The 108299-nt window shown below is 58.7% G+C and overlaps 1 protein-coding gene across 1 annotated transcript; it reads left to right on the top strand.

The window, feature by feature from the left end:
* The first annotated feature begins 12513 nt into the window (after positions 1 to 12513).
* pitpnbl (phosphatidylinositol transfer protein, beta, like) lies at positions 12514 to 86443 on the top strand. The gene is made up of 12 exons (XM_063063054.1): positions 12514 to 12592; positions 13278 to 13308; positions 54198 to 54343; positions 54510 to 54601; positions 55884 to 55891; positions 56146 to 56220; positions 62784 to 62867; positions 67513 to 67590; positions 74303 to 74413; positions 75689 to 75811; positions 81136 to 81197; positions 86162 to 86443. Exons 1-11 carry the CDS (start codon positions 12573 to 12575, stop codon positions 81181 to 81183), a joined length of 816 nt encoding a protein of 271 aa, XP_062919124.1. The 5' UTR covers positions 12514 to 12572; the 3' UTR covers positions 81184 to 81197; positions 86162 to 86443.
* The last annotated feature ends 21856 nt before the right edge of the window (positions 86444 to 108299 follow it).

Here is a 108299-nt window from a genome sequence, read left to right as displayed (position 1 = left end):
TGTTACTCCAGATCTGATGCAGCACAAAAAAACACAATAACATTAAGTATAGAAGAATAAAAAAACACAATAAATATAAAATCATGAGATAACTTGTACACATCAATTCTAGAGGTAACTTGTACATTGATTGATTGTATGTGCATAAGGTGATGCTGGGCACAGGAGTGTCAGTATGTAACGTGACTCTGACAGAAAATGATAAAGTTGTGGTGATTGGGGGTGTAGAGGACTGGGTTAGTGTGTGTAGAGTTGGGGGTGTAGAGGGCTGGGTTAGTGGGTGTAGAGTTGGGGGTGTAGAGGGCTGGGTTACTGGGTGTAAAGTTGGGGGTGTAGAGGGCTGGGTTAGTGGGTGTAGAGTTGGGGGTGTAGAGGGCTGGGTTAGTGTGTGTAGAGTTGGGGGTGTAGAGGGCTGGGTTAGTGGGTGTAGAGTTGGGGGTGTAGAGGGCTGGGTTAGTGTGTGTAGAGTTGAGGGTGTAGAGGGCTGGGTTACTGGGTGTAGAGTTGGGGGTGTAGAGGGCTGGGTTAGTGGGTGTAGAGTTGGGGGTGTAGAGGGCTGGGTTAGTGGGTGTAGAGTTGGGGGTGTAGAGGGCTGGGTTAGTGTGTGTAGAGTTGAGGGTGTAGAGGGCTGGGTTACTGGGTGTAGAGTTGGGGGTGTAGAGGGCTGGGTTAGTGGGTGTAGAGTTGGGGGTGTAGAGGGCTGGGTTAGTGGGTGTAGAGTTGAGGGTGTAGAGGACTGGGTTACTGGGTGTAGAGTTGGGGGTGTAGAGGGCTGGGTTACTGGGTGTAGAGTTGGGGGTGTAGAGGGCTGGGTTACTGGGTGTAGAGTTGGGGGTGTAGACGTCTGGGTTACTGAGTGTAGAGTTGGTGTAGAGGGCTGGGTTACTGGGTGTAGAGTTGGTGTAGAGGGCTGGGTTAGTGGGTGTAGAGTTGGTGTAGAGGGCTGCGTTAGTGGGTTTAGAGTTGGGGGTGTAGAGGGCTGGGTTACTGGGTGTAGAGTTGGGGGTGTAGAGGGCTGGGTTAGTGTGTGTAGAGTTGGGGGTGTAGAGGACTGGGTTAGGGGGTGTAGAGTTGGGGGTGTAGAGGGCTGGGTTAGTGGGTGTAGAGTTGGGGGTGTAGAGGGCTGGGTTACTGGGTGCAGAGTTGGGGGTGTAGAGGACTGGGTTACTGGGTGTAGAGTTGGGGGTGCAGAGGACTGGGTTACTGGGTGTAGAGTTGGGGGTGTAGAGGGCTGGGTTACTGGGTGTAGAGTTGGGGGTGTAGAGGGCTGGGTTAGTGGGTGTAGAGTTGGGGGTGTATGAGGGCTGGGTTACTGGGTGTAGAGTTGGGGGTGTAGAGGGCTGTGTTAATAGGTGTAGAGTTGGTGTAGAGGGCTGGGTTACTGGGTGTAGAGTTGGGGGTATAGAGGGCTGGGTTACTGGGTATAGAGTTGGGGGTGTAGAGGGCTGGGTAAGTGGGTGTAGAGTTGGTGTAGAGGGCTGGGTTAGTGTGTGTAGAGTTGGTGTAGAGGGCTGGGTTAGTGGGTGTAGAGTTGGGGGTGTAGGTGCTGGGTTAGTGGGTGTAGAATTCGGGGTGTAGAGGGCTGGGTTACTGGGTGTAGAGTTGGTGTAGAGGGCTGAGTTACTGGGTGTAGAGTTGGTGTAGAGGGCTGGGTTAGTGGGTGTAGAGTTGGGGGTGTAGAGGACTGGGTTAGTGGATGTAGAGTTGGTGTAGAGGGCTGGGTTACTGGATGTAGAGTTGGGGGTGTAGAGGGCTGGGTTATTGGGTGTAGAGTTGGGGGTGTAGAGGGCTGGGTTAGTGGGTGTAGAGTTGGGCGTGTAGAGGGCTGCGTTAGTGGGTTTAGAGTTGGGGGTGTAGAGGGCTGGGTTACTGGGTGTAGAGTTGGGGGTGTAGAGGGCTGGGTTATTGGGTGTAGAGTTGGGGGTGTAGAGGGCTGGGTTAGTGGGTGTAGAGTTGGGGGTGTAGAGGGCTGGGTTAGTGGGTGTACAGTTGGGGGTGTAGAGGGCTGGGTTAGTGGGTGTAGAGTTGGGGGTGTAGAGGGCTGGGTTAGTGGGTGTAGAGTTGGGGGTGTAGAGGGCGAGGTTACTGGGTGTAGAGTTGGGGGTGCAGAGGGCTGGGTTACTGGGTGTAGAGTTGGTGTAGAGGGCTGAGTTACTGGGTGTAGAGTTGGTGTAGAGGGCTGGGTTAGTGGGTGTAGAGTTGGGGGTGTAGAGGACTGGGTTAGTGGATGTAGAGTTGGTGTAGAGGGCTGGGTTACTGGATGTAGAGTTGGGGGTGTAGAGGGCTGGGTTATTGGGTGTAGAGTTGGGGGTGTAGAGGGCTGGGTTAGTGGGTGTAGAGTTGGGCGTGTAGAGGGCTGCGTTAGTGGGTTTAGAGTTGGGGGTGTAGAGGGCTGGGTTACTGGGTGTAGAGTTGGGGGTGTAGAGGGCTGGGTTATTGGGTGTAGAGTTGGGGGTGTAGAGGGCTGGGTTAGTGGGTGTAGAGTTGGGGGTGTAGAGGGCTGGGTTAGTGGGTGTACAGTTGGGGGTGTAGAGGGCTGGGTTAGTGGGTGTAGAGTTGGGGGTGTAGAGGGCTGGGTTAGTGGGTGTAGAGTTGGGGGTGTAGAGGGCGAGGTTACTGGGTGTAGAGTTGGGGGTGCAGAGGGCTGGGTTACTGGGTGTAGAGTTGGGGGTGTAGAGGGCTGGGTTACTGGGTGTAGAGTTGGGGGTGTAGAGGGCTGGGTTACTGGGTGTAGAGTTGGGGGTGTAGAGGGCTGGGTTAGTGGGTGTAGAGTTGGGGGTGTATGAGGGCTGGGTTACTGGGTGTAGAGTTGGGGGTGTAGAGGGCTGTGTTAATAGGTGTAGAGTTGGTGTAGAGGGCTGGGTTAGTGGGTGTAGAGTTGGGGGTGTAGAGGGCTGGGTTACTGGGTGTAGAGTTGGGGGTGTAGAGGGCTGGGTAAGTGGGTGTAGAGTTGGTGTAGAGGGCTGGGTTACTGGGTGTAGAGTTGGTGTAGAGGGCTGGGTTAGTGGGTGTAGAGTTGGTGTAGAGGGCTGGGTTAGTGGGTGTAGAGTTGGGGGTGTAGAGGACTGGGTTAGTGGGTGTAGAGTTGGTGTAGAGGGCTGGGTTACTGGGTGTAGAGTTGGTGTAGAGGGCTGGGTTACTGGGTGTAGAGTTGGGGGTGTAGAGGGCTGGGTTATTGGGTGTAGAGTTGGGGGTGTAGAGGGCTGGGTTAGTGGGTGTAGAGTTGGGGGTGTAGAGGGCTGGGTTAGTGGGTGTAGAGTTGGGGGTGTAGAGGGCTGGGTTACTGGGTGTAGAGTTGGGGGTGTAGAGGGCTGGGTTATTGGGTGTAGAGTTGGGGGTGTAGAGGGCTGGGTTATTGGGTGTAGAGTTGGGGGTGTAGAGGGCTGGGTTAGTGGGTGTAGAGTTGGGGGTGTAGAGGGCTGGGTTAGTGGGTGTAGAGTTGGGGGTGTAGAGGGCTGGGTTACTGGGTGTAGAGTTGGTGTAGAGGGCTGGGTTAGTGTGTGTAGAGTTGGGGGTGCAGAGGGCTGGGTTAGTGGGTATAGAGTTGAGGGTGTAGAGGGCTGGGTTACTGGGTGTAGAGTTGGGGGTGCAGAGGGCGAGGTTAGTGGGTGTAGAGTTGGGGGTGTAGAGGGCTGGGTTACTGGGTGTAGAGTTGGTGTAGAGGGCTGGGTTACTGGGTGTAGAGTTGGTGTAGAGGGCTGGGTTAGTGTGTGTAGAGTTGGGGGTGCAGAGGGCTGGGTTAGTGGGTATAGAGTTGAGGGTGTAGAGGGCTGGGTTACTGGGTGTAGAGTTGGGGGTGCAGAGGGCGAGGTTAGTGGGTGTAGAGTTGGGGGTGTAGAGGGCTGGGTTACTGGGTGTAGAGTTGGTGTAGAGGGCTGGGTTACTGGGTGTAGAGTTGGTGTAGAGGGCTGGGTTACTGGGTGTAGAGTTGAGGGTGTAGAGGGCTGGGTTATTGGGTGTAGAGTTGGTGTAGAGGGCTGGGTTTTGTGATGGGGGGTGGGCTGGTGATGGTGATATGTTTTTGTGAAGGGGAGTGGGCTGGTGATGGTGATATGTTTTTGTGATGGGGGTGGGCTGGTGATGGTGATATGTTTTTGTGATGGGGGTGGGCTGGCGATGGTGATATGTTTTTGTGATGGGGGTGGGCTGGTGATGGTGATATGTTTTTGTGATGGGGAGTGGGCTGGTGATGGTGATATGTTTTTGTGATGGGGAGTGGGCTGGTGATGGTGATATGTTTTTGTGAAGGGGAGTGGGCTGGTGATGGTGATATGTTTTTGTGATGGGGAGTGGGCTGGTGATGGTGATATGTTTTTGTGAAGGGGAGTGGGCTGGTGATGGTGATATGTTTTTGTGATGGGGGTGGGCTGGTGATGGTGATATGTTTTTGTGATGGGGAGTGGGCTGGTGATGGTGATATGTTTTTGTGATGGGGTGTGGGCTGGTGATGGTGATATGTTTTTGTGATGGGGGTGGGCTGGTGATGGTGATATGTTTTTGTGATGGGGAGTGGGCTGGTGATGGTGATATGTTTTTGTGATGGGGTGTGGGCTGGTGATGGTGATATGTTTTTGTGATGGGGAGTGGGCTGGTGATGGTGATATGTTTTGGTGATGGGGAGTGGGCTGGTGATGGTGATATGTTTTTGTGAAGGGGAGTGGGCTGGTGATGGTGATATGTTTTTGTGATGGGGAGTGGGCTGGTGATGGTGATATGTTTTTGTGATGGGGTGTGGGCTGGTGATGGTGATATGTTTTTGTGATGGGGTGGGCTGGTGATGGTGATATGTTTTTGTGATGGGGAGTGGGCTGGTGATGGTGATATGTTTTGGTGATGGGGAGTGGGCTGGTGATGGTGATATGTTTTTGTGATGGGGAGTGGGCTGGTGATGGTGATATGTTTTTGTGAAGGGGAGTGGGCTGGTGATGGTGATATGTTTTTGTGATGGGGGTGGGCTGGTGATGGTGATATGTTTTTGTGAAGGGGTGTGGGCTGGTGATGGTGATATGTTTTTGTGATGGGGGTGGGCTGGTGATGGTGATATGTTTTTGTGATGGGGAGTGGGCTGGTGACGGTGATATGTTTTTGTGATGGGGGTGGGCTGGTGATGGTGATATGTTTTTGTGATGGGGGTGGGCTGGTGATGGTGATATGTTTTTGTGATGGGGAGTGGGCTGGTGATGGTGATATGTTTTTGTGATGGGGTGTGGGCTGGTGATAGTGATATGTTTTTGTGATGGGGAGTGGGCTGGTGATGGTGATATGTTTTTGTGATGGGGAGTGGGCTGGTGATGGTGATATGTTTTTGTGATGGGGGTGGGCTGGTGATGGTGATATGTTTTTGTGATGGGGGTGGGCTGGTGATGGTGATATGTTTTTGTGATGGGGAGTGGGCTGGTGATGGTGATATGTTTTTGTGAAGGGGAGTGGGCTGGTGATGGTGATATGTTTTTGGGATGGGGAGTGGGCTGGTGATGGTGATATGTTTTTGTGATGGGGAGTGGGCTGGTGATGGTGATATGTTTTTGTGATGGGGGTGGGCTGGTGATGGTGATATGTTTTTGTGATGGGGGTGGGCTGGTGATGGTGATATGTTTTTGTGATGGTGAGTGGGCTGGTGATGGTGATATGTTTTTGTGAAGGGGAGTGGGCTGGTGATGGTGATATGTTTTTGTGATGGGGAGTGGGCTGGTGATGGTGATATGTTTTTGTGAAGGGGAGTGGGCTGGTGATGGTGATATGTTTTTGTGATGGGGGGTGGGCTGGTGATGGTGATATGTTTTTGTGATGGGGAGTGGGCTGGTGATGGTGATATGTTTTTGTGAAGGGGAGTGGGCTGGTGATGGTGATATGTTTTTGTGATGGGGAGTGGGCTGGTGATGGTGATATGTTTTTGTGATGGGGGTGGGCTGGTGATGGTGATATGTTTTTGTGATGGGGAGTGGGCTGGTGATGGTGATATGTTTTTGTGATGGGGAGTGGGCTGGTGATGGTGATATGTTTTTGTGATGGGGAGTGGGCTGGTGATGGTGATATGTTTTTGTGAAGGGGAGTGGGCTGGTGATGGTGATATGTTTTTGTGAAGGGGAGTGGGCTGGTGATGGTGATATGTTTTTGTGATGGGGAGTGGGCTGGTGATGGTGATATGTTTTTGTGATGGGGAGTGGGCTGGTGATGGTGATATGTTTTTGTGAAGGGGTGTGGGCTGGTGATGGTGATATGTTTTTGTGATGGGGAGTGGGCTGGTGATGGTGATATGTTTTTGTGAAGGGGAGTGGGCTGGTGATGGTGATATGTTTTTGTGATGGGGGTGGGCTGGTGATGGTGATATGTTTTTGTGAAGGGGAGTGGGCTGGTGATGGTGATATGTTTTTGTGATGGGGGTGGGCTGGTGATGGTGATATGTTTTTGTGATGGGGAGTGGGCTGGCAATGGTGATATGTTTTTGTGATGGGGTGTGGGCTGGTGATGGTGATATGTTTTTGCGATGGGGGTGGGCTGGTGATGGTGATATGTTTTTGTGAAGGGGAGTGGGCTGGTGATGGTGATATGTTTTTGTGATGGGGAGTGGGCTGGTGATGGTGATATGTTTTTGTGATGGGGAGTGGGCTGGTGATGGTGATATGTTTTTGTGAAGGGGAGTGGGCTGGTGATGGTGATATGTTTTGGTGATGGGGAGTGGGCTGGTGATGGTGATATGTTTTTGTGATGGGGAGTGGGCTGGTGATGGTGATATGTTTTTGTGATGGGGTGGGCTGGTGATGGTGATATGTTTTTGTGATGGGGGTGGGCTGGTGATGGTGATATGTTTTTGTGATGGGGAGTGGGCTGGTGATGGTGATATGTTTTTGTGAAGGGGAGTGGGCTGGTGATGGTGATATGTTTTTGTGATGGGGGTGGGCTGGTGATGGTGATATGTTTTTGTGATGGGGAGTGGGCTGGTGATGATGATATGTTTTTGTGAAGGGGAGTGGGCTGGTGATGGTGATATGTTTTTGTGATGGGGAGTGGGCTGGTGATGGTGATATGTTTTTGTGATGGGGGTGGGCTGGTGATGGTGATATGTTTTTGTGATGGGGGTGGGCTGGCGATGGTGATATGTTTTTGTGATGGGGGTGGGCTGGTGATGGTGATATGTTTTTGTGATGGGGAGTGGGCTGGTGATGGTGATATGTTTTTGTGATGGGGGTGGGCTGGCGATGGTGATATGTTTTTGTGATGGGGAGTGGGCTGGTGATGGTGATATGTTTTTGTGATGGGGTGGGCTGGTGATGGTGATATGTTTTTGTGAAGGGGAGTGGGCTGGTGATGGTGATATGTTTTTGTGATGGGGGTGGGCTGGTGATGGTGATATGTTTTTGTGATGGGGAGTGGGCTGGTGATGGTGATATGTTTTTGTGATGGGGGTGGGCTGGTGATGGTGATATGTTTTTGTGATGGGGGTGGGCTGGCGATGGTGATATGTTTTTGTGATGGGGGTGGGCTGGTGATGGTGATATGTTTTTGTGAAGGGGAGTGGGCTGGTGATGGTGATATGTTTTTGTGATGGGGGTGGGCTGGTGATGGTGATATGTTTTTGTGATGGGGGTGGGCTGGTGATGGTGATATGTTTTTGTGAAGGGGAGTGGGCTGGTGATGGTGATATGTTTTTGTGATGGGGGTGGGCTGGTGATGGTGATATGTTTTTGTGATGGGGGTGGGCTGGTGATGGTGATATGTTTTTGTGATGGGGAGTGGGCTGGTGATGGTGATATGTTTTTGTGAAGGGGAGTGGGCTGGTGATGGTGATATGTTTTTGTGATGGGGGTGGGCTGGTGATGGTGATATGTTTTTGTGATGGGGGTGGGCTGGTGATGGTGATATGTTTTTGTGATGGGGAGTGGGCTGGTGATGGTGATATGTTTTTGTGATGGGGAGTGGGCTGGTGATGGTGATATGTTTTTGTGAAGGGGAGTGGGCTGGTGATGGTGATATGTTTTTGTGATGGGGAGTGGGCTGGTGATGGTGATATGTTTTTGTGAAGGGGAGTGGGCTGGTGATGGTGATATGTTTTTGTGATGGGGAGTGGGCTGGTGATGGTGATATGTTTTTGTGAAGGGGAGTGGGCTGGTGATGGTGATATGTTTTTGTGATGGGGGTGGGCTGGTGATGGTGATATGTTTTTGTGATGGGAGTGGGCTGGTGATGGTGATATGTTTTTGTGATGGGGAGTGGGCTGGTGATGGTGATATGTTTTTGTGATGGGGAGTGGGCTGGTGATGGTGATATGTTTTTGTGATGGGGGTGGGCTGGTGATGGTGATATGTTTTTGTGATGGGGAGTGGGCTGGTGATGGTGATATGTTTTTGTGATGGGGGTGGGCTGGTGATGGTGATATGTTTTTGTGAAGGGGAGTGGGCTGGCGATGGTGATATGTTTTTGTGATGGGGGTGGGCTGGTGATGGTGATATGTTTTTGTGATGGGGAGTGGGCTGGTGATGGTGATATGTTTTTGTGATGGGGAGTGGGCTGGTGATGGTGATATGTTTTTGTGAAGGGGAGTGGGCTGGTGATGGTGATATGTTTTTGTGATGGGGAGTGGGCTGGTGATGGTGATATGTTTTTGTGATGGGGGTGGGCTGGTGATGGTGATATGTTTTTGTGATGGGGTGGGCTGGTGATGGTGATATGTTTTTGTGATGGGGAGTGGGCTGGTGATGGTGATATGTTTTTGTGATGGGGGTGGGCTGGTGATGGTGATATGTTTTTGTGATGGGGGTGGGCTGGTGATGGTGATATGTTTTTGTGATGGGGGTGGGCTGGTGATGGTGATATGTTTTTGTGATGGGTGTGGGCTGGTGATGGTGATATGTTTTTGTGATGGGGAGTGGGCTGGTGATGGTGATATGTTTTTGTGATGGGGAGTGGGCTGGTGATGGTGATATGTTTTTGTGATGGGGGTGGGCTGGTGATGGTGATATGTTTTTGTGATGGGGGTGGGCTGGTGATGGTGATATGTTTTTGTGATGGGAGTGGGCTGGTGATGGTGATATGTTTTTGTGATGGGGGTGGGCTGGTGATGGTGATACGTTTTTGTGATGGGGGTGGGCTGGTGATGGTGATATGTTTTTGTGATGTGGGTGGGCTGGTGATGGTGATATGTTTTTGTGATGGGGAGTGGGCTGGTGATGGTGATATGTTTTTGTGATGGGGAGTGGGCTGGTGATGGTGATATGTTTTTGTGATGGGGGTGGGCTGGTGATGGTGATATGTTTTTGTGATGGGGGTGGGCTGGTGATGGTGATATGTTTTTGTGATGGGAGTGGGCTGGTGATGGTGATATGTTTTTGTGATGGGGGTGGGCTGGTGATGGTGATACGTTTTTGTGATGGGGGTGGGCTGGTGATGGTGATATGTTTTTGTGATGGGAGTGGGCTGGTGATGGTGATATGTTTTTGTGATGGGGTGTGGGCTGGTGATGGTGATATGTTTTTGTGATGGGGGTGGGCTGGTGATGGTGATATGTTTTTGTGATGGGGGTGGGCTGGTGATGGTGATATGTTTTTGTGATGGGGGTGGGCTGGTGATGGTGATATGTTTTTGTGATGGGGTGGGCTGGTGATGGTGATATGTTTTTGTGATGGGGGTGGGCTGGTGATGGTGATATGTTTTTGTGATGGGGGTGGGCTGGTGATGGTGATATGTTTTTGTGATGGGGTGTGGGCTGGTGATGGTGATATGTTTTTGTGATGGGGGTGGGCTGGCGATGGTGATATGTTTTTGTGATGGGAGTGGGCTGGTGATGGTGATATGTTTTTGTGATGGGGGTGGGCTGGTGATGGTGATACGTTTTTGTGATGGGGGTGGGCTGGTGATGGTGATATGTTTTTGTGATGGGGGTGGGCTGGTGATGGTGATATGTTTTTGTGATGGGGTGTGGGCTGGTGATGGTGATATGTTTTTGTGATGGGGGTGGGCTGGTGATGGTGATATGTTTTTGTGATGGGGTGTGGGCTGGTGATGGTGATATGTTTTTGTGATGGGGGTGGGCTGGCGATGGTGAGCAGGGCAGCTCTGCAGGGGGTGGTCAGAACTGCGTACTGACCAGTTTGACTGGCCGCTGCCGCTCTGCAGATGAAGTGGTAAAGAATCTGAATCTGTACCATTTTAGTCGTTGTTTTCCAGTGTTGCACTTAAATAATAAATTTCTAACGTATGTCAGGGATAATAAGCCTGATTTATTGGGTATCTGGCGATTTTACTCAGATTTCTATTGGTACATCTTTGCACTGGTTGCAGTGGACAGCAAATTTTTCTGAATGTGCTGTTTCCTCAGAATTAGTTTTTGGTTATGGTGGACCGCTTATAGCTGAACACAAATATAATGTCAGACTACTTGGATCAGGTAGGAACTTGGAGAAACAAGAAATTAACATTTATTGAATTATAATGCGTTTAATTGCATAACAGTGCTGACACTGCAATAATTCAACTGAGCTGAAAACGTTTTGTTGATGATTTTCATTTGTACTCAGTGTCTTAGGCTTCTCATTTATTTATCCAACAATAATCAGCCCTGATCCCGTTTGTCCCAGTGAAAACCCATGCTTGTCACTGACAGCACCAAGATTTGCAGGGAAGAAATCTGAATGGAATGCAGAAAATGAATCTTTAGTGACATGTTGCACTTTATGGTTTTGTATGCTTGAAAAATGTTGTCAACTAGTTGCACGTAGTTTGGTGCACCGTAGTTGTCAAGAAAATTTTCAACATCCTTGAAGGCCTTCCATGCGATTTTCTCCAGTCTCACCAGAAGTGTTTAGAAATTGCCTGTGATTGATGACCTGTTTGATTTGTGGACCAACAAAAATACCTTCCTTAACATTGGCATCAGTTATTCCGAGAAACAACTGTCTCAAATATTAGATTAGATTATGAGAACACTCAGTCCTCTCTTATTGTCATTTAGAAATGATGCAATGTTTCTCCAGCGTGATATCACAGAAAACAGGACAAACCAAAGATTAACACTGACAGAACCACATAATTATAACATATAGTTACAGCAGTGCAAAGCAATACCATAACTTGATAAAGAACAGACCATAGGCACAGTAAAAAAAGTCTCAAAGTCCGAGTCGATCGACTCCCGAGTCCCTGATAGCAGGCGGCAAAAGGGAGAAACTCCCTGCCATAAACCTCCAGGCACCGTCAACTTGCCGATGCCTTGGAAGCAGCCGACACTGAGTCTGTCCGTTCGAAAACTTTGAGCCTCCGACCAGCCTCTCCGATACAGGCTCCCAAGCGCCATCCTCTGCCGAGTGCCTTGGACCTCTTCCCGGCCACTGAAACACACAAAGCCGAGGATTCGGGGCCTTCAGCTCTGGAGATTCCGGTTACCACACAGTAGCAGCGGCAGTGAAGTGGGCATTTCAGAAGTTTCTCCAGATGTTCCTCCGTGCTCTCACGTCCGTCTCCATCAAATCAGAATTGTGCATGGTACCCTACTTGACAGATAACAGACATCATCACCGCAGTGGCTGCGTGTCGTCATCTTCTCCTCCTGCCTATTGAAATCCTTCACAAAAATTTTTGTGCCTGGCGATAGCAGATTCCATCCTTGCAGTCTCGAACCCAGTAATTCTTCTTTTGCCTTTGACCAGGTCATTTAACTCAGATTGAGTTATCAGATGAGGTCAGTCAACATAAAAAGGGTGAAAATCAGTGTCGTTTTCCATTCCTGGCTCATGCACCGTGGCATCTTCGTCTGGCTCCTGTAGACTCCATCTGTCTGGTGCCTTCATTCCTGGAAGACGATTGTCATGTGACAGAGGTCTGATGGCTGAGGGGAGATTTGTCAATCTCGCCAACTTCACACCCAAAGCAGAGTTCATGCTCCGTCTTTTGAGATACAGGCGCCTACTCACCACAAACATAACAAAGTATCGTGGCCATTGCAGCATTGGCAAGACATTTTGGTATCACAAATACTCCTGAAAATACAATTACTTTATTAGAATGAGTCCACACAATATGCTGTGCGTGTGATCACAAACCGATACTCACAGAAACACAATCCATCTTCCAGCCTTTCTAAACCCTGCCCAGGCACGCCTGGACAAGATGGAAAACTTCACCTTACATTGTGGGCAACATTTTAATTGGCTTGAATTGACAAATATCGGCGGTTTAACAAACATTGTGCGTGCTGGTAAATGTCATGCTGATTTTCATGAGCAGCGGCCCAAAATTCATAAAATACACCCATAAGTATTCAGGAGGCAAAATCTTTGTTGTCCAGTGTTATCCGACGTGTTTTGGGGATTTATTGGTGACTTATGCGGAACGCGCGGCCTTTTCGGGGACACATTCGGGATCGGGGTTCCCGGAGCAACACGCCCCGTTCACTCTATAGACCGTATTCCCATGCGACGGAACTGAGGGCGCGTCCTTCATCGAGCTGCGACACCTACTGATGACGCCTGACGGCTGCGCATTAGCGCCACCGTAGTGAGGCGAAGATGACGTCAAAGGGCGGAAGTGACGGCTCAGCGCACCGGTCGACTTCCTGTTTCCGGGAGGAGAGGGAGAAGATGGTGCTGATCAAAGAGTAGTGAGTGGGGGCCGGGGGGGCAAGATGGAACAGTGGGAGGTCGGGGCTCCGCGATCGGGAGGACCAGACCTGGCAGGTGGGAGGACCGGACCCGGAGGGCAGGGCAAGAGAGCCCTCCATTGACTACCGGGTGCCCCCTTATGACCCCTCCTCGTCCTCCCTTCCCCCCTCAATCAAACCCCTCTCTCCATCCATCCACCCTCAAACTCCCTCCTCACCCTCTACCCTCAAACTCCCTCCACATCCTCTATCCTCTTCAAACTCCCTCCTCACTCCTTTTATCCCACCACCCTCAAGCTCCCTCATAACTCTCTCTCATGATTCCCTCTATCCCTCTTATTTCCAATGAATTCCTTCCTTCTCCATCCCTCAACCTCAGATATTCCTCAACTTGCAACTTCTCCCTTCCTCATCACCACCCTCCACCGTCACCCCCTGCCTCCATCTTCAGCTCCTCCCTCCAACCAACCTCTCACCAACACTCACCCCTGCCTGCCTGCCTCCATCTCGTCCCTCCCATATCCGCCCTCCCCTCTCAACACAACTCCTCAAGCCTCCCTCCCTCATCAACCTCATCTTGTTGCTCTGTCCTGTGCGAAAGCATTTGCAGTCAGTGAGGAAGGAGAGTGCTGTGGGTGGGGGGTGTTGCTGTGTACTCATTGTGATGGGTCTCTGCTCTCCACAGCCGAATCGTGCTCCCCTGTTCCGTTGAAGAGGTAAGTCTCAACATGTTACCTTAAATTAATTGATAAATTGGTTTATTATTGTCACGTGTACAGTGAAAAACTTGTCTGACACACTGTTCACACAGATCAGATCGTTACAGTGCACTGAGGCAGGAGAAGGCAAAACAATAACAGAATGCAGAGGAAAGTGTCACAGGTACAGAGAATGCACAGTGCAGGCAGACAGTGAGCTGCAAGATCATTACGAGCTGGAGTCTATCTTTTCATACTCGTGGTCCGTTCAGTGGTCTGACTATGTCAAGGTAGAATCTGCTGTTCAACCTGCTCAGCTCAGGCCACATCTGGAGTATGACATTTAGTCTGGTCACCCGGTTTCGGAGAGAGTGTCGGAGCATTGGAGAGGGTGTGAGGGATTTGGAGAGGGTGTGGGGGATTTGGAGAGGGTGTGGGGGATTTGGAGAGGGTGTGGGGGATTTGGAGAGGGTGTGAGAGATTTGGAGAGGGTAGGGGGATTTGGAGAGGGTGCGGGGGATTTGGAGAGGGTATGGGTGATTTGGAGAGGGTGTGAGGGATTTGGAGAGGGTGTGGGTGATTTGGAGAGGGTGTGAGGGATTTGGAGAGGGTGTGAGGGATTTGGAGAGGGTAGGGGATTTGGAGAGGGTGTGAGGGATTTGGAGAGGGTGTGAGGGATTTGGAGAGGGTAGGGGGATTTGGAGAGGGTATGGGTGATTTGGAGAGGGTGTGAGGGATTTGGAGAGGGTGTGGGGGATTTGGAGAGGGTGTGAGGGATTTGGAGAGGGTGTGGGGGATTTGGAGAGGGTAGGGGGATTTGGAGAGGGTGTGAGGGATTTGGAGAGGGTGTAAGGGATTTGGAGAGGGTGTGGGGGATTTGGAGAGGGTGTGAGGGATTTGGAGAGGGTGTGGGGGATTTGGAGAGGGTGTGGGGGATTTGGAGAGGGTGTGAGAGATTTGGAGAGGGTAGGGGGATTTGGAGAGGGTAGGGGGATTTGGAGAGGGTATGGGTGATTTGGAGAGGGTGTGAGGGATTTGGAGAGGGTGTGGGGGATTTGGAGAGGGTGTGGGGGATTTGGAGAGGGTGTGAGGGATTTGGAGAGGGTAGGGGGATTTGGAGAGGGTGTGAGGGATTTGGAGAGGGTGTGGGGGATTTGGAGAGGGTATGGGGGATTTGGAGAGGGTGTGAGGGATTTGGAGAGGGTGTGAGGGATTTGGAGAGGGTGTGGGGGATTTGGAGAGGGTGTGGGGGATTTGGAGAGGGTGTGAGGGATTTGGAGAGGGTAGGGGGATTTAGAGAGGGTGTGGGGGATTTGGAGAGGGTGTGAGAGATTTGGAGAGGGTAGGGGGATTTGGAGAGGGTGTGGGGGATTTGGAGAGGGTATGGGGGATTTGGAGAGGGTATGGGTGATTTGGAGAGGGTGTGAGGGATTTGGAGAGGGTATGGGTGATTTGGAGAGGGTATGGGTGATTTGGAGAGGGTGTGGGTCTTTGGAGAGGGTGCGAGGGCTTTGGAGACGGTGTGGGGGCTTTGGAGAGGGTGTGGGGGATTTGGAGAGGGTGCAGAAGATGTTCACCAGGATGCTGTCTGGGTTTGAGGGCTTGAGCTGGAAGGAGAGGTTGGACAATTTGGGTTGTTTCTCTGGAGCGACAGAGGCTGAGGGGAGATCTGATCGAGGTTTACAAGATCACGAGAGACACAGAGAGAGCAGACAGCCGGGGTAGCCGGTATCTATCTCCCCAGGGTGACTGTGTCTGATACTAGAGGGCATGCAGTTCAGGTGAGAGGGGGTAGTTTGAAGCTTTGCAGCACAAGGTTTTTACACAGAGAGCGGTGGCTGCCTGCACTGTGCTGCCAGGGAACGGAGTCATATTGATGACCTAGAATTGCATTGTGTATGGCTCATGAATTGTGAGCATAAAAATCTCATACTGTCTGCACCGGGTGGCGGGAAATTCACTCTGTGTCTGACCCTGGGAGTGTGTGATGGGACGGTGCGGAGGGAGTTTCACTCTGTGTCTGACCCCGGGAGTGTGTGATGGGACGGTGTGGAGGGAGATTCACTCTGTGTCTGACCCCGGGAGTGTGTGATTGGACGGTGTGGAGGGAGCTTCACTCTGTGTCTGACCCCGGGAGTGTGTGATGGGACGGTGTGGAGGGAGTTTCACTCTGTGTCTGACCCCGGGAGTGTGTGATGGGACGGTGTGGAGGGAGATTCACTCTGTGTTTGACCCCGGGAGTCTGTGATGGGATGGTGTGGAGGGAGTTTCACTCTGTGTCTGATCCCGGGAGTGTGTGATGGGACGGTGTGGAGGGAGATTCACTCTGTGTTTGACCCCGGGAGTCTGTGATGGGACGGTGTGGAGGGAGTTTCACTCTGTGTCTGATCCCGGGAGTGTGTGATGGGACGGTGTGGAGGGAATTTCTCTCTGAGTGTGATGGGACAGGGTGGAGGGAGATTCTCCCTGAGTGTGATGGGATGGTGTGGAAGGAGATTCTCTCTGAGTGTGATGGGACGGGGTGGAGGGAGATTCTCTCTGAGTGTGATGGGACGGGGTGGAGGGAGATTCTCTCTGAGTGTGATGGGACGGTGTGGAGGGAGATTCTCTCTGAGTGTGATGGGACGGCGTGGAGGGAGATTCTCTCTCTGACTGTGATGGGACGGTGTGGAAGGAGATTCTCTCTGAGTGTGATGGGACGGCGTGGAGGGAGATTCTCTCTGAGTGTAATGGGACGGTGTGGAGGGAGATTCTGAGTGATGGGACGGTGTGGAGGGAGATTCTCTCTGACTGTGATGGGACGGCGTGGAGGGAGATTCTCTGTGACTGTGATGGGACGGTGTGGAGGGAGATTCTCTCTGAGTGTGATGGGACGGTGTGGAGGGAGATTCTCTCTGAGTGTGATGGGACGGCGTGGAGGTAGGTTCTCTCTGAGTGTCATGGGACGGCGTGGAGGGAGATTCTCTCGTGAGTGTGATGGGACGGCGTGGAGGGAGATTCTCTCTGAGTGTGATGGGACGGCGTGGAGGGAGATTCTCTCTGAGTGTGATGTGACGGCGTGGAGGGAGATTCTCTCTGAGTGTGATGGGACGGTGTGGAGGGAGATTCTCTCTGAGTGTGATTGGACGGTGTGGAGGGAGATTCTGAGTGATGGGATGGTGTGGAGGGAGATTCTCTCTGAGTGTAATGGGACAGTTTGGAGGGAGATTCTGACTGTGATGGGACGGTGTGGAGGGAGATTCTCTCTGAGTGTAATGGGACGGTGTGGAGGGAGATTCGCTCTGAGTGTGATGGGACGGCGTGGAAGGAGATTCTCTCTGAGTGTAATGGGACGGTGTGGAGGGAGATTCTCTCTGAGTGTGATGGGACGGCGTGGAGGGAGATTCTCCCACTGACTGTGATGGGACGGTGTGGAGGGAGATTCTCCCACTGACTGTGATGGGACGGTGTGGAGGGAGATTCTCTCTGAGTGTGATGGACGGTGTGGAGGGAGATTCTCCCACTGACTGTGATGGGACGGCGTGGAGGGAGATTCTCTCTGAGTGTGATGGGACGGTGTGTAGGGAGATTCTCTCACTGACTGTGATGGGACGGTGTGGAGGGAGATTTTCTCTGAGTGTAATGGGACGGTGTGGAGGCAGATTCTGAGTGATGGGACAGCGAGGAGGGACATTCTCTCTGAGTGTAATGGGACGGTGTGGAGGGTGATTCTCTCTGAGTGCGATGGGACGGTGTGGAGGGAGATTCTGAGTGATGGGACGGCGAGGAGGGAGATTCTCTCTGAGTGTAATGGGACGGTGTGGAGGGAGATTCTGAGTGATGGGACAGTGTGGAGGGAGATTCTCTCTGAGTGTGATGGGTCAGTGTGGAGGGAGATTCTCTCTGACTGTGATGGGACGGTGTGGAGGGAGATTCTCTCTGACTGTGATGGGAAGGTGTGGAGGGAGATTCTCTCTGAGTGTGATGGGATGGTGTGGAGGGAGATTCTGAGTGATGGGACGGTGTGGAGGGAGATTCTTTCTGAGTGTGATGGGACGGTGTGGAGGGAGATTCTCTCTGAGTGTGATGGGACGGGGTGGAGGGAGATTCTCTCTGAGTGTGATGGGATGGGGTGGAGGGAGATGCTCTCTGAGTGTGATGGGACGGTGTGGAGGGAGATTCGGACTGTGATGGGACGGTGTGGAGGGAGATTCTCCCTCTGAGTGTGATGGGACGGTGTGGAGGGAGATTCTGAGTGATGGGATGGTGTGGAGGGAGATTCTCTCTGAGTGTAATGGGACGGTTTGGAGGGAGATTCGGACTGTGATGGGACGGTGTGGAGGGAGATTCTAAGTGATGGGACGGGGTGGAGGGAGATTCTCTCTGAGTGTGATTGGACGGTGTGGAGGGACATTCTGAGTGATGGGATGGTGTGGAGGGAGATTCTCTCTGAGTGTAATGGGACGGCGTGGAGGGAGATTCGGACTGTGATGGGACGGTGTGGAGGGAGATTCTCTCTGAGTGTAATGGGACGGCGTGGAGGGAGATTCGGACTGTGATGGGACGGTGTGGATGGAGATTCTCTCTGAGTGTGATGGGACGGCGTGGAGGGAGATTCTCTCTGAGTGTGATGGGACGGCGTGGAGGGAGATTCTCTCTGAGTGTGATGGGACGGTGTGGAGGGAGATTCTCTCTGAGTGTGACGGGACGGTGTGGAGGGAGATTCTCTCTGACTGATGGGACGGCATGGAGGGAGATTCTCTCTGAGTGATGGGACGGTGTGCAGGGAGATTCTCTCTGAGTGTGATGGGACGGCGTGGAGGTAGGTTCTCTCTGAGTGTCATGGGACGGCGTGGAGGGAGATTCTCTCGTGAGTGTGATGGGACGGCGTGGAGGGAGATTCTCTCTGAGTGTGATGGGACGGCGTGGAGGGAGATTCTCTCTGAGTGTGATGTGACGGCGTGGAGGGAGATTCTCTCCGAGTGTGATGGGACGGTGTGGAGGGAGATTCTCTCTGAGTGTGATTGGACGGTGTGGAGGGAGATTCTGAGTGATGGGATGGTGTGGAGGGAGATTCTCTCTGAGTGTAATGGGACAGTTTGGAGGGAGATTCTGACTGTGATGGGACGGTGTGGAGGGAGATTCGCTCTGAGTGTGATGGGACGGCGTGGAAGGAGATTCTCTCTGAGTGTAATGGGACAGTGTGGAGGGAGATTCTCTCTGAGTGTGATGGGACGGTGTGGAGGGAGATTCTCTCTGAGTGTGATGGGACGGTGTGGAGGGAGATTCTCTCTGAGTGTGATGGGACGGTGTGGAGGGAGATTCTCTCTGAGTGTGATGGGACGGTGTGGAGGGAGATTCTCTCTGAGTGTGATGTGACGGTGTGGAGGGAGATTCTCTCTGAGTGTGATGGGACGGTGTGGAGGGAGATTCTTTCTGAGTGTGATGGGATGGCGTGGAAGGAGATTCTCTCTGAGTGTGATGGGACGGTGTGGAGGGAGATTCTCTCTGAGTGTGATGGGACGGCGTGGAGGGAGATTCTCTCTGAGTGTGATGGGACGGCGTGGAGGGAGATTCTCTCTGAGTGTGATGGGACGGCGTGGAGGGAGATTCTCTCTGAGTGTGATGGGACGGCGTGGAGGGAGATTCTCTCTGAGTGTGATGGGACGGCGTGGAGGGAGATTCTCTCTGAGTGTGATGGGACGGCGTGGAGGGAGATTCTCTCTGACTGTGATGGGACGGCGTGGAGGGAGATTCTCTCTGAGTGTCATGGGACGGTGTGGAGGGAGATTCTCTCTGAGTGTCATGGGACGGTGTGGAGGGAGATTCTCTCTGAGTGTGACGGGACGGTGTGGAGGGAGATTCTCTCTGACTGATGGGACGGCGTGGAGGGAGATTCTCTCTGAGTGATGGGACGGTGTGGAGGGAGATTCTCTCTGAGTGTGATGGGACGGCGTGGAGGTAGGTTCTCTCTGAGTGTCATGGGACGGCGTGGAGGGAGATTCTCTCGTGAGTGTGATGGGACGGCGTGGAGGGAGATTCTCTCTGAGTGTGATGGGACGGCGTGGAGGGAGATTCTCTCTGAGTGTGATGTGACGGCGTGGAGGGAGATTCTCTCTCAGTGTGATGGGACGGTGTGGAGGGAGATTCTCTCTGAGTGTGATTGGACGGTGTGGAGGGAGATTCTGAGTGATGGGATGGTGTGGAGGGAGATTTTCTCTGAGTGTAATGGGACAGTTTGGAGGGAGATTCTGACTGTGATGGGACGGTGTGGAGGGAGATTCGCTCTGAGTGTGATGGGACGGCGTGGAAGGAGATTCTCTCTGAGTGTAATGGGACGGTGTGGAGGGAGATTCTCTCTGAGTGTGATGGGATGGCGTGGAAGGAGATTCTCTCTGAGTGTGATGGGACGGTGTGGAGGGAGATTCTCTCTGAGTGTGATGGGACGGTGTGGAGGGAGATTCTCTCTGACTGATGGGACGGTATGGAGGGTGATTCTCTCTGAGTGTGATGGGACGGTGTGGAGGGAGATTCTCTGTGAGTGTGATGGGACGGTGTGGAGGGAGATTCTCTCTGAGTGTGATGGGACGGCGTGGAGGGAGATTCTCTCTGAGTGTAATGGGACGGTGTGGAGGGAGATTCTCTCTGAGTGTCATGGGACGGCGTGGAGGGAGATTCTGTCTGAGTGTGATGGGACGGTGTGGAGGGATATTCTCTCTGAGTGTGATGGGACGGTGTAGAGAGAGATTCTCTCTGACTGATGGGACGGCATGGAGGGAGATTCTCTCTACGTGATGGGACGGTGTGGAGGGAGATTCTCTCTGAGTGTGATGGGACGGCGTGGAGGGAGATTCTCTCTGAGTGTGATGGGACGGCGTGGAGGGAGATTCTCTCTGAGTGTGATGGGACGTTGTGGAGGGAGATTCTCTGTGAGTGTGATGGGACGGCGTGGAGGGAAATTCTGAGTGTGATGGGACGGCGTGGAGGGAGATTCTCTCTGAGTGTGATGGGACTGCGTGGAGGGAGATTCTCTCTGAGTGTCATGGGACGGTGTGGAGGGAGATTCTCTCGTGAGTGTGATGGGACGGCGTGGAGGGAGATTCTGAGTGATGGGACGGTGTGGAGGGAGATTCTGAGTGATGGGACGGTGTGGAGGGAGATTCTCTCTGAGTGTGATGGGACGGTGTGGAGGGAGATTTTCTCTGAGTGTAATGGGACGGTGTGGAGGGAGATTCTCTGAGTGTGATGGGACGGTGTGGAGGGAGATTCTCTCTGAGTGTGATGTGACGGTGTGGAGGGAGATTCTCTCTGACTGTGATGGGACGGTGTGGAGGGAGATTTTCTCTGAGTGTAATGGGACGGTGTGGAGGCAGATTCTGAGTGATGCGACGGCGAGGAGGGACATTCTCTCTGAGTGTAATGGGACGGTGTGGTGGGAGATTCTGAGTGATGGGACGGCGAGGAGGGAGATTCTCTCTGAGTGTAATGGTACGGTGTGGAGGGAGATTCTGAGTGATGGGACGGTGTGGAGGGAGATTCTCTCTGAGTGTGATGGGTCAGTGTGGAGGGAGATTCTCTCTGACTGTGATGGGACGGTGTGGAGGGAGATTCTCTCTGAGTGTGATGGGACGGCGTGGAGGGTGATTCTCTCTGAGTGTGATGGGATGGCGTGGAGGGAGATTCTCTCTGAGTGTGATGGGACGGCGTGGAGGGAGATTCTCTCTGAGTGTGATGGGACGGTGTGGAGGGAGATTCTCTCTGAGTGTGATGGGACAGCGTGGAGGGAGATTCTCTCTGAGTGTGATGGGACGGTGTGGAGGGAGACACTCTCTGAGTGTGACGGGACGGTGTGGAGGGAGATTCTCTCTGATGGGACGGCGTGGAGGGAGATTCTCTCTGAGTGATGGGACGGTGTGGAGGGAGATTCTCTCTGAGTGTGATGGGACGGCGTGGAGGTAGATTCTCTCTGAGTGTCATGGGACGGCGTGGAGGGAGATTCTCTCGTGAGTGTGATGGGACGGCGCGGAGGGAGATTCTCTCTGAGTGTGATGGGACGGCGTGGAGGGAGATTCTCTCTGAGTGTGATGTGATGGCGTGGAGGGAGATTCTGAGTGATGGGATGGTGTGGAGGGAGATTCTCTCTGAGTGTGATGGGACGGTGTGGTGGGAGATTCTCTCTGAGTGTGATGGGACGGTGTGGAGGGAGATTCTCTCTGAGTGTGATGGGACGGGGTGGAGGGAGATTCTCTCTGAGTGTGATGGGACGGTGTGGACGGAGATTCTCTCTGAGTGTGATGGGACGGTGTGGAGGGAGATTCTCTCTGAGTGTGATGTGACGGTGTGGAGGGAGATTCTCTCTGAGTGTGATGGGACGGTGTGGAAGGAGATTCTTTCTGAGTGTGATGGGACGGCGTGGAAGGAGATTCTCTCTGAGTGTGATGGGACGGTGTGGAGGGAGATTCTCTCTGAGTGTGATGGGACGGTGTGGAGGGAGATTCTCTCTGACTGATGGGACGGTGTGGAGGGAGATTCTCTCTGAGTGTGATGGGACGGTGTGGAGGGAGATTCTCTGTGAGTGTGATGGGACGGTGTGGAGGGAGATTCTCTCTGAGTGTGATGGGACGGCGTGGAGGGAGATTCTCTCTGAGTGTCATGGGACGGCGTGGAGGGAGATTCTCTCTGAGTGTCATGGGACGGCGTGGAGGGAGATTCTGTCTGAGTGTGATGGGACGGCGTGGAGGGAGATTCTCTCTGAGTGTGATGGGACGGCGTGGAGGGAGATTCTCTCTGAGTGTGATGGGACGGCGTGGAGGGAGATTCTCTCTGAGTGTGATGGGACGGCGTGGAGGGAGATTCTCTCTGAGTGTGATGGGACGGCGTGGAGGGAGATTCTCTCTGAGTGTGATGGGACGGCGTGGAGGGAGATTCTCTCTGAGTGTGATGGGACGGCGTGGAGGGAGATTCTCTCTGAGTGTGATGGGACGGTGTGGAGGGAGATTCTCTCTGACTGTGATGGGACGGCGTGGAGGGAGATTCTCTCTGAGTGTCATGGGACGGTGTGGAGGGAGATTCTCTCTGAGTGTGACGGGACGGTGTGGAGGGAGATTCTCTCTGACTGATGGGACGGCGTGGAGGGAGATTCTCTCTGAGTGATGGGACGGTGTGGAGGGAGATTCTCTCTGAGTGTGATGGGACGGCGTGGAGGTAGGTTCTCTCTGAGTGTCATGGGACGGCGTGGAGGGAGATTCTCTCGTGAGTGTGATGGGACGGCGTGGAGGGAGATTCTCTCGTGAGTGTGATGGGACGGCGTGGAGGGAGATTCTCTCTGAGTGATGGGACGGTGTGGAGGGAGATTCTCTCTGAGTGTGATGGGACGGCGTGGAGGTAGGTTCTCTCTGAGTGTCATGGGACGGCGTGGAGGGAGATTCTCTCGTGAGTGTGATGGGACGGCGTGGAGGGAGATTCTCTCTGAGTGTGATGTGACGGCGTGGAGGGAGATTCTCTCTCAGTGTGATGGGACGGTGTGGAGGGAGATTCTCTCTGAGTGTGATTGGACGGTGTGGAGGGAGATTCTGAGTGATGGGATGGTGTGGAGGGAGATTTTCTCTGAGTGTAATGGGACAGTTTGGAGGGAGATTCTGACTGTGATGGGACGGTGTGGAGGGAGATTCGCTCTGAGTGTGATGGGACGGCGTGGAAGGAGATTCTCTCTGAGTGTAATGGGACGGTGTGGAGGGAGATTCTCTCTGAGTGTGATGGGATGGCGTGGAAGGAGATTCTCTCTGAGTGTGATGGGACGGTGTGGAGGGAGATTCTCTCTGACTGTGATGGGACGGTGTGGAGGGAGATTCTCTCTGACTGATGGGACGGTATGGAGGGTGATTCTCTCTGAGTGTGATGGGATGGTGTGGAGGGAGATTCTCTGTGAGTGTGATGGGACGGTGTGGAGGGAGATTCTCTCTGAGTGTGATGGGACGGCGTGGAGGGAGATTCTCTCTGAGTGTAATGGGACGGTGTGGAGGGAGATTCTCTCTGAGTGTCATGGGACGGCGTGGAGGGAGATTCTGTCTGAGTGTGATAGGACGGTGTGGAGGGAGATTCTCTCTGAGTGTGATGGGACGGCGTGGAGGGAGATTCTCTCTGAGTGTGATGGGACGGCGTGGAGGGAGATTCTCTCTGAGTGTGATGGGACGGCGTGGAGGGAGATTCTCTCTGAGTGTGATGGGACGGTGTGGAGGGAGATTCTCTCTGACTGTGATGGGACGGCGTGGAGGGAGATTCTCTCTGAGTGTCATGGGACGGTGTGGAGGGAGATTCTCTCTGAGTGTCATGGGACGGTGTGGAGGGAGATTCTCTCTGAGTGTGACGGGACGGTGTGGAGGGAGATTCTCTCTGACTGATGGGACGGCGTGGAGGGAGATTCTCTCTGAGTGATGGGACGGTGTGGAGGGAGATTCTCTCTGAGTGTGATGGGACGGCGTGGAGGTAGGTTCTCTCTGAGTGTCATGGGACGGCGTGGAGGGAGATTCTCTCGTGAGTGTGATGGGACGGCGTGGAGGGAGATTCTCTCTGAGTGTGATGGGACGGCGTGGAGGGAGATTCTCTCTGAGTGTGATGTGACGGCGTGGAGGGAGATTCTCTCTCAGTGTGATGGGACGGTGTGGAGGGAGATTCTCTCTGAGTGTGATTGGACGGTGTGGAGGGAGATTCTGAGTGATGGGATGGTGTGGAGGGAGATTTTCTCTGAGTGTAATGGGACAGTTTGGAGGGAGATTCTGACTGTGATGGGACGGTGTGGAGGGAGATTCGCTCTGAGTGTGATGGGACGGCGTGGAAGGAGATTCTCTCTGAGTGTAATGGGACGGTGTGGAGGGAGATTCTCTCTGAGTGTGATGGGATGGCGTGGAAGGAGATTCTCTCTGAGTGTGATGGGACGGTGTGGAGGGAGATTCTCTCTGAGTGTGATGGGACGGTGTGGAGGGAGATTCTCTCTGACTGATGGGACGGTATGGAGGGTGATTCTCTCTGAGTGTGATGGGACGGTGTGGAGGGAGATTCTCTGTGAGTGTGATGGGACGGTGTGGAGGGAGATTCTCTCTGAGTGTGATGGGACGGCGTGGAGGGAGATTCTCTCTGAGTGTAATGGGACGGTGTGGAGGGAGATTCTCTCTGAGTGTCATGGGACGGCGTGGAGGGAGATTCTGTCTGAGTGTGATGGGACGGTGTGGAGGGATATTCTCTCTGAGTGTGATGGGACGGTGTAGAGAGAGATTCTCTCTGACTGATGGGACAGCATGGAGGGAGATTCTCTCTACGTGATGGGACGGTGTGGAGGGAGATTCTCTCTGAGTGTGATGGGACGGCGTGGAGGGAGATTCTCTCTGAGTGTGATGGGACGGCGTGGAGGGAGATTCTCTCTGAGTGTGATGGGACGTTGTGGAGGGAGATTCTCTGTGAGTGTGATGGGACGGCGTGGAGGGAAATTCTGAGTGTGATGGGACGGCGTGGAGGGAGATTCGCTCTGAGTGTGATGGGACTGCGTGGAGGGAGATTCTCTCTGAGTGTCATGGGACGGTGTGGAGGGAGATTCTCTCGTGAGTGTGATGGGACGGCGTGGAGGGAGATTCTGAGTGATGGGACGGTGTGGAGGGAGATTCTGAGTGATGGGACGGTGTGGAGGGAGATTCTCTCTGAGTGTGATGGGACGGTGTGGAGGGAGATTCTCTCTGAGTGTGATGGGACGGTGTGGAGGGAGATTCTCTCTGAGTGTGATGTGACGGTGTGGAGGGAGATTCTCTCTGACTGTGATGGGACGGTGTGGAGGGAGATTTTCTCTGAGTGTAATGGGACGGTGTGGAGGCAGATTCTGAGTGATGCGACGGCGAGGAGGGACATTCTCTCTGAGTGTAATGGGACGGTGTGGTGGGAGATTCTGAGTGATGGGACGGCGAGGAGGGAGATTCTCTCTGAGTGTAATGGTACGGTGTGGAGGGAGATTCTGAGTGATGGGACGGTGTGGAGGGAGATTCTCTCTGAGTGTGATGGGTCAGTGTGGAGGGAGATTCTCTCTGACTGTGATGGGACGGTGTGGAGGGAGATTCTCTCTGAGTGTGATGGGACGGCGTGGAGGGTGATTCTCTCTGAGTGTGATGGGATGGCGTGGAGGGAGATTCTCTCTGAGTGTGATGGGACGGCGTGGAGGGAGATTCTCTCTGAGTGTGATGGGACGGTGTGGAGGGAGATTCTCTCTGAGTGTGATGGGACAGCGTGGAGGGAGATTCTCTCTGAGTGTGATGGGACGGTGTGGAGGGAGACACTCTCTGAGTGTGACGGGACGGTGTGGAGGGAGATTCTCTCTGACTGATGGGACGGCGTGGAGGGAGATTCTCTCTGAGTGATGGGACGGTGTGGAGGGAGATTCTCTGAGTGTGATGGGACGGCGTGGAGGTAGATTCTCTCTGAGTGTCATGGGACGGCGTGGAGGGAGATTCTCTCGTGAGTGTGATGGGACGGCGCGGAGGGAGATTCTCTCTGAGTGTGATGGGACGGCGTGCAGGGAGATTCTCTCTGAGTGTGATGTGATGGCGTGGAGGGAGATTCTCTCTGTGTGTGATGGGACGGTGTGGAGGGAGATTCTGAGTGATGGGATGGTGTGGAGGGAGATTCTCTCTGAGTGTGATGGGACGGTGTGGTGGGAGATTCTCTCTGAGTGTGATGGGACGGTGTGGAGGGAGATTCTCTCTGAGTGTGATGGGACGGGGTGGAGGGAGATTCTCTCTGAGTGTGATTGGACGGTGTGGAGGGAGATTCGTGAGTGATGGGATGGTGTGGACGGAGATTCTCTCTGAGTGTGATGGGACGGTGTGGAGGGAGATTCTCTCTGAGTGTGATGTGACGGTGTGGAGGGAGATTCTCTCTGAGTGTGATGGGACGGTGTGGAAGGAGATTCTTTCTGAGTGTGATGGGACGGCGTGGAAGGAGATTCTCTCTGAGTGTGATGGGACGGTGTGGAGGGAGATTGTCTCTGAGTGTGATGGGACGGTGTGGAGGGAGATTCTCTCTGACTGATGGGACGGTGTGGAGGGAGATTCTCTCTGAGTGTGATGGGACGGTGTGGAGGGAGATTCTCTCTGAGTGTGATGGGACGGTGTGGAGGGAGATTCTCTCTGAGTGTGATGGGACGGCGTGGAGGGAGATTCTCTCTGAGTGTCATGGGACGGCGTGGAGGGAGATTCTCTCTGAGTGTCATGGGACGGCGTGGAGGGAGATTCTGTCTGAGTGTGATGGGACGGCGTGGAGGGAGATTCTCTCTGAGTGTGATGGGACGGCGTGGAGGGAGATTCTCTCTGAGTGTGATGGGACGGCGTGGAGGGAGATTCTCTCTGAGTGTGATGGGACGGCGTGGAGGGAGATTCTCTCTGAGTGTGATGGGACGGCGTGGAGGGAGATTCTCTCTGAGTGTGATGGGACGGCGTGGAGGGAGATTCTCTCTGAGTGTGATGGGACGGCGTGGAGGGAGATTCTCTCTGAGTGTGACGGGACGGTGTGGAGGGAGATTCTCTCTGACTGATGGGACGGCGTGGAGGGAGATTCTCTCTGAGTGATGGGACGGTGTGGAGGGAGATTCTCTCTGAGTGTGATGGGACGGCGTGGAGGTAGGTTCTCTCTGAGTGTCATGGGACGGCGTGGAGGGAGATTCTCTCGTGAGTGTGATGGGACGGCGTGGAGGGAGATTCTCTCTGAGTGTGATGGGACGGCGTGGAGGGAGATTCTCTCTGAGTGTGATGTGACGGCGTGGAGGGAGATTCTCTCTCAGTGTGATGGGACGGTGTGGAGGGAGATTCTCTCTGAGTGTGATTGGACGGTGTGGAGGGAGATTCTGAGTGATGGGATGGTGTGGAGGGAGATTTTCTCTGAGTGTAATGGGACAGTTTGGAGGGAGATTCTGACTGTGATGGGACGGTGTGGAGGGAGATTCGCTCTGAGTGTGATGGGACGGCGTGGAAGGAGATTCTCTCTGAGTGTAATGGGACGGTGTGGAGGGAGATTCTCTCTGAGTGTGATGGGATGGCGTGGAAGGAGATTCTCTCTGAGTGTGATGGGACGGTGTGGAGGGAGATTCTCTCTGAGTGTGATGGGACGGTGTGGAGGGAGATTCTCTCTGACTGATGGGACGGTATGGAGGGTGATTCTCTCTGAGTGTGATGGGACGGTGTGGAGGGAGATTCTCTGTGAGTGTGATGGGACGGTGTGGAGGGAGATTCTCTCTGAGTGTGATGGGACGGCGTGGAGGGAGATTCTCTCTGAGTGTAATGGGACGGTGTGGAGGGAGATTCTCTCTGAGTGTCATGGGACGGCGTGGAGGGAGATTCTGTCTGAGTGTGATGGGACGGTGTGGAGGGATATTCTCTCTGAGTGTGATGGGACGGTGTAGAGAGAGATTCTCTCTGACTGATGGGACAGCATGGAGGGAGATTCTCTCTACGTGATGGGACGGTGTGGAGGGAGATTCTCTCTGAGTGTGATGGGACGGCGTGGAGGGAGATTCTCTCTGAGTGTGATGGGACGGCGTGGAGGGAGATTCTCTCTGAGTGTGATGGGACGTTGTGGAGGGAGATTCTCTGTGAGTGTGATGGGACGGCGTGGAGGGAAATTCTGAGTGTGATGGGACGGCGTGGAGGGAGATTCGCTCTGAGTGTGATGGGACTGCGTGGAGGGAGATTCTCTCTGAGTGTCATGGGACGGTGTGGAGGGAGATTCTCTCGTGAGTGTGATGGGACGGCGTGGAGGGAGATTCTCTCTGAGTGTGATGGGACGGCGTGGAGGGAGATTCTCTCTGAGTGTGATGGGACGGCGTGGAGGGAGATTCTCTCTGAGTGTGATGGGACGGCGTGGAGGGAGATTCTCTCTGAGTGTGATGGGACGGCGTGGAGGGAGATTCTCTCTGAGTGTGATGGGACGGCGTGGAGGGAGATTCTCTCTGAGTGTGATGGGACGGCGTGGAGGGAGATTCTCTCTGAGTGTGATGGGACGGCGTGGAGGGAGATTCTCTCTGAGTGTGATGGGACGGCGTGGAGGGAGATTCTCTCTGAGTGTGATGGGACGGTGTGGAGGGAGATTCTCTCTGACTGTGATGGGACGGCGTGGAGGGAGATTCTCTATGAGTGTCATGGGACGGTGTGGAGGGAGATTCTCTCTGAGTGTGACGGGTCGGTGTGGAGGGAGATTCTCTCTGACTGATGGGACGGCGTGGAGGGAGATTCTCTCTGAGTGATGGGACGGTGTGGAGGGAGATTCTCTCTGAGTGTGATGGGACGGCGTGGAGGTAGGTTCTCTCTGAGTGTCATGGGACGGCGTGGAGGGAGATTCTCTCGTGAGTGTGATGGGACGGCGTGGAGGGAGATTCTCTCTGAGTGTGATGGGACGGCGTGGAGGGAGATTCTCTCTGAGTGTGATGTGACGGCGTGGAGGGAGATTCTCTCTCAGTGTGATGGGACGGTGTGGAGGGAGATTCTCTCTGAGTGTGATTGGACGGTGTGGAGGGAGATTCTGAGTGATGGGATGGTGTGGAGGGAGATTTTCTCTGAGTGTAATGGGACAGTTTGGAGGGAGATTCTGACTGTGATGGGACGGTGTGGAGGGAGATTCGCTCTGAGTGTGATGGGACGGCGTGGAAGGAGATTCTCTCTGAGTGTAATGGGACGGTGTGGAGGGAGATTCTCTCTGAGTGTGATGGGATGGCGTGGAAGGAGATTCTCTCTGAGTGTGATGGGACGGTGTGGAGGGAGATTCTCTCTGACTGTGATGGGACGGTGTGGAGGGAGATTCTCTCTGACTGATGGGACGGTATGGAGGGTGATTCTCTCTGAGTGTGATGGGACGGTGTGGAGGGAGATTCTCTGTGAGTGTGATGGGACGGTGTGGAGGGAGATTCTCTCTGAGTGTGATGGGACGGCGTGGAGGGAGATTCTCTCTGAGTGTGATGGGACGGCGTGGAGGGAGATTCTCTCTGAGTGTGATGGGACGTTGTGGAGGGAGATTCTCTGTGAGTGTGATGGGACGGCGTGGAGGGAAATTCTGAGTGTGATGGGACGGCGTGGAGGGAGATTCTCTCTGACTGTGATGGGACTGCGTGGAGGGAGATTCTCTCTGAGTGTCATGGGACGGTGTGGAGGGAGATTCTCTCGTGAGTGTGATGGGACGGCGTGGAGGGAGATTCTGAGTGATGGGACGGTGTGGAGGGAGATTCTGAGTGATGGGACGGTGTGGAGGGAGATTCTCTCTGAGTGTGATGGGATGGTGTGGAGGGAGATTCTCTCTGAGTGTGATGGGACGGCGTGGAGGGAGATTCTCTCTGAGTGTGATGTGACGGCGTGGAGGGAGATTCTCTCTCAGTGTGATGGGACGGTGTGGAGGGAGATTCTCTCTGAGTGTGATTGGACAGTGTGGAGGGAGATTCTGAGTGATGGGATGGTGTGGAGGGAGATTTTCTCTGAGTGTAATGGGACAGTTTGGAGGGAGATTCTGACTGTGATGGGACGGTGTGGAGGGAGATTCTCTCTGAGTGTGATGGGACGGCGTGGAAGGAGATTCTCTCTGAGTGTAATGGGACGGTGTGGAGGGAGATTCTCTCTGAGTGTGATGGGATGGCGTGGAAGGAGATTCTCTCTGAGTGTGATGGGACGGTGTGGAGGGAGATTCTCTCTGAGTGTGATGGGACGGTGTGGAGGGAGATTCTCTCTGACTGATGGGACGGTATGGAGGGTGATTCTCTCTGAGTGTGATGGGACGGTGTGGAGGGAGATTCTCTGTGAGTGTGATGGGACGGTGTGGAGGGAGATTCTCTCTGAGTGTGATGGGACGGTGTGGAGGGAGATTCTCTCTGAGTGTGATGTGACGGTGTGGAGGGAGATTCTCTCTGACTGTGATGGGACGGTGTGGAGGGAGATTTTCTCTGAGTGTAATGGGACGGTGTGGAGGCAGATTCTGAGTGATGCGACGGCGAGGAGGGACATTCTCTCTGAGTGTAATGGGACGGTGTGGTGGGAGATTCTGAGTGATGGGACGGCGAGGAGGGAGATTCTCTCTGAGTGTAATGGGACGGTGTGGAGGGAGATTGTGTGTGATGGGACGGTGTGGAGGGAGATTCTCTCTGAGTGTGATGGGTCAGTGTGGAGGGAGATTCTCTCTGACTGTGATGGGACGGTGTGGAGGGAGATTCTCTCTGAGTGTGATGGGACGGCGTGGAGGGTGATTCTCTCTGAGTGTGATGGGATGGCGTGGAGGGAGATTCTCTCTGAGTGTGATGGGACGGCGTGGAGGGAGATTCTCTCTGAGTGTGATGGGACGGTGTGGAGGGAGATTCTCTCTGAGTGTGATGGGACAGCGTGGAGGGAGATTCTCTCTGAGTGTGATGGGACGGTGTGGAGGGAGACACTCTCTGAGTGTGACGGGACGGTGTGGAGGGAGATTCTCTCTGACTGATGGGACGGCGTGGAGGGAGATTCTCTCTGAGTGATGGGACGGTGTGGAGGGAGATTCTCTCTGAGTGTGATGGGACGGCGTGGAGGTAGATTCTCTCTGAGTGTCATGGGACGGCGTGGAGGGAGATTCTCTCGTGAGTGTGATGGGACGGCGCGGAGGGAGATTCTCTCTGAGTGTGATGGGACGGCGTGGAGGGAGATTCTCTCTGAGTGTGATGTGATGGCGTGGAGGGAGATTCTCTCTGTGTGTGATGGGACGGTGTGGAGGAAGATTCTGAGTGATGGGATGGTGTGGAGGGAGATTCTCTCTGAGTGTGATGGGACGGTGTGGTGGGAGATTCTCTCTGAGTGTGATGGGACGGTGTGGAGGGAGATTGTCTCTGAGTGTGATGGGACGGGGTGGAGGGAGATTCTCTCTGAGTGTGATTGGACGGTGTGGAGGGAGATTCGTGAGTGATGGGATGGTGTGGACGGAGATTCTCTCTGAGTGTGATGGGACGGTGTGGAGGGAGATTCTCTCTGAGTGTGATGTGACGGTGTGGAGGGAGATTCTCTCTGAGTGTGATGGGACGGTGTGGAAGGAGATTCTTTCTGAGTGTGATGGGACGGCGTGGAAGGAGATTCTCTCTGAGTGTGATGGGACGGTGTGGAGGGAGATTCTCTCTTAGTGTGATGGGACGGTGTGGAGGGAGATTCTCTCTGACTGATGGGACGGTGTGGAGGGAGATTCTCTCTGAGTGTGATGGGACGGTGTGGAGGGAGATTCTCTCTGAGTGTGATGGGACGGTGTGGAGGGAGATTCTCTCTGAGTGTGATGGGACGGCGTGGAGGGAGATTCTCTCTGAGTGTCATGGGACGGCGTGGAGGGAGATTCTCTCTGAGTGTCATGGGACGGCGTGGAGGGAGATTCTGTCTGAGTGTGATGGGACGGCGTGGAGGGAGATTCTCTCTGAGTGTGATGGGACGGCGTGGAGGGAGATTCTCTCTGAGTGTGATGGGACGGCGTGGAGGGAGATTCTCTCTGAGTGTGATGGGACGGCGTGGAGGGAGATTCTCTCTGAGTGTGATGGGACGGCGTGGAGGGAGATTCTCTCTGAGTGTGATGGGACGGCGTGGAGGGAGATTCTCTCTGAGTGTGATGGGACGGCGTGGAGGGAGATTCTCTCTGAGTGTGATGGGACGGTGTGGAGGGAGATTCTCTCTGACTGTGATGGGACGGCGTGGAGGGAGATTCTCTCTGAGTGTCATGGGACGGTGTGGAGGGAGATTCTCTCTGAGTGTGACGGGTCGGTGTGGAGGGAGATTCTCTCTGACTGATGGGACGGCGTGGAGGGAGATTCTCTCTGTGTGATGGGACGGTGTGGAGGGAGATTCTCTCTGAGTGTGATGGGACGGCGTGGAGGTAGGTTCTCTCTGAGTGTCATGGGACGGCGTGGAGGGAGATTCTCTCGTGAGTGTGTTGGGACGGCGTGGAGGGAGATTCTCTCTGAGTGTGATGGGACGGCGTGGAGGGAGATTCTCTCTGAGTGTGATGGGACGGTGTAGAGAGAGATTCTCTCTGACTGATGGGACGGCATGGAGGGAGATTCTCTCTACGTGATGGGACGGTGTGGAGGGAGATTCTCTCTGAGTGTGATGGGACGGCGTGGAGGGAGATTCTCTCTGAGTGTGATGGGACGGCGTGGAGGGAGATTCTCTCTGAGTGTGATGGGACGTTGTGGAGGGAGATTCTCTGTGAGTGTGATGGGACGGCGTGGAGGGAAATTCTGAGTGTGATGGGACGGCGTGGAGGGAGATTCTCTCTGAGTGTGATGGGACTGCGTGGAGGGAGATTCTCTCTGAGTGTCATGGGACGGTGTGGAGGGAGATTCTCTCGTGAGTGTGATGGGACGGCGTGGAGAGAGATTCTGAGTGATGGGACGGTGTGGAGGGAGATTCTGAGTGATGGGACGGTGTGGAGGGAGATTCTCTCTGAGTGTGATGGGACGGTGTGGAGGGAGATTCTCTCTGAGTGTGATGGGACGGCGTGGAGGGAGATTCTCTCTGAGTGTGATGTGACGGCGTGGAGGGAGATTCTCTCTCAGTGTGATGGGACGGTGTGGAGGGAGATTCTCTCTGAGTGTGATTGGACAGTGTGGAGGGAGATTCTGAGTGATGGGATGGTGTGGAGGGAGATTTTCTCTGAGTGTAATGGGACAGTTTGGAGGGAGATTCTGACTGTGATGGGACGGTGTGGAGGGAGATTCGCTCTGAGTGTGATGGGACGGCGTGGAAGGAGATTCTCTCTGAGTGTAATGGGACGGTGTGGAGGGAGATTCTCTCTGAGTGTGATGGGATGGCGTGGAAGGAGATTCTCTCTGAGTGTGATGGGACGGTGTGGAGGGAGATTCTCTCTGAGTGTGATGGGACGGTGTGGAGGGAGATTCTCTCTGACTGATGGGACGGTATGGAGGGTGATTCTCTCTGAGTGTGATGGGACGGTGTGGAGGGAGATTCTCTGTGAGTGTGATGGGACGGTGTGGAGGGAGATTCTCTCTGAGTGTGATGGGACGGTGTGGAGGGAGATTCTCTCTGAGTGTGATGTGACGGTGTGGAGGGAGATTTTCTCTGAGTGTAATGGGACGGTGTGGAGGCAGATTCTGAGTGATGCGACGGCGAGGAGGGACATTCTCTCTGAGTGTAATGGGACGGTGTGGTGGGAGATTCTGAGTGATGGGACGGCGAGGAGGGAGATTCTCTCTGAGTGTAATGGTACGGTGTGGAGGGAGATTCTGAGTGATGGGACGGTGTGGAGGGAGATTCTCTCTGAGTGTGATGGGTCAGTGTGGAGGGAGATTCTCTCTGACTGTGATGGGACGGTGTGGAGGGAGATTCTCTCTGAGTGTGATGGGACGGCGTGGAGGGTGATTCTCTCTGAGTGTGATGGGATGGCGTGGAGGGAGATTCTCTCTGAGTGTGATGGGACGGCGTGGAGGGAGATTCTCTCTGAGTGTGATGGGACGGTGTGGAGGGAGATTCTCTCTGAGTGTGATGGGACAGCGTGGAGGGAGATTCTCTCTGAGTGTGATGGGACGGTGTGGAGGGAGACACTCTCTGAGTGTGACGGGACGGTGTGGAGGGAGATTCTCTCTGACTGATGGGACGGCGTGGAGGGAGATTCTCTCTGAGTGATGGGACGGTGTGGAGGGAGATTCTCTCTGAGTGTGATGGGACGGCGTGGAGGTAGATTCTCTCTGAGTGTCATGGGACGGCGTGGAGGGAGATTCTCTCGTGAGTGTGATGGGACGGCGCGGAGGGAGATTCTCTCTGAGTGTGATGGGACGGCGTGGAGGGAGATTCTCTCTGAGTGTGATGTGATGGCGTGGAGGGAGATTCTCTCTGTGTGTGATGGGACGGTGTGGAGGGAGATTCTGAGTGATGGGATGGTGTGGAGGGAGATTCTCTCTGAGTGTGATGGGACGGTGTGGTGGGAGATTCTCTCTGAGTGTGATGGGACGGTGTGGAGGGAGATTGTCTCTGAGTGTGATGGGACGGGGTGGAGGGAGATTCTCTCTGAGAGTGATTGGACGGTGTGGAGGGAGATTCGTGAGTGATGGGATGGTGTGGACGGAGATTCTCTCTGAGTGTGATGGGACGGTGTGGAGGGAGATTCTCTCTGAGTGTGATGTGACGGTGTGGAGGGAGATTCTCTCTGAGTGTGATGGGACGGTGTGGAAGGAGATTCTTTCTGAGTGTGATGGGACGGCGTGGAAGGAGATTCTCTCTGAGTGTGATGGGACGGTGTGGAGGGAGATTCTCTCTGAGTGTGATGGGACGGTGTGGAGGGAGATTCTCTCTGACTGATGGGACGGTGTGGAGGGAGATTCTCTCTGAGTGTGATGGGACGGTGTGGAGGGAGATTCTCTCTGAGTGTGATGGGACGGTGTGGAGGGAGATTCTCTCTGAGTGTGATGGGACGGCGTGGAGGGAGATTCTCTCTGAGTGTCATGGGACGGCGTGGAGGGAGATTCTCTCTGAGTGTCATGGGACGGCGTGGAGGGAGATTCTGTCTGAGTGTGATGGGACGGCGTGGAGGGAGATTCTCTCTGAGTGTGATGGGACGGCGTGGAGGGAGATTCTCTCTGAGTGTGATGGGACGGCGTGGAGGGAGATTCTCTCTGAGTGTGATGGGACGGCGTGGAGGGAGATTCTCTCTGAGTGTGATGGGACGGCGTGGAGGGAGATTCTCTCTGAGTGTGATGGGACGGCGTGGAGGGAGATTCTCTCTGAGTGTGATGGGACGGCGTGGAGGGAGATTCTCTCTGAGTGTGATGGGACGGTGTGGAGGGAGATTCTCTCTGACTGTGATGGGACGGCGTGGAGGGAGATTCTCTCTGAGTGTCATGGGACGGTGTGGAGGGAGATTCTCTCTGAGTGTGACGGGTCGGTGTGGAGGGAGATTCTCTCTGACTGATGGGACGGCGTGGAGGGAGATTCTCTCTGAGTGATGGGACGGTGTGGAGGGAGATTCTCTCTGAGTGTGATGGGACGGCGTGGAGGTAGGTTCTCTCTGAGTGTCATGGGACGGCGTGGAGGGAGATTCTCTCGTGAGTGTGTTGGGACGGCGTGGAGGGAGATTCTCTCTGAGTGTGATGGGACGGCGTGGAGGGAGATTCTCTCTGAGTGTGATGTGACGGCGTGGAGGGAGATTCTCTCTCAGTGTGATGGGACGGTGTGGAGGGAGATTCTCTCTGAGTGTGATTGGACGGTGTGGAGGGAGATTCTGAGTGATGGGATGGTGTGGAGGGAGATTTTCTCTGAGTGTAATGGGACAGTTTGGAGGGAGATTCTGACTGTGATGGGACGGTGTGGAGGGAGATTCGCTCTGAGTGTGATGGGACGGCGTGGAAGGAGATTCTCTCTGAGTGTAATGGGACGGTGTGGAGGGAGATTCTCTCTGAGTGTGATGGGATGGCGTGGAAGGAGATTCTCTCTGAGTGTGATGGGACGGTGTGGAGGGAGATTCTCTCTGACTGTGATGGGACGGTGTGGAGGGAGATTCTCTCTGACTGATGGGACGGTATGGAGGGTGATTCTCTCTGAGTGTGATGGGACGGTGTGGAGGGAGATTCTCTGTGAGTGTGATGGGACGGTGTGGAGGGAGATTCTCTCTGAGTGTGATGGGACGGCGTGGAGGGAGATTCTCTCTGAGTGTAATGGGACGGTGTGGAGGGAGATTCTCTCTGAGTGTCATGGGACGGCGTGGAGGGAGATGCTGTCTGAGTGTGATGGGACGGTGTGGAGGGAGATTCTCTCTGAGTGTGATGGGACGGCGTGGAGGGAGATTCTCTCTGAGTGTGATGGGACGGTGTAGAGAGAGATTCTCTCTGACTGATGGGACGGCATGGAGGGAGATTCTCTCTACGTGATGGGACGGTGTGGAGGGAGATTCTCTCTGAGTGTGATGGGACGGCGTGGAGGGAGATTCTCTCTGAGTGTGATGGGACGGCGTGGAGGGAGATTCTCTCTGAGTGTGATGGGACGTTGTGGAGGGAGATTCTCTGTGAGTGTGATGGGACGGCGTGGAGGGAGATTCGCTCTGAGTGTGATGGGACGGCGTGGAGGGAGATTCTCTCTGAGTGTGATGGGACTGCGTGGAGGGAGATTCTCTCTGAGTGTCATGGGACGGTGTGGAGGGAGATTCTCTCGTGAGTGTGATGGGACGGCGTGGAGGGAGATTCTGAGTGATGGGACGGTGTGGAGGGAGATTCTGAGTGATGGGACGGTGTGGAGGGAGATTCTCTCTGAGTGTGATGGGACGGTGTGGAGGGCGATTCTCTCTGAGTGTGATGGGACGGCGTGGAGGGAGATTCTCTCTGAGTGTGATGTGACGGCGTGGAGGGAGATTCTCTCTCAGTGTGATGGGACGGTGTGGAGGGAGATTCTCTCTGAGTGTGATTGGACAGTGTGGAGGGAGATTCTGAGTGATGGGATGGTGTGGAGGGAGATTTTCTCTGAGTGTAATGGGACAGTTTGGAGGGAGATTCTGACTGTGATGGGACGGCGTGGAGGGAGATTCGCTCTGAGTGTGATGGGACGGCGTGGAAGGAGATTCTCTCTGAGTGTAATGGGACGGTGTGGAGGGAGATTCTCTCTGAGTGTGATGGGACGTTGTGGAGGGAGATTCTCTCTGAGTGTGATGGGACGGCGTGCAGGGAAATTCTGAGTGTGATGGGACGGCGTGGAGGGAGATTCTCTCTGAGTGTGATGGGACTGCGTGGAGGGAGATTCTCTCTGAGTGTCATGGGACGGTGTGGAGGGAGATTCTCTCGTGAGTGTGATGGGACGGCGTGGAGGGAGATTCTGAGTGATGGGACGGTGTGGAGGGAGATTCTGAGTGATGGGACGGTGTGGAGGGAGATTCTCTCTGAGTGTGATGGGACGGTGTGGAGGGAGATTCTCTCTGAGTGTGATGGGACGGTGTGGAGGGAGATTCTCTCTGAGTGTGATGTGACGGTGTGGAGGGAGATTCTCTCTGACTGTGATGGGACGGTGTGGAGGGAGATTTTCTCTGAGTGTAATGGGACGGTGTGGAGGCAGATTCTGAGTGATGCGACGGCGAGGAGGGACATTCTCTCTGAGTGTAATGGGACGGTGTGGTGGGAGATTTTGAGTGATGGGACGGCGAGGAGGGAGATTCTCTCTGAGTGTAATGGTACGGTGTGGAGGGAGATTCTGAGTGATGGGACGGTGTGGAGGGAGATTCTCTCTGAGTGTGATGGGTCAGTGTGGAGGGAGATTCTCTCTGACTGTGATGGGACGGTGTGGAGGGAGATTCTCTCTGAGTGTGATGGGACGGCGTGGAGGGTGATTCTCTCTGAGTGTGATGGGATGGCGTGGAGGGAGATTCTCTCTGAGTGTGATGGGACGGCGTGGAGGGAGATTCTCTCTGAGTGTGATGGGACGGTGTGGAGGGAGATTCTCTCTGAGTGTGATGGGACTGCGTGGAGGGAGATTCTCTCTGAGTGTGATGGGACGGTGTGGAGGGAGACACTCTCTGAGTGTGACGGGACGGTGTGGAGGGAGATTCTCTCTGACTGATGGGACGGCGTGGAGGGAGATTCTCTCTGAGTGATGGGACGGTGTGGAGGGAGATTCTCTCTGAGTGTGATGGGACGGCGTGGAGGTAGATTCTCTCTGAGTGTCATGGGACGGCGTGGAGGGAGATTCTCTCGTGAGTGTGATGGGACGGCGCGGAGGGAGATTCTCTCTGAGTGTGATGGGACGGCGTGGAGGGAGATTCTCTCTGAGTGTGATGTGATGGCGTGGAGGGAGATTCTCTCTGAGTGTGATGGGACGGTGTGGAGGGAGATTCTGAGTGATGGGATGGTGTGGAGGGAGATTCTCTCTGAGTGTGATGGGACGGTGTGGTGGGAGATTCTCTCTGAGTGTGATGGGACGGTGTGGAGGGAGATTCTCTCTGAGTGTGATTGGACGGTGTGGAGGGAGATTCGTGAGTGATGGGATGGTGTGGACGGAGATTCTCTCTGAGTGTGATGGGACGGCGTGGAGGGAGATTCTCTCTGAGTGATGGGACGGTGTGGAGGGAGATTCTCTCTGAGTGTGATGGGACGGCGTGGAGGTAGATTCTCTCTGAGTGTCATGGGACGGCGTGGAGGGAGATTCTCTCGTGAGTGTGATGGGACGGCGCGGAGGGAGATTCTCTCTGAGTGTGATGGGACGGCGTGGAGGGAGATTCTCTCTGAGTGTGATGTGATGGCGTGGAGGGAGATTCTCTCTGAGTGTGATGGGACGGTGTGGAGGGAGATTCTGAGTGATGGGATGGTGTGGAGGGAGATTCTCTCTGAGTGTGATGGGACGGTGTGGTGGGAGATTCTCTCTGAGTGTGATGGGACGGTGTGGAGGGAGATTCTCTCTGAGTGTGATTGGACGGTGTGGAGGGAGATTCGTGAGTGATGGGATGGTGTGGACGGAGATTCTCTCTGAGTGTGATGGGACGGTGTGGAGGGAGATTCTCTCTTGAGTGTGATGTGACGGTGTGGAGGGAGATTCTCTCTGAGTGTGATGGGACGGTGTGGAAGGAGATTCTTTCTGAGTGTGATGGGACGGCGTGGAAGGAGATTCTCTCTGAGTGTGATGGGACGGTGTGGAGGGAGATTCTCTCTGAGTGTGATGGGACGGTGTGGAGGGAGATTCTCTCTGACTGATGGGACGGTGTGGAGGGAGATTCTCTCTGAGTGTGATGGGACGGTGTGGAGGGAGATTCTCTGTGAGTGTGATGGGACGGTGTGGAGGGAGATTCTCTCTGAGTGTGATGGGATGGCGTGGAGGGAGATTCTCTCTGAGTGTCATGGGACGGCGTGGAGGGAGATTCTCTCTGAGTGTCATGGGACGGCGTGGAGGGAGATTCTGTCTGAGTGTGATGGGACGGTGTGGAGGGAGATTCTCTCTGAGTGTGATAGGACGGCGTGGAGGGAGATTCTCTCTGAGTGTGATGGGACGGCGTGGAGGGAGATTCTCTCTGAGTGTGATGGGACGGCGTGGAGGGAGATTATCTCTGAGTGTGATGGGACGGCGTGGAGGGAGATTCTCTCTGAGCGTGATGGGACGGCGTGGAGGGAGATTCTCTCTGAGTGTGATGGGACGGCGTGGAGGGAGATTCTCTCTGAGTGTGATGGGACGGTGTGGAGGGAGATTCTCTCTGACTGTGATGGGACGGCGTGGAGGGAGATTCTCTCTGAGTGTCATGGGACGGTGTGGAGGGAGATTCTCTCTGAGTGTGACGGGACGGTGTGGAGGGAGATTCTCTCTGACTGATGGGACGGCGTGGAGGGAGATTTTCTCTGAGTGATGGGACGGTGTGGAGGGAGATTCTCTCTGAGTGTGATGGGACGGCGTGGAGGTAGGTTCTCTCTGAGTGTCATGGGACGGCGTGGAGGGAGATTCTCTCGTGAGTGTGATGGGACGGCGTGGAGGGAGATTCTCTCTGAGTGTGATGGGACGGCGTGGAGGGAGATTCTCTCTGAGTGTGATGTGACGGCGTGGAGGGAGATTCTCTCTCAGTGTGATGGGACGGTGTGGAGGGAGATTCTCTCTGAGTGTGATTGGACGGTGTGGAGGGAGATTCTGAGTGATGGGATGGTGTGGAGGGAGATTTTCTCTGAGTGTAATGGGACAGTTTGGAGGGAGATTCTGACTGTGATGGGACGGTGTGGAGGGAGATTCGCTCTGAGTGTGATGGGACGGCGTGGAAGGAGATTCTCTCTGAGTGTAATGGGACGGTGTGGAGGGAGATTCTCTCTGAGTGTGATGGGATGGCGTGGAAGGAGATTCTCTCTGAGTGTGATGGGACGTTGTGGAGGGAGATTCTCTCTGACTGTGATGGGACGGTGTGGAGGGAGATTCTCTCTGACTGATGGGACGGTATGGAGGGTGATTCTCTCTGAGTGTGATGGGACGGTGTGGAGGGAGATTCTCTGTGAGTGTGATGGGACGGTGTGGAGGGAGATTCTCTCTGAGTGTGATGGGACGGCGTGGAGGGAGATTCTCTCTGAGTGTAATGGGACGGTGTGGAGGGAGATTCTCTCTGAGTGTCATGGGACGGCGTGGAGGGAGATTCTGTCTGAGTGTGATGGGACGGTGTGGAGGGAGATTCTCTCTGAGTGTGATGGGACGGCGTGGAGGGAGATTCTCTCTGAGTGTGATGGGACGGTGTAGAGAGAGATTCTCTCTGACTGATGGGACGGCATGGAGGGAGATTCTCTCTGAGTGTGATGGGACGTTGTGGAGGGAGATTCTCTGTGAGTGTGATGGGACGGCGTGGAGGGAAATTCTGAGTGTGATGGGACGGCGTGGAGGGAGATTCTCTCTGAGTGTGATGGGACTGCGTGGAGGGAGATTCTCTCTGAGTGTCATGGGACGGTGTGGAGGGAGATTCTCTCGTGAGTGTGATGGGACGGCGTGGAGGGAGATTCTGAGTGATGGGACGGTGTGGAGGGAGATTCTGAGTGATGGGACGGTGTGGAGGGAGATTCTCTCTGAGTGTGATGGGACGGTGTGGAGGGAGATTCTCTCTGAGTGTGATGTGACGGTGTGGAGGGAGATTCTCTCTGACTGTGATGGGAAGGTGTGGAGGGAGATTTTCTCTGAGTGTAATGGGACGGTGTGGAGGCAGATTCTGAGTGATGCGACGGCGAGGAGGGACATTCTCTCTGAGTGTAATGGGACGGTGTGGTGGGAGATTCTGAGTGATGGGACGGCGAGGAGGGAGATTCTCTCTGAGTGTAATGGTACGGTGTGGAGGGAGATTCTGAGTGATGGGACGGTGTGGAGGGAGATTCTCTCTGAGTGTGATGGGTCAGTGTGGAGGGAGATTCTCTCTGACTGTGATGGGACGGTGTGGAGGGAGATTCTCTCTGAGTGTGATGGGACGGCGTGGAGGGTGATTCTCTCTGAGTGTGATGGGATGGCGTGGAGGGAGATTCTCTCTGAGTGTGATGGGACGGCGTGGAGGGAGATTCTCTCTGAGTGTGATGGGACGGTGTGGAGGGAGATTCTCTCTGAGTGTGATGGGACAGCGTGGAGGGAGATTCTCTCTGAGTGTGATGGGACGGTGTGGAGGGAGACACTCTCTGAGTGTGACGGGACGGTGTGGAGGGAGATTCTCTCTGACTGATGGGACGGCGTGGAGGGAGATTCTCTCTGAGTGATGGGACGGTGTGGAGGGAGATTCTCTCTGAGTGTGATGGGACGGCGTGGAGGTAGATTCTCTCTGAGTGTCATGGGACGGCGTGGAGGGAGATTCTCTCGTGAGTGTGATGGGACGGCGCGGAGGGAGATTCTCTCTGAGTGTGATGGGACGGCGTGGAGGGAGATTCTCTCTGAGTGTGATGTGATGGCGTGGAGGGAGATTCTCTCTGAGTGTGATGGGACGGTGTGGAGGGAGATTCTGAGTGATGGGATGGTGTGGAGGGAGATTCTCTCTGAGTGTGATGGGACGGTGTGGTGGGAGATTCTCTCTGAGTGTGATGGGACGGTGTGGAGGGAGATTCTCTCTGAGTGTGATGGGACGGGGTGGAGGGAGATTCTCTCTGAGTGTGATTGGACGGTGTGGAGGGAGATTCGTGAGTGATGGGATGGTGTGGAGGGAGATTCTCTCTGAGTGTGATGGGACGGTGTGGAGGGAGATTCTCTCTGAGTGTGATTGGACGGTGTGGAGGGAGATTCGTGAGTGATGGGATGGTGTGGACGGAGATTCTCTCTGAGTGTGATGGGACGGTGTGGAGGGAGATTCTCTCTGAGTGTGATGTGACGGTGTGGAGGGAGATTCTCTCTGAGTGTGATGGGACGGTGTGGAAGGAGATTCTTTCTGAGTGTGATGGGACGGCGTGGAAGGAGATTCTCTCTGAGTGTGATGGGACGGTGTGGAGGGAGATTCTCTCTGAGTGTGATGGGACGGTGTGGAGGGAGATTCTCTCTGACTGATGGGACGGTGTGGAGGGAGATTCTCTCTGAGTGTGATGGGACGGTGTGGAGGGAGATTCTCTGTGAGTGTGATGGGACGGTGTGGAGGGAGATTCTCTCTGAGTGTGATGGGACGGCGTGGAGGGAGATTCTCTCTGAGTGTCATGGGACGGCGTGGAGGGAGATTCTCTCTGAGTGTCATGGGACGGCGTGGAGGGAGATTCTGTCTGAGTGTGATGGGACGGTGTGGAGGGAGATTCTCTCTGAGTGTGATGGGACGGCGTGGAGGGAGATTCTCTCTGAGTGTGATGGGACGGCGTGGAGGGAGATTCTCTCTGAGTGTGATGGGACGGCGTGGAGGGAGATTCTCTCGGACTGATGGGACGGTGTGGAGGGAGATTCTCTCTGAGTGATGGGACGGTGTGGAGGGAGATTCTCTCTGAGTGTGATGGGACGGTGTGGAGGGAGATTCTCTCTGAGTGTGATGGGACGTTGTGGAGGGAGATTCTCTGTGAGTGTGATGGGACAGCGTGGAGGGAGATTCTGAGTGTCATGGGACGGCGTGGAGGGAGATTCTCTCTGAGTGTGATGGGACGGCGTGGAGGGAGATTCTCTCTGAGTGTCATGGGACGGTGTGGAGGGAGATTCTCTCGTGAGTGTGATGGGACGGCGTGGAGGGAGATTCTGAGTGATGGGACGGTGTGGAGGGAGATTCTGAGTGATGGGACGGTGTGGAGTGAGAATCTCCCACTGACTGTGATGGGACGGTGTGGAGGGAGATTCTCTCTGAGTGTGATGTGACGGCGTAGAGGGAGATTCTCTCTGAGTGTGATGGGACGGAGTGGAGGGAGATTCTCTCTGAGTGTAATGGGACGGTTTGGAGGGAGATTCGGACTGTGATGGGACGGTGTGGAGGGAGATTCTGAGTGTAATGGGACGGCGTGGAGGGATATTCTCTCTGAGTGTGATGGGACGGCGTGGAGGGAGATTCTCTCTGAGTGTGATGGGACGGCGTGGAGGGAGATTCTCTCTGAGTGTGATGGGACGGCGTGGAGGGAGATTCTCTCTGAGTGTGATGGGACGGCGTGGAGGGAGATTCTCTCTGAGTGTGATGGGACGGCGTGGAGGGAGATTCTCTCTGAGTGTGATGGGATGGTGTGGAGGGAGATTCTGAGTTATGGGACGGTGTGGAGGGAGACTCTCTCTGAGTGTGATGGGACGGTGTGGAGGGAGATTCTCTCTGAGTGTGATGGGATGGCGTGGAAGGAGATTCTCTCTGAGTATGATGGGACGGTGTGGAGGGAGATTCTCTCTGAGTGTGATGGGACGGTGTGGAGGGAGATTCTCTCTGACTGATGGGACGGTGTGGAGGGAGATTCTGTCAGAATGTAATGGGACGGTGTGGAGGGAGATTCTCTCTGAGTGTGATGGGACGGTGTGGAGGGAGATTCTCTCTGAGTGTGATGGGACGGTGTGGAGGGAGATTCTCTCTGAGTGGTGGGACGGTGTGGAGGGAGATTCTCTCTGAGTGTGATGGGACGGCGTGGAGGTAGGTTCTCTCTGAGTGTCATGGGACGGCGTGGTGGGAGATTCTCTCGTGAGTGTGATGGGACGGCGTGGAGGGAGATTCTCTCTGAGTGTGATGTGACGGCGTGGAGGGAGATTCTCTCTGAGTGTGATGTGACGGCGTGGAGGGAGATTCTCTCTGAGTGTGATGGGACGGTGTGGAGGGAGATTCTGAGTGATGGGATGGTGTGGAGGGAGATTTTCTCTGAGTGTAATGGGACAGTTTGGAGGGAGATTCTGACTGTGATGGGACGGTGTGGAGGGAGATTCTCTCTGAGTGTAATGGGACGGTGTGGAGGGAGATTCGCTCTGAGTGTGATGGGACGGCGTGGAAGGAGATTCTCTCTGAGTGTAATGGGACGGTGTGGAGGGAGATTCTCTCTGAGTGTGATGGGATGGCGTGGAAGGAGATTCTCTCTGAGTGTGATGGGACGGTGTGGAGGGAGATTCTCTCTGAGTGTGATGGGACGGTGTGGAGGGAGATTCTCTCTGACTGATGGGACGGTATGGAGGGTGATTCTCTCTGAGTGTGATGGGACGGTGTGGAGGGAGATTCTCTGTGAGTGTGATGGGACGGTGTGGAGGGAGATTCTCTCTGAGTGTGATGGGACGGCGTGGAGGGAGATTCTCTCTGAGTGTAATGGGACGGTGTGGAGGGAGATTCTCTCTGAGTGTCATGGGACGGCGTGGAGGGAGATTCTGTCTGAGTGTGATGGGACGGTGTGGAGGGATATTCTCTCTGAGTGTGATGGGACGGTGTAGAGAGAGATTCTCTCTGACTGATGGGACGGCATGGAGGGAGATTCTCTCTACGTGATGGGACGGTGTGGAGGGAGATTCTCTCTGAGTGTGATGGGACGGCGTGGAGGGAGATTCTCTCTGAGTGTGATGGGACGGCGTGGAGGGAGATTCTCTCTGAGTGTGATGGGACGTTGTGGAGATAGATTCTCTGTGAGTGTGATGGGACGGCGTGGAGGGAAATTCTGAGTGTGATGGGACGGCGTGGAGGGAGATTCTCTCTGAGTGTGATGGGACTGCGTGGAGGGAGATTCTCTCTGAGTGTCATGGGACGGTGTGGAGGGAAATTCTGAGTGTGATGGGACGGCGTGGAGGGAGATTCTCTCTGAGTGTGATGGGACTGCGTGGAGGGAGATTCTCTCTGAGTGTGACGGGACGGTGTGGAGGGAGATTCTCTCTGACTGATGGGACGGCGTGGAGGGAGATTCTCTCTGAGTGATGGGACGGTGTGGAGGGAGATTCTCTCTGAGTGTGATGGGACGGCGTGGAGGGAGATTCTCTCTGAGTGATGGGACGGTGTGGAGGGAGATTCTCTCTGAGTGTGATGGGACGGCGTGGAGGTACATTCTCTCTGAGTGTCATGGGACGGCGTGGAGGGAGATTCTCTCTGAGTGTGATGGGACGGCGTGGAGGGAGATTCTCTCTGAGTGTCATGGGACGGTGTGGAGGGAGATTCTCTCGTGAGTGTGATGGGACGGCGTGGAGGGAGATTCTGAGTGATGGGACGGTGTGGAGGGAGATTCTGAGTGATGGGACGGTGTGGAGGGAGAATCTCCCACTGACTGTGATGGGACGGTGTGGAGGGAGATTCTCTCTGAGTGTGATGTGACGGCGTAGAGGGAGATTCTCTCTGAGTGTGATGGGACGGAGTGGAGGGAGATTCTCTCTGAGTGTAATGGGACGGTTTGGAGGGAGATTCGGACTGTGATGGGATGGTGTGGAGGGAGATTCTGAGTTATGGGACGGTGTGGAGGGAGACTCTCTCTGAGTGTGATGGGACGGTGTGGAGGGAGATTCTCTCTGAGTGTGATGGGATGGCGTGGAAGGAGATTCTCTCTGAGTATGATGGGACGGTGTGGAGGGAGATTCTCTCTGAGTGTGATGGGACGGTGTGGAGGGAGATTCTCTCTGACTGATGGGACGGTGTGGAGGGAGATTCTGTCAGAATGTAATGGGACGGTGTGGAGGGAGATTCTCTCTGAGTGTGATGGGACGGTGTGGAGGGAGATTCTCTCTGAGTGTGATGGGACGGTGTGGAGGGAGATTCTCTCTGAGTGATGGGACGGTGTGGAGGGAGATTCTCTCTGAGTGTGATGGGACGGCGTGGAGGTAGGTTCTCTCTGAGTGTCATGGGACGGCGTGGAGGGAGATTCTCTCGTGAGTGTGATGGGACGGCGTGGAGGGAGATTCTCTCTGAGTGTGATGTGACGGCGTGGAGGGAGATTCTCTCTGAGTGTGATGTGACGGCGTGGAGGGAGATTCTCTCTGAGTGTGATGGGACGGTGTGGAGGGAGATTCTGAGTGATGGGATGGTGTGGAGGGAGATTTTCTCTGAGTGTAATGGGACAGTTTGGAGGGTGATTCTCTCTGAGTGTGATGGGACGGTGTGGAGGGAGATTCTCTGTGAGTGTGATGGGACGGTGTGGAGGGAGATTCTCTCTGAGTGTGATGGGACGGCGTGGAGGGAGATTCTCTCTGAGTGTAATGGGACGGTGTGGAGGGAGATTCTCTCTGAGTGTCATGGGACGGCGTGGAGGGAGATTCTCTCTGAGTGTGATGGGATGGTGTGGAGGGAGATTCTCTCTGAGTGTGATGGGACGGTGTGGAGGGATATTCTCTCTGAGTGTGATGGGACGGTGTAGAGAGAGATTCTCTCTGACTGATGGGACGGCATGGAGGGAGATTCTCTCTACGTGATGGGACGGTGTGGAGGGAGATTCTCTCTGAGTGTGATGGGACGGCGTGGAGGGAGATTCTCTCTGAGTGTGATGGGACGGCGTGGAGGGAGATTCTCTCTGAGTGTGATGGGACGGCGTGGAGGGAGATTCTCTCTGAGTGTGATGGGACGTTGTGGAGGGAGATTCTCTGTGAGTGTGATGGGACGGCGTGGAGGGAAATTCTGAGTGTGATGGGACGGCGTGGAGGGAGATTCTCTCTGAGTGTGATGGGACTGCGTGGAGGGAGATTCTCTCTGAGTGTCATGGGACGGTGTGGAGGGAAATTCTGAGTGTGATGGGACGGCGTGGAGGGAGATTCTCTCTGAGTGTGATGGGACTGCGTGGAGGGAGATTCTCTCTGAGTGTGACGGGACGGTGTGGAGGGAGATTCTCTCTGACTGATGGGACGGCGTGGAGGGAGATTCTCTCTGAGTGATGGGACGGTGTGGAGGGAGATTCTCTCTGAGTGTGATGGGACGGCGTGGAGGGAGATTCTCTCTGAGTGATGGGACGGTGTGGAGGGAGATTCTCTCTGAGTGTGATGGGACGGCGTGGAGGTACATTCTCTCTGAGTGTCATGGGACGGCGTGGAGGGAGATTCTCTCGTGAGTGTGATGGGACGGCGCGGAGGGAGATTCTCTCTGAGTGTGATGGGACGGCGTGGAGGGAGATTCTCTCTGAGTGTGATGTGATGGCGTGGAGGGAGATTCTCTCTGAGTGTGATGGGACGGTGTGGAGGGAGATTCTGAGTGATGGGATGGTGTGGAGGGAGATTCTCTCTGAGTGTGATGGGACGGTGTGGTGGGAGATTCTCTCTGAGTGTGATGGGACGGTGTGGAGGGAGATTCTCTCTGAGTGTGATGGAACGGGGTGGAGGGAGATTCTCTCTGAGTGTGATTGGACGGTGTGGAGGGAGATTCGTGAGTGATGGGATGGTGTGGACGGAGATTCTCTCTGAGTGTGATGGGACGGTGTGGAGGGAGATTCTCTCTGAGTGTGATGTGACGGTGTGGAGGGAGATTCTCTCTGAGTGTGATGGGACGGTGTGGAAGGAGATTCTTTCTGAGTGTGATGGGACGGCGTGGAAGGAGATTCTCTCTGAGTGTGATGGGACGGTGTGGAGGGAGATTCTCTCTGAGTGTGATGGGACGGTGTGGAGGGAGATTCTGTCTGACTGATGGGACGGTGTGGAGGGAGATTCTCTCTGAGTGTGATGGGACGGTGTGGAGGGAGATTCTCTGTGAGTGTGATGGGACGGTGTGGAGGGAGATTCTCTCTGAGTGTGATGGGACGGCGTGGAGGGAGATTCTCTCTGAGTGTGATGGGACGGTGTGGAGGGAGATTCTCTCTGAGTGTGATGGGACGGCGTGGAGGGAGATTCTCTCTGAGTGTGATGGGACGGCGTGGAGGGAGATTCTCTCTGAGTGTGATGGGACGGCGTGGAGGGAGATTCTCTCGGACTGATGGGACGGTGTGGAGGGAGATTCTCTCTGAGTGATGGGACGGTGTTGAGGGAGATTCTCTCTGAGTGTGATGGGACGGTGTGGAGGGAGATTCTCTCTGAGTGTGATGGGACGTTGTGGAGGGAGATTCTCTGTGAGTGTGATGGGACAGCGTGGAGGGAGATTCTGAGTGATGGGACGGCGAGGAGGGAGATTCTCTCTGAGTGTAATGGGACGGTGTGGAGGGAGATTCTGAGTGATGGGACGGTGTGGAGGGAGATTCTCTCTGAGTGTGATGGGTCAGTGTGGAGGGAGATTCTCTCTGACTGTGATGGGACGGTGTGGAGGGAGATTCTCTCTGAGTGTGATGGGACGGCGTGGAGGGAGATTCTCTCTGAGTGTGAGGGGACGGTGTGGAGGGAGATTCTCTCTGAGTGTGATGGGACAGCGTGGAGGGAGATTCTCTCTGAGTGTGATGGGTCGGTGTGGAGGGAGATTCTCTCTGAGTGTGACGGGACCGTGTGGAGGGAGATTCTCTCTGACTGATGGGACGGCGTGGAGGGAGATTCTCTCTGAGTGATGGGACGGTGTGGAGGGAGATTCTCTCTGAGTATGATGGGACGGCGTGGAGGTAGATTCTCTCTGAGTGTCATGGGACGGCGTGGAGGGAGATTCTCTCGTGAGTGTGATGGGACGGTGTGGAGGGAGATTCTGTCAGAATGTAATGGGACGGTGTGGAGGGAGATTCTCTCTGAGTGTGATGGGACGGTGTGGAGGGAGATTCTCTCTGAGTGTGATGGGACGGTGTGGAGGGAGATTCTCTCTGAGTGATGGGACGGTGTGGAGGGAGATTCTCTCTGAGTGTGATGGGACGGCGTGGAGGTAGGTTCTCTCTGAGTGTCATGGGACGGCGTGGAGGGAGATTCTCTCGTGAGTGTGATGGGACGGCGTGGAGGGAGATTCTCTCTGAGTGTGATGTGACGGCGTGGAGGGAGATTCTCTCTGAGTGTGATGTGACGGCGTGGAGGGAGATTCTCTCTGAGTGTGATGGGACGGTGTGGAGGGAGATTCTGAGTGATGGGATGGTGTGGAGGGAGATTTTCTCTGAGTGTAATGGGACAGTTTGGAGGGTGATTCTCTCTGAGTGTGATGGGACGGTGTGGAGGGAGATTCTCTGTGAGTGTGATGGGACGGTGTGGAGGGAGATTCTCTCTGAGTGTGATGGGACGGCGTGGAGGGAGATTCTCTCTGAGTGTAATGGGACGGTGTGGAGGGAGATTCTCTCTGAGTGTCATGGGACGGCGTGGAGGGAGATTCTGTCTGAGTGTGATGGGACGGTGTGGAGGGATATTCTCTCTGAGTGTGATGGGACGGTGTAGAGAGAGATTCTCTCTGACTGATGGGACGGCATGGAGGGAGATTCTCTCTACGTGATGGGACGGTGTGGAGGGAGATTCTCTCTGAGTGTGATGGGACGGCGTGGAGGGAGAGTCTCTCTGAGTGTGATGGGACGGCGTGGAGGGAGATTCTCTCTGAGTGTGATGGGACGGCGTGGAGGGAGATTCTCTCTGAGTGTGATGGGACGTTGTGGAGGGAGATTCTCTGTGAGTGTGATGGGACGGCGTGGAGGGAAATTCTGAGTGTGATGGGACGGCGTGGAGGGAGATTCTCTCTGAGTGTGATGGGACTGCGTGGAGGGAGATTCTCTCTGAGTGTCATGGGACGGTGTGGAGGGAAATTCTGAGTGTGATGGGACGGCGTGGAGGGAGATTCTCTCTGAGTGTGATGGGACTGCGTGGAGGGAGATTCTCTCTGAGTGTGACGGGACGGTGTGGAGGGAGATTCTCTCTGACTGATGGGACGGCGTGGAGGGAGATTCTCTCTGAGTGATGGGACGGTGTGGAGGGAGATTCTCTCTGAGTGTGATGGGACGGCGTGGAGGGAGATTCTCTCTGAGTGATGGGACGGTGTGGAGGGAGATTCTCTCTGAGTGTGATGGGACGGCGTGGAGGTACATTCTCTCTGAGTGTCATGGGACGGCGTGGAGGGAGATTCTCTCGTGAGTGTGATGGGACGGCGCGGAGGGAGATTCTCTCTGAGTGTGATGGGACGGCGTGGAGGGAGATTCTCTCTGAGTGTGATGTGATGGCGTGGAGGGAGATTCTCTCTGAGTGTGATGGGACGGTGTGGAGGGAGATTCTGAGTGATGGGATGGTGTGGAGGGAGATTCTCTCTGAGTGTGATGGGACGGTGTGGTGGGAGATTCTCTCTGAGTGTGATGGGACGGTGTGGAGGGAGATTCTCTCTGAGTGTGATGTGACGGTGTGGAGGGAGATTCTCTCTGAGTGTGATGGGACGGTGTGGAAGGAGATTCTTTCTGAGTGTGATGGGACGGCGTGGAAGGAGATTCTCTCTGAGTGTGATGGGACGGTGTGGAGGGAGATTCTCTCTGAGTGTGATGGGACGGTGTGGAGGGAGATTCTCTCTGACTGATGGGACGGTGTGGAGGGAGATTCTCTCTGAGTGTGATGGGACGGTGTGGAGGGAGATTCTCTGTGAGTGTGATGGGACGGTGTGGAGGGAGATTCTCTCTGAGTGTGATGGGACGGCGTGGAGGGAGATTCTCTCTGAGTGTGATGGGACGGTGTGGAGGGAGATTCTCTCTGAGTGTGATGGGACGGCGTGGAGGGAGATTCTCTCTGAGTGTGATGGGACGGCGTGGAGGGAGATTCTCTCTGAGTGTGATGGGACGGCGTGGAGGGAGATTCTCTCGGACTGATGGGACGGTGTGGAGGGAGATTCTCTCTGAGTGATGGGACGGTGTTGAGGGAGATTCTCTCTGAGTGTGATGGGACGGTGTGGAGGGAGATTCTCTCTGAGTGTGATGGGACGTTGTGGAGGGAGATTCTCTGTGAGTGTGATGGGACAGCGTGGAGGGAGATTCTGAGTGATGGGACGGCGAGGAGGGAGATTCTCTCTGAGTGTAATGGGACGGTGTGGAGGGAGATTCTGAGTGATGGGACGGTGTGGAGGGAGATTCTCTCTGAGTGTGATGGGTCAGTGTGGAGGGAGATTCTCTCTGACTGTGATGGGACGGTGTGGAGGGAGATTCTCTCTGAGTGTGATGGGACGGCGTGGAGGGAGATTCTCTCTGAGTGTGAGGGGACGGTGTGGAGGGAGATTCTCTCTGAGTGTGATGGGACAGCGTGGAGGGAGATTCTCTCTGAGTGTGATGGGACGGTGTGGAGGGAGATTCTCTCTGAGTGTGACGGGACCGTGTGGAGGGAGATTCTCTCTGACTGATGGGACGGCGTGGAGGGAGATTCTCTCTGAGTGATGGGACGGTGTGGAGGGAGATTCTCTCTGAGTATGATGGGACGGCGTGGTGGTAGATTCTCTCTGAGTGTCATGGGACGGCGTGGAGGGAGATTCTCTCGTGAGTGTGATGGGACGGCGCGGAGGGAGATTCTCTCTGAGTGTGATGGGACGGCATGGAGGGAGATTCTCTCTGAGTGTGATGTGATGGCGTGGAGGGAAATTCTCTCTGAGTGTGATGGGACGCTGTGGAGGGAGATTCTGCGTGATGGGATGGTGTGGAGGGAGATTCTCTCTGAGTGTGATGGGACGGTGTGGTGGGAGATTCTCTCTGAGTGTGATGGGACGGTGTAGAGGGAGATTCTCTCTGCGTGTGATGGGACGGGGTGGAGGGAGATTCTCTCTGAGTGTGATTGGACGGTGTGGAGGGAGATTCGTGAGTGATGGGATGGTGTGGAGGGAGATTCTCTCTGAGTGTAATGGGACAGTTTGGAGGGAAATTCTGACTGTGATGGGACGGTGTGGAGGGAGATTCTCTCTGAGTGTAATGGGACGGTGTGGAGGGAGATTCGCTCTGAGTGTGATGGGACGGCGTGGAAGGAGATTCTCTCTGAGTGTAATTGGACGGTGTGGAGGGAGATTCTCTCTGACTGTGATGGGACGGTGTGGAGGGAGATTCTCTCTGAGTGTGATGGGACGGTGTGGAGGGAGATTCTCTCTGAGTGTGATGGGACGGTGTGGAGGGAGATTCTCTCTGAGTGTGATGTGACGGTGTGGAGGGAGATTCTCTCTGAGTGTGATGGGACGGCGTGGAGGGAGATTCTCTCTGAGTGTGATGGGACGGCGTGGAGGGAGATTCTCTCTGAGTGTGATGGGACGGCGTGGAGGGAGATTCTCTCGGACTGATGGGACGGTGTGGAGGGAGATTCTCTCTGAGTGATGGGACGGTGTTGAGGGAGATTCTCTCTGAGTGTGATGGGACGGTGTGGAGGGAGATTCTCTCTGAGTGTGATGGGACGTTGTGGAGGGAGATTCTCTGTGAGTGTGATGGGACAGCGTGGAGGGAGATTCTGAGTGATGGGACGGCGAGGAGGGAGATTCTCTCTGAGTGTTATGGGACGGTGTGGAGGGAGATTCTGAGTGATGGGACGGTGTGGAGGGAGATTCTCTCTGAGTGTGATGGGTCAGTGTGGAGGGAGATTCTCTCTGACTGTGATGGGACGGTGTGGAGGGAGATTCTCTCTGAGTGTGATGGGACGGCGTGGAGGGAGATTCTCTCTGAGTGTGAGGGGACGGTGTGGAGGGAGATTCTCTCTGAGTGTGATGGGACAGCGTGGAGGGAGATTCTCTCTGAGTGTGATGGGACGGTGTGGAGGGAGATTCTCTCTGAGTGTGACGGGACCGTGTGGAGGGAGATTCTCTCTGACTGATGGGACGGCGTGGAGGGAGATTCTCTCTGAGTGATGGGACGGTGTGGAGGGAGATTCTCTCTGAGTATGATGGGACGGCGTGGAGGTAGATTCTCTCTGAGTGTCATGGGACGGCGTGGAGGGAGATTCTCTCGTGAGTGTGATGGGACGGCGCGGAGGGAGATTCTCTCTGAGTGTGATGGGACGGCATGGAGGGAGATTCTCTCTGAGTGTGATGTGATGGCGTGGAGGGAAATTCTCTCTGAGTGTGATGGGACGCTGTGGAGGGAGATTCTGCGTGATGGGATGGTGTGGAGGGAGATTCTCTCTGAGTGTGATGGGACGGTGTGGTGGGAGATTCTCTCTGAGTGTGATGGGACGGTGTAGAGGGAGATTCTCTCTGCGTGTGATGGGACGGGGTGGAGGGAGATTCTCTCTGAGTGTGATTGGACGGTGTGGAGGGAGATTCGTGAGTGATGGGATGGTGTGGAGGGAGATTCTCTCTGAGTGTAATGGGACAGTTTGGAGGGAAATTCTGACTGTGATGGGACGGTGTGGAGGGAGATTCTCTCTGAGTGTAATGGGACGGTGTGGAGGGAGATTCGCTCTGAGTGTGATGGGACGGCGTGGAAGGAGATTCTCTCTGAGTGTAATTGGACGGTGTGGAGGGAGATTCTCTCTGACTGTGATGGGACGGTGTGGAGGGAGATTCTCTCTGAGTGTGATGGGACGGTGTGGAGGGAGATTCTCTCTGAGTGTGATGGGACGGTGTGGAGGGAGATTCTCTCTGAGTGTGATGTGACGGTGTGGAGGGAGATTCTCTCTGAGTGTGATGGGACGGCGTGGAGGTAGATTCTCTCTGAGTGTGATTGGACGGTGTGGAGGGAGATTCTGAGTGATGGGATGGTGTGGAGGGAGTTTCTCTCTGAGTGTGATGGGACGGTGTGGTGGGAGATTCTCTCTGAGTGTGATGGGACGGGGTGGAGGGAGATTCTCTCTGAGTGTGATGGGACGTTGTGGAGGGAGATTCTCTGTGAGTGTGACGGGACGGCGTGGAGGGAGATTCTGAGTGTGATGGGACGGCGTGGAGGGAGATTCTCTCTGAGTGTGATGGGACGGCGTGGAGGTAGATTCTCTCTGAGTGTGATTGGACGGTGTGGAGGGAGATTCTGAGTGATGGGATGGTGTGGAGGGAGTTTCTCTCTGAGTGTGATGGGACGGTGTGGTGGGAGATTCTCTCTGAGTGTGATGGGACGGGGTGGAGGGAGATTCTCTCTGAGTGTGATGGGACGTTGTGGAGGGAGATTCTCTGTGAGTGTGACGGGACGGCGTGGAGGGAGATTCTGAGTGTGATGGGACGGCGTGGAGGGAGATTCTCTCTGAGTGTGATGGGACGGCGTGGAGGGAGATTCTGAGTGTGATGGGACGGCGTGGAGGGAGATTCTCTCTGAGTGTGATGGGACGGTGTGGAGGGTTATTCTCTCTTTGACCAGCTGCTGTTTCCATCGTGCTCAGTACCAGGTCGGACAGTTGTACTCTGTGGCCGAGGCCAGCAAGAAGAACACGGGAGGAGGGGACGGCATCGAGGTGCTGATTAACGAACCGTACGAAAAGGATGGCGAGCGGGGGCAATACACACACAAAATCTATTACCTGGAGAAGTGAGTCAATGTTCCGGTACCGTGGGATGCACGTGTCTGGTATCCTTCCATCCCTCTCCCTTTCTCCTTCCCACTGTTTTACCCTCCTTTCTGCACTCTCCCCGCGCAGTTTGTCTCTGTGCCTGCGAGTGATGGCGCCTGACTCCTCTCTCTCATTCTCCCACAGTAAAGTTCCCCAGTTCATCCGGCTCCTGGCTCCGGAAGGGTCACTGATTGTCCATGAGAAGGCATGGAACGCGTATCCGTACTGCCGGACCAGTGAGTACTGTTTGCCCGTCCAGATCTGTGAGTGTGAGTGTGAGAGAGAGAGACAGAGACTGGCCTTCACACTGTGTATGTGTGTGTGTGTGTGTGTGTGTGTGTGTGTGTCTGTGTGTGTGTGTCTGTGTGTGTGTGAGAGAGAGAGGGGACCAGCACTGAGGGTCTGTGTGTGCAGGATGGGTGTTACGCTGGCTGGTGTTTTACGGTGATTTGGACGGGCTGGGAACTGCCTGCAGAAAGAGGTAGGTTTTTCTTACAGAGAGTGGTGGGTTGGGGAATGTGGAACGTGCTCGTTCCGGCAGATACATTCCAGACTCTTTGGCACAAAGCTGGTAACAGATCAGAGAGCCAGGTTGAGATTGATTTTACAGATGGATTCGACCCAGAGAAGTGTAAAGTGATTCACTTTGGAGGAATACAGGGTTAGTTATGGAGGAACAGCGGGATGTCAGGGTCCGTGTCCATAAATCCCTCAAAGCTGCCAGGATGGTTAAAGCGGTGTTCGCTGTACTGGCCTTCACTAGTTGGGGGATTGAGTTTGAGAGTCATAGGGAAATGTTACCATCCTTTCAAAGGGCCCTGTACTCTGCTGATCAGAATTACTTGCCCCTTCCGCCCTGGGAGGCACAGCATGGTAGGCAGTGGGGTGTTGTGTGGGGGGAGGATTTGGAGTTGATATTCCTAGGATTTGGATTGGGGAGATGGTTATTTAAGATCGTTATAGCCGGGGGTGGTAATGGGGACAAGCTCCCAATGGCGTGTGGCTCCAACGGCCTCTGACAACCAATTCCAGTTCCTGGGCTTTGCGTGTGGCTTCGCTACTAAGCCCAGCAGAACCATGTCTACTGACAGGAGAAGGGGCAGAAGTGGGTTAATGACACTTTCTGACCAGTATCTTGGGGCAGACGGGACCCATCGGACGTGGCCGGCAGCTGATCTACACGTCTCAAACCTTGTGGCTGTGGCCAGTCACGGGGAAGGTTTTGGGAGGAAACCCTGAGGGGAACTCAGAGCTGGAGACCCTCAGGCGGTCGGACGTTGAGCTCAACACTGCTGCTGTCGACTGCTGTTGCTTTGGGTTGATCAGCGTGGGGAGGGGGATCTGCTACACGGGCAACATCGTACTGTCCAGGCTTGTGTGTCACGTAGACAGCTAGGCAGAGGGCCTGGGATCGATGTGTTTGTGGGGGTGTGGGGAGGAGTGTGGCAGGGGGGCAGTGCCCTGAGTAATCCGGTCTCCCTCTCTTCCATGTGCCTCCCTGCTGCTGTGTGGACCCAGTCGTCACGGTAAGTGGCTCCCCCTCCCCACTACTGGTCTCTGTGCCCCAGACCTGGCCCTCTCCACCCAGGCACCCGTGCACCAAATCACCTCTCCTCCCCATAGACTGTCAGCACCCACCTCACAGTGACACGTCCTCTCTTCCCCCAACTGTCTCCTTCCCTTTCCCCCTCCCTCATCACCTCCCTGTTTCTCGGCCCACCCAGCGCGGTTCTCCCAAAGGCCTCCCCGAATGGTGTATCTCCCCGTTCTCTCCTTACAGAACGAGTACATGAAAGACGATTTCTTTGTGAAGATCGAGACCTGGCACAAGCCTGACCTGGGGGAGCAGGAAAACGTGAGTGAGGGGGAGAGGGGACGGTCGGTGAGGGGGGGAGGGGACGGTCGGTGAGGGGGGGGGAGGGGACGGTCGGTGAGGGGGGGAGGGGACGGTCGGTGAGGGGGGGAGGGGACGGACGGTGAGGGGGGGGAGGGGACGGTCGGTGAGGGGGGGAGGGGACGGTGGGTGAGGGGGAGAGGGGACGGGTGAAGGTGGAGGGGACGGTCGGTGAGGGGGGAGAGGGGACGGTCGGTGAGGGGGAGAGGGGACGGTCGGTGAGGGGGGAGGGGACGGTCGGTGAGGGAGAGAGGGGACGGTCGGTGAGGGGGCGGGGACAGTCAGTGAGAGGGGGAGAGGGAACGGTCGGTGAGGGGGAGGGGACGGTCAGTGAGGGAGAGGGGACGGTCGGTGAGAGGGGGGAGGGGACGGTCGGTGAGGGGGGAGGGGACGGTCGGTGAGAGGGGGAGAGGGGACGGTCGGTGAGGGAGTGTGGACAGTCGGTGGGGGGGAGGGGACGGTCGGTAACTGGGGGAGAGGGGACGGTCGGTGAGGGGGGAGAGGGGACGGTCGGTGAGGGGGAGAGGGGACGGTCGGGGAGGGGGAGAGGGGACGGTCGGTGAGGGGGGAGGGGACGGTGGGTGAGGGGGAGAGGGGACGGTCGGTGAGGGGGCGGGGACAGTCAGGGGGAGAGGGAACGGTCGGTGAGGGGGAGGGGACGGTCGGTGAGGGAGAGGGGACGGTCGGTGAGAGGGAGGGGACGGTCGGTGAGAGGGGGAGAGGGGACGGTCGGTGAGGGAGTGTGGACAGTCGGTGGGGGGGAGGGGACGGTCGGTGACTGGGGGAGAGGGGACGGTCGGTGAGGGGGGAGAGGGGACGGTAGGTGGGGGGAGGGGACGGTCACTGAGGGGGAGAGGGGACGGTCACTGAGGGGGAGCGGAGTCGGTCGGTGAAGGGGGAGAGGGAACGGTCGGTGAGGGGGAGAGGGGACGGTCGGTGAGGGGGGGAGAGGGGACGGTGGGTGAGGGGGAGAGGGGACGGTGGGTGAGGGGGAGGGGACGGTCGGTGAGGGAGAGGGGATGGTCGGTGAGGGGGGAGAGGGGACGGTCGGTGAGGGGGAGAGGGGACGGTCGGTGAGGGGGGAGGGGACGGTGGGTGAGGGGGAGAGGGGACGGTCGGTGAGGGAGTGTGGACAGTCGGTGGGGGGGAGAGGGGACGGTAGATGGGGGGAGGGGACGGTCACTGAAGGGGAGCGGGGTCGGTCGGTGAAGGGGGAGAGGGAACGGTCGGTGAGGGGGGGAGGGGACGGTCGGTGAGGGGGGGAGGGGACGGTGGGTGAGGGGGGAGAGGGGACGGTGGGTGAGGGGGAGAGGGGACGGTGGGTGAAGGGGGAGGGGACGGTCGGTGAAGGGAGAGAGGGGACGGTCGGTGAGGGAGAGGGGACGGTGGGTGAGGGGGAGGGGACGGTCGGTGAGAGGGAGGGGACGGTGGGTCGGGGGGAGGGGACGGTGAGAGGGGGAGGGGACGGTCGGTGAGAGGGGGAGAGGGGACGGTCGGTGAGGGAGTGTGGACAGTCGGTGGGGGGGAGGGGACGGTCGGTGACTGGGGGAGAGGGGACGGTCGGTGAGGGGGGAGAGGGGACGGTAGGTGGGGGGGAGGGGACGGTCACTGAGGGGGAGAGGGGCCGGTCGGTGAAGGGGGAGAGGGAACGGTCGGTGAGGGGGGGAGAGGGAACGGTCGGTGAGGGAGAGGGGACGGTCGGTGAGGGAGAGGGGACGGTCGGTGAGGGAGAGTGGACGGTTGGTGAGAGGGAGGGGACGGTCGGTGAGGTGGGGAGGGGACGGTGGGTGAGGGTGAGGGGACGGTGGGTGGGGGGGACGGGACGGTCGGTGAGAGGGGGAGGGGACGTTCGCTGAGGGAGAGGGGACGGTCGGTGAGGGGGAGGGGACGGTCGGTGAGGGGGAGGGGACGGTCGGTGTGGGGGGAGGGGACGGTCAGTTAGAGGGGGAGTGGGAACGGTCGGTGAGGTGGGGAGGGGACGGTGGGTGAGGGGGAGGGAACGGTCGGTGAGAGGGGGAGGGGATGGTCAGTGAGAGGGGGAGAGGGGACGGTCAGTGAGGGAGAGGGGACAGTCAGTGAGAGGGGGAGAGGGGACGGTCAGTGAGGGGGAGGGGACGGTGGGTGAGGGGGAGGGGACGGTGGGTGAGGGGGAGAGGGGACGGTCAGTGAGAGGGGGAGAGGGGACGGTCAGTGAGGGGGAGGGGACGGTCAGTGAGAGGGGGAGAGGGGACGGTCGGTGAGGGGGAGGGGACGGTCAGTGAGAGGGGGAGAGGGGACGGTCGGTGAGGGGGAGGGGACGGTCGGTGAGAGGGGGAGAGGGGACGGTCGGTGAGGGGGAGGGGACCGTCAGTGAGAGAGAGGGGACGGTCAGTGAGGGGGAGGGGACGGTCGGTGAGGGAGAGGGGACGGTCAGTGAGAGGGTAGAGGGGACGGTCAGTGAGAGGGGGAGAGGGGACGGTCGGTGAGGGGGAGGGGACGGTCGGTGAGGGGGAGGGGACGGTCAGTAAGGGAGAGGGGACGGTCAGTGAGGGGGAGGGGAGGTCGGTGAGAGGGGGAGAGGGGACGGTCGGTGAGGGGGAGGGGACGGTCAGTAAGGGAGAGGGGACGGTCAGTGAGGGGGAGGGGAGGTCGGTGAGAGGGGGAGAGGGGACGGTCGGTGAGAGGGTAGAGGGGACGGTCAGTGAGGGGGAGGGGACGGTCGGTGAGGGGGAGGGGACGGTCAGTGAGGGAGAGGGGACGGTCAGTGAGGGGGAGAGAGGGGACGGTCAGTGAGGGAGAGGGGACGGTCGGTGAGGGGGAGGGGACGGTCAGTGAGGGAGAGGGGACGGTCAGTGAGGGGGGAGAGGGGACGGTCAGTGAGGGGGAGGGGATGCTCGGTGAGGGAGAGGGGACGGTCAGTGAGAGGGTAGAGGGGACGGTCAGTGAGGGGGAGGGGACGGTCGGTGAGGGGGAGGGGACGGTCAGTGAGAGGGGGAGAGGGGACGGTCAGTGAGGGGGAGGGGACGGTTGGTGAGAGGGAGGGGACGGTCAGTGAGAGGGTAGAGGGGACGGTCAGGGAGAGGGGGAGAGGGGACGGTCGGTGAGGGGGAGGGGACGGTCGGTGAGGGGGGGGCGGTCAGTGAGAGAGAGGGGACGGTCAGTGAGAGGGAGGGGACGGTCAGTGAGGGGGAGGGGACGGTCAGTGAGAGGGTAGAGGGGACGGTCAGTGAGAGGGAGAGGGGACGGTCGGTGAGGGGGAGGGGACGGTCGGTGAGGGGGAGGGGACGGTCAGTGAGAGGGGGAGAGGGGACGGTCGGTGAGGGGGAGGGGACGGTCGGTGAGGGAGAGGGGACGGTCAGTGAGAGGGTAGAGGGGACGGTCAGTGAGAGGGAGATGGGACGGTCGGTGGGGGGTGGGCGGTCAGTGAGAGAGAGGGGACGGTCAGTGAGAGGGAGGGGACGGTCAGTGAGGGGGAGGGGACGGTCAGTGAGAGGGGGAGAGGGGACGGTCAGTGAGAGGGAGAGGGGACGGTCGGTGAGGGGGAGGGGACGGTCGGTGAGGGGGAGGGGACGGTCGGTGAGGGGGAGGGGACGGTCCGTGAGGGGGGAGAGGGGACGGTCGGTGAGGGGGAGGGGACGGTCAGTGAGAGGGGGAGAGGGGACGGTCAGTGAGGGGGGAGAGGGGACGGTCGGTGAGGGGGACGGGACAGTCAGTGAGGGGGAGGGGACGGTCAGTGAGAGGGGGAGAGGGGACGGTCGGTGAGGGGGAGGGGACGGTCAGTGAGAGGGGGAGAGGGGACGGTCAGTGAGGGGGAGGGGACGGTCAGTGAGGGGGGAGAGGGGACGGTCTGTGAGGGGGAGAGGGGACGGTTGGTGAGGGGGAGGGGACAGTCGGTGAGGGGGAGGGGACAGTCAGTGAGGGGGAGGGGACGGTCAGTGAGGGGGGAGAGGGGACGGTCGGTGAGGGGGAGGGGACAGTCAGTGAGGGGGAGGGGACGGTCAGTGAGAGGGGGAGAGGGGACGGTCAGTGAGGGGGAGGGGACGGTCAGTGAGAGGGGGAGAGGGGACGGTCGGTGAGGGGGAGGGGACGGTCAGTGAGGGGGAGGGGACGGTCAGTGAGGGGGAGGGGACGGTCAGTGAGAGGGGGAGAGGGGACGGTCAGTGAGAGGGGGAGAGGGGACGGTCTGTGAGGGGGAGAGGGGACGGTCGGTGAGGGGGAGGGGACGGTCGGTGAGGGGGAGGGGACGGTCAGTGAGGGGGGGAGAGGGGACGGTCGGTGAGGGGGAGGGGACGGTCAGTGAGGGGGAGGGGACGGTCAGTGAGAGGGGGAGAGGGGACGGTCAGTGAGGGGGAGGGGACGGTTGGTGAGAGGGAGGGGACGGTCAGTGAGAGGGTAGAGGGGACGGTCAGGGAGAGGGGGAGAGGGGACGGTCGGTGAGGGGGAGGGGACGGTCGGTGAGGGGGGGGCGGTCAGTGAGAGAGAGGGGACGGTCAGTGAGAGGGAGGGGACGGTCAGTGAGGGGGAGGGGACGGTCAGTGAGAGGGTAGAGGGGACGGTCAGTGAGAGGGAGAGGGGACGGTCAGTGAGGGGGAGGGGACGGTCAGTGAGGGGGAGGGGACGGTCAGTGAGAGGGAGAGGGGACGGTCGGTGAGGGGGAGGGGACGGTCGGTGAGGGGGAGGGGACGGTCAGTGAGAGGGGGAGAGGGGACGGTCGGTGAGGGGGAGGGGACGGTCGGTGAGGGAGAGGGGACGGTCAGTGAGGGGGGAGAGGGGACGGTCGGTGAGGGGGAGGGGACGGTCGGTGAGGGAGAGGGGACGGTCAGTGAGAGGGTAGAGGGGACGGTCAGTGAGAGGGAGACGGGACGGTCGGTGGGGGGTGGGCGGTCAGTGAGAGAGAGGGGACGGTCAGTGAGAGGGAGGGGACGGTCAGTGAGGGGGAGGGGACGGTCAGTGAGAGGGGGAGAGGGGACGGTCAGTGAGAGGGAGAGGGGACGGTCGGTGAGGGGGAGGGGACGGTCGGTGAGGGGGAGGGGACGGTCAGTGAGGGGGGAGAGGGGACGGTCGGTGAGGGGGAGGGGACGGTCAGTGAGAGGGGGAGAGGGGACGGTCAGTGAGGGGGGAGAGGGGACGGTCGGTGAGGGGGACGGGACAGTCAGTGAGGGGGAGGGGACGGTCGGTGAGGGGGAGGGGACGGTCAGTGAGGGGGAGGGGACGGTCAGTGAGGGGGGAGAGGGGACGGTCTGTGAGGGGGAGAGGGGACGGTCGGTGAGGGGGAGGGGACGGTCGGTGAGGGGGAGGGGACAGTCAGTGAGGGGGAGGGGACGGTCAGTGAGGGGGGAGAGGGGACGGTCGGTGAGGGGGAGGGGACGGTCAGTGAGGGGGAGGGGACGGTCAGTGAGAGGGGGAGAGGGGACGGTCGGTGAGGGGGAGGGGACGGTCAGTGAGGGGGAGGGGACGGTCAGTGAGGGGGAGGGGACGGTCAGTGAGAGGGGAAGAGGGGACGGTCAGTGAGAGGGGGAGAGGGGACGGTCTGTGAGGGGGAGAGGGGACGGTTGGTGAGGGGGAGGGGACGGTCGGTGAGGGGGAGGGGACGGTCAGTGAGGGGGGGAGAGGGGACGGTCGGTGAGGGGGAGGGGATTGTCAGTGAGGGGGAGGGGACGGTCAGTGAGAGGGGGAGAGGGGACGGTCGGTGAGGGGGAGGGGAGTGTCAGTGAGGGGGAGGGGACGGTCAGTGAGAGGGGGAGAGGGGACGGTCAGTGAGGGGGAGGGGACGGTCAGTGAGGGGGGGAGAGGGGACGGTCGGTGAGGGGGAGGGGATTGTCAGTGAGGGGGAGGGGACGGTCAGTGAGAGGGGGAGAGGGGACGGTCAGTGAGGGGGAGGGGACAGTCAGTGAGAGGGGGAGAGGGGACGGTCGGTGAGGGGGAGGGGACGGTCAGTGAGGGGGAGGGGACGGTCAGTGAGAGGGGGAGAGGGGACGGTCAGTGAGAGGGGGAGAGGGGACGGTCTGTGAGGGGGAGAGGGGACGGTTGGTGAGGGGGAGGGGACGGTCGGTGAGGGGGAGGGGACGGTCAGTGAGGGGGGGAGAGGGGACGGTCGGTGAGGGGGAGGGGATTGTCAGTGAGGGGGAGGGGACGGTCAGTGAGAGGGGGAGAGGGGACGGTCAGTGAGGGGGAGGGGACGGTCAGTGAGGGGGGGAGAGAGGACGGTCAGTGAGAGGGGGGGAGGGGACGGTCAGTGAGGGGGGGAGAGAGGACGGTCAGTGAGAGGGGGAGAGGGGACGGTCAGTGAGGGGGAGGGGACGGTCAGTGAGAGGGGGAGAGGGGACGGTCGGTGAGGGGGAGAGGGGACGGTCGGTGAGGGGGAGAGGGGACGTTTGGTGAGGGGGGGAGAGAGGGTTGGGGGTAAAACAGGGACCGTAACACAGATGCACTGTCTGAGTCAACCTGGCTCTGTCTCTCCACACCCCTCCCTGCCCCACCGAATTCTTCTCCCCCCCTTGAATTCTTCTCCCCCCCTTGAATTCTTCTCCCCCACCACCCCACAGGTTCATGGCCTCGACCCTGAGGACTGGAAGGAGGTGGAGGTTCTGCCCATTGACATCGCCGACCGGAGCATGGTGTATGGCAATGTGAGGAACTGGTCAACTCCCAAACCTCCCTCCCCTCCCCCTCCCCCTCCCCCTCCCCCTCCCCTTCCCTCCCCCTCCCCCTCCCCTTCCCTCCCCTTCCCCTCCCCCTCACCCTCCCCTTCCCCTCCCCCTCCCCTTCCCCCTCCCCTTCCCCTCCCCTCCCCTCCCCCTCCCCCCTCCCCTTCCCCTCCCCCTCCCCCTCCCCCCTCCCCTTCCCCTCCCCCTCCCCCTCCCAGCCCCCCTCCCCCTCCCAGCCCCCCTCCTCTCCCCCTCCCAAACCACCCTCCCCATCCCCCCTCCCCATCCCCCCTCCCCCTCCCCTCCCCTCCCCATCCCCATCCCCATCCCCATCCCCCCCCCCTCCCCTCCCCATCCCCCCCTCCCCTCCCCATCCCCCCCTCCCCTCCCCATCCCCCTCCCCTCCCCTCCCCATCCCCCCTCCCCATCCCCCCTCCCCTCCCCTCCCCTCCCCTCCCCTCCCCTCCCCTCCCCTCCCCTCCCCTCCCCTCCCCTCCCCTCCCCTCCCCATCCCCCTCCCCTCCCAAACCACCCGCCCCTCCCCGTCTCCCTCCCCCTCCCCATCCCCCTCCCCATCCCCCTCCCCTCCCCTCCCAACCCCCCTCCCCATCCCCCTCCCCTCCCCTCCCCTCCCCATCCCCCTCCCCCCCCATCCCCCCCTCCCCTCCCCATCCCCCCCCTCCCCTCCCCATCCCCCCTCCCCTCCCCATCCCCCCCTCCCCTCCCCTCCCCCCTCCCCTCCCCTCCCCTCCCCTCCCCTCCCCTCCCCATCCCCCCCTCCCCTCCCCTCCCCTCCCAAACCACCCGCCCCTCCCCGTCTCCCTCCCCCTCCCAGCCCCCCTCCCCTCCCCCTCCCAGCCCCCCTCCCCTCCCCTCCCAACCCCCCTCCCCTCCCCTCCCCCCTCCCCACCCCTCCCCTCCCCCCTCCCCACCCCTCCCCTCCCAACCCCCCCTCCCCTCCCCTCCCCCCTCCCAACCCCCCTCCCCCCTCCCAACCCCCCTCCCCTCCCCTCCCAACCCCCCTCCCCTCCCCTCCCCTCCCAACCCCCCCTCCCATCTCCCTCCCAAATCACCCTCCCCTCCCCGTCCTCCTCCCCCTCCCAGCCCCCCTCCCCCTCCCAAACCACCCTCCCCTCCCCATCCCCCACCACCCTCCCCTCCCCATCCCCCACCACCCTCCCCTCCCCATCCCCCTCCCAGCCCCCCTCCCCCTCCCAAACCACCCTCCCCTCCCCGTCCCCCTCCCCCTCCCCTTCCCAACCCCCTCCCCTCCCCTTCCAAACCACCCTCCCTTCCCCCTCCCCTTCCCCCTTCCCAACACCCCTCCCTTCCCCCTCCCCATTCCCAACACCCCTCCCTTCCCCCTCCCCCCTCCCCCTTCCCAACACCCCTCCCCAACTCCCCACTCCCCTCCCCCTCCCGAAACCCCCCTCCCCTCCCCCTTCCCCAAACCCCCTCTCCACCCAATCAAACTCATCTGCATCCCTCAAATGGTGGACCGGAGCAGGGTACAACATAAGGTGGGAAATTGCGCCCAAATCACATCACCACCTCCCCTCCAGGATGCCCCTAGAGAGGGTGGGGCCCATTGGTACTGAATGGGAAGGGGTGGGGTTCCGGGGGGAGTGAATGGGAAAGGGCGGGGTTCTCCTAGGAGTGAATGGGAAGGGGTGGGGTTCTGCTGGGAATGAATGGGAAGGGGTGAGGCTCTGCTGGGAGTGAATGGGAAGGGGTGGAGTTCTGCTAGGAGTGAATGGGAAGGGGTGGGGTTCTGCTGGGAATGAATGGGAAGGGGTGGGGTTCCAGGGGGAGTGAATGGGAAGGGGTGGGGCTCTGCTGGGAGTGAATGGGAAGGGGTGGGGTTCTGCTAGGAGTGAATGTGAAGGGGTGGGGTTCTGCTAGGAGTGAATGGGAAGGGGTGGGGTTCTGCTGGGAAGGGGTGGGGTTCTGGGGGGAGTGAATGGGAAGGGGTGGGGCTCTGCTGGGAGTGAATGGGAAGGGGTGGGGTTCTGCTGGGAATGAATGGGAAGGGGTGGGGTTCCGGGGGGAGTGAATGGGAAGGGGTGGGGCTCTGCTGGGAGTGAATGGGAAGGGGTGAGGTTCTGCTGGGAATGAATGGGAAGGGGGCGGGGTTCCGGGGGGAGTGAATGGGAAGGGGTTGGGTTCCGGTGGGAGTGAATGGGAAGGGGTGGAGTTCCGGTGGGAGTGAATGGGAAGGGGTGGGGTTCTGCTGGGAGTGAATGGGAAGGGGTGGGGTTTTGCTGGGAGTGAATGAGAAGGGGTGGGGTTCTGCTGTGAGTGAATGGGAAGGGGTGGGGTTCTGCTGTGAGTGAATGGGAAGGGCTGGGGTTCTGCTGGGAGTGAATGGGAAGGGCTGGGGTTCTGCTGGGGGTGAATGGAAAGGGGTGAGGTTCTGGGGGAGTGAATGGGAAGGGGTGAGGTTCTGCTGGGAGTGAATGGGAAGGGGTGGGGTTCTGCTGGGAATGAATGGGAAGGGGTGGGGTTCCGGGGGGAGTGAATGGGAAGGGGTGGGGCTCTGTTGGGAGTGAATGAGAAGGGGTGGGGTTCTGCTAGGAGTGAATGGGAAGGGGTGGGGTTCTGCTGGGAAGGGGTGGGGCTCTGTTGGGAGTGAATGAGAAGGGGTGGGGTTCTGCTAGGAGTGAATGGGAAGGGGTGGGGTTCTGCTAGGAGTGAATGGGAAGGGGTGGGGTTCTGCTGGGAAGGGGTGGGGTTCTGCTGGGAGTGAATGGGAAGGGGTGGGGTTTTGCTGGGAATGAATGGGAAGGGGTGGGGTTCCGGGGGGAGTGAATGGGAAGGGGTGGGGCTCTGCTGGGAGTGAATGAGAAGGGGTGGGGTTCTGCTAGGAGTGAATGGGAAGGGGTGGGGTTCTGCTAGGAGTGAATGGGAAGGGGTGGGGTTCTGCTGGGAATGAATGGGAAGGGGTGGGGTTCCGGGGGGAGTGAATGGGAAGGGGTGGGGCTCTGCTGGGAGTGAATGGGAAGGGGTGGGGTTCTGGGGGGAGTGAATGGGAAGGGGTGGGGTTCTGCTGGGAGTGAATGGGAAGGGGTGGGGTTCTGCTGGGAGTGAATGGGAAGGGGTGGGGTTCTGCTGGGAGTGAATGGGAAGGGGTGGGGTTCTGCTGGGAGTGAATGGGAAGGGGTGAGGTTCTGGGGAATGAATGGGAAGGGGTGAGGTTCTGCTGGGAGTGAATGGGAAGGGGTGGGGTTCTGCTGGGAATGAATGGGAAGGGGTGGGGTTCCGGGGGGAGTGAATGGGAAGGTGTGGGGCTCTGCTGGGAGTGAATGGGAAGGGGTGGGGTTCTGCTAGGAGTGAATGGGAAGGGGTGGGGTTCTGCTAGGAGTGAATGGGAAGGGGTGGGGTTGTGCTGGGAATGAATGGGAAGGGGTGGGGTTCTGCTGGGAGTGGATGGGAAGGGGTGGGGTTCTGCTGGGAGTGAATGGGAAGGGGTGGGGTTCTGCTGGGAGTGAATGGGAAGGGGTGGGGTTCTGCTGGGACTGAATGGGAAGGGGTGGGGTTCCGGGGGGAGTGAATGGGAAGGTGTGGGGCTCTGCTGGGAGTGAATGGGAAGGGGTGGGGTTCTGCTAGGAGTGAATGGGAAGGGGTGGGGTTCTGCTAGGAGTGAATGGGAAGGGGTGGGGTTGTGCTGGGAATGAATGGGAAGGGGTGGGGTTCCGGGGGGAGTGAATGGGAAGGGGTGGGGCTCTGCTGGGAGTGAATGGGAAGGGGTGGGGCTCTGCTGGGAGTGAATGGGAAGGGGTGGGGTTCTGCTGGGAATGAATGGGAAGGGGTGGTGTTCCGGGGGGAGTGAATGGGAAGGGGTGGGGCTCGGCTGGGAGTGAATGGGAAGGGGTGAGGTTCTGCTGGGAGTGAATGGGAAGGGGTGGGATTCTTCTGGGAATGAATGGGAAGGGGTGGGGTTCCGGGGGGATTGAATGGGAAGGGGTTGGGTTCCGGTGGGAGTGAATGGGAAGGGGTGGGGTTCCGGTGGGAGTGAATGGGAAGGGGTGGGGTTCTGCTGGGAGTGAATGGGAAGGGGTGGGGTTCTGCTGGGAGTGAATGGGAAGGGGTGGGGTTCTGCTGGGAGTGAATGGGAAGAGGTGGGGTTCTGCGGGGGGTGAATGGAAAGGGGTGAGGTTCTGGGGGAGTGAAGGGGAAGGGGTGAGGTTCTGCTGGGAGTGAATGGGAAGGGGTGGGGTTCTGCTGGGAATGAATGGGAAGGGGTGGGGTTCCGGGGGGGGGAGTGAATGGGAAGGGGTTGGGTTCCGGTGGGAGTGAATGGGAAGGGGTGGGGTTCCGGTGGGAGTGAATGGGAAGGGGTGGGGTTCCGGTGGGAGTGAATGGGAAGGGGTGGGGTTCTGCTGGGAGTGAATGGGAAGGGGTGGGGTTCTGCTGGGAGTGAATGGGAAGGGGTTGGGTTCCGGTGGGAGTGAATGGGAAGGGGTGGGGTTCCAGGGGTAGTGAATGGGAAGGGGTGAAGTTCCGGGGGGAGTTAATGGGAAGGGGTGAGGTTCCGGGGGGAGTGAATGGGAAGGGGTGGGATCCTGTTGGCAGTGGGGACGATGGGAATGAATGCAGTGAATCTGATTGTTCTCATCACCATTCCCAGGATTATAAATCTGACGAAGATCCAGCGATTTTCAAATCGGTGAAGACGGGACGAGGCCCCCTGGGGCCAAGCTGGAAGGTACAAATCTTGTCCTATTTGACAGATTTCTGTCAACCTCTCCTATCACTCCAGATGTAACACCCCTCTCTGCCCCTGACCCCACGCCCCTTGCCTCCTCCTTCCCTCCACTATCGTCTCCCATCCTACCATGTCCTTCCCCGTCTCTCCCTGACACTCCCCCAGTCCCCGCTGCGCCCCCTCTCTCCCTCTCCCGACGCCCATCTCTCTCTCCCCCCGACGCCCGTCTCTCTCTCCCCCCGACGCCCGTCTCTCTCTCTCCCCCCGACGCCCGTCTCTCTCTCCCCCCGACGCCCGTCTCTCTCCCCCCCCGACGCCCGTCTCTCTCTCCCCGACGCCCGTCTCTCTCTCCCCCGACGCCCGTCTCTCTCTCCCCGACGCCCGTCTCTCTCTCCCCCGACGCCCGTCTCTCTCTCTCCCCCGACGCCCGTCTCTCTCTCTCTCCCCTGACGCCAGTCTCTCTCTCTCTCCCCTGACGCCCGTCTCTCTCTCTCTCTCTCTCCCCTGACGCCCGTCTCTCTCTCCCCCTCTCTCCCCTGACGCCCGTCTCTCTCTCCCCCTCTCTCCCCTGACGCCCGTCTCTCTCTCCCCCCGATGCCCATCTCTCTCTCTCCCCCGAGGCCCGTCTCTCTCTCTCTCCCCGACGCCCGTCTCTCTCTCCCCCCGACGCCCGTCTCTCTCTCCCCCCGACGCCCGTCTCTCTCTCCCCCCGACGCCCGTCTCTCTCTCCCCCCGACGCCCGTCTCTCTCTCCCCCCGACGCCCGTCTCTCTCTCTCCCCCGACGCCCCTCTCTCTCTCCCCCGACGCCCGTCTCTCTCTCTCCCCCGACGCCCGTCTCTCTCTCTCTCCCCTGACGCCCGTCTCTCTCTCTCTCTCTCTCCCCTGACGCCCGTCTCTCTCTCCCCCTCTCTCCCCTGACGCCCGTCTCTCTCTCCCCCTCTCTCCCCTGACGCCCGTCTCTCTCTCCCCTGACGCCCGTCTCTCTCTCCCCCCGATGCCCATCTCTCTCTCTCCCCCGAGGCCCGTCTCTCTCTCTCTCCCCCCCGACGCCCGTCTCTCTCTCTCCCCCGACGCCCGTCTCTCTCTCTCCCCTGACGCCCGTCTCTCTCTCTCTCTTTCTCCCCTGACGCCCGTCTCTCTCTCTCCCTCTCTCCGACGCCAGTCTCTCTCCCTCTCTCTCCCCTGATGCCCGTCTCTCTCTCCCCCGATGCCCGTCTCTCTCTCCCCTGATGCCCGTCTCTCTCTCCCCCGATGCCCGTCTCTCCCTCCCCCCGACGCCCGTCTCTCTCTCCCTCCCCCCGACGCCCGTCTCTCTCTCCCCCCGACGCCCGTCTCTCTCTCCCCCGACGCCCGTCTCTCTCTCCCCCGACGCCCGTCTCTCTCTCTCTCCCCGACGCCCGTCTCTCTCTCCCCCCGACGCCCGTCTCTCTCTCCCCCCGACGCCCGTCTCTCTCTCCCCCCGAGGCCCGTCTCTCTCACTCCCCCGACGCCCGTCTCTCTCCCCCCGACGCTCGTCTCTCTCTCCCCCCGACGCCCGTCTCTCTCTCCCTCCGACGCCCGTCTCTCTCTCTCCCCCCGACGCCCGTCTCTCTCTCACGACCCCCGACGCCCGTCTCTCTCTCACTACCCCCGACGCCCGTCTCTCTCTCTCTCCGCCTGACGTCCGTCTCTCTCCCCCCAACGCTCGTCTCTCTCTCCCCCCGACGCCCGTCTCACTCCCTCCCCCCGACGCCAGTCTCTCTCTCTCCCCTGACGCCCGTCTCTCTCTCCCCCTCTCTCCCCTGACGCCCGTCTCTCTCTCCCCCTCTCTCCCCTGACGCCCGTCTCTCTCTCCCCCCGATGCCCATCTCTCTCTCCCCCCCGAGGCCCGTCTCTCTCTCTCCCCCCCGACGCCCGTCTCTCTCTCTCCCCCGACGCCCGTCTCTCTCTCTCTCCCCTGACGCCCGTCTCTCTCTCTCCCTCTCTCCGACGCCAGTCTCTCTCCCTCTCTCTCCCCTGATGCCCGTCTCTCTCTCCCCCGATGCCCGTCTCTCTCTCCCCTGATGCCCGTCTCTCTCTCCCCCGATGCCCGTCTCTCTCTCCCCCGATGCCCGTCTCTCCCTCCCCCCGACGCCCGTCTCTCTCTCCCTCCCCCCGACGCCCGTCTCTCTCTCCCCCTGACGCCCGTCTCTCTCTCCCCCCGACGCCCGTCTCTCTCTCCCCCGACGCCCGTCTCTCTCTCCCTCCGACGCCCGTCTCTCTCACTCCCCCGACGCCCGTCTCTCTCCCCCCGACGCTCGTCTCTCTCTCCCCCCGACGCCCGTCTCTCTCTCCCTCCGACGCCCGTCTCTCTCTCCCTCCCCGACGCCCGTCTCTCTCTCTCCCCCCGACGCCCGTCTCTCTCTCTCCCCCCGATGCCCGTCTCTCTCTTCCGGCCCGACGCCCGTCTCTCTCTCTCCCCCGGACGCCCGTCTCTCTCTCACGACCCCCGACGCCCGTCTCTCTCTCACTACCCCCAACGCCCGTCTCTCTCTCTCTCCGCCTGACGTCCGTCTCTCTCCCCCCAACGCTCGTCTCTCTCTCCCCCCGACGCCCGTCTCACTCCCTCCCCCCGACGCCAGTCTCTCTCCCTCCCCCCGACGCCCGTCTCTCCCTCCCCCCGACGCCCGTCTCTCTCTCCCCCCGACGCCCGTCTCTCTCTCCCCCCGACGCCCGTCTCTCTCTCCCCCCGACGCCCGTCTCTCTCTCTCCCCGACGCCCCTCTCTCTCTCCCCCGACGCCCGTCTCTCTCTCTCCCCCGACGCCCGTCTCTCTCTCTCTCCCCTGACGCCCGTCTCTCTCTCTCTCTCTCTCCCCCGACGCCCGTCTCTCTCTCCCCCCGACGCCCGTCTCTCTCTCCCCCCGACGCCCGTCTCTCTCTCCCCCCGACGCCCGTCTCTCTCTCCCCCCGACGCCCGTCTCTCTCTCTCCCCCGACGCCCGTCTCTCTCTCTCTCTCTCTCCCCTGACGCCCGTCTCTCTCTCCCCCTCTCTCCCCTGACGCCCGTCTCTCTCTCCCCCCGATGCCCATCTCTCTCTCTCCCCCGAGGCCCATCTCTCTCTCTCTCCCCCCGACGCCCGTCTCTCTCTCTCTCCCCCCGACGCCCGTCTCTCTCTCCCCCCGACGCCCGTCTCTCTCTCCCCCGGACGCCCGTCTCTCTCTCACTACCCCCGACGCCCGTCTCTCTCTCTCTCCGCCTGACGTCCGTCTCTCTCCCCCCAACGCTCGTCTCTCTCTCCCCCCGACGCCCGTCTCACTCCCTCCCCCCGACGCCAGTCTCTCTCCCTCCCCCCGACGCCAGTCTCTCTCCCTCTCTCCGACGCCAGTCTCTCTCCCTCTCTCTCCCCTGATGCCCGTCTCTCTCTCCCCCGATGCCCGTCTCTCTCTCCCCTGATGCCCGTCTCTCTCTCCCCCCGATGCCCGTCTCTCTCTCCCCCGATGCCCATCTCTCTCTCCCCCCGATGCCCATCTCTCTCTCCCCCGATGCCCATCTCTCTCTCCCCCCGATGCCCATCTCTCTCTCTCCCCTGACACCCGTCTCTCTCTCTCTCTCCCCCGACACCCGTCTCTCTCTCTCCCTCCCCGACGCCCGTCTCTCTCTCTCCCCCCCCGACGCCCGTCTCTCTCTCCCTCCCCCCGACGCCCGTCTCTATCTCCCTCCCCCCGACGCCCGTCTCTCTCTCCCCCCGACGCCCGTCTCTCTCTCCCCCGACGCCCGTCTCTCTCTCCCCCCGACGCCCGTCTCTCTCTCCCCCCGACGCCCGTCTCTCTCACTCCCCCGACACCCGTCTCTCTCCCCCCGACGCTCGTCTCTCTCTCCCCCCGACGCCCGTCTCTCTCTCCCTCCGACGCCCGTCTCTCTCTCCCTCCCCGACGCCCGTCTCTCTCTCTCCCCCCGACGCCCGTCTCTCTCTCTCCCCCCGACGCCCGTCTCTCTCTTCCGGCCCGACGCCCATCTCTCTCTCTCCCCCCGACGCCCGTCTCTCTCTCTCCCCCCGACGCCCGTCTCTCTCTCCCCCCGACGCCCGTCTCTCTCTCCCCCGGACGCCCGTCTCTCTCTCATGACCCCCGACGCCCGTCTCTCTCTCACTACCCCCGACGCCCGTCTCTCTCTCCCCCCGACGCCCGTCTCTCTCTCCCCCGACGCCCGTCTCTCTCTCCCCCGACGCCCGTCTCTCTCTCCCCCGACGCCCGTCTCTCTCTCTCTCCCCGACGCCCGTCTCTCTCTCCCCCCGACGCCCGTCTCTCTCTCCCCCCGACGCCCATCTCTCTCTCCCCCCGACGCCCGTCTCTCTCTCACGACCCCCGACGCCCGTCTCTCTCTCACTACCCCCGACGCCCGTCTCTCTCTCCCCCCGACGCCCGTCTCTCTCTCCCCCGACGCCCGTCTCTCTCTCCCCCGACGCCCGTCTCTCTCTCCCCCGACGCCCGTCTCTCTCTCTCTCCCCGACGCCCGTCTCTCTCTCCCCCCGACGCCCGTCTCTCTCTCCCCCCGACGCCCATCTCTCTCTCCCCCCGACGCCCGTCTCTCTCTCCCCCCGACGCCCGTCTCTCTCTCCCCCCGACGCCCGTCTCTCTCTCCCCCCGACGCCCGTCTCTCTCTCCCCCGGACGCCCGTCTCTCTCTCACGACCCCCGACGCCCGTCTCTCTCTCACTACCCCCGACGCCCGTCTCTCTCTCCCCCCGACGCCCGTCTCTCTCTCCCCCGACGCCCGTCTCTCTCTCCCCCGACGCCCGTCTCTCTCTCTCTCCCCGACGCCCGTCTCTCTCTCCCCCCGACGCCCGTCTCTCTCTCCCCCCGACGCCCATCTCTCTCTCCCCCCGACGCCCGTCTCTCTCTCCCCCCGACGCCCGTCTCTCTCCACTCCCCCGACACCCGTCTCTCTCCCCCCGACGCTCGTCTCTCTCTCCCCCCGACGCCCGTCTCTCTCTCCCTCCGACGCCCGTCTCTCTCTCCCTCCCCGACGCCCGTCTCTCTCTCTCCCCCCGACGCCCGTCTCTCTCTCTCCCCCCGGCGCCCGTCTCTCTCTCTCCCCCCGACGCCCGTCTCTCTCTCTCCCCCCGACGCCCGTCTCTCTCTCTCCCCCCGACGCCCGTCTCTCTCTCTCCCCCCGACGCCCGTCTCTCTCTCTCCCCCCGACGCCCGTCTCTCTCTCTCCCCCCGACGCCCGTCTCTCTCTCTCCCCCCGACGCCCGTCTCTCTCTTCCGCCCCGACGCCCGTCTCTCTCTCCCCCGACGCCCGTCTCTCTCTCTCTCCCCCCGACGCCCGTCTCTCTCTCCCCCCGACGCCCGTCTCTCTCTCCCCCCGACGCCCGTCTCTCTCACTCCCCCGACGCCCGTCTCTCTCCCCCCGACGCTCGTCTCTCTCTCCCCCCGACGCCCGTCTCTCTCTCCCTCCCCGACGCCCGTCTCTCTCTTCCGGCCCGACGCCCGTCTCTCTCTCCCCCGACGCCCGTCTCTCTCTCTCCCCCCGACGCCCGTCTCTCTCTCTCCCCCCGACGCCCGTCTCTCTCTCTCCCCCTGACGCCCGTCTCTCTCTCTCCCCCTGACGCCCGTCTCTCTCTTCCGCCCCGATGCCCGTCTCTCTCTCCCCCGACGCCTGTCTCTCTCTCTCTCCCCCCGACGCCCGTCTCTCTCTCCCCCCGACGCCCGTCTCTCTCTCCCCCCGACGCCCGTCTCTCTCTCCCCCCGACACCCGTCTCTCTCACTCCCGACGCCCGTCTCTCTCTCCCCCGGACGCCCGTCTCTCTCTCACTACCCCCGACGCCCGTCTCTCGTCTCTCTCCCCCCTGATGCCCGTCTCTCTCCCTCCCCGACGCCCGTCTCTCTCCCTCCCCGACGCCCGTCTCTCTCTCTCCCCCCGACGCCCGTCTCTCTCTTCCGGCCCGACGCCCGTCTCTCTCTCCCCCGACGCCCGTCTCTCTCTCTCTCCCCCCGACGCCCGTCTCTCTCTCCCACCCCCACGCCCGTCTCACTCTCTCCCCCCGACGCCCGTCTCTCTCTCTCCCCGACGCCCGTCTCTCTCTCCCCGACGCCCGTCTCTCTCTCTCTCCCCGCGACGCCCGTCTCTCTCTCACTCCCCCCGACGCCCGTCTCTCACTCCCCCGACGCCCGTCTCTCACTCCCCCCGACGCCCGTCTCTCACTCCCCCCGACGCCCGTCTCTCTCACTCCCCCGACGCCCGTCTCTCTCACTCCCCCGACGCCCGTCTCTCTCACTCCCCCCGACGCCCGTCTCTCTCACTCCCCCCGACGCCCGTCTCTCTCACTCCCCCCGACGCCCGTCTCTCTCACTCCCCCGACGCCCGTCTCTCACTCCCCCGACGCCCGTCTCTCACTCCCCCCGACGCCCGTCTCTCTCACTCCCCCCGACGCCCGTCTCTCTCACTCCCCTCGACGCCCGTCTCTCTCACTCCCCTCGACGCCCGTCTCTCTCACTCCCCCCGACGCCCGTCTCTCTCTCCCCCGACGCCCGTCTCTCTCTCCCCGACGTCCGTCTCTCTCTCTCCCCGACGCTCGTCTCTCTCTCTCTCTCCCCGACGCCCGTCTCTCTCTCTCTCCCTGACGCCCGTCTCTCTCTGTCTCCCCGACGCCCGTCTCTCTCTCCCCGACACCCATGTCCATCTCACTCTCCCCGACACCCATCTCCGTCTCACTCTCCCTGACACCTGTCTCTCTCTTGCCAACCACAGAAGGATCTCCTTGATCAGCCGGACTGCCCCCACATGTGCGCCTACAAACTGGTGACGGTGAATTTCCAGTGGTGGGGGCTCCAGGGCCGAGTTGAGAAGTTCATCCACAAGGTCAGCTCTCAGAGTTGCGGGGTGGGGTGGGGTGGGCCTGGGATTGACGTGGTGATGGGGGAAGGAGCACAGAGGCAGTGAGAGAACGACAGGGCACAGTGGGGGGATGAGAGGCTGGCAGTGGTGAGACAGGGCAGACAGAGGTAAGAGTGGGGAAGGTGAGAGGGGATGGAGGGAGGGAGGGAGATGGTGGAGGATCTTTGTTCTGATCGGAGGCTTGTGACAAGTGGTGTGTCACAGGGATCAGTGTCAGGTCCACCGTGGTCTGTCCTCTATGTTAACAATTCGGTTGATAATGTTGTTGACGTGGTTACTGGGTTTACAGACCACACTGACTGCTGGTGTGGTGGACAGTGAGGAAGGTTGTCTCTGGTTACAGATTAGCTGGGGAAATGGGATAAGGACGCAGTGGGAAATGAACACAGACAAGGGTGAAGTCAGGTTAGGGGGTTAGACCAGGGCAGGATGTTCACGGTGAATGGCAGGACCCTGGGGAGTGTACAGAACAGAAGAACCGAGGAGTATCGGCAGATGGTTCCCTGAAAGTCAGGTCACAAGTTGCCAGGTTGGTGAGGAAGGTGTCTGACCCACTGGCTTTCATCACTCAGGGTGCTGGGTTAAGCAGTTGTGACGTTATGTTACAGGTGGACAAGACACTGGAGAGAGCACGAGAGCACACTGTGAGCTGGTCTGTTCAGCCAGCTGCTGGAAGGGTGGGATGGAGCTGGGGAGGTTGCAGAAAAGATTCACCAGGGCAAGAGGGACCGAGTTACAAGGAGAGACTGGGCAGGTGGAGACAGTTTTCCCCGGAGTGTTCGAGACAGAGGCTGTCTGGGTTGATAGAGGTTTATAGATTTACATTGACTGAAGGTCTTTTGCCAATGGGGGAGGAATCAAGGCCCTGGGTTTAAGGTGTGAGCGGAGAAGTTTAATAAGGATCCGAGGGGCAAATTTTTCAGTCAGGGTGGTCCATCTCGTGCCTGAGCTGAGACAGGTAGATTAATGATTAATGTTTAGAAGACACTCGGACAGATGCACGGACAGGAAAGGGATATGGGTCAAACATGGCAGAAGTGACTGATTCAGAGGAAAGGTGAAGAAGTGGGAGAGATGACAGACGAGGTACAGGGAGAGAGGGAGAGGTGAAACATCACTGTACGTGTGTATTTGCGCATGCACGCATAAGGAAGTGGAAGTTCTGCGTTTCCCGTGTCTCATCCTGTGTAACTCCTACCTCCTGTCTCATACTGCGACCCTCATCTCCTTCACCCTCAGCAAGAGAAGCGACTCTTCACAAACTTCCACCGTCAACTCTTCTGCTGGATCGACAAATGGATCGGCCTCACCATGGACGACATTCGTCAGATGGAGGAGGATACACAAAAGGAGCTGCTTCAGGTGGGTGACGGGACAGTGTACAGAGAGCTTTACTCTGTGTCTGACCCTGGGAGTGTGTGATGGGTCGGTGTGGAGGGAGCTTTACTCTGTGTCTGACCCTGGGAGTGTGTGATGGGACGGTGTGGAGGGAGATTCATTCCGTGTCTGATCCCGGGAGTGTGTGATGGGACGGTGTGGAGGGAGCTTCACTCTGTGTCTGACCCCGGGAGTGTGTGATGGGACGGTGTGGAGGGAGCTTCACTCTGTGTCTGATCCCGGGAGTGTGTGATGGGACGGTGTGGAGGGAGCTTCACTCTGTGTCTGACCCTATTTCTTACAAGATATCTTTATTTTAAATTCAGTACTACAAATATTTCCAAACCAGTGGCTAACACAATTACTAGACAAATGACATTATCCTAAAACGTTTCCATTTCTATCAATGATGGTGTTTATTACCTTCCCTCCCCCACGGAGCTCAATGATCCCGGGACACCTTTATGGTCCCCATGAACAGTGAGTGTTCCCTCTCAGTGATTACCCGGGCACAGACATACCCCCTAAACATTGCCAGACAGTCTGTCTGGGCAGATTCCTGTCACCCGTTTCCAGGACCCACAGATAGCTGTTTTAGCCAGCCCAGGAGAAAGTAGACAAGAACATCCTCATCCATCCTTGACACCCCGCTCCCCCCGTACTGGATGACCGTATATAAATGGGGAGGAGGGCTGAAATGTAACTAGGCGGCGAGGAGCATCTCTCACAGTTATGCAAAAAGAGACTGTGTACGTGTGGTACACGGTCTCCTCCAGCCTGCAGAGCTAACGGGCTGGGAGATCCGTGTACAAACTAAGGAATTGTGACAGGGCACTGCTCTATGCAGCAGTCTCGGCCTCAGATCTCCGAGATGCACGGGAAGAACTCCCTCGTAATGGGACTTCCGTTGGGAACCCCCTTCCTTGCCCCCAGGTTGGGATGGTGGACAGGGGCTAAGAAGTGGAAGGTGTGGAGCAGCAGCCCAACAGGTAACTTTTACCTGCATCCCTGAATGAGATTGTTGGTGTCGATGAAAGACGGCTCAAGTTGTGTGGGCTGGGCCCCCGGATAAGATTGCTGGGCCTGGGCCCGACAGGCGCAGCGGTGAGCCCAGCGGCCCGAAGTCACTCCACACACCTGAGCCTCACTGACATCTATGAGGTAAGGTGGGGCCGGCCGTCCCCTGGCTGGGTCTGCTCCCTCTGCCAGAGGAGAGAGTTCCTGGCCTGAGTCAACAATGTTCCAGACTCTCAGTTGGTCCTGATTGAATCCGGGCAGACTCTGCAAAGCTGATGCCCGCTGGTGGTAGCTGCATCTCTTCATGAAGATAGCAGTGCGCCCCCCCCCGGAGAAAGTACGTCAGCAACACATGCCAGCTGGGAGGAACCTCTGCAGGGTCCTGAGGTGGAGAGCCGCCAGCCGCAACTGTCCGCCCTCTCCCACTGGGAGACTCAGGACCACTGCAGAGACCCAGTGTCTCCTCTTGTCCCAGAAGAGGTCCACTAACTTCCTCTGCATCCTTGTGACAAAGGGCAAGGTGGGGGCAAAGTGACCATCCGGTACCACAACTTGGAGGCCACCAGCTGGTTTATGACCACCACCCTGCCTCGATAGGAAAGCACCCTGAGAAGATCTGACCAGCGCCCTAGCCGGCCCATGACTTTCGTCTCCAGGACCTGCCAGTCCGCCAGCCAGGTCTCTCAGCAGCACTCTGGTAGACTCCCAGATCTAAGAGATGCCTGGTGCTTCACTCAAAAGGTCTCATCTTCTCTGGCAGTGTGTCCACCTGCCACTGACCACCAAGATTCTGGAACATTTCACCTAGTTGATCGGGTGGTGGATACTGCTAAGAAAACTTCCTGGCACTTGTGTGTGCTCTGCAGGTCACTGTGTCTGTCACCATTAGGAGCACAACATCTGTAGGCTGAGAGGATGTCCTTTATGTCCCATTCACACAGAACCAGACACAGGAATGGCTCTACAGAGATGGTATACAACTGGCCGGACATGGGGCACCCCGGATGTACTACTCTTCTAAAGGGAGTGGCTGCTGTCGGTGATCCATCGACCTGGACAAGGCACTCTGTGGCAGAGTATAGGAGCCGAACCTGGGCTACAATGTGTGGTCTGAGCCCAAATGTCTGTGCAGTGCCCACCAGGAAACTGTGGTCTGCCCAGTCAAACACCTTCTGGTCAAGAGAGAGAAATCCCAGTTTCCTAGAGCAGGTGGATCAGGGTCGAGACCAGATGGACATTGTCCTGAATGGACCAGCCTGGGACTGTGCAAGATTGGTCAGGGTGAGTCTCCTGTCTCAACACTGAGCCAAGACGGTTGGCCATTCCCTGGGTGAAGATCTTGTAGTCTGCACGCAAGAGAGAGACCAGACACCAGTTCTTTAGCAGGCGGAGGTCTCCCTTCTTGGGCAATAGGACCACAACAGCTCTCCGCCATGAGAGGGGCATTTCCCCGGTGGCTCTGCTCTCCATCAAGGCATCCCTGAAAGCTTGAAAGAACTCCATGCTTAGGCCATCTAGGCCAGGGGACCTGCCCCTCTGGAGTTGCTGAAGGGATGTAGACTGCTCCATCTGAGTCAGGGGTGTCCAGCCACTCTACGTCCTCTGGGGTGACTGGGGCAAATCTTTGCAGATCACACTGCACACGTCCACAGTTAACGGATCTGGTGAGAATAAGGATCTATAGAAGGAGCAGCCTTCTGCATTGATTTCATCAGCGTCCGTGACGGAGGAGTCATCAGCAGCCAGTAATTCCACTAGCCGTTTTTGGACTCCCCGCCACTTCTCCGGTGCGTAGAAGAAGGGTGAGCCACGGTCCAAATCCTACAGCATCTGGATCTGTGACCTCACAGACGTACCTCGGGACTGCTGGAGCTGCAGATCCCTCAGTGTGTTCTCCTCCTGGTGTTCCTGCCGTAACTGTTGGTCCCCAGCAGTCAGACCAAGACGGGACCCTAGGTCAAGCAACGCTCTGTCAAGCCGCTTAATTTCAGAGCCCTGCCTCTTTATCGAGCCCCTAGTGTACTCCCGACATAGAAACCGGATGTGGGCTATGTCCTGCCATGGCCATAAGGAGCAGAAATCCACCCATCTCTCCCTCCGGTAGACCCAGAATGCTCGGAATGAATCCCAGAATTGGCTGTCTCCCAGCAGCCAGTTGTTAAAGGGCCAGTGCCAGTTCCCACCCAAGGGTGCAGAGCAAATTCCATCCACACAAGGTGATGGTCCGGGCACGACTCCAGCCACATGGAGGATACCAACATGCGGGAGATGTATGCCCGAGAGATGTAGAAGTGGTCTATGCGGGCACCCCCCTCCAGACCTTCTCGAGAAGACGCTAGAGTCAGGGTGGAGATTCTGCCAGGAGGCCACCAAGTCAAAGGAGCCCACTCGCTCCTTCAACTTCTTTGCCAATACTGGGTCACGCCGGAAACCAGAGTGGCCCTCCAGCTCGACGGTACAGCTCCATCTGTGAAAGGATGTCTTTGTCCGTGATTCTCCCCCCAGTGAGGTCTCGGTGCACCAACTCATCAGTCTCCAGATAAAACACTGCCTTCCCGAACTCTTCCCTGGAGGCCAAAATACTGGCCTCCCCAACCAGGTCCTCCGTGGCCACTGTGCACCGTTTCACAGCTCACACAATACATTTCCCCCTGCATTCACTCTCCACTGACTGAGACAGGGCATTGGCCGAGGATGGAGAGGCAGCCATCCTTGCCTCACTCCCCGCAAGTCTGCGACTCCCTGCAGACTGGGCCGGGCTGGTGGCTTTAGAGTCTAAAGTGAGAAATATATGCAGCAGTGCTGCTGATAAAGCCCTGGAGTGAGTAGAATTCCTGGACAGGAATGTTTGGAACTTCCTGCAGTTCGCCCAGTCCTGCAGCATCAGCAAATCCCATCACTCCAGGGCTTTGGATCCTGAGAAGTTGGAACACATTCCAGACTCTCCTTAAGACAGCTGGAATGGGGAGGAACCTTCTGTTGCTAGGGCAGTAGGAAGACAGTCCCTTTTTAGGCACTGCACCAGAAATTCCAACACCAGGAAATGCTCCGTCGGTCAAGAAGAACTCCCAGGCCGTTAAAGTTTGTGGCATCTAAAACGCTCCAGCACCCACACGAGAGAGAAACACAACACAGGGAATGGATGCTGCCCCGATGTTAGTGGGGAATAACTGTGTTTCTCTCCCTGCACTCGGAGCAAAGCAGTTTCCTGGCAAGTTGCCAACGGCCGCAGTGGGAAGCTATGCAGTCCAAATTGGCAGAAGAACTCTGAAAGCAGTCTCCACACTAAAACAGCCCTTACTCAGATGTCCAAGAGACCTTCTGTATCTCCCCCAGAGTATCTCACGAACTTTATGCAGCAGTTTTTCCTTGATTTCTCTCAATTCAATCAGAACAGCTCCCTGGGAGTCTGTGATTGGACGGTGTGGAGGGAGCTTCACTCTGTGTCTGACCCCGGGAGTGTGTGATGGGACGGTGTGGAGGGAGATTCACTCTGTGCCTGACCCCAGGAGTGTGTGATGGGACGGTGTGGAGGGAGGTTCACTCTGTGTCTGACCCCGGGAGAGTGTGATGGGTCGGTGTGGAGGGAGCTTCACTCTGTGTCTGACCCCGGGAGTGTGTGATGGGACGGTGTGAAGGGAGATTCACTCTGTGTCTAACCCGGGTGTGTGTGATGGGATGGTGTGGAGGGAGTTTCACTCTGTGTCTGACTCTGGGAGTGTGTGATGGGACGGTGTGGAGGGAGTTTCACTCTGTGTCTGACCCCGGGAGTGTGTGATGGGACAGTGTGGAGGGAGATTCACTCTGTGCCTGAACCCGGGAGTGTGTGATGGGACGGTGTGGAGGGAGATTCACTGTGTCTAACCCGGGTGTGTGTGATGGGACGGTGTGGAGGGAGATTCACTGTGTCTGACCCCGGGAGTGTGTGATGGGACGGTGTGGAGGGAGATTCACTGTGTCTGACCCCGGGAGTGTGTGATGGGACGGTGTGGAGGGAGATTCATTGTGTCTAACCCGGGTGTGTGTGATGAGACGGTGTGGAGGGAGATTCACTCTGGGTCTAACCCGGGTGTGTGTGATGGGACAGTGTGGAGGGAGCTTCACTCTGTGCCTGACCCCAGGAGTGTGTGATGGGACGGTGTGGAGGGAGCTTCACTCTGTGTCTGACCCCAGGAGTGTGTGACGGGATGGTGTGGAGGGAGATTCACTCTGTGCGTGTATTGGGATATTGGGGAGTGTGTGACGGGAATGTGGGGAGAGGGCTCAGTGTGACTGAGTGTTTCTGACTTCAGATCCGTCACGAAAGCACCCTGCGGGGGATGTCAGCAAAGGACGAGTGAATCTTTGTGGTGAGGTAAGTACATCTGACTGCACTGCCCCCACACTTTCTGTCTCCCCCCCACCCCCCCATTTAACTGTGACCCACCCAGCCGTCCCACAGAAGTTACAGTCTTGACTATTGTTAAGAATGGGATTCATGAGCATTTGGAAAACTGGCCTAATGGGTCAGCAAGGCTTTGTGTATGTTGTCATGTTTTAGTAAGTTGATTGGGCTTTTCAAGGAGGTGGCAAAGGTAATTGAAGGTGAGCCTGTGGAGGTTGCGACTTGGGTATTACTGAGAGCTGTCCCCTGTGGGAGGCTCAGGCATAAGACCAAGTTGCAAGGGGTGAATTGGTTCTTTGGTTTCACAAGTGGCTTGTCCATGGAAGATGGGAGATCGTGGGTGTGGAGATGTGACCAGAGGTGACTGGGACATCAAATGTCTATGATAACTAGAAATGACTTGATGAAAATGTGGATGGGTGCGTTCGTAAGTTTGCGGTCAATACGAAGATTGCTGGTGTGGACTATTGCCAAGTGATACAACAGGATAGAAGTCAGCTACGGGCGGAGTAAGTCCCACTGACCACTCGTCATGGTCAGAGTGAGCTCTGCTGACCACTGCCTCTGTCTTATCTTGGCCACAACTCCTTTATTAGTCGAGGCACTGAGTTCAAGAAACGAAAAGTTACATTGCAGCTTTATAAAAGTGGAGTATTGTGCAGTTCTAGGTGCCCCACTACAGGACAGGTGTGGGGGCTTTGAAGAGGGTGCGGGGGCTTTGGAGAGGGTGTGGGGGCTTTGGAGAGGGTGTGGGGGCTTTGGAGAGGGTGTGGGGCTTTGGAGAGGGTAGGGGGATTTGGAGAGGGTAGGGGCTTTGGAGAGGGTGTGGGGGCTTTGGAGAGGGTGTGGGGGATTTGGAGAGGGTAGGGGGATTTGGAGAGGGTGTGGGGCTTTGGAGAGGGTGCGGGGGATTTGGAGAGGGTGTGGGGCTTTGGAGAGGGTGTGGGGGATTTGGAGAGGGTAGGGGGATTTGGAGAGGGTGTGGGGCTTTGGAGAGGATGTGGGGGATTTGGAGAGGGTTAGGGAGCTTTGGAGAGGGTGCGGGGGATTTGGAGAGGGTAGGGGGTTTGGAGAGGGTGTGGGGGATTTGGAGAGGGTTAGGGAGCTTTGGAGAGGGTGCGGGGGATTTGGAGAGGGTTGGGCTTTGGAGAGGGTTAGGGGGCTTTGGAGAGGGTGTGGGGGATTTGGAGAGGGTGTGGGGGATTTGGAGAGGGTAGGGGGTTTGGAGAGGGTGTGGGGGATTTGGAGAGGGTGTGGGGGCTTTGGAGAGGGTTAGGGAGCTTTGGAGAGGGTGTGGGGCTTTGGAGAGGGTTAGGGAGCTTTGGAGAGGGTGTGGGGGCTTTGGAGAGGATGTGGGGGATTTGGAGAGGGTAGGGAGTTTGGAGAGGGTGTGGGGCTTTGGAGAGGGTGTGGGGGATTTGGAGAGGGTAGGGGCATTTGGAGAGGGTGTGGTCTTTGGAGAGGGTGCGGGGGATTTGGAGAGGGTGTGGGGGATTTGGAGAGGGTTGGGCTTTGGAGAGGGTGTGGGGGATTTGGAGAGGGTAGGGGGTTTGGAGAGGGTGTGGGGGATTTGGAGAGGGTGCGGGGGATTTGGAGAGGGTAGGGGGTTTGGAGAGGGTGTGGGGGATTTGGAGAGGGTTGGGCTTTGGAGAGGGTTAGGGGGCTTTGGAGAGGGTGTGGGGGATTTGGAGAGGGTGTGGGGGATTTGGAGAGGGTAGGGGGTTTGGAGAGGGTGTGGGGGATTTGGAGAGGGTGTGGGGGCTTTGGAGAGGGTTAGGGAGCTTTGGAGAGGGTGCGGGGGATTTGGAGAGGATGTGGGGGCTTTGGAGAGGGTTAGGGGGCTTTGGAGAGGGTGTGGGGGATTTGGAGAGGATGTGGGGACTTTGGAGAGGGTTGGGCTTTGGAGAGGGTTAGGGGGCTTTGGAGAGGGTGTGGGGGATTTGGAGAGGATGTGGGGGATTTGGAGAGGGTGTGGGGGATTTGGAGAGGATGTGGGGACTTTGGAGAGGGTGTGGGGGATTTGGAGAGGGTGTGGGGGCTTTGGAGAGGGTAGGGGGTTTGGAGAGGGTGTGGGGGATTTGGAGAGGGTGTGGGGGCTTTGGAGAGGGTTAGGGAGCTTTGGAGAGGGTGTGGGGGATTTGGAGAGGGTTGGGCTTTGGAGAGGGTTGGGGGGCTTTGGAGAGGGTGCGGGGGATTTGGAGAGGATGTGGGGACTTTGGAGAGGGTTGGGCTTTGGAGAGGCTTAGGGGGCTTTGGAGAGGGTGTGGGGGATTTGGAGAGGATGTGGGGACTTTGGAGAGGGTGTGGGGGATTTGGAGAGGATGTGGGGGATTTGGAGAGGATGTGAGGACTTTGGAGAGGGTGTGGGGACTTTGGAGAGGGTGTGGGGGATTTGGAGAGGGTGTGGGGGCTTTGGAGAGGATGTGGGGGATTTGGAGAGGGTGCGGGGGATTTGGAGAGGGTGTGGGGGATTTGGAGAGGATGTGGGGGATTTGGAGAGGATGTGGGGGATTTGGAGAGGATGTGGGGGATTTGGAGAGGATGTGAGGACTTTGGAGAGGGTGTGGGGGATTTGGAGAGGGTGCGGGGGACTTTGGAGAGGGTGTGGGGGATTTGGAGAGGATGTGGGGGATTTGGAGAGGATGTGAGGACTTTGGAGAGGGTGTGGGGACTTTGGAGAGGGTGTGGGGGATTTGGAGAGGGTGTGAGGACTTTGGAGAGGGTTAGGGAGCTTTGGAGAGGGTGCGGGGGCTTCGGAGAGGGTGCGGGGGGGTTTGGAGAGGGTGCGGGGGGATTTGGAGAGGGTGCGGGGGGATTTGGAGAGGGTGCGGGGGATTTGGAGAGGATGTGGGGACTTTGGAGAGGGTTCGGCTTTGGAGAGGCTTAGGGGGCTTTGGAGAGGGTGTGGGGGATTTGGAGAGGGTGTGGGGGATTTGGAGAGGGTGTGGGGGATTTGGAGAGGATGTGGGGACTTTGGAGAGGGTGTGGGGGATTTGGAGAGGGTGTGGGGGCTTTGGAGAGGGTAGGGGGTTTGGAGAGGGTGTGGGGGATTTGGAGAGGGTTAGGGAGCTTTGGAGAGGGTGCGGGGGATTTGGAGAGGGTAGGGGGTTTGGAGAGGGTGTGGGGGATTTGGAGAGGGTTGGGCTTTGGAGAGGGTTAGGGGGCTTTGGAGAGGGTGTGGGGGATTTGGAGAGGGTGTGGGGGATTTGGAGAGGGTAGGGGGTTTGGAGAGGGTGTGGGGGATTTGGAGAGGGTGTGGGGGCTTTGGAGAGGGTTAGGGAGCTTTGGAGAGGGTGCGGGGGATTTGGAGAGGATGTGGGGGCTTTGGAGAGGGTTGGGCTTTGGAGAGGGTTAGGGGGCTTTGGAGAGGGTGTGGGGGATTTGGAGAGGATGTGGGGACTTTGGAGAGGGTTGGGCTTTGGAGAGGGTTAGGGGGCTTTGGAGAGGGTGTGGGGGATTTGGAGAGGATGTGGGGGATTTGGAGAGGGTGTGGGGGATTTGGAGAGGATGTGGGGACTTTGGAGAGGGTGTGGGGGATTTGGAGAGGGTGTGGGGGCTTTGGAGAGGGTAGGGGGTTTGGAGAGGGTGTGGGGGATTTGGAGAGGGTGTGGGGGCTTTGGAGAGGGTTAGGGAGCTTTGGAGAGGGTGTGGGGGATTTGGAGAGGGTTGGGCTTTGGAGAGGGTTAGGGGGCTTTGGAGAGGGTGCGGGGGATTTGGAGAGGATGTGGGGACTTTGGAGAGGGTTGGGCTTTGGAGAGGCTTAGGGGGCTTTGGAGAGGGTGTGGGGGATTTGGAGAGGATGTGGGGACTTTGGAGAGGGTGTGGGGGATTTGGAGAGGATGTGGGGGATTTGGAGAGGATGTGAGGACTTTGGAGAGGGTGTGGGGACTTTGGAGAGGGTGTGGGGGATTTGGAGAGGGTGTGGGGGCTTTGGAGAGGATGTGGGGGATTTGGAGAGGGTGCGGGGGATTTGGAGAGGGTGTGAGGACTTTGGAGAGGGTTAGGGAGCTTTGGAGAGGGTGCGGGGGCTTCGGAGAGGGTGCGGGGGGGTTCGGAGAGGGTGCGGGGGGATTTGGAGAGGGTGCGGGGGGATTTGGAGAGGGTGCGGGGGATTTGGAGAGGATGTGGGGACTTTGGAGAGGGTTCGGCTTTGGAGAGGCTTAGGGGGCTTTGGAGAGGGTGTGGGGGATTTGGAGAGGGTGTGGGGGATTTGGAGAGGATGTGGGGGATTTGGAGAGGGTGTGGGGACTTTGGAGAGGGTGTGGGGACTTTGGAGAGGGTGTGGGGGATTTGGAGAGGGTGTGGGGGATTTGGAGAGGGTGCGGGGGATTTGGAGAGGGTTGGGCTTTGGAGAGGGTGCGGGGGATTTGGAGAGGGTGTGAGGACTTTGGAGAGGGTTAGGGAGCTTTGGAGAGGGTGTGGGGGCTTTGGAGAGGGTGCGGGGGGATTTGGAGAGGGTACGGGGGGATTTGGAGAGGGTGCGGGAGATTTGGAGAGGGTGCAGAGGAGGTTCCGCAGGGTGCTGCCTGGATTAGAGGCCTGAGCTGTAAGGAGAGGTTGGACGATTTGGGTTGTTTTCTCTGGAGTGACAGACTGAGGAGAGACCCGATAGAGGTTTATAAGATCACAAGAGATACATAAAGAGCAGGCAGCCAATATCCTTTTCCCCAGGTGGAAATGTCTAATATCACATGTGAGAAGGGGATAGTTCAAAGGAGATGTGAGAGGGGGATTTTTTTGGCACAGAGTGTGGTGGGTGCCTGAAATGAGTTTTCAAGGGTAGAGGTGGTGGCAGTTAAGGTAGAAGTGTTTATGCTGCTGGTGGTTGGACACACGGATGTGCAGGGACAGGGACAGGGACACTGGGGAGAAGGAGCTGTTGTTGTGCTGTACCAAGTTCTCCCCTGCCCTAACCACAGCTCTTCCTGTTGCAGACCAGCGAGAGGGAGTACGTTGGACCGACCATGACAGAACAAACGACTGCCCCCTCCGTCCTGCTGTCTGCATCCACAGCTCGGATCATCTGCAGCTCCGTGTCCTCCCCCTCTCGAATCCCTCCGCTCCTGTAAATATGCCCTCAACCTGCCAGGGACCAGCCCCAGAGCAGCAGCCCACCACGGGGAGTGGGAGAGCCTGTGGAAGGCCCAGGGTCCCGTGTCGTGCCGGCGGTGGGCTGTGCAAATTCTTCACACCTCATTAAAGAGAAGGAATCGGTGCCACCGGCTCAGTTCGTTCATTTCCGGGGAGGGGTGGACGGGTGATCGAGGGGCGTTGAGGAGTGAGCAGGGGCATATCATGGGGAGCCACGTGAAAGGCAGGAATGAATGGCGAGGGGGGAGTAAAAATCAATCCCACAATCAGTGGAAGGGGGGTGGGATTCGTGACAACATTCACGATCACTGGGAGAGGGCGGATGGAGAGACTCTGCTCCTGATCAGTCCTTCTGCCTGCAACCCTGGTACATAGTGGGGAGAGGACGGGGGAGCGTTACGTATGGGGAGAGGACGGGGGAGTGTTACGTACGGGGAGAGGACAGGGGAGCGTTACGTACGGGGAGAGGACGGGGGAGCGTTACGTACGGGGAGAGGACAGGGGGAGCGTTACGTACAGGGAGAGGACTGGGGAGTGTCATGTATGGGGTGAGGACGGGAGGAGCGTCATGTACGGGGAGAGGACAGGGGAGTGTTACGTACGGGGAGAGGACAGGGGGAGCATTATGTACGGGGAGAGGACGGGGGAGCGCACGTATGGGGAGAGGCAGGGGAGTGTTACGTACGGGGAGAGGACGGGGGAGTGTTACGTATGGGGGAGAGGACGGGGGAGCGTCACTTATGGGGAGAGGACGTACTGGGAGAGGACGGGGGAGTGTCACGTACAGGGAGAGGCAGGGGAGTGTTACGTACGGTGAGAGGACGGGGGAGCGTTACGTATCGGGAGAGGACGGGGGAGGGTGATGTATGGAGAGAGGACAGGGGAGCGTCACGTACAGGGAGAGGACGGGGGAGCGTCACGTACAGGGAGAGGACAGGGGAACGTTATGTACAGGGGAGTATTACGTAAGGGGGAACGTTATGTATGGAGGAGTGTTATGTATGGGGAGAGGACGGGGGGAGTGTCACATATGGGGAGAGGATGGGGGAGCATTACGTACGGGGAGAGGACGGGGGGAGCGTCACGTACGGGGAGAGGACGGGGGAGTGTTACGTACGGTGAGAGGACGGCGGAGTGTTACGTACGGGGAGATGACGGGGGAGTGTTACGTACGGGGAGAGGACGGGGGAGCGTTACGTACGGGGAGAGGACAGGGGGAGCGTTACGTACGGGGAGAGGACGGGGGAGTGTTACGTACGGGGAGAGTACGGGGGAGCGTCACGTATGGGGAGAGGACAGGGGGAGCGTTACGAACGGGGAGAGGATGGGGGAGTGTCACGTATGGGGAGAGGACGGGGAGCGTTACGTACGGGGAGAGGCAGGGGAGTGTCACGTACGGGGAGAGGACGGGGGAGCGTCACGTACGGGGAGAGGCAGGGGAGTGTTACGCACTGGGAGAGGACGGGGGGACGTCACGTACGGGGAGAGGACGGGGGAACGTTATGTATGGGGGAGTGTTATGTACGGTGAGAGGTCGGGGGAGAGGCAGGGGAGTGTTACGTACGGGGAGAGGACACTCCCCCGTCCTCAACACTCCCCTGCCTCTTCCCCGTATGTAACACTCGCCCTGTCCTCTCCCAGTGTTACGGACGGGGGAGCGTCACGTACGGGGAGAGGACGGGGGAGTGTTACGTATGGGGAGAGGACGGGGGGAGCGTCACGTACGAGGAGAGGACGGGGGAGTGTTACATACGGGGAGAGGACAGGGGAAGCGTTATGTACGGGGAGAGGTCGGGGGAGAGGCAGGGGAGTGTTACGTACAGGGAGAGGACACTCGCCCGTCCTCAACACTCCCCTGCCTCTTCCCCGTACGTAACACTCGCCCTGTCCTCTCCCAGTGTTACGTACGGGGAGAGGACGGAGGAGTGTTACGTACGGGAGAGGACGGGGAGAGCGTACGTCACGGGGGGAGGACGGGGAGAGCGTCACGTACGGGGAGAGGACAGGGGAACGTTATGTACAGGGGAGTGTTACGTACGGGGGAACGTTATGTATGGAGGAATGTTACGTATGGGGAGAGGACGGGGGGAGTGTCACATATGGGGAGAGGACAGGGGGAGCGTTACGTACGGGGAGAGGACGGGGGAGCGTTACGTACGGGGAGAGGACGGAAGAGTGTTACGTATGGGGAGAGGACGGGGGAGCGTTACGTACGGGGGAGCGTTACGTACGGGGAGAGGACAGGGGGAGTGTTACGTACGGGGAGAGGACGGGGGAGCGTTACGTACGGGGAGAGGACGGGGGAGTGTTACGTATGGGGAGAGGACGGGGGAGTGTTACGTACGGGGAGAGGACGGGGGAGCGTTACGTACGGGGAGAGGACGGGGGAGCGTTACGTACGGGGAGAGGACGGGGGAACGTTATGTATGGGGGAGTGTTATGTACGGTGAGAGGACGGGGGAGAGGCAGGGGAGTGTTACGTACGGGGAGAGGACACTCTCCCGTCCTCAACACTCCCCTGCCTCTTCCCCGTACGTAACACTGGGAGAGGACGGGGGGAGCGTCACGTACGGGGAGAGGACAGGGGAGCGTTATGTACGGGGAGAGGACGGGGGAGTGTTACGTACGGGGAGAGGACGGGGGAGCGTCACGTACGGGGAGAGGACGGGGGAGCGTCACGTACGGGGAGAGGACGGGGGAGCGTCACGTACGGGGAGAGGACGGGGGAGCGTCACGTACGGGGAGAGGACGGTAACGTTATGTACGGGGGAGTGTTACGTACGGGGAGAGGACTGGGGAACGTTATGTGTGGAGGTGTGTTATGTATGGAGAGAGGACGGGAGGAGTGTCACATATGGGGAGAGGACGGGGGGAGCGTTACGTACGGGGAGAGGACGGGGAAGAGGCAGGGGAGCGTTACGTACGGGGTGAGGACAGGGGAGAGGACAGGGGGAGCGTTACGTACGGGGAGAGGACGGGGGAGTGTCACCTACGGGGAGAGGACGGGGGGAGCGTTACGTACGGGGAGAGGACGGGGGAGTGTTACGTACGGGGAGAGGACGGGGGAGTGTTACGTACGGGGAGAGGACAGGGGGAGTGTTACGTACGGGGAGAGGACAGGGGGAGTGTTACGTACGGGGAGAGGACGGGGGAGCGTTACATACGGGGAGACGCAGGGGAGTGTTACGTACGGGGAGAGGACGGGGGAGTGTCACGTATGGGGAGAGGATGGGGAGCGTTACGTACGGGGAGAGGACGGGGGAGCGTTACGTACGGGGAGAGGCAGGGGAGTGTTACGTATGGGGAGAGGACCGGGGAGCGTCATGTATGGGGAGAGGACGGGGGAGCGTTACGTACGGGGGAGCATTACGTATGGGGAGAGGCAGGGGAGCGTTACATACAGGGAGAGGACAGGGGAGCATTACGTACGGGGAGAGGACGGGGGAGTGTTACGTACGGGGAGAGGACGGGGGAGCGTTACGTACGGGGAGAGGACGGGGGAGCGTTACGTACGGGGAGAGGACGGGGGAGCATTATGTATGGGGAGAGGCAGGGGAGTGTTACATATGGGGAGAGGACGGGGGAGCGTTACGTACGGGGAGAGGACGGGGGAGCATTACGTACGGGGAGAGGACGGGGGAGCGTTACGTACGAAGGAGAGGACGGGGGAGGCTTACGTATGGGCAGAGGACGGGGGAGCGTTACGTATGGGGAGAGGACAGGGGAGCGTTACATACGGAAAGAGGACGGGGGAGCGTTACGTACGGGGAGAGGACAAGGGAACGTTATGTATGGGGGAGTATTATGTACGGTGAGAGGACGTGGGAGAGGCAGGGGAGTGTTACGTATGGGGAGAGGACACTCCCCAGTCCTCAACACTACCCTGCCTCTTCCCCGTACGTAACACTCCCCCCGTCCTCTCCCAGTGTTACGTACGGGGAGAGGACGGGGGAGCGTCACGTACGGGGAGAGGACGGGGGAACGTTACGTACAGGGGAGTGTTACGTAAGGGGGAACGTTATGTATGGAGGAATGTTACGTATGGGGAGTGGACGGGGGGAGTGTCACATATGGGGAGAGGACGGGGGAGCGTTACGTACGGGGAGAGGCAGGGGAGCGTTACGTACGGGGAGAGGACGGGGGAGAGGACAGGGGGAGCGTTACGTACGGGGAGAGGACGGGGGAGCGTAACGTACGGGGAGAGGACGGGGGAGTGTTACGTACGGTGAGAGGACGGGGGAGTGTTACGTACGGGGAGAGGACGGGGGAGTGTTACATACGGGGAGAGGACAGGGGGAGCGTTACGTACGGGGAGAGGACGGGGGAGAGGCAGGGGAGTGTTACGTACAGGGAGAGGACGGGGGAGTGTCACGTATGGGGAGAGGACAGGGAGCATTACGTATGGGGAGAGGACAGGGGGAGTGTTACGTACGGGGAGAGGACGGGGGAGCGTTAGGTACGGGGAGAGGACGGGGGAGCGTTACGTATGGGGAGAGTACGGGGGGCGTTACGTACGGGGAGAGGCAGGGGAGTGTCACGCACGGAGAGGACGGGGGGACGTCACGTACGGGGAGAGGACGGGGGAGCGTTATGTATGGGGGAGTGTTATGTACGGTGAGAGGTCGGGGGAGAGGCAGGGGAGCGTCACGTACGGGGAGAGGACAGGGGAACGTTATGTACAGGGGAGTGTTACGTACGGGGGAACGTTATGTATGGAGCAATGTTACGTATGGGGAGAGGACGGGGGGAGCGTCACGTACGGGGAGAGGACGGGGGAGCGTTACGTACGGGGAGAGGCAGGGGAGCGTTACGTACGGGGAGAGGACAGGGGGAGCGTCACGTACGGGGAGAGGACGGGGGAGTGTTACGTACGGGGAGAGGACGGGGGAGTGTTACGTACGGGGAGAGGACGGGGAGTGTTACGTACGGGGAGAGGACAGGGGGAGCGTTACGTACGGGGAGAGGACGAGGGAGCATTACGTACAGGGAGAGGACGGGGGAGTATCACGTATGGGGAGAAGACAGGGGAGCGTTACGTACGGAGAGAGGACGGGAGCGTTACGTACGGGGAGAGGACAGGGGAGCGTTACATACGGAGAGAGGACGGGAGCGTTACATACGGGGAGAGGACAGGGGAACGTTATGTATGGGTGAGTATTATGTACGGTGAGAGGACGTGGGAGAGGCAGGGGAGTGTTACGTACAGGGAGAGGACACTCCCCCGTCCTCAACACTGTCCTGCCTCTTCCTCGTACGTAACACTCCCCCCGTCCTCTCCCAGTGTTACGTACGGGGAGAGGACGGGGGAGCGTCACGTACGGGGAGAGGACGGGAGAGCGTCACGTACGGGGAGAAGACAGGGGAACGTTATGTACGGGGGGAGTATCACGTATGGGGAGACGACGGGGGAGCGTTACGTACGGGGAGAGGCAGGGGAGCGTTACGTACGGGGAGAGGACGGGGAGAGGACAGGGGGAGAGGTACGGGGAGAGGACGGGGGAGTGTTACGTACGGTGAGAGGACGGGGGAGTGTTACGTACGGGGAGAGGACGGGGGAGGGGCAGGGGAGTGTTACGTACAGGGAGAGGACGGGGGAGTGTCACGTATGGGGAGAGGACGGGGAGCGTTACGTACGGGGAGAGGCAGGGGAGTGTTACGTACCGGGAGAGGACAGGGGAGCGTTACGTACGGGGAGAGGCAGGGGAGTGTTACGTACTGGGAGAGGACGGGGGAGTGTCACGTACGGGGAGAGGCAGGGGAGTGTCACGCACAGGGAGAGGACGGGGGGACGTCACGTACGGGGAGAGGACGGGGGAACGTTATGTATGGGGGAGTGTTATGTACGGTGAGAGGTCGGGGGAGAGGCAGGGGAGTGTTACGTACGGGGAGAGGACACTCCCCCGTCCTCAACACTCCCCTGCCTCTTCCCCGTACGTAACGCTCCCCGTCCTCTCCCAGTGTTACGTACGGGGAGAGGACGGAGGAGTGTTACGTACGGGGAGAGGACGGGGGGAGCGTCACGTACGGGGAGAGGACGGGGGAGTGTTACGTACCGGGAGAGGACAGGGGAGCGTTAGGTACAGGGAGAGGACGGGGGAGTGTTACGTACGGGGAGAGGACGGGGAGCGTTATGTACGGGGAAAGGACGGGGGAGTGTCACGTACGGGGAGAGGACGGGGGAGTGTCACGTACGGGGAGAGGACGGGGGGAGCGTCACGTACGGGGAGAGGACGGGGGGATGTCACGTACGGGGAGAGGACGGGGGAGCGTCACGTACGGGGAGAGGACGGGGGAGCGTTACGTACGGGGAGAGGACAGGGGAGTGTTACGTACGGGGAGAGGACGGGGGAGTGTTACGTACGGGGAGAGGACGGGGGAGTGTTACGTACGGGGAGAGGACAGGGGGAGCGTTACGTACGGGGAGAGGACGGGGGAGCATTACGTACGGGGAGAGGACGGGGGAGTGTCACGTATGGGGAGAGGACGGGGGAGCGTTACGTACGGGGAGAGGACAGGAGGAGCGTTACGTACGGGGAGAGGACAGGGGAGCGTTACATACGGAGAGAGGACGGGAGCGTTACATACGGGGAGAGGACAGGGGAACGTTATGTATGAGGGAGTGTTATGTACGGTGAGAGGACGGGGGAGAGGCAGGGGAGTGTTACGTACGGGGAGAGGACACTCTCCCGTCCTCAACACTCCCCTGCCTCTTCCCCGTACGTAACACTGGGAGAGGACGGGGGGAGCGTCACGTACGGGGAGAGGACAGGGGAGCGTTACGTACGGGGAGAGGACGGGGGAGTGTCACGTACGGGGAGAGGACGGGGGGAGCGTTACGTACGGGGAGAGGACGGGGGGAGCGTCACGTACGGGGAGAGGACGGGGGAGCGTCACGTACGGGGAGAGGACGGGGGAGCGTCACGTACGGGGAGAGGACGGTAACGTTATGTACGGGGGAGTGTTACGTACGGGGAGAGGACTGCGGAACGTTATGTATGGAGGAGTGTTACGTATGGGGAGAGGACGGGGGGAGCGTTACGTACGGGGTGAGGACGGGGGAGAGGACAGGGGGAGCGTTACGTACGGGGAGAGAACGGGGGAGTGTCACCTGCGGGGGGAGCGTTACGTACGGGGAGAGGACGGGGGAGTGTTACGTACGGGGAGAGGACGGGGGAGTGTTACGTACGGGGAGAGGACAGGGGGAGCGTTACGTACGGGGAGAGGACAGGGGGAGCGTTACGTACGGGGAGAGGACGGGGGAGCGTTACATACGGAGAGACGCAGGGGTGTGTTATGAACGGGGAGAGGACGGGGGAGTGTTACGTATGGGGAGAGGACGGGGGAGCGTCACGTACGGGGAGAGTGTTACGTACGGGGAGAGGACGGGGGAGTGTTACGTATGGGGAGAGGACGGGGGAGCGTCATGTATGGGGAGAGGACGGGGGAGCGTTACGTACGGGGGAGCATTACGTATGGGGAGAGGCAGGGGAGCGTTACATACAGGGAGAGGACAGGGGAGCATTACGTACGGGGAGAGGACGGGGGAGTGTTACGTACGGGGGAAGAGGACGGGGGAGCGTTACGTACGGGGAGAGGACGGGGGAGCGTTACGTACGGGGGACAGGACGGGGGAGCATTATGTATGGGGAGAGGCAGGGGAGTGTTACATATGGGGAGAGGACGGGGGAGCGTTACATACGGGGAGAGGACGGGGAGCATTACGTACGGGGAGAGGACGGGGGAGCGTTACGTACGAAGGAGAGGACGGGGGAGGGTTACGTATGGGCAGAGGACGGGGGAGCGTTACGTATGGGGAGAGGACAGGGGAGCGTTACATACGGAGAGAGGACGGGAGCGTTACATACGGGGAGAGGACAAGGGAACGTTATGTATGGGGGAGTATTATGTACGGTGAGAGGACGTGGGAGAGGCAGGGGAGTGTTACGTATGGGGAGAGGACACTCCCCAGTCCTCAACACTGCCCTGCCTCTTCCCCGTACGTAACACTCCCCCCGTCCTCTCCCAGTGTTACGTACGGGGAGAGGACGGGGGAGCGTCACGTACGGGGAGAGGACGGGGGAACGTTACGTACAGGGGAGTGTTACGTAAGGGGGAACGTTATGTATGGAGGAATGTTACGTATGGGGAGTGGACGGGGGGAGTGTCACATATGGGGAGAGGACGGGGGGAGCGTTACGTACGGGGAGAGGCAGGGGAGCGTTACGTACGGGGAGAGGACGGGGGAGAGGACAGGGGGAGCATTACGTACGGGGAGAGGACGGGGGGAGCGTCGAGGACGGGGGAGTGTTACGTACGGTGAGAGGACGGGGGAGCGTTACGTACGGGGAGAGGACGGGGGAGTGTTACATACGGGGAGAGGACAGGGGGAGCGTTACGTACGGGGAGAGGACGGGGGAGAGGCAGGGGAGTGTTACGTACAGGGAGAGGACGGGGGAGTGTCACGTATGGGGAGAGGACAGGGAGCATTACGTATGGGGAGAGGACAGGGGGAGTGTTACGTACGGGGAGAGGACGGAGGAGCGTTAGGTACGGGGAGAGGACGGGGGAGCGTTACGTATGGGGAGAGTACGGGGGGCGTTACGTACGGGGAGAGGCAGGGGAGTGTCACGCACGGGAGAGGACGGGGGGACGTCACGTACGGGGAGAGGACGGGGGAGCGTTATGTATGGGGGAGTGTTATGTACGGTGAGAGGTCGGGGGAGAGGCAGGGGAGCGTCACGTACGGGGAGAGGACGGGGGGAGCGTCACGTATGGGGAGAGGACGGGGGAGCGTCACGTACGGGGAGAGGACAGGGGAACGTTATGTACAGGGGAGTGTTACGTACGGGGGAACGTTATGTATGGAGCAATGTTACGTATGGGGAGAGGACGGGGGGAGTGTCACATATGGGGAGATGACGGGGGGAGCGTTACGTACGGGGAGAGGCAGGGGAGCGTTACGTACGGGGAGAGGACAGGGGGAGCGTCACGTACGGGGAGAGGACGGGGGAGTGTTACGTACGGTGAGAGGACGGCGGAGTGTTACGTACGGGGAGAGGACGGGGAGTGTTACGTACGGGGAGAGGACAGGGGGAGCGTTACGTACGGGGAGAGGACGAGGGAGCATTACGTACAGGGAGAGGACGGGGGAGTATCACGTATGGGGAGAAGACAGGGGAGCGTTACGTACGGAGAGAGGACGGGAGCGTTACATACGGGGAGAGGACAGGGGAGCGTTACATACGGAGAGAGGACGGGAGCGTTACATACGGGGAGAGGACAGGGGAACGTTATGTATGGGTGAGTATTATGTACGGTGAGAGGACGTGGGAGAGGCAGGGGAGTGTTACGTACAGGGAGAGGACACTCCCCCGTCCTCAACACTGTCCTGCCTCTTCCTCGTACGTAACACTCCCCCCGTCCTCTCCCAGTGTTACGTACGGGGAGAGGACGGAGGAGCGTCACGTACGGGGAGAGGACGGGAGAGCGTCACGTACGGGGAGAAGACAGGGGAACGTTATGTACGGGGGGAGTATCACGTATGGGGAGACGACGGGGGAGCGTTACGTACGGGGAGAGGCAGGGGAGCGTTACGTACGGGGAGAGGACGGGGGAGTGTTACGTACGGTGAGAGGACGGGGGAGTGTTACGTACGGGGGAGTGTTATGTACGGTGAGAGGACGGGGGAGTGTTACGTACGGTGAGAGGACGGGGGAGTGTCACGTATGGGGAGAGGACGGGGAGCGTTACGTACGGGGAGAGGCAGGGGAGTGTTACGTACCGGGAGAGGACAGGGGAGCGTTACGTACGGGGAGAGGCAGGGGAGTGTTACGTACTGGGAGAGGACGGGGGAGTGTCACGTACGGGGAGAGGCAGGGGAGTGTCACGCACAGGGAGAGGACGGGGGGACGTCACGTACGGGGAGAGGACGGGGGAACGTTATGTATGGGGGAGTGTTATGTACGGTGAGAGGTCGGGGGAGAGGCAGGGGAGTGTTACGTACGGGGAGAGGACACTCCCCCGTCCTCAACACTCCCCTGCCTCTTCCCCGTACGTAACGCTCCCCGTCCTCTCCCAGTGTTACGTACGGGGAGAGGACGGAGGAGTGTTACGTACGGGGAGAGGACGGGGGGAGCGTCACGTACGGGGAGAGGACGGGGGAGTGTTACGTACCGGGAGAGGACAGGGGAGCGTTAGGTACAGGGAGAGGACGGGGGAGTGTTACGTACGGGGAGAGGACGGGGAGCGTTATGTACGGGGAGAGGACGGGGGAGTGTCACGTACGGGGAGAGGCAGGGGATTGTCACGTACGGGGAGAGGACGGGGGGAGCGTCACCTGCGGGGAGAGGACGGGGGGACATCACGTACGGGGAGAGGACGGGGGAGCGTCACGTACGGGGAGAGGACGGGGGAGCGTTACGTACGGGGAGAGGACGGCGGAGTGTTACGTACGGGGAGAGGACGGCGGAGTGTTACGTACGGGGAGAGGACGGGGAGTGTTACGTACGGGGAGAGGACAGGGGGAGCGTTACGTACGGGGAGAGGACGAGGGAGCATTACGTACAGGGAGAGGACGGGGGAGTATCACGTATGGGGAGAAGACAGGGGAGCGTTACGTACGGAGAGAGGACGGGAGCGTTACATACGGGGAGAGGACAGGGGAGCGTTACATACGGAGAGAGGACGGGAGCGTTACATACGGGGAGAGGACAGGGGAACGTTATGTATGGGTGAGTATTATGTACGGTGAGAGGACGTGGGAGAGGCAGGGGAGTGTTACGTACAGGGAGAGGACACTCCCCCGTCCTCAACACTGTCCTGCCTCTTCCTCGTACGTAACACTCCCCCCGTCCTCTCCCAGTGTTACGTACGGGGAGAGGACGGAGGAGTGTTACGTATGGGGAGAGGACGGGGGAGCGTCACGTACGGGGAGAGGACGGGAGAGCGTCACGTACGGGGAGAAGACAGGGGAACGTTATGTACGGGGGAGTATCACGTATGGGGAGACGACGGGGGAGCGTTACGTACGGGGAGAGGACGGGGAGCGTTACGTACGGGGAGAGGACGGGGGAGGGGCAGGGGAGTGTTACGTACAGGGAGAGGATGGGGGAGTGTCACGTATGGGGAGAGGACGGGGGAGCGTTACGTACGGGGAGAGGCAGGGGAGTGTTACGTACTGGGAGAGGACGGGGGAGTGTCACGTACGGGGAGAGGCAGGGGAGTGTCACGCACAGGGAGAGGACGGGGGGACGTCACGTACGGGGAGAGGACGGGGGAACGTTATGTATGGGGGAGTGTTATGTACGGTGAGAGGTCGGGGGAGAGGCAGGGGAGTGTTACGTACGGGGAGAGGACACTCCCCCGTCCTCAACACTCCCCTGCCTCTTCCCCGTACGTAACGCTCCCCGTCCTCTCCCAGTGTTACGTACGGGGAGAGGACGGGGAGCGTTATGTACGGGGAGAGGACGGGGGAGTGTCACGTACGGGGAGAGGCAGGGGATTGTCACGTACGGGGAGAGGACGGGGGGAGCGTCACCTGCGGGGAGAGGACGGGGGGACATCACGTACGGGGAGAGGACGGGGGAGCGTCACGTACGGGGAGAGGACGGGGGAGCGTCACGTACGGGGAGAGGACGGTAACGTTATGTACGGGGGAGTGTTACGTACGGGGAGAGGACTGGGGAACGTTATGTGTGGAGGTGTGTTATGTATGGAGAGAGGACGGGAGGAGTGTCACATATGGGGAGAGGACGGGGGGAGCGTTACGTACGGGGAGAGGACGGGGGAGAGGACAGGGGGAGCGTTACGTATGGGGAGAGGACGGGGGAGTGTCACCTACGGGGGGAGCGTTACGTACGGGGAGAGGACGGGGGGAGCGTCACGTACGGGGAGAGGATGGGGGAGTGTTATGTACGGGGAGAGGACAGGGGGATTGTTATGTACGGGGAGAGGACAGGGGGAGCATTACGCACGGGGAGAGGACGGGGGAGCGTTACATACGGGGAGACGCAGGGGTGTGTTATGAACGGGGAGAGGACGGGGGAGCGTTACGTACGGGGAGAGGCAGGGGAGTGTTACGTACAGGGAGAGGACGGGGGAGTGTCATGTATGGGGAGAGGACGGGGAGCGTTACGTACGGGGAGAGGCAGGGGAGTGTTACGTACTGGGAGAGGACGGGGGAGTGTCACGTACGGGGAGAGGCAGGGGAGTGTCACGCACAGGGAGAGGACGGGGGGAGCGTCACGTACGGGGAGAGTGTCACATACGGGGAAAGGATGGAGGAGCGTCACGTACGGGGAGAGGACGGGGGGACGTCACGTACGGGGAGAGGACGGGGGAGCGTTATGTATGGGGGAGTGTTATGTACGGTGAGAGGTCGGGGGAGAGGCAGGGGAGTGTTACGTACGGGGCGAGGACACTCCCCCGTCCTCAACACTCCCCTGCCTCTTCCCCGTACATAACACTCGCCCTGTCCTCTCCCAGTGTTACGTACGGGGAGAGGACGGAGGAGTGTTACGTACGGGGAGAGGACGGGGGAGCGTCACGTACGGGGAGAGGACGGGGGGAGCGTCACGTATGGGGAGAGGACGGGGGAGTGTTACGTACGGGGAGAGGACGGGGGAGCGTTACGTACGGGGAGAGGACGGGGGAGCGTTACGTACGGGGAGAGGACGGGGGAGCGTCACGTATGGGGAGAGGACAGGGGGAGCGTTACGAACGGGGAGAGGACAGGGGGAGCGTCACGTACGGGGAGAGGACGGGGGAGTGTTACGTACGGGGAGAGGACGGGGGAGCGTTACGTACGGGGAGAGGACGGGGGAGCATTACGTACGGGGAGAGGACGGGGGAGTGTCACGTATGGGGAGAGGACAGGGGAGCGTTACATACGGAGAGAGGACGGGAGCGTTACGTACGGGGAGAGGACGGGGGAGCATTACGTATGGGGAGAGGACGGGGAGCGTTACGTACGGGGGAAGAGGACGGGGGAGCGTTACGTACGGGGAGAGGACGGGGGAGCGTTACGTATGGGGAGAGGACAGGGGAGCGTTACATACGGAGAGAGGACGGGAGCGTTACATACGGGGAGAGGACAGGGGAACGTTATGTATGGGGGAGTGTTATGTACGGTGAGAGGACGGGGGAGAGGCAGGGGAGTGTTACGTACGGGGAGAGGACACTCTCCCGTCCTCAACACTCCCCTGCCTCTTCCCCGTACGTAACACTGGGAGAGGACGGGGGGAGCGTCACGTACGGGGAGAGGACGGGGGAGCGTCACGTACGGGGAGAGGACAGGGGAACGTTATGTACAGGGGAGTGTTACGTACGGGGGAACGTTATGTATGGAGGAATGTTACGTATGGGGAGTGGACGGGGGAGTGTTACATATGGGGAGAGGACAGGGGAGCGTTACGTACGGGGAGAGGACGGGGGAGCATTACGTACGGGGAGAGGACGGGGGGAGCGTTACGTACAGGGACGGACGGAGTGTTACGTACGGTGAGAGGACGGGGGAGTGTTACGTACGGGGAGAGGACGGGGAGGGGCAGGGGAGTGTTACGTACAGGGAGAGGACGGGGGAGCGTTACGTACGGGGAGAGGCAGGGGAGCGTTACGTACGGGGAGAGGACGGGGGAGTGTTACGTACCGGGAGAGGACAGGGGAGCGTTACGTACGGGGAGAGGACAGGGGGAGCGTTACGTACGGGGAGAGGACGGGGGAGCGTTACGTACGGGGAGAGGACAGGGGAACGTTATGTATGAGGGAGTGTTATGTACGGTGAGAGGACGGGGGAGAGGCAGGGGAGTGTTACGTACGGGGAGAGGACACTCTCCCGTCCTCAACACTCCCCTGCCTCTTCCCCGTACGTAACACTGGGAGAGGACGGGGGGAGCGTCACGTACGGGGAGAGGACGGGGGAGCGTTACGTACGGGGAGAGGACAGGGGAGCGTTATGTACGGGGAGAGGACGGGGGAGTGTCACGTACGGGGAGAGGACGGGGGGAGCGTCACGTACGGGGAGAGGACGGGGGGACGTCACGTACGGGGAGAGGACGGGGGAGCGTCACGTACGGGGAGAGGACGGGGGAGCGTCACGTACGGGGAGAGGACGGTAACGTTATGTACGGGGGAGTGTTACGTACGGGGAGAGGACTGGGGAACGTTATGTGTGGAGGTGTGTTATGTATGGGGAGAGGACGGGGGGAGCGTTACGTACGGGGTGAGGACGGGGGAGAGGACAGGGGGAGCGTTACGTACGGGGAGAGGACGGGGGAGTGTTACGTACGGGGAGAGGACAGGGGGAGCGTTACGTACGGGGAGAGGACGGGGGAGCGTTACGTATGGGGAGAGGACGGGGGAGTGTTACGTACGGGGAGAGGACGGGGGAGTGTTACGTACGGGGAGAGGACAGGGGGATTGTTATGTACGGGGAGAGGACAGGGGGAGCGTTACGCACGGGGAGAGGACGGGGGAGCGTTACGTACGGGGAGAGGACGGCGGAGAGGCAGGCGAGCGTTACGTACGGGGAGAGGACGGGGGAGTGTCACGTATGGGGAGAGGACGGGGAGCGTTACGTATGGGGAGAGGACGGGGGAGCGTTACGTACGGGGAGAGGCAGGGGAGTGTTACGTACAGGGAGAGGACGGGGGAGTGTCACGTATGGGGAGAGGACGGGGAGCGTTACGTACGGGGAGAGGCAGGGGAGTGTTACGTACTGGGAGAGGACGGGGGAGTGTCACGTACGGGGAGAGGCAGGGGAGTGTCACGCACAGGGAGAGGACGGGGTGAGCGTCACGTACGGGGAGAGTGTCACATACGGGGAAAGGATGGAGGAGCGTCACGTACGGGGAGAGGACGGGGGGACGTCACGTACGGGGAGAGGACGGGGGAGCGTTATGTATGGGGGAGTGTTATGTACGGTGAGAGGTCGGGGGAGAGGCAGGGGAGTGTTACGTACGGGGAGAGGACACTCCCCCGTCCTCAACACTCCCCCGTCCTCAACACTCCCCCGTCCTCAACACTCCCCTGCCTCTTCCCCGTACGTAACACTCGCCCTGTCCTCTCCCAGTGTTACGTACGGGGAGAGGACGGAGGAGTGTTACGTACGGGGAGAGGACGGGGGGAGCGTCACGTACGGGGAGAGGACGGGGGGAGCGTCACGTACGGGGAGAGGACGGGGAGCGTCACGTACGGGGAGAGGACAGGGGAACGTTATGTACAGGGGAGTGTTACGTACGGGGGAACGTTATATATGGAGCAATGTTACGTATGGGGAGTGTCACATATGGGGAGATGACGGGGGAGCGTTACGTACGGGGAGAGGCAGGGGAGCGTTACGTACGGGGAGAGGACAGGGGGAGCGTTACGTACGGGGAGAGGACAGGGGGAGCGTTACGTACGGGGAGAGGACGGGGGAGTGTTACGTACGGGGAGAGGACGGGGGAGCGTTACGTACGGGGAGAGGACGGGGAGCATTACGTACGGGGAGAGGACGGAAGAGTGTTACGTATGGGGAGAGAACGGGGGAGCGTCACGTACGGGAGAGTGTTACGTACGGGGAGAGGACGGGGGAGTGTTACGTATGGGGAGAGGACCGGGGAGCGTCATGTATGGGGAGAGGACGGGGGAGCGTTACGTACGGGGAGAGGACGGGGGAGCGTTACGTATGGGGAGAGGACAGGGGAGCGTTACATACGGAGAGAGGACGGGAGCGTTACGTACGGGGAGAGGACAAGGGAACGTTATGTATGGGGGAGTGTTATGTACGGTGAGAGGACGGGGGAGAGGCAGGGGAGTGTTACGTACGGGGAGAGGACACTCTCCCGTCCTCAACACTCCCCTGCCTCTTCCCCGTACGTAACACTGGGAGAGGACGGGGGGAGCGTCACGTACGGGGAGAGGACGGGGGAGCGTCACGTACGGGGAGAGGACGGGGGAACGTTATGTACAGGGGAGTGTTACGTAAGGGGGAACGTTATGTATGGAGGAATGTTACGTATGGGGAGAGGACGGGGGGAGTGTCACATATGGGGAGAGGACAGGGGGAGCGTTACGTACGGGGAGAGGACGGGGGAGCATTACGTACGGGGAGAGGACGGGGGAGCGTTACGTACGGGGAGAGGACGGGGGAGCGTTACGTACGGGGAGAGGACGGGGGAGCGTTACGTACGGGGAGAGGACAGGGGGAGCGTTACGTACGGGGAGAGGACGGGGGAGCGTTACGTATGGGGAGAGGCAGGGGAGTGTTACGTACGGGGAGAGGACGGGGGAGCATTACGTACGGGGAGAGGACGGGGGAGGGTTACGTATGGGGAGAGGACAGGGGAGCGTTACATACGGAGAGAGGACGGGAGCGTTACGTACGGGGAGAGGACAGGGGAACGTTATGTATGGGGGAGTGTTATGTACGGTGAGAGGACGGGGGAGAGGCAGGGGAGTGTTACGTACGGGGAGAGGACACTCCCCCGTCCTCAACACTCCCCTGCCTCTTCCCCGTACGTAACACTGGGAGAGGACGGGGGGAGCGTCACGTACGGGGAGAGGACGGGGGAGCGTCACGTACGGGGAGAGGACAGGGGAACGTTATGTACAGGGGAGTGTTACGTACGGGGGAACGTTATGTATGGAGCAATGTTACGTATGGGGAGAGGACGGGGGGAGCGTTACGTACGGGGAGAGGACAGGGGGAGTGTTACGTACGGGGAGAGGACAGGGGGAGAGTTACGTACGGGGAGAGGACGGGGGAGCGTTACATACGGGGAGACGCAGGGGTGTGTTATGAACGGGGAGAGGACGGGGGAGCGTTACGTACGGGGAGAGGCAGGGGAGTGTTACGTACAGGGAGAGGACGGGGGAGTGTCACGTATGGGGAGAGGACGGGGAGCGTTACGTACGGGGAGAGGACGGGGAGTGTTACGTACTGGGAGAGGACGGGGGAGTGTCACGTACGGGGAGAGGCAGGGGAGTGTCACGCACAGGGAGAGGACGGGGGGAGCGTCACGTACGGGGAGAGTGTCACATACGGGGAAAGGATGGAGGAGCGTCACGTACGGGGAGAGGACGGGGGGACGTCACGTACGGGGAGAGGACGGGGGAGCGTTATGTATGGGGGAGTGTTATGTACGGTGAGAGGTCGGGGGAGAGGCAGGGGAGTGTTACGTACGGGGAGAGGACACTCCCCCGTCCTCAACACTCCCCTGCCTCTTCCCCGTACGTAACACTCGCCCTGTCCTCTCCCAGTGTTACGTACGGGGAGAGGACGGAGGAGTGTTACGTACGGGGAGAGGACGGGGGGAGCGTCACGTACGGGGAGAGGACGGGGGGAGCGTCACGTATGGGGAGAGGACGGGGGAGCGTCACGTACGGGGAGAGGACAGGGGAACGTTATGTACAGGGGAGTGTTACGTACGGGGGAACGTTATGTATGGAGGAATGTTACGTATGGGGAGAGGACGGGGGGAGTGTCACATATGGGGAGATGACGGGGGGAGCGTTACGTACGGGGAGAGGCAGGGGAGCGTTACGTACGGGGAGAGGACAGGGGGAGCGTCACGTACGGGGAGAGGACAGGGGGAGCGTCACGTACGGGGAGAGGACGGGGGAGTGTTACGTACGGGGAGAGGACGGGGGAGCGTTACGTACGGGGAGAGGACGGGGGAGCATTACGTACAGGGAGAGGACGGGGGAGTGTCACGTATGGGGAGAGGACAGGGGAGCGTTACATACGGAGAGAGGACGGGAGCGTTACGTACGGGGAGAGGACGGGGGAGCATTACGTATGGGGAGAGGCAGGGGAGCGTTGAGGACGGGGGAGCGTTACGTATCGGGAGAGGACGGGGGAGGGTTATGTATGGAGAGAGGACAGGGGAGCGTTACATACGGAGAGAGGACGGGAGCGTTACGTACGGGGAGAGGACAGGGGAACGTTATGTATGGGGGAGTGTTATGTACTTTGAGAGGACGGGGGAGAGGCAGGGGAGTGTTACGTACGGGGAGAGGACACTCTCCCGTCCTCAACACTCCCCTGCCTCTTCCCCGTACGTAACACTGGGAGAGGACGGGGGGAGCGTCACGTACGGGGAGAGGACGGGGGAGCGTCACGTACGGGGAGAGGACAGGGGAACGTTATGTACAGGGGAGTGTTACGTAAGGGGGAACGTTATGTATGGAGGAATGTTACGTATGGGGAGAGGACGGGGGGAGTGTCACATATGGGGAGAGGACAGGGGAGCGTTATGTACGGGGAGAGGATGGGGGAGCATTCCGTACAGGGAGAGGACGGGGGAGCGTTACGTACAGGAAAGGACGGGGGAGCGTTACGTACGGGGAGAGGACGGGGGAGCGTTACGTACGGGGAGAGGCAGGGGAGCGTTACGTACGGGGAGAGGACGGGGGAGCATTACGTATGGGGAGAGGCAGGGGAGCGTTGAGGACGGGGGAGCGTTACGTATCGGGAGAGGACGGGGGAGGGTTATGTATGGAGAGAGGACAGGGGAGCGTTACATTCGGAGAGAGGACGGGAGCGTTACGTACGGGGAGAGGACAGGGGAACGTTATGTATGAGGGAGTGTTATGTACGGTGAGAGGACGGGGGAGAGGCAGGGGAGTGTTACGTACGGGGAGAGGACACTCCCCCGTCCTCAACACTCCCCTGCCTCTTCCCCGTACGTAACGCTCCCCGTCCTCTCCCAGTGTTACGTACGGGGAGAGGACGGAGGAGTGTTACGTACGGGGAGAGGACGGGGGGAGCGTCACGTACGGGGAGAGGACGGGGGAGCGTCACGTACGGGGAGAGGACAGGGGAGCGTTATGTACGGGGAGAGGACGGGGGAGTGTCACGTACGGGGAGAGGACGGGGGGAGCGTCGCCTGCGGGGAGAGGACGGGGGGACATCACGTACGGGGAGAGGACGGGGGAGCGTCACGTACGGGGAGAGGACGGGGGAGCGTCACGTACGGGGAGAGGACGGTAACGTTATGTACGGGGGAGTGTTACGTACGGGGAGAGGACTGGGGAACGTTATGTGTGGAGGTGTGTTATGTATGGGGAGAGGACGGGGGAGCGTTACGTACGGGGTGAGGACGGGGGAGAGGACAGGGGGAGCGTTACGTACGGGGAGAGGACGGGGGAGTGTCACCTACGGGGAGAGGACGGGGGGAGCGTTACGTACGGGGAGAGGACGGGGGGAGCGTCATGTACGGGGAGAGGACGGGGGAGTGTTACGTACGGGGAGAGGATGGGGGAGTGTTATGTACGGGGAGAGGACAGGGGGATTGTTATGTACGGGGAGAGGACAGGGGGAGCATTACGCACGGGGAGAGGACGGGGGAGCGTTACATACGGGGAGACGCAGGGGTGTGTTATGAACGGGGAGAGGACGGGGGAGTGTCACGTATGGGGAGAGGATGGGGAGCGTTACGTACGGGGAGAGGACGGGGGAGCGTCACGTATGGGGAGAGGACAGGGGGCGCGTTACGAACGGGGAGAGGATGGGGGAGTGTCACGTATGGGGAGAAGACGGGGAGCGTTACGTACGGGGAGAGGCAGGGGAGTGTTACGTACTGGGAGAGGACGGGGGAGTGTCACGTACGGGGAGAGGCAGGGGAGTGTCACGCACAGGGAGAGGACGGGGTGAGCGTCACGTACGGGGAGAGTGTCACATACGGGGAAAGGATGGAGGAGCGTCACGTACGGGGAGAGGACGGGGGGACGTCACGTACGGGGAGAGGACGGGGGAGCGTTATGTATGGGGGAGTGTTATGTACGGTGAGAGGTCGGGGGAGAGGCAGGGGAGTGTTACGTACGGGAAGAGGACACTCCCCCGTCCTCAACACTCCCCCGTCCTCAACACTCCCCCGTCCTCAACACTCCCCTGCCTCTTCCCCGTACTTAACACTCGCCCTGTCCTCTCCCAGTGTTACGTACGGGGAGAGGACGGAGGAGTGTTACGTACGGGGAGAGGACGGGGGGAGCGTCACGTACGGGGAGAGGACGGGGGGAGCATCACGTACGGGGAGAGGACGGGGGAGCGTCACGTACGGGGAGAGGACAGGGGAACGTTATGTACAGGGGAGTGTTACGTACGGGGGAACGTTATGTATGGAGGAGTGTTACGTATGGGGAAAGGATGGGGGGAGTGTCACATATGGGGAGATGACGGGGGGAGCGTTACGTACGGGGGAGAGGCAGGGGAGCGTTACGTACGGGGAGAGGACAGGGGGAGCGTCACGCACGGGGAGAGGACAGGGGGAGCGTCACGTACGGGGAGAGGACGGGGGAGTGTTACGTACGGGGAGAGGACGGGGGAGCGTTACATACGGGGAGAGGATGGGGAGCATTACGTACAGGGAGAGGACGGGGGAGTGTCACGTATGGGGAGAGGACAGGGGAGCGTTACATACGGAGAGAGGACGGGAGCGTTACGTACGGGGAGAGGACGGGGGAGCATTACGTATGGGGAGAGGACAGGGGAGCACGTATGGGGAGAGGACGGGGGAGCGTTACGTATCGGGAGAGGACGGGGGAGCGTTACATATGGGGAGAGGACAGGGGAGCGTTACATACGGAGAGAGGACGGGAGCGTTACGTACGGGGAGAGGACAGGGGAACGTTATGTATGGGGGAGTGTTATGTACGGTGAGAGGACGGGGGAGAGGCAGGGGAGCGTTACGTACGGGGAGAGGACACTCCCCCGTCCTCAACACTCCCCTGCCTCTTCCCCGTACGTAACACTCCCCCCGTCCTCTCCCAGTGTTACGTACGGGGAGAGGACGGAGGAGTGTTACGTATGGGGAGAGGACGGGGGAGCGTCACGTACGGGGAGAGGACGGGGGAGCGTCACGTACGGGGAGAGGACGGGGGAACGTTATGTACAGGGGAGTGTTACGTAAGGGGGAACGTTATGTATGGAGGAATGTTACGTATGGGGAGAGGACGGGGGGAGTGTCACATATGGGGAGAGGACGGGGGAGCGTTACGTACGGGGAGAGGACGGGGGAGCATTACGTACGGGGAGAGGACGGGGGAGCGTTACGTACAGGGAAAGGATGGGGGAGCGTTACGTATGGGGAGAGGGCGGGGGAGCGTTACGTACGGGGAGAGGCAGGGGAGCGTTACGTATGGGGAGAGGACGGGGGAGCGTTACGTATGGGGAGAGGCGGGGGAGCGTTACGTACGGGGAGAGGACGGGGGAGCGTTACGTATCGGGAGAGGACGGGGGAGGGTTATGTATGGAGAGAGGACAGGGGAGCGTTACATACGGAGAGAGGACGGGAGCGTTACGTACGGGGAGAGGACAGGGGAACGTTATGTATGGGGGAGTGTTATGTACGGTGAGAGGACGGGGGAGAGGCAGGGGAGCGTTACGTACGGGGAGAGGACACTCCCCCGTCCTCAACACTCCCCTGCCTCTTCCCCGTACGTAACACTGGGAGAGGACGGGGGGAGCATCACGTACGGGGAGAGGACGGGGGAGCGTCACGTACGGGGAGAGGACAGGGGAACGTTATGTACAGGGGAGTGTTACGTAAGGGGGAACGTTATGTATGGAGGAATGTTACGTATGGGGAGAGGACGGGGGGAGTGTCACATATGGGGAGAGGACAGGGGAGCGTTATGTACGGGGAGAGGATGGGGGAGCATTCCGTACAGGGAGAGGACGGGGGAGCGTTACGTACAGGGAAAGGACGGGGGAGCGTTACGTACGGGGAGAGGACGGGGGAGCGTTACGTACGGGGAGAGGCAGGGGAGCGTTACGTACGGGGAGAGGACGGGGGAGCGTTACGTATGGGGAGAGGCAGGGGAGGGGAGCAGGGGAGCATTACGTATCGGGAGAGGACGGGGGAGGGTTATGTATGGAGAGAGGACAGGGGAGCGTTACATTCGGAGAGAGGACGGGAGCGTTACGTACGGGGAGAGGACAGGGGAACGTTATGTATGGGGGAGTGTTATGTACGGTGAGAGGACGGGGGAGAGGCAGGGGAG

This window comes from Mobula hypostoma, chromosome 11, assembly GCF_963921235.1.
Source record: "Mobula hypostoma chromosome 11, sMobHyp1.1, whole genome shotgun sequence".
Lineage (NCBI taxonomy): Eukaryota > Metazoa > Chordata > Chondrichthyes > Myliobatiformes > Myliobatidae > Mobula > Mobula hypostoma.
The sequence above is the reverse complement of the archived record's forward strand: the minus strand, read 5'-3'. Positions and strand labels throughout refer to the sequence as shown.

Excerpts from the sequence above, each read along its gene's own strand:
- pitpnbl (XM_063063054.1), top strand. The coding sequence starts at position 12,573 with ATGGTGCTGATCAAAGAGTA. Across the intron at positions 54,344-54,509 it reads AAAATCTATTACCTGGAGAA|TAAAGTTCCCCAGTTCATCC; the intron begins GTGAGTCAATGT and ends ATTCTCCCACAG. Across the intron at positions 75,812-81,135 it reads CACAAAAGGAGCTGCTTCAG|ATCCGTCACGAAAGCACCCT; the intron begins GTGGGTGACGGG and ends TTCTGACTTCAG.